General features: G+C 38.3%; 10 protein-coding genes and 3 long non-coding RNA genes across 23 annotated transcripts; 7 read left to right on the forward strand and 6 right to left on the reverse strand.

The window, feature by feature from the left end:
- The first annotated feature begins 10,124 nt into the window (after positions 1-10,124).
- Positions 10,125-11,431, forward strand: LOC138913655 (uncharacterized). Its single transcript, XR_011419466.1, has 4 exons — positions 10,125-10,431; positions 10,487-10,561; positions 10,616-10,770; positions 11,247-11,431. It is a non-coding gene; the product is annotated as an uncharacterized lncRNA (long non-coding RNA).
- Positions 11,432-11,973: 542 nt separating this feature from the next.
- LOC138913657 (uncharacterized) lies at positions 11,974-13,632 on the forward strand. The gene is made up of 3 exons (XR_011419468.1): positions 11,974-11,992; positions 13,185-13,298; positions 13,358-13,632. It is a non-coding gene; the product is annotated as an uncharacterized lncRNA (long non-coding RNA).
- LOC138913656 (uncharacterized) lies at positions 12,044-12,549 on the reverse strand. The gene is made up of 3 exons (XR_011419467.1): positions 12,401-12,549; positions 12,271-12,345; positions 12,044-12,216 (listed from the first exon to the last, which is right to left on the reverse strand). It is a non-coding gene; the product is annotated as an uncharacterized lncRNA (long non-coding RNA).
- A 24,671-nt stretch (positions 13,633-38,303) lies between the features above and the next one.
- MP1 (Melanization Protease 1) lies at positions 38,304-46,409 on the forward strand. The gene is made up of 4 exons (XM_017160710.3): positions 38,304-38,471; positions 38,664-38,827; positions 45,299-45,524; positions 45,576-46,409. The coding sequence occupies exons 1-4, from the start codon at positions 38,402-38,404 to the stop codon at positions 46,298-46,300; spliced, it is 1,185 nt and encodes a 394-aa protein (XP_017016199.2). The 5' UTR covers positions 38,304-38,401; the 3' UTR covers positions 46,301-46,409.
- Positions 46,338-47,565, reverse strand: Vps24 (vacuolar protein sorting 24). Its single transcript, XM_017160711.3, has 3 exons — positions 47,407-47,565; positions 47,038-47,278; positions 46,338-46,987 (listed from the first exon to the last, which is right to left on the reverse strand). Exons 1-3 carry the CDS (start codon positions 47,449-47,451, stop codon positions 46,602-46,604), a joined length of 672 nt encoding a protein of 223 aa, XP_017016200.2. The 5' UTR covers positions 47,452-47,565; the 3' UTR covers positions 46,338-46,601.
- Positions 47,566-51,344: 3,779 nt separating this feature from the next.
- On the forward strand, positions 51,345-54,255 carry Suv3 (Suv3 helicase). The gene is made up of 7 exons (XM_017160708.3): positions 51,345-51,474; positions 51,538-51,856; positions 51,914-52,417; positions 52,479-52,788; positions 52,842-52,976; positions 53,037-53,666; positions 53,723-54,255. Exons 2-7 carry the CDS (start codon positions 51,547-51,549, stop codon positions 54,123-54,125), a joined length of 2,292 nt encoding a protein of 763 aa, XP_017016197.2. The 5' UTR covers positions 51,345-51,474; positions 51,538-51,546; the 3' UTR covers positions 54,126-54,255.
- Positions 53,755-70,881, reverse strand: Syt14 (Synaptotagmin 14). The gene is made up of 6 exons (XM_044394718.2): positions 70,357-70,881; positions 70,134-70,295; positions 69,729-70,055; positions 69,430-69,662; positions 55,303-56,904; positions 53,755-54,054 (listed from the first exon to the last, which is right to left on the reverse strand). Exons 1-5 carry the CDS (start codon positions 70,400-70,402, stop codon positions 55,921-55,923), a joined length of 1,752 nt encoding a protein of 583 aa, XP_044250653.1. The 5' UTR covers positions 70,403-70,881; the 3' UTR covers positions 53,755-54,054; positions 55,303-55,920.
- Positions 70,882-74,394: 3,513 nt separating this feature from the next.
- LOC108069706 (uncharacterized) lies at positions 74,395-86,431 on the forward strand. Of its 10 annotated transcripts, none has more exons than XM_017159910.3 (10): positions 74,395-74,722; positions 77,227-77,428; positions 81,426-81,823; positions 81,895-82,100; positions 82,156-82,367; positions 82,574-82,747; positions 82,825-82,909; positions 82,994-83,075; positions 83,136-83,737; positions 83,949-86,431. In XM_017159910.3, the coding sequence occupies exons 2-10, from the start codon at positions 77,254-77,256 to the stop codon at positions 84,085-84,087; spliced, it is 2,073 nt and encodes a 690-aa protein (XP_017015399.2). In that variant the 5' UTR covers positions 74,395-74,722; positions 77,227-77,253; the 3' UTR covers positions 84,088-86,431. The 10 variants fall into 10 exon arrangements, with proteins under 10 accessions (XP_017015399.2, XP_017015398.2, XP_017015401.2 ...); XM_017159909.3 differs by having other exon boundaries at positions 74,395-74,718; XM_017159912.3 differs by having other exon boundaries at positions 74,395-74,718; positions 83,136-83,709.
- Positions 86,432-86,537: 106 nt separating this feature from the next.
- On the reverse strand, positions 86,538-92,369 carry LOC108069705 (zinc finger matrin-type protein CG9776). 2 transcript variants are annotated; one of them, XM_017159906.3, is made up of 7 exons: positions 91,583-92,369; positions 91,355-91,522; positions 90,624-90,811; positions 89,872-90,543; positions 88,826-88,974; positions 86,863-88,766; positions 86,538-86,701 (listed from the first exon to the last, which is right to left on the reverse strand). In XM_017159906.3, exons 1-7 carry the CDS (start codon positions 92,265-92,267, stop codon positions 86,691-86,693), a joined length of 3,777 nt encoding a protein of 1,258 aa, XP_017015395.2. In that variant the 5' UTR covers positions 92,268-92,369; the 3' UTR covers positions 86,538-86,690. The 2 variants fall into 2 exon arrangements, with proteins under 2 accessions (XP_017015395.2, XP_017015397.2); XM_017159908.3 differs by lacking the exons at positions 90,624-90,811; positions 91,355-91,522; positions 91,583-92,369 and having other exon boundaries at positions 89,872-90,165; positions 90,231-90,371.
- A 2,253-nt stretch (positions 92,370-94,622) lies between these two features.
- LOC108069710 (uncharacterized) lies at positions 94,623-95,037 on the forward strand. The gene has a single exon (XM_017159918.3). It carries the CDS (start codon positions 94,643-94,645, stop codon positions 94,931-94,933), a length of 291 nt encoding a protein of 96 aa, XP_017015407.1. The 5' UTR covers positions 94,623-94,642; the 3' UTR covers positions 94,934-95,037.
- Positions 94,948-97,253, reverse strand: Skp2 (S-phase kinase-associated protein 2). The gene is made up of 5 exons (XM_017159914.3): positions 97,060-97,253; positions 95,995-96,874; positions 95,542-95,941; positions 95,318-95,477; positions 94,948-95,261 (listed from the first exon to the last, which is right to left on the reverse strand). The coding sequence occupies exons 1-5, from the start codon at positions 97,116-97,118 to the stop codon at positions 95,075-95,077; spliced, it is 1,686 nt and encodes a 561-aa protein (XP_017015403.2). The 5' UTR covers positions 97,119-97,253; the 3' UTR covers positions 94,948-95,074.
- A 35-nt stretch (positions 97,254-97,288) lies between these two features.
- On the forward strand, positions 97,289-100,871 carry LOC108069709 (uncharacterized). The gene is made up of 3 exons (XM_017159917.2): positions 97,289-97,447; positions 97,530-97,831; positions 100,020-100,871. The coding sequence occupies exons 2-3, from the start codon at positions 97,615-97,617 to the stop codon at positions 100,478-100,480; spliced, it is 678 nt and encodes a 225-aa protein (XP_017015406.1). The 5' UTR covers positions 97,289-97,447; positions 97,530-97,614; the 3' UTR covers positions 100,481-100,871.
- An 8,932-nt stretch (positions 100,872-109,803) lies between these two features.
- On the reverse strand, positions 109,804-111,432 carry hkb (zinc finger transcription factor huckebein). Its single transcript, XM_017154473.3, has 2 exons — positions 110,664-111,432; positions 109,804-110,598 (listed from the first exon to the last, which is right to left on the reverse strand). The coding sequence occupies exons 1-2, from the start codon at positions 111,310-111,312 to the stop codon at positions 110,360-110,362; spliced, it is 888 nt and encodes a 295-aa protein (XP_017009962.2). The 5' UTR covers positions 111,313-111,432; the 3' UTR covers positions 109,804-110,359.
- Between the last annotated feature and the right edge of the window lie 13,109 nt (positions 111,433-124,541).

A 124,541-nucleotide genomic window follows, 5' to 3' on the forward strand; every position in this document is an offset into this window, starting at 1 on the left:
AGCTAGAAGGTTGAGATTTCCCACACATATTCTTTGGCTTCCTACGCAGCGCAAGTTTATTTTAGCCGAGCGCCACGCCCCCTCTAACGCCCACAATCGCCCACTAACGATTTTAAAATGGGTCCTGCGCCCACATCTTTAAAGATTTCCGAGAAATATAAATGCAATTTTGTTGTGTATATTTATACCTATCGAAATGTAGAAGACATTTTTCAAATCGGACCATTCATTAAAAAGTTATACGATTTATAAATTGTCAACATATATCTATCTCCCTCGCACTCCCTTTAGCTGAGTTACGATTATTAGTCGGGACACCAACCCGACACAGCGTTCGCACTCCCTTTAGCGGAGTGACGGGTATTAGATAGTCGGGACACCAACCCGACTATAGCGTTCTCTCTTGTTTTTTTTTATTTTCCATCAAAGTTGAAAAATGGAAAAAATGGACGTTTCGCAAATAACGCATTACTAAGAGATGCGGATGGCAAACTGCAATATGTTTTACTTTTTTTTACTCTTAACTTACACACCAATCCGTGGAAAAAAGAAGCAAAGCTATTCGATGCCTAGTTTTTAAGAAAAACCCCCCGGAAGTGCGAAAAATAACCTAAAAACGGTGTGTTTTTTTTAAGTGAAAAATTGTTCAACTTTGAAAGGGCATATCTTTTACAAACATTTTTTGATTTGAAAAAGGGTTACATATTTGTAATAGTGGATCAATTACCTGTCGATTGGTATGGGACAAAGTCGAAAAAGTGATTTATTGCAGGTTTTTTGGCCCAAGGCGCCACTGTGCGTGGGTCCAAAAAAAAAAATTGTATGGCATAGCTCCACACTTTAAAGTTTAAACCAAAAACGGATCCGATAGCATAATCGGTGCGGAAAAAGAATTAAGTGCCCCCAACCGGAAGTCGGTTGGGGCTCATCTTCTGGGCTTTCAAAGATTTTCACAAATAAAGCTTAAAACAAGAGAGAACGCTATAGTCGGATGCCCCGACTATCAGATACCCGTTACTCAGCTAAAGGGAGTGCGAAGGAGATGGAGATAAAAACTTTGATCCGCCGTAACATTTTAACGAATGGTCCGATTCGATAGGTATTCATAGACACAAAAAAACGGCATTTTTACTTTTCCGAAATATTGAAATTTTTAAAATCGTGTATAAGCGATTGTGGGCGTTAGAGGGGGCGTGGCACCCTTTTGAAACAAACTTTCGCTGCGTAGGAACTCCTAGAATCTGAATGCAAAATGTCAATCCTCTGGCTTTTATAGTTTCCGAGATCCCAGCGTTCATCCAGACAGACAGACAGACAGACAGACAGACAGACAGACGGACATGGCTAGATCGACTCGGCTAGTGACCCTGATCAAGAATATATATACATTATAGGGTCGGAAATGCTTCCTTCTAGCTGTTACATACTTTTGCACGAATACAATATACTCTTTTACTCTACGAGTAACGGGTATAATAAAAACATCAACTTATTTGGTTGAAAACTGTGGGAATGGTTCATGTTTTAATCCCGAAATTTCGTATTTTTCGAGAGTCCTGGAATTCCTCAGGAGCCGAATTTAAAAAAAATCCTTTCCTTTAGTGTACACCTCCTCTAACACACGATTCAGACCCAATTTTTTCCAGAATTTTAGGTCTTATGGTTTGGGCTGGGGGAACATGACGCAAATCGACATCTACTCTTTTATAGTAATACTCGATTGGTTGAAACCATTGACAGGTAGCAACTCCAAAGCTTTGGTTTATATTTCTTATTTTCTGCACACAACCAGCCACTTGTACACGAGGATCAGAAAGAGAAGGATAAACGAAAAGTGTGCCGAAATATTCAAAAGTATCCCTATAGGGATTTCTATAATGTATAATTTTTGTAATGTACATAACAGTAGGGATGGCGAATAAACTGTTATGTTCAACACGCCCCCTCAAAACATACGTTCAAAATATATAAGTTTTTCATTAAAAGTGGCTGAATTGTATTCTGGGGAGGTATTACAATATGACCGAGCATTTGCTGCGAGGATTGGGAAAACCCAGATAAAACCCAATCAGGTCATTATATATGGGCACTTCCAAAAAAAAGTCCACCAAGCCAAAAACCTTGAAACTTGAATAAAACATATTTCCACATGATTTTGCCCCGATATTAGTTTCTAATTAGTTGGATACTGAGCTTAACTACAAATTTGGAGTATAGTTTGATTATTTTTATGACAAACCCCACCAATATACGCAAAAATCAGTTTTTGGCTATTTTTTGTTATTTTTTGGACCTGTCTTCTGTTGTAAATTTATCCTATAGGAATGCTAATATGTGACATTTTTCTGTACTGAATGCTTCATTCACATACTAAACTATTATGTTAAAAGCAAAACATCCAGCAATTGAGAGATGGAGGTAAAGAAATCCGCTTTACAAAACAGTCGGAAAAAATGTCCCGAGCGAATGTGGTTGAAACTGCATAAAAAAAAACGGCAACGAATTTTTTAGTAAAACCAAAAGCATTTCACAGCGACATGTTTGAACAACATTCTAAAAAAAATCGCATTCAAATATTCCATCAGAATTTGCTAATTTCTGGTGTTGTATGAACTTCCCCGAAATCCACTTCTATTTTTGTCCCGAGCGAATACGGCCGTTTTTTACCGATATCTTTAAAACTAAAAGTGGTACAAAATTAAGATTTTTACCAAAAATAGAGCTTGGGAAGAGTGAAAAGAAAAGCCCATAATTAAAATTAAAATCCATTGTTTTACAATTTTTTTCAACTTTAAAGGTGTGCAAATGTCACGAGCGACATTTTGGAAGTGCCCATATATATATACAGGTGCGAAAAAAATAATAGCACCACTTCGTCTCAGGTTCTTAATATTAAAGAAATATGTAGAAAACGGGGATTTTTATATAAGAAGTGTTTTTTATTATCTTGATTAGTATTCCAACTATTTGAAAAAATTGACACGGATATCGAAAATATTGTCTACATATAATTTTTTCAGATTTTAAGAAAAAATGTCAAAAAAAGGCCGAAAAAAATAATAGCACCACTTCCGTTTTCTTTAAATAAAACGTTACGATGCGCTAATATTCTTGTGTATAAAGGATATATTTTATGAGATTTGACTAAAACTAACTTCTCCTGATATCCAGACAACAAATTGATTACCATTTGGCAATACAAGGACATGTGAAAAATTTTCCAAGTCGGAAAAGAAAAATATTCAAAAAAGAAACATATTGGATGGAAAAAGGTCATGAAAACCGGTTGGACTGGTTAGGTTTTGGATCATCTTCATTAAGAATGGCATAAACTTTAAAGGATAACACAGAAAAACCGAGTCCTGGCCCACTTTTCCTTCAAAAATGTTATATCACAAAGCACAAAGAATCTTATCAGGGCCAAAACTAAACTAAAACACGTGCTTAAAAAAATAGCGAATATTTTAATAGTTGGATAATGTTTCAATAAACAAATTTATAAAACATGCACTTAAAAAAAAAATCCTATCCGAAATGCGAAACACATTTACAAGGGCATAGGGCTCGTCAAAAAAACTTACAAATGAATGCCCGCAAACTTATGAGAATGTGTGAAGGCAATGTTAAATTGGGTAAGAAGAAATCCTTTTTATAAGTCATGTGTCTTCTAAACACCTAAATTGACAAAAAACATGGTACCAAAACATCCATTTATTGAGCATGGACCTAGTATTAACATAGGCTTGTTTTTCCTTCTTGAAGTAAGATCAATACGGATGAATACAACGTTCATGAATCATCCTATGTTGTAAATAGTAATACGGTAGTAATTCGTAGCTTAAACTGAATACAAAATACTTCTTAAATGAATCTTTGACCAATAAAATCCGGCCAGGATCACGGTCAGGATAGCAAAGAAAGAGTTCGAAAGTACTCAGTCAGCAATATACAGTGACTTGTGTACTCGCTTGACCATAACACAACCAAAAATCTTCGAGTTTTTTTTTTAAAGAAAGTTTATACAGTTAATCTAAAACGTCTTAAATCATTTCCGAACAAAATTTGAAAATATATCATGACTTTTGGGCCCCAAACCTTTATAGGTAGGGTCCTGACTTGTTTAATCGATAGTAAGTCATTATATCCAAAAATCGCAAAAGATATTTACACTTTAAACTTAGATTTACTTGTTAACTACCGCCAACTAAAGATTAAGTTACCCATTTGTCATTTTTCTACCTTTTATTCTTTTTTTAGAGAAGTGGTGCTATTATTATACCCGTTACTCGTAGAGTAAAAGGGTATACTAGATTCGTGCAAAAGTATGTAACAGCTAGAAGGAAGCGTTTCCGACCCCATAAAGTATATATATTCTTGATCAGGGTCACTAGCCGAGTCGATCTAGCCATGTCCGTCTGTCCGTCTGTCCGTCTGTCTGTCTGTCTGTCTGTCTGTCTGCCCGTCTGTATGAACGCTGAGATCTCAGAAACTACAAAAGCTAGAAGGTTGAGATTTCCCACAAATATTCTTTGGCTTCCTACGCAGCGCAAGTTTATTTTAGCCGAGCGCCACGCCCCCTCTAACGCCCACAATCGCCCACTAACGATTTTAAAATGGGTCCTGCGCCCACATCTTTAAAGATTTCTGAGAAGTATAAATGCAATTTTGTTGTGTATATTTATACCTATCGAAATGTAGAAGACATTTTTCAAATCGGACCATTCATTAAAAAGTTATACGCAATCAAAAATTATATATCTATCTCCCTCGCACTCCCTTTAGCTGAGTTACGATTATTAGTCGGGACACCAACCCGACACAGCGTTCGCACTCCCTTTAGCTGAGTGACGGGTATTAGATAGTCGGGACAACAACCCGACTATAGCGTTCTCTCTTGTTTTTTTCGTACGTTTTTCCAGTTTTGCATAGATTTTCTTAAATAAGTCCAGAAACCTTTTATAAAGCTAACATTTTTTTTTCATATTCAAATTATGTTTAGTCTTACTATTTAAAACCCGTTTTGAAAAGTTAAAAAAGTTAAAAAATGTGAGCAGGGTGACTAGTTAAAATTTTTTTGGGTTAGTGGTGCTATTATTTTTTTCACAGCTGTATATATGTAGGTACTAAACAATATGTTAAAATAATAATTAAATTAAAATGTAGAAGGAACTTCAGTTACATAACTTCAGACTTGACTTTAGTCTTTTCAATTCATTAGGTACGTTAAACATAGCTTTTAAAGTATAAAAATGTTATAAAAAATCAAACAAGGAATGTAAAATAGTTTTCATTGTCTCTTCATTGTTGTGGTTGAATTTAGACATCTTTGTGTAGTCCCATTTTTCCTCTTAATTCCATAAATCTTCCGGAAGGTAATGGTTTCGTGAAAATGTCCGCCAGCTGTTTTTTTGTAGGAATATACTCAATGGAAATAACATTATTCTCAATTTGTTCTCTGGAAAAATGATATTTAATATCTATATGTTTTGACCTCTTATGACAAGAGGGATTACTGGCTATGCTTATACAACCCTGGATATCTTCGAATATTTTTTATTGGAGCATCAAATTCAATATTAATGCTTTCTAAAAGGGACTTAAGCCATAATGCTTCCCTGACAGCTTCAAACAAGGCCATATACTCTGCTTCTGTGGAGGAAGCTGCTACTGAATTCTGTCTCTTTGTATTCCAACAAATTAAATTAGAGTTAAACATTTTAAAAAGATAACCAGTTGTACTTTTTCTGTCATTCTGATTTCCACCCCAATCTGAGTCAACAAATATATTTTCATAATTTAAATTTTTCTTAAAAATGAGTTTCATATTAATATTTCCTTTAAAATATCTTAAAACCCTTTTTAAACATTTCCATAGTTCAATATTATTTTTATTAGTATATCTACTTAGGATATTGATGGCAGTAGTTATATCAGGTCGTGTACAGAGCATTATGTACATTAAACTACCAATTAAATTTCGACAAGGAGCATCGTAAATTGCGTCTGAATTTAACATTTCATAATCTAGCTTACTAGGGTGTGGAGTATTTACAGATTTGCAATCTTCCATATTAAACTTACTTACTTTTACTTTTATGTAAGCAGACTGACTTAAAGATATCTGATCTTGGCCCACTTCTATTTTCATTCCAATAAAGTATCGTATTTCACCCAAGTCAGACATTCTAAATTTTGTCATTAGGGATTGTTTAAAATTTACTAATCCTTTTATGTCGTATGTCGCTATAACTAAGTCATCCACACGTGATGCTTCCGTGGCGCAGCTAGTAGAGTGCTTGACTGCAAACTGTGAGGCGAGCGGGTTAGCGGTTCGATTCCCGCGTGCGGCGACCAAGATGTTTTTCTCAAAATAGTAGGGGAGTGTAGGGTAATTTAACGAGTAGGGTAATGTGACGAACTCGTCGAATCTCATATATGACGTCACGACAAAAATTCCAAATAAATGTAGTCGTCTCCCCTTATCGTGTCGACAATGTATTTACAGTAATATTTATAAGAAGTCCCGTAATTTGTTCGTGAGGTAATTTTCGCTAAAAATGTGGTGCGCAAACTAGCAAACCCATTCAATTTACTTGTGTTTCAGCAGTGCCAGAGCAAAGATGAGTGGAAAATAAAATCAGGCAAATATATGCACGTATACATGAGATCTTTATCAACAGTTTTTGGTACCTCGCGTTTTTTTCTTTTGCGCCGTTTGAGAGTGACACCGTTTTTGCTCCAAGTCTACCTTGTAGGGTATCGTGACGAACTTTTTGTAGGGTATTGTGACGAACTTTTTTTATTCAAGAATTTTAACTGTTATCGTTGATTATTTGTAAAAAAAAATATAATAATACCAGATAACATTTACTGCTGCAGTTTTATTGTTGTTTTTAATAGTGACGTCAGTTTAATTTAATTTAAAAAAAAAATTTGCACTTTGACTATTTTTTTTTGTAAGTTTGGGTATTATCTTATTACTTTTTTCTTTTCCGTATCGAAAATAACCTTTCCGTAAATAATATATAAAAAAATGTATTTTTTTGTTTGTAAAAAGGATGGTTTACACCAAACGCTGTGGGATTTGGCTACGTTGAAATTTCGAATCCAAATTTTTTTAGAAATATGCTCAGTAAATGTAAACAACTTTCTGCTTTTACACTTTTAAAAAATATTGATTTTTGGAGAAGTTACATTAAAGAACAAATCGTTCGTCACATTACCCTATAACTTTTTAATGTGCAAAAAAAGTAGGGTTCACGCCAAACGCTGTGGGATTTAGCTGCATTGGAATTTCGAATTTCGAATTTTACAGGGATATGCTCAGTAGATGTAAGCAACTTTCTGCGTTTACACTTTTGAAAAATATTGATTTTTACAAAAGTTACATTAAAAAAACGAATCGTTCGTCACCTTACCCTACACTCCCCTAAGTTATTGGGTTTTTATATTTATAATTTGGGATAAACTTCCGTTTAGCTCCTACCCCCAATTTTTTTCAAACTTTCCATATTGACGTCTTTTTGGGTCCTGATTACGGGAAAAATAGCCAAAGTTGGCGCAAATAACGGAATCTTGAAAAATAACGGTAAAAATGTTAAAATTTTCGGTTTTTTTCAGTTTTTTCGGAAAATATGAGGAAAATCAAAAAATGTTTTAGACAAAAACAGAAGATATTTATAAAACGGATCTTTTGTGTATTAATCATTTTCTTCGTAAACATAAAGGTTTTCGAGGAAAAACTAAAAGAAGTATTTTAAATTGGGTGTGAACATTTTAAAATACTGCAATATCCAGCCATAAAATGGCGACAGATAGTTTTCGATTAGTCGATAACAGCATTTTACCTTCTACTCTAGTGATGGACCTATTTTGACTTTTTATACGATGTATCGTGTTCATGTTCCTCGAAAAAAGAAAATGGAACGGATGACCTGAATGAAAGCTGGATAAGCTTTTAAAGAAAGTAGTAAGGTACGGGTGAGGAAAGCGCCGCAGGCAAAAGTTTTTTTAAACAAAAAACGCCGCGATTTTTGTTTAAAAAAATTTTTTCGTGCGACTTTATAAATGATTTATATGTATTTTTTGTTATTACATTTTATTTCCGTTGTATAATTTGTATTTTATTTTGTTTTCTAAATGTTATATTTAACTACGAGAACAGAAATGCTCTTCTTAAAAAATGTAATGCCATTCTCGTGCTTAGGTAGTATCATCGCTAATACATTGAGAGACATCGATATAAATTTTGACACACCGATATAACATGAAGCTTTCGTGCAATATATCGGGCAAAATGACGCAAGTGTGCTCCAACGGTTTTTTATTTTCAAACATTGTGAAAAAATTTTCTTATTTAGCGTTTTTAACGAAAACTATTAGTTTTACAGAAAAAATGTATAAAACATAAAATACTCATTTATTTAATAGCTTTCATTTCTCCTAGCTAGCTTTTTGATTAAGTTATTATATTCGAAGATATTTAAGAAAAACACTTTTTACCGTTATTTTCCATGATCCCGTTATTTGCGCCAACTTTGACTATTTTTCCAATAATCAGGACCCAAAAACACGTCGATATGGAAAGTTTGAACAAAATTGGGGGTAGGAGCTAAACGGAAGTTCACCCAACAAAACAAAAAGATAAAAATACGATAAATATTTCCAAAACAAAAAAGAAAAGAAAAGAAAGGAAAAGAAAAGAAAAGAAAAGAAAACAAAACAAAAAAAGATAAAAATAACATTATAAATATTTCCTAAACAAAAAAGAGAAAAGAAAACAAAAAAGGTAAAAATAAAATTATTAATATTTATAATAAATATTTAATATATTATTATTAAAATTTACTTACTTACTGCCAAATTATCAACAATACCTGAAATTGAAATTATACCTGCAATCGAAAATAAAAATTAATATTAGATAAGGATGGTATTTGCGGCCTGCAATATTATTAATAGCCAAATCTATTAGAATAGTATGCCCTTTGCTTACCATAAATTTTCACACACTTACCAAATTTATATTTAAATTTATTTAAATTGCTTACCTATTAATTGACTCTTAGAGGGATCGCACTTTAACTTTCTTAAATAGGCTCAACCATGGTAGAACTATACAAGGTGATCTCGTCGCGAGAGCTGCCCTCTTTTGAGGACGTTATTTGTGCCAGTCTCTATCTAGCTTTCTCATTCTATCGCTTAAGAGAGACAGAGAGGTTAACATATTTAACGTCCTCAGCAGAGCTGACGAGACCACCTTGTATAGTTCCACCATGCGCTCAACGCTCAAATGCATTCAGAAGCATTCCAAAAGATGCGTTCTGGATCGACCACTCCAAAACTTCCGACTGGGTTTTTACCTAAATACTAGAAAAGTCGCCCTAAAACCGAGGTCGCCCTAAAACTACGAACAATTTTCTTATTATACGGGTGGCTACCCCTAAAGTTACAAAAAATCGCCATGGAAAATATTTTTTAGGGTTAGTTTTTCTAAAAAGGCCAATTTGCCCTGTTTTTAGGGCGAATTTTTATGAGTCGACTCCAAAAGTAATTCCTTCTTTTTAGGGCGAAATCGCCCTAAAACGTAGAACAAAATAGCAAAAAAAATGTTCTGAAATTGCCCTAAAAACAAGGAAGAGTCAAACGAAATTTTAAGACGCAATTAATGGATACATATGTAATACATGTGTGTATGTGTGTGTGGTTGACAGGTCAAAACAATCCCTGTAGTTCTCAAGGGGGCCGGTGGCACTTTCGGGGTAGAAAAGGGATCGACCACCCAGTGGTCCCTTAAGGGTCAATAGGTGGCGTGTGTATTTTATACAAGAGCAAAAGAGTTATCGGAGAGGGAACACTTCTATGTGAACACTTCTATATGAGTTAAAAAAATTGTAAAATGAAATTTTTGACAAGTATATAATGATTTTAATAACGAATACAACTTTATTTTGTTTATATAAAAAACAAATTTAAAAAAGTTAAAATAATAAAATAACAACTTAATAATGAGCTAAAATAAAATAATAAATGATAGAATTTTATTTCTTTTTATATTATTTATATTTAATAATGAGCAATTTAGCTGCAGCAATATTTTTAACAATAGCGGTGGTTCAGTAGCAAAACGTTTTCTTTCCTTCCATAACAAGCGGATTTTATTGGTGCTTAGATATATAAAATAAATATATAAGTACCTAATTTTATATACATAGAACTAAACAAAAATAATATTAGCGAATGTTTTTATTGCCATCGATTATACGATATCGGTAGTCGCAATATTAATCGTAACGGATTGCCATAACTACCCAACCCCGCTACCATCACTAACCCAACGTTTGCGCCAAATTTTGTAAACATTGTATTTAATTTGTCTTATTGCACATTTAAAGTGTTATATTTTGTTGTGATCTGAAGTGTCGTCAACAGGTGAGTAACACCATGAGTTGTGCAAGTGAAATACCTAATAATGTGTGATATTTAGCCATGAACAGCAACAGGCACATTCGTCGATTTGTTAAAGAGGAGAAGGAGAAATAGTGGTGCAAAGGACTCCTACGTAAGTCTTTTTTCTTTGATATAAATATTTTAGTGAAATTTTCTTCCTTTTTAGATTAAAGCCATGAGATCGTTGTTGCTGCCAGAAGGGGGTTTAAAAAACTTGCGGAGGGTTCTCACGGATGAGTTTGTTGTGGGATTTAATGTTAGGGGCCTTTCTGGAAAAAAAAGCCGTAAACTCCTTTACACATTTCTATGGTGCACTACACGGTAGGTTATTTTTATAACTGTATTTTTTATAATACACTTAGTTTCTTGATTCAATTTCAATCTATTTACTTAGAATGTCATCTGTCTTTAATCCTATTTCTTTCTGTCTTTTTCTGCTTTTCACTTTTAAAACATGGTTTGATGTAAACAGGCTTGTATAACAAAATCTTAAAATATATATTTAAACCCATGCAGAGGGAATTATAATTTAGTCCAGAAGTTTGTTACGCAGTAAAGGAGACCTTTTCAAACCTATAAAGTAAATCCATTTAACCATGTCCGTCTGTCTGTCGGCTCAAGTTTCAAAAGCGTGAAATAAGTCTACATTTAACTGTTGGTTATTCTTATTTTATATTTATGCTTTTCTAGTCACAATTTTATTCCTGAAAGCTGCAAGGGTATTAAAACTTTAGCTTGCCGAAGTTAGTTTCTGTTCTCATTTTATTTTAAAACACTAAAATCTTATTTTTTTTTAGATATTGTTTCAGAATCTGGTAATGCAGAAATATTGATTCCCAAGGCAATTCAATTGCAAAAGAAACGATTTTTTAAAAATAAATCCAAATCAAATAATAACAACAATGAGGCACTCAACAAAAACGTGTCAGCAGAGGAATTTGTTCAATAAATATAAATTAAAAAATAGAAAAATTGTCTACTTATAATATTGAACAAATTCCTCTGCTGACACGTTTTTGTTGAGTTCCTCATTGTTGTTATTATTTGATTTGAATTTATTTTTAAAAAATCGTTTCTTTTGCAATTGAATTGCCTTGGGAATCAATATTTCTGCATTACCAGATTCTAAAACAATATCTAAAAAAAATAAGATTTTAGTGTTTTAAAATAAAATGAGAACAGAAACTAACTTCGGCAAGCCAAAGTTTTAATACCCTTGCAGCTTTCAGGAATAAAATTGTGACTAGAATAGCATAAATATAAAATAAGAATAACCAACAGTTAAATGTAGACTTATTTCACGCTTTTGAAACTTGAACCGACAGACAGACGGACATGGTTAAATGGATTTACTTTATAGGTTTGAAAAGGTCTCCTTTACTGCGTAACAAACTTCTGGACTAAATTATAATTCCCTCTGCATGGGTTTAAATATATATTTTTAGATTTTGTTATACAAGCCTCTTTACATCAAACCATGTTTTAAAAGTGAAAAGCAGAAAAAGACAGAAAGAAATAGGATTAAAGACAGATGGCATTCTAAGTAAATAGATTGAAATTGAATCAAGAAACTAAGTGTATTATAAAAAATACAGTAATAAAAATAACCTACCGTGTAGTGCACCATAGAAATGTGTAAAGGAGTTTACGGCTTTTTTTTCCAGAAAGGCCCCTAACATTAAATCCCACAACAAACTCATCCGTGAGAACCCTCCGCAAGTTTTTTAAACCCCCTTCTGGCAGCAACAACGATCTCATGGCTTTAATCTAAAAAGGAAGAAAATTTCACTAAAATATTTATATCAAAGAAAAAAGACTTACGTAGGAGTCCTTTGCACCACTATTTCTCCTTCTCCTCTTTAACAAATCGACGAATGTGCCTGTTGCTGTTCATGGCTAAATATCACACATTATTAGGTATTTCACTTGCACAACTCATGGTGTTACTCACCTGTTGACGACACTTCAGATCACAACAAAATATAACACTTTAAATGTGCAATAAGACAAATTAAATACAATGTTTACAAAATTTGGCGCAAACGTTGGGTTAGTGATGGTAGCGGGGTTGGGTAGTTATGGCAATCCGTTACGATTAATATTGCGACTACCGATATCGTATAATCGATGGCAATAAAAACATTCGCTAATATTATTTTTGTTTAGTTCTATGTATATAAAATTAGGTACTTATATATTTATTTTATATATCTAAGCACCAATAAAATCCGCTTGTTATGGAAGGAAAGAAAACGTTTTGCTACTGAACCACCGCTATTGTTAAAAATATTGCTGCAGCTAAATTGCTCATTATTAAATATAAATAATATAAAAAGAAATAAAATTCTATCATTTATTATTTTATTTTATCTCATTATTAAGTTTTTATTTTATTATTTTAACTTTTTTAAATTTGTTTTTTATATAAACAAAATAAAGTTGTATTCGTTATTAAAATCATTATATACTTGTCAAAAATTTCATTTTACAATTTTTTTAACTCATATAGAAGTGTTCACATAGAAGTGTTCCCTCTCCGATAACTCTTTTGCTCTTGTATAAAATACACACGCCACCTATTGACCCTTAAGGGACCACTGGGTGGTCGATCCCTTTTCTACCCCGAAAGTGCCACCGGCCCCCTTGAGAACTACAGGGAGGCTAAATGAAAATTGTGTGTGTTGGTTGTGCATTTTTATATTAATTTCTAACAATTTTTTCTTTTTTTTTTTTAGATCGAGAACGCTTTTCAGATCCAGCTTTCGCAAACCACTTTTCGGACTTATTAAAAGCAGGAGTAAGGAAGCAACAGGAAAAAAACCTGCTCAAATTTTTGGAAAGCTCTAAAGGTAAGTGCTTCTCTTTTTTTCTATTATCATATAATAATTAGACTGTTTTCATTTAATAGAGATACAATCAACTTTAAATTGGCTTGCGATCCATTCAGTGTTGGTGCCGACAGCAAGAACAAAAAAGGACGCCGGGAGCAAGAACGCGAAGTACACCATTGCGGACTCGGGAAGCCGTTTCTATTAAAGTTATTTATTATTTTTAAACCCGATATAATCCATTTAGCAATAAGAATAGGAGAGTATGTAAATTTGTATAACTATAAATTGTGTAAATATATTTGTAGTTAATGTAAATAACAACAAACAAAAATATAAAAACAAAAAAAATATATATTGAAATTGTATTTTTATTTTTGAAAAATGGCCGTGAAATTTTGGGGAGCATTTTGCATGTTTTAGGGCAATTCACCTATAAATCCAGAGAAAAGGCCCTAGATTTATGAAAATCTGCCTTTAGTTTTAGGATATTTTTCCTTATTTCTAGGGCAATTCGCCTTAAAATCCAGAAAAACACCCTAGATTTATAAAAAACTGCCTTTAGTTTAAAGGTATTTTTTTCAATTTCCAGGGCAATTCGCCTATAAGTCCAAAAAAATCGCCCTGGATTTAAAGGAAACTGCCTTTAGTTTAAGGGTCTCATTTCTTATTTTTAGGGCAATTACCTTTGAAAATAGAAAAATCGCCCTAGATCTACGAAAAATCGCCCTAAATGTATGACAAATTCACCCGTATTTTTAGGGCATTTTGCCCTAATTTTGTTGCCTAGTCGCCATTGACCCCCGTTTTAGGGCGATTTTCCATGTTTTTAGGGCGATTTTACCGGAAAATTTCTATGAGTGTTGTTGTTTTGGAAATGCAGTCTCTCTCGAGAGAGTTGCTTGCCGCGATTTTTGTTTAAAAAAATTTTTGCCTGCGACTTTATAAATGATTTATATGTATTTTTTGTTATTACATTTTATTTCCGTTGTATAACACTAGTTTACAGCCGAAATGCTCCCCAGCAATTGATGGAAAATTCTGTTAGATTTGGACCCCTAGATCACGAAAATAGCACTAAATTTTTTTCGATGGCACAGTTTTTTTTTAAAGATTTTTTAAAGTTCGAAATGTTAAATTTCGGACTTTTTTCGAATTTCTTCTTATATCTCGGCAGATATCCACTCGGTTGGGCCAGTTTTAGTTTTATTTTAAAGTCAATAGATCAGAGTTTAACTTTGCCATACAGATCAATACGATTGGATGAGTAATGGCAGCGCAGAAGCTCGACAAAGATGAAAAATGTGTTTTTTGGTCGTCTGTAAGACGGCTGTATATATCGTAAAAACTCGAAATAAATCCGTTGAAAAATCATAATGGGTACAAACTTAAAGTTTACATCCTACAGAATAAAACAAGCCGGATATGGCCCAAATCCATGGAAAACTGTATTTATGGTGGATTTTTAAAGTTCGGATTTTTCCACTTTTTTCGGTTGACAGAGTCCAAATTTAAGATTTATCATAGGCGGCGACATGTAAACAAAAATGAGTGGTGACGGCAGCCGGGTCAAAAAATAGCTAAATTTAAAAGCTAGAAAATTATAAAATAAATTTAATTTCTGAAAATTCCTTTAAATATATAAAATTGCTTGCGTTATGACTGTGAGTATTTTTAACTAAGTACTATCCATTTGGATAGTTCATTCTTATGAATAAAGTAACCTTAATTAAACAATTAAATTCACTTTAATAATTTTCTAGCTTTTAAATATCTGATTAAGCTATTTAGTGACCCGGCTGCCAACACCAATTATTTTTGTTTACATGTCGCCGCCTATGATAAATCTTAAATTTGGACTCTGTCAACCGAAAAATGTGGAAAAATCCGAACATTAAAAATCCACCATAAATCCAGTTTTCCATGGATTTGGGCCATATCCGGCTTGTTTTATTCGGTAGGATGAAATCTTTAAGTTTGTACCCATTATGATTTTTCAACGGATTTATTTCGAGTTTTTACGATATATACAGCCGACTTACAGACGACCAAAAAACACATTTTTCCTCTTTGTCGAGCTTCTGCGCTGCCATTACTCATCCAATCATATTGATCTGTATGGCAAAGTTAAGCTCTGATCTATTGACATTAAAATAAAACTAAAACTGGCTCAACCAAGTGGATATCTGCCGAGATATAAGAAGAAATTCGAAAAAAGTCCGAAATTTAACATTTCAAACTTTAAAAAATCTTTAAAAAAAAACTGTGCCATCGAAAAAAAAATTTAGTGCTATTTTCGTGATCTAGGGGTCCAAATCTAACAGAATTTTCCATCAATTGCTGGGGAGCATTTCGGCTGTAAACTAGTGTTATACAACGGAAATAAAATGTAATAACAAAAAATACATATAAATCATTTATAAAGTCGCAGGCAAAAACTTTTTTAAACAAAAATCGCGGCAAGCAACTCTCTCGAGAGAGACTGCATTTTCAAAACAACAACCCAGTCGGAAGTTTTGGAGTGGTCGATCCATAACGCATCTTTTGGAATGCTTCTGAATGCATTCCAAAAGATGCGTTCTGGATCGCATCTTTTGGAGTGCTTTAAAATGCGGCTTTCACGAGTGAAAAAAATTGGTGTACTTGATTTTTTTAAATTTCTTTAATTTTCTTTTTGTAATTTTAACTAATTAATAAAAAAATTAATACAATTACATTAAGCCTACTGCTTTTCCATCATCCTCAGTATCGTCTTCCATCTCGTTGTCCTTGTTCGGTCCTTTATCTGCACTGGTCGTCGCCTTTCTCCATGTAAACTTCTTATACACCCGGTTTTTTTTGCCGAGTAAAGGCTGTTCGCAGGTCTTTAACAAAGTCCTCCTGCCTATACCATTCCCTCTTCTGAGATTCTGCAAAATATAGAGTTTTAATATTTTGTTAGACGAAATTGCCAAATTAACATCAACAATCTTTAACACTTACCGTACAGAGCTTCGTTCAACGCAGCAAATGTGGAGAACCCTTCCTTTTGCCTACAATTGAAACCAAAACGGCACTTTTGTTACACAAAAACTAAAATTAAATTTAATACTTACAGTTGTTGATGCTGTTGTTCTTCCGTTGTCAAAAATCCGTCCATGAGGTCATGCAAAGAATAAAAACAATAATTAGTTAGTACAATGTTGTGAAAAATTCTTATTCGGCACACTCCAGGTACAGTGAACCCCACGCATAATCGGACACCCGTTTTTTTCTATCATAAAACTGACAGCGAAATCGCCATTAATTTAAGAAAACTTTTGGATAGCAAACTAGGAAAAAACACCATTGATTTAAGAAAAAAAAAAATAATTTTTCTAAATTTTAGAAAGGTTTTTCATAAAATTCTGTTTCTATGGTCTTTTTTCCTAGAAGAAAACTATTTCTAAAATTCAGAAAATTTTCTAAAATTAAGAAAAAATTTCATTTTATGGCGACTTTCTAAAATTTAGGAAACAAAATTTTTTGAGTGTACACAGTCGAACCAAATATTTTTAAATATTTTAAAGTCGGCTTTCTATTATGCTACATCTCGTAAGGCGTTGATGGACGATCTCCAAGTGCCCTACTTGGAATTCTGTTTATAATATATGTTCACCCCAAAAAGATTTGTCTAGTTTTGGACCATTTACCATTGCTCGAGCCTTTTCAGTTATTGTTCTGATCATTCGCTCTGAAACTCCATTTAACTGTGGACTATATGGTACAGTCAAATGGTAACTAATTCCTTTCTGAACACAGAACTCACGAATATCGTTAGATAAATATTTCCTACCATTGTCTATGTAAAGATTAACAACTTTAAGATTAAAGTGGGCTTCACTTTTTGAGACAAAATCTTTAAACATGTTATACACATCCGACTTATGTTTTATTAGGTAAGTGACACAATAATGAGTAAATTGATCCACAAAAATTACATAGTAATTTTTATCATCAATAGTTGTTGGTGTTATCGGACCACAGACATCAGAATGAATTACAAAAAGAGGTCTATTTATGTGATCTCTATTTTTAAATTTTTCAATTCGTAATCTGGCTTGTTTTCCATTCAAACAAGCTTCGCAAATATTGTCGGCAGGATTAACACTATTAAGGAGGCTATTATCACTAAATAAATTCTTTCTTTTTATTTCAACAGATATAAACTCTCAAGCTTTGAAGAATATCAAACTGCACCGCCAAAAATATACAGGTATATTCAACGCATTTATAATTTATATGCAAATTGCAACCTTTTTTTGGTATTTATTCACTGTGTCAATTGATTTTAGGTCTGATCATGAATTTTTTGTGGCCATGCCTTTTGGAAGACCTCATTAAAGATATCGGAGATTCTTACTTCCCAATGATAGTGGATAGTGAAACTACAGCCATCAGCACGACGAAAATCATGCGCATCATGCACTCAAAAAAACAGCCCGAAACCGTCATTAAATCAAGAAATTCGCCATGCTTTTCAGTCGATGGCGATTTACCGTATTTTTTAGAAAGGAATTTTCTAAAATTTAGAAAACAATTTCTGAAAAGCAGAAACATTTTCTAAAATCTAGAAAAATTGCCATCAAATTGAGAAATTTTTCTAAAATTTAGAAAGTACTTTTCTTGAACATTGTTATTTTTTCTTAAAATAAGAAAGGTTTTTTTTATTTTCAGAAAATGTTCTTTATTTAAATAAAATGCATTCATATTTATTTTTCTATTTTATTTCCAAAACAAGAAAGAGAAAAGAAAATAAAAAAGATGAAAAGAGAATTATTAATTTTTCCTAAACAAAAAAGGAAAAGAAAACAAAAAAGAAAAAATAACATTATAAATATTTCCTACAAAAGAGGAAAGAAAACAAGAAAAGATAAAAATAACAACAAAAAAGAGAAAACAAAACAAAAACAAGAAAGGAAGCTTGCTTCGGCCAGCCGAAGCTTATATACCCTTGCAGATCATTCCTATTAATAAACAAATCGCAAAAATGTTCAATTTTCTAATATTTCTCATTAATTTTCCGATCGTTCCTATGGCAGATATATGATATAGTCGTCCGATTTTGATCAAATTAAAATTGAAATTCGGAAATATTTAAAAAGAGTCATATCCTAGAGTAGAAGATAATACAATAAAAACCAAAGAAGCTAGAATTTATTTCCGATTACTTTTCCATTAATTTTCCGACCGTGCCTATGGCAGCTATATGATATAGTCGTCCGATTTTTTAAATAATTAATTCGAAATTCAGAAATATTTAAAAAATAACATCCCCAAAAGTAGAACTTAATATTTTAAAAAACACCGAAGATAGAATTTTTTAAAGTTTTTTTTCCGATCCTTCCTATGGGAGCTATAAGATATAGTTGTCCGATCCGGTCGGTTCCGACATATATACTACCTGCAATAGAAAGAAGACTTTTGGGAAAGTTTCGTCCCGATAGCTCAAAAACTTAGAGACTAGTTTGCGTAGAAACAGACAGACGGACAGACGGACATGGCTAGATCGACTCGTCGTGTGTGTATCAAGAATATATATACTTTATGGGGTCGGAAACGTCTCCTTCACTGCGTTGCAAACTTCTGACTGAAATCATAATACCCTCTGCAAGGGTATAAAGATAGAAATATAATTATAGGGGAGTGTACACACAAAAAAATTTGCTTGGTAAAATTGATTAACAAAGATAGTTACGTAACTATTAAAATAGTTACGTGTATTTTGTTTTTGCTTTGGGTGTTTTTTTAGACGTGTATTTTTAACGAAGCCATTTATACCAGCATTTTTGCATTTTTTCTAACTTTTTCATCTTTGACGAAGTGTAGCTTGTAAACTAATGAATGGAACTCAATGTCACAAAGATAGAAACGATTCTATCTTGCCTGTGTTCGCGAAAATGTTCGTCAAGCAAATTCGACTGGCTAAGGATTTGCGTTCTTTCGAAGTTGTTAGCGGACCAGGACTTAAAGATCTTGCGAAATGCCTTATCGAAGTAGGAGCAAGCCTTGGCAGTACAAATTTTTCCATCGACGATATTTTGCCGCATCCCACCACTGTAAGCCGTAATTTGGTAAAGGAGTACGTTAGTGAAAGAGATAAATTTGTTGTTAAGCTGCGGCCCATTATTGAAAAAGGTTGGCTTTTGGGGTACATTTTTTTTTATTGTTTTATTTAGTTCATATATTTTTAGATCGATGCGGAGGCACAATGGATATATGGACAGAAAGTAAAAAACAACGCAGTTTTTTGACGCTAACGGTTCACTATATTGATTCCTCTTGGAATTTCCACACGTACGCTACATCTCGCTAACAAATTTATTTGCTTGTGAAAATGTATTAGACTCATTTATTCAAAAAACCTTGAAGCCTAGTGGTTAATTTGTGTTTTTTGAATCCTTTATTAAGTAAGCAATACATTTTCAACCTATTTCACCGTTGTTATATTTATCACCTAATATTCTCGGCCACTATTTTAAATAAGTTACTTTCCAGGCGTACCCTTTTTACAACTGAGTTCGAAGCCGTAGACGGGGATGGCAATGCTATTAGGAAGACAGCGGAAACTGTTATTCGTTCAATAGGCGATAAGTTTGCGGAGTTGGGCCTTGATCGCGAAATTCATAAACGGATAAAGTTTACAACTGATCAAGGTTCAAATATAAAAAAATCTTTGGTTAATCACACATGATGAATATTATTCTCAAGCATACGTTCGAAAAGGATTTTCTGAAAAGACGAGCTCCACGTGTTTTATGTTTGATAACCACAAGCAATTCTCTTGTTGAAAATTTTAAAAGGACGGGAAGGAACGGTATGCTGGAGAGCAGTATCAAGCAGGAGTGCTGTTCTAGATGGAATACCCTATTTGATATGTTGTATTCCATTCGCAAAAATTTTGCAGGAATAGAATCGGTTTTACTTAAGGCAAATGAGGTTCATCGCCTTATAGGAATTGAAAAGGTATTGCTGGACCAAATAGTAGATTTCCTTCAGCCCTTCAAGGACGCAACTTTGGTCATAGAAGCTGACGAGGACCCGACCATACACTCAAAAAAAAACAGCCCGAAATCGCCATTAAATCAAGAAATTCGCCATGAATTTCAGTCGATGGCGATCTACCGTATTTTTTAGAAAGGAATTTTCTAAAATTTAGAACAAAAATTCTGAAAAGCAGAAATACTTTTCTAAAATCAAAAAAAATTGCCATAAAATTGAAAAAAAATTTCCTTAAATCCAGAAAGTACTTTTCTTAAAAATAGAATTTTTTTCTTAAAATAAGAAAGGACTTTTTTTATTTTCAGAAAATTTTCTTTATTTTAATAAAATGTATACATATTTATTTTACTATTTTATTTCCTAAAGAAAACGAAAATAAATAAGATGAAAAGAAAATTATTAATATTTCCTAAACAAAAAAGGAAAACAAAACAAACTTATTCTTAAAGATACATCTTTCAGTTAACTAACAAGACCATCAACAAAAAAATCAATCAATAGCTCGATTTTATATCAAGTTTTTACGTTGGGAAAAACGGGTATTACAGCCCTGTTAGAGCCCTGTTAGGTCAGTTAACAGCTGTAAACGGCCAAAAAAACACCGTTGTCGCAAGCTTCAAAAATGCATATCAAATTAATTTGCTGGTGGATTCTAATGATCAATAGCTTGTTTCATTTGTCAAAGCACCTTCTACCAGTAGAAGTTATAAAACTAATTTCGGTTTTTAGGCGTGTATTTTTAACGAAGACATTTATGCCAGCATTTTTGCATTTTTTCTAACTTTTTCAACTTTGACGAAATGTAGCTTCCAAACTAATGAATTGAACTCAATGCAATGTATAAGAAAGTTGGAGGGCATTCTATTACCTGTAAAATGAGTGAATTATGGTTGAAATCGGTTGACCAAAACTCAAGTTAGAAATTAAAAAAGGGTCAAAAACGTTTTTTACACTTTAAAAAAAATTTTATCCATAAAAAAATTTTTAAGTGCCATTTTCTTAATCAGAAAGACGTACTTTACCGAAAAACAAAGGTTTCATTCATGGTATATTTCATCGATTTTTTTTTTAAACTGGTGATATTACCCAGAAAAAAATGTATTAAAATGGTGGAAAATGCATGGAAAAGAATTTCCTTTAATTCAAAAATTAGCCAGACAAATTTTATGCATGCCTGCATCGAGCGCTTCAAGCGAAAGGTGCTTTAGTTCGGCTAATCGTGTTTTGGAGGAACGCAGAACTAATCTAAAATCGGAAAACATAGATGCAATTTTATTTTTACACTCGCAGGGCAAGGAAGCGAAAAAGTAAAAATAAATAATTTAAAATGTCTTTGTATATGCCGCCCATACTAACTTTAATAAAATAATTTTAAAAATGTATTCAAAGCTTTGACGATGCTACGATGCTACCCGTACGATTCTACGATGCCGAGTATACTCGGCATCGTTTGACACGATTACATGATTACAAAAAATAATCGTGGCATCGCCAACTTGATTACTTTTACTCGTGGAATCGGCATCGGCATCGTATCGTGCAGGTCTCTAGTATACAACCCTAGTCAAAAGTATTTTCTCAAATTTGAATTTTAACTGTACTCATATTTTGAACTTATAATATAAACATTTTGGCACCTATGGAAAGAGCACTTCAATTCAGTTTAAATGACAAAAAAATGTTCCTAGCCCATTAAGCACCCTTTGAAAAGTGAGCAAAGAGGCGATATTTCTATCGCCTATCTCCCAGAAGTCACTTCTTAGTAACTTCTGGAAGATAGAAACACGACAAAACATATTTTACAAAAACAAAATATACATCTATCGCGAAGAAGTCACTTCTAGACGATTAAAATACGATAGAACACATTTTACAAAAACAAAAAGGGTCACGATAGTGGTGAAGTAAATTCGAAGACACTTCTAGGCGATAAAAAGACGATAGAACACATTTTACAAAAACAAAAAAAACGGGGAAAAAACATCTTCCAATTCACTTCTGGAAGTTGAATTGAAGATAGAAAGGAATTTCGTTTTATTTTTTTGAAGTATTTGGGGTACAGTCCGCTCTTGGCTCTCTCTTTATACCTGAAAACTACCCTTTTTTCTCTATGACCTTCGCACTTTGTATTTTGAATTCGAGCATCAGTTCGTTTCGAGATTTCTTTGTGATCAGTGCGATTTATTCTGAATTTCTGTGTTTGTAATGAAATGCGGAGTGAACCCGTTATTATAATTATAAAAGGCTATATTGTATTCGTGCAAAAGTATGTAACAGCTAGAAGGAAGCATTTTCCATATATAAAGTATATATATTCTTGATCAGGGTCACTAGCCGAGTCGATATAGCCATGTCCGTCTGTCCGTCTGTCTGTCTGTCCGAATCAGAGAGCTGCAACGAGTATGATCGAGTACGATCGATCATCGCGCGATCATTTTTGTTTAATCCGGTAAACTCACTCGGCAACGAGTAATCACGAACAAACCCGAAAGCCAAACTACGATCCGATCAACTACCCGACTCGCTTCGTAACGATCAATGATGTGATTTTTAGCTTCAGGTGTAGGAGAACAAAATGATCGTTCCGAAGCGCTCAATCGTTCCCGATGATTGCGACCTCGAGTCAGTTGTACATGAATAAATTGTGAACGTATTAATATGATTTCTTGTGACGACGAAATAAAATAGGGGGAGAGTGCACTTCAAGGTATTATATGGGCACTTCCAAAAAAAAGTCCACCAAGCCAAAAACCTTGAAACTTGAATAAAACATATTTCCACATGATTTTGCCCCGATATTAGTTTCTAATTAGTTGGATACTGAGCTTAACTACAAATTTGGAGTACAGTTTGATTATTTTTATGACAAACCCCACCAATATACGCAAAAATCACTTTTTGGCTATTTATACCCGTTACTCGTAGAGTAAAAGGGTATACTAGATTCGTGCAAAAGTATGTAACAGCTAGAAGGAAGCGTTTCCGACCCCATAAAGTATATATATTCTTGATCAGGGTCACTAGCCGAGTCGATCTAGCCATGTCCGTCTGTCCGTCTGTCCGTCTGTCTGTCTGTATGAACGCTGAGATCTCGGAAACTACAAAAGCTAGAAGGTTGAGATTTCCCACACATATTCTTTGGCTTCCTACGCAGCGCAAGTTTATTTTAGCCGAGCGCCACGCCCCCTCTAACGCCCACAATCGCCCATTAACGATTTTAAAATGGGTCCTGCGCCCACATCCTTAAAGATTTCCGATAAGTATAAATGCAATTTTGTTGTGTATATTTATACCTATCGAAATGTAGAAGACATTTTTCAAATCGGACCATTCATTAAAAAGTTATACGCAATCAAAAAAAATATATCTATCTCCCTCGCACTCCCTTTAGCTGAGTTACGATTATTAGTCGGGACACAAACCCGACACAGCGTTCGCACTCCCTTTAGCTGAGTGACGGGTATTAGATAGTCGGGACACCAACCCGACTATAGCGTTCTCTCTTGTTTTTTGTTATTTTTTGGACCTATCTTCTGTTGTAAATTTATCCTATAGGAATGCTAATATGTGACATTTTTCTGTACTAAATGCTTCACTCACATGCTAAACTATTAAGTAAAAAGCAAAACATCCAGCAATTGAGAGATAGAGGTAAAGAAATCCGCTTTACAAAACAGTCGGAAAAAATGTCCCGAGCGACATGTCCCGGGCGAATAAAAAAAAAACGGCAAAGAATTTTTGAGTAAAACCAAAAGCATTTCACAGCGACATGTTTGATCGACATTCTAAAAAAAATTGCATTCAAATATTCCATCAGAATTACCTAATTTCTGGTGTTGTATGAACTTCCCCGAAATCCACTTCTATTTTTGTCCCGAGCGAATACGGCAGTTTTTTACCGATATCTTAAAAACTAAAAGTGGTACAAAATCAAGATTTTTACCAAAAGTAGAGCTTGGGAAGAGTGAAAGGAGAAGCCCATAATTAAAATTTAAATCCATTGTTTTACAATTTTTTTTCACCTTTAAAGGTGTGCAAATGTCCCGAGCGACATTTTGGAAGTGCCCATTTGTTTAATGAGAAATATTTATTCCATATGGAACTTTTTCCTTTCCGTTGGCCTGACAACGTGTAGGTTCCATTTGATATAAGTTCTAAAACGCTTTTAAAATATATTACTTGTTGTTCTATTGTGCAAATATAGATTTATGTTGTGCAAAATATAAAGCAATAACACGAACTGCACGGTCATACCGATAGGCGCGATGCACGATCACACCAATCGATTGCACAAAATATTCGATCACAAACGTTTACATACGATCAGATCACACTCTTAAACTTGAACTTGAACGATCATTCATGGGACGATCGCATTCGCTCACCGCTCATTTCATTTCGCTCACCCGAAGCGATCAATCAAAACGGATACGAGTAAATGATCGGGTGTACCCGAAAATGATTCACTCGTTGCAGCTCTCTAGTCCGTATAAACGCTGAGATCTCGGAAACTATAAAAGCTAGAAGATTGACATTTTGCATGCAGATTCTAGGAGTTCCTACGCAGCGCAAGATTGTTTCAAAAGGGTACCACGCCCTCTCTAACGCCCACAATCGCTGCTATACGATTTTAAAAATTTCAATATTTCGGAAAAGTAAAAATGCAATTTTATTGTGTTTATGAATACCTATCGAAATGTAGAAGAAATTTTTTAAATCGGACCATTCGTTAAAAAGTTACGGCGGATCAAAGTTTTTATCTCCATCTCCTTCGAACTCCCTTTAGCTGAGTAACGGGTATCTGACAGTCGGGTAACTCGACTATAGCGTTCTCTCTTGTTTTTTAATTATTACATACCGCGTAAGGTGGAATATAAATAAACTACAATATTTATTTACATCAAAAATTAATGTGATTGGATTGTCATGCGAATGCAAAAGGAATTACTTGTGAAACTCTGGGCAAACCGAAAACTTAACTATACTCCACATATTTAATTATAAAAGGTAAACGTTCTCCGATTTTTGTATGGCACAATGTTAATTATTTTTTTGTTGCTTTAAGCATTTTCATAGACGGAGCACGGAACTGGAATTAACTAAAATAATACAACACCATTTCCTACAAGCTTATGGACCGTGCTTACATGCCGCAATGCTTTTGTAACTATATATTTCAATAAATGTGTTGAAAGAATAAACATGAAAAATGAGCACAAAAAAATATTTTCCTTTTAACCATTTTGCAATTGCGAAAGAGTCTTCTAGGTATCTTTTACAAGTGTCTTCTGAGTAACTTCCAGATGTGACTTCGGCGACACGATATCGCATTCGGATCGCACATTCGGAAGTCACCCCCGTCGGGAAGAAATGTTCCACTACGGCGGCACTTCAGTAGTTATCAAGAGCGGACTGTACCCCAAAAACTTAAAAAAAAAATCTTCAATTTAACTTCCAGAAGTGAATTGGAAGATGTTTTTTTCCCATTGGTTTTGTTTTTGAAATGTGTTCTATCGCCATTCTATCGCCCAGAAGTGCCTCACAAGTTACTTCTTTGCGATCGCAGCCCTTCTTAGGTATTTAAATGTGTTCTATCGCCCTTCGCGAAGTTACTTCTTCGCGATTTGAACCCTTTTTGTTTTTGTAAAATGTGTTCTATCGCCTTTCTATCGCCTAGAAGTGCCTTAGAAGTTACTTCTCCACGATCGTGACCCTTTTTGTTTTTGTAAAATGTGTTCTATCGTATTTAAATCGTCCAGAAGTTACTAAGAAGTGACTTCTTCACGATAGATGTATATTTTTATACCCTTGCAGAGGGTATTATAATTTCAGTCAGATGTTTGCAACGCAGTGAAGGAGATGTTTCCGACCACATAAAATATATATATTCTTGATCTGCATCAATAGCTATGTCCGTCTGTCCGTTTCTATGCGAACTAGTCCCTCAGTTTTAAAGCTATCGCGATGAAATGAAAGTCTTCTTTCTTTTGCAGGTAGTACATATGTCGGAACGAGCCGGATCGGACCACTACACATAAAACAAGAGGGAACGTTATAGTCGGGTGCCCCGACTATCAGATACCCGTTACTCAGGTAAAGGGAGTGCGAGGGAGATGGAGATAGAGATAGAAAACGTTGATCACGCATAACTTTTTAACGAATGGTCCGATTTGAAAAATTTCTTCTACATTTCGATAGGTATTGATAAACACAATAAAACTGCATTTTTACTTTTCCAAAATATTAAAATTTTTTAAATCGTTAATAAGCGATTGTGGGCGTTAGGGGGGGCGTGACACCATTTTGAAACAAACTTGCGCTGCGTAGGAACTCCTAAAATCTGCATGCAAAATGCCAATCTTCTAGCTTTTATAGTTTCTGAGATCTCAGCGTTCATACAGACAGACAGACGGACAGACGGACATGGCTAGATCGACTCGGCTAGTGACCCTGATCAAGAATATATATACTTTATGGTGTCGGAAACGCTTCCTTCTAGCTGTTACATACTTTTGCACGAATCTAGTATACCCTTTTACTCTACGAGTAACGGGTATAAAAAGCACGTCGCCGTAAAATCGATAAGTCCAGGTAATTTTCTGGTTAGGGGCTGTCCATATATTACGTAATCACCTAGGGGGGGGGGAGGGGGTAATTGAAATGATTATATTTGATTACATGGGGAGGGGGGGTCTTGCACAATGATTACGTAATCATTTTATATAAATTGTTTTATTTAAAGAATTTATTTAAAAACTTTTTTCTTTTAATTATATCTACAAACTTAGATAGGAAAGCAGAGAACAAATTTTTGTAGTGGCTGGGCGGCGAAAAAGAAAATGTTTAGTGGTTCAATCACACGAAGGACGCGAAGACCTGGAATGGCTTGACGAAGAGTATGTTGGAGATAATTTCAGCGTAGACGAACCGAATGTGTCATACCAAACTCCATTTATAAACAATATATAAGATTGGGTTGCATCTCCGTTTGAATCCACAGATTAAAACGGAAAAAAATGTTATTCTTGGGATTACGTAATCATTGGGGGGGGGGGGGGTGTTTATTGAATGATTACGTTTGATCACCAGGGGGGGAGGGGGTCACAAATCACCAAAATCGTGATTACGTAATATATATATATATAATATATATATATATATACGTAATATATATGGACAGCCCCTTATTCCTACTCATATCGTTTTTATCTGAAATATTCATAAAATTTACATTAAATAATATCATTTTGCCGAATTCTCTCTCGGAGATTCTCTAACTTCGAAAAAGAGCGCAAGAATCAATATGGCGAGCAAAATGACATGAGTGGAAGCGAGAAAGACGTATTCGAAACTCGAACTGACGTACTTCAAGCATGTTTTCTCGCTCGCACTAGAATAGGTTTTGGTCAGGAATAATGAAAATTTTCGTTCTTACATTTTCGACCATATCACATTTACCTGGCCCCATATCAAGTTAAAAATGATTTTAAAAAAGGTCAAATTGACCTACGATTCATATCGATTTTTTTTTGGGTGTATATCTTATGGCTGCCATAGAGTATGTAAAAACATTTTAGGTAGGCATACCTGCAAGGGTAATAAAACTTCGGCTGGCCGAAGTTAACTTCCTCTCTTGTTTTTTTGTAAAATGTGTTCTGTCGTGTTTCTATCTTCCAGAAGTTACTAAAAAACTACGAGTAACGGGTATAATGACTTCTGGACGATAGGCGATAGAAACACCGCCTATTTGCTTGCAGGGATGTGCGTCGAAACGCTGCAGCGCGCTGGCAGAGCAGGTGCAGAAGTGCCTACTGCCTCTACTGGCCACCACTGCACACTGGTTGGGAGCCACGGCCATAAATATTTCCCGTTGAGATATCGTTATGAAATTTTCCTAAAGAATCGAAAAAAAAAATATTGGGAATATGGAGTAAAAAAATTGGCGGGTGAACTTCCGATTTCGTTCAAACTTTCAAAATCCACGTTATTTGGGGTCCTGATTATTGGAAAAATAGTCAAAGTTGGCGCAAATAACGGGACCATGGAAAATAACGGTAAAAACTGTTTTTCTTAAATATCTTCGAATATAATAATTTAATCAAAAAGCTAGATAGGAGAAATGAAAGCTATTAAATAAATGAGTATTATATGTTTTATACATTTTTTCTGTAAAACTAATAGTTTTCGTTAAAAACGCTAAATAAGAAAATTTTTTCACAATGTTTGAAAATAAAAAACCGTTGGAGCACACTTGCGTCATTTTGCCCGATATATCGCACGAAAGCTTCATGTTGTATCGGTGTGTCAAAACTTATATCGATGTCTCTCGATGTTTTAGCGATGATACTACCTAAGCACGAGAATGGCATTACATTTTTTAAGAAGAGCATTTCTGTTCTTGTAGTTAAATATAACATTTAGAAAACAAAATAAAATACAAATTATACAACGGAAATAAAATGTAATAACAAAAAATACATATAAATCAGGGACCGTAAATAATCATTATTTGAGATTTTTATTTTAAAAGGCCTACTGAGGTTTTTACAAGTTTTAATCAACAATTTAACTGGTTTTTATGAACTTTATAGACATGAACAAATAACAGTTAATTTGCTTTCCAGATTTGTTGAAATGCATATACTTTGTGGACAAGAGCAAAAAGAACGTTATTTTTGACGTTTAAAACAAAATATCACAGTAGTCTTTTTAAAATAAAAATCTCAAATAATGATTATTTACGGTCCCTGATATAAATCATTTATAAAGTCGCAGGCACTTTCCTCGCCCGTACCTTACTACTTTCTTTAAAAGCTTATCCAGCTTTCATTCAGGTCATCCGTTCCAATTCCTTTGTTCGAGGAGCATGAACACGATACATCGTATAAAAAAGGCAAAATAGGTCCATCACTAGAGTAGAAGGTAAAATGCTGTTATCGACTAATCGAAAACTATCTGTCGCCATTTTATGGCTGGATATTGCAGTATTTTAAAATGTTCAAGATCCCGTTATTTGCGCCAACTTTGGCTATTTTTCCCGTAATCAGGACCCAAAAACACGTCAATATGGAAAGTTTGAAAAAAATTGGGGGTAGGAGCTAAACGGAAGTTTATCCAAAAAATTTGGCATCAAATTTAAAAAAAAAATCGCCAATGAGGATTTTTTATTTCCCTTATACTGAAAAGCATTATGGCATTTTTTAAACATTACACAAAAGAATAACTGAAATAGAAAAATTGCGCCGCAGGCCAGCAAAATGTAAAAAAAATCGCGCGATACCCGTTACTCGTAGAGTAAAAGGGTATATTCTATTCGTGCAAAAGTATGTAACAGCTAGAAGGAGGCGTTTCCGACCCCACTATGTATATATATTCTTGATCAGGATCACTAGCCGAGTCGATCTAGCCATGTCCGTCTGTCCGTCTGTCTGTCTGTCTGTCTGGATGAACGCTGAGATCTCGGCAACTACAAAAGCTAGAAGGTTGGGATTTCCCACAGATATTCTTGGGCTTCCTAAGCAGCGCAAGTTTATTTTATCAAGGTGCCACGCTCCCTCTAACGCCCACAAACCGCAAAAAGCCGTCGCGCCCACAGTTTTGTGTACAAACAGTACCAATTCCGTGCCATAGATGGCGCCGTCGCCGCGTGTTCAACACTCCTGCTGGTGCTGGAAAAAAGCTGGTCACTCTAATTTTGAATATGTGAATGCAAAATGTAAATTATTTTTAATGGGGTGCGCGAAAAACATACAAGAAGGCATATTTATAATAAAGTTGTTAAGCTGAGTAACGGGTATTCAATAGTCGAGGAACTCGACCATAGCGTTCTCTCTTGTTTTTATTTCAGTTTTTCTTTTGTTTAATGCTTACATTGCGTTCAAAATTATAAATAACGTCTATGGTTGGTTGAGATGTATGAAATATTAGTAATGGGCTTGTGTGACGGCCAAGACCATAAAATAGGTGAACGAAAATTATCCTCGTTGGACTGCGATCTCTTCAGATTTGCCTTAAAAAGTTATATATTGGTCCTCCATGGTCAAATAAATTCCAAAGAAATCTCTGTATTTAGTTCGCGGCTATAAAAAAAATTAAATATTTTGGTTGAATTTGGCAGAAGGGCTATTATTTTGACAACTTTTGAAACTCCAATATGTTTTTTAGAGCAAGTCGTAGAAAAGCCAACTGTATTTTAATATCAAAACACGCAACTTTAAAATTGGATTACAATTGAACCATAATAGTCCGCGCCTATATTTCTTCATGTGAATTCTTAAGAATTTGCGGCCCGTCGAGAATAATTTTTTCGCGAATTTTGGGGGGTGAGGACCGTAAACTAGAGTATTGCCAACGTTTCTTTTAAAATTGAAATTAATGCAATATCTTCAGATTTTGGTGCGCAAATGGTTTTAACTTTTAAATTAGAAGGGAGCACGTAGCACAAAGAGGGAGATCTGCAAGTTTGTAGTTTTCTGAAAAATATTTTAGAATATGGCTGTAGCAGTGTTTATATCCATATGCAGCAATAGATGGCTGTGATTATTATTTTTTTAAATGTTGCTCATTTCACCCCAATTATCAATAATAGATTTGAGCATTCTGTAGTGCGAGTTCCACCTGGTCGGACATTGGCTTTTCAAAAGATTCTGCAAGAAAGCTAATTTCTTAAAATATTTCACTACTTTCTTACAAGACAGCTGTAAGTTCTTTGATGGCAAGAAAGGATTTGTCCAAAACATTCGAAAATAAATTGGAGCCACTGTAATAAAGGGCATAGCAGACTTACCTAGGGAAAGCGGCCCCCAGCGATTTTTAAAAATTTTGAATCAGCGATGGTAGATAATTAGAAGGAGAATATGGAAACCAATTTCCAAAGCTATTGGACATTTGGCTGAGGAGTAATCGTCTGCAATCCAAAAATGTATTTAAGCTTATATCTGACCAACGGAAACGCTTAACTGAAAATTAGTGATGAGAAATCAAAGGGATAAGAAATAGGTCCTCGCTAAAGAAGCTTGGAATTTTTAAGACTTTTTCAAAAGTGCAGAAAATCACGATTAAAATTTTCAAACAAATTTTTGACCACTTTCAAGTTTTGGCAACCTCGCCAATTTTTTACAGCTCCTGTGTCTTTTCACCATTGAATTAATAAAAAAAAATCATAATTTTATAGGTGGTGCAACAGTGTCAAGGAAAGGAAAAACTAGATTTCAAGTAGTTTTGTGGGACGTTTTCTACAACCCGGCCACCCCAGCTTTTTTTTTTTTTCAGTTTTTGAAGTGCACAGTACCAACATGATTGCAAAGCACATTGCTTCCAATATTTATTCTTACACCTATTTTGGCACTATCATTACTCTTTTGCCGTATTTTGGCGTTAGAAAGAAAACACGAAATCAATTTTATCTTTCGAGCAGAAAGCACGATTGGCATAATTCAAAAGCAGAAATATCTGTCTTTTCATGGCCGATTACGAGATAAAAAAAAAATGCTTTCAGACCATTGATGACCCAGACCCAAATAATACCATTCTATTTTTCGCAAAAGAGAACACAATTTACTGTGTGAATTCTTTAGTTCGTTTTTGTATTACTTAATCTCAAAAATATTAAATATGTAATACACAAAATTGTATATGCTTTGGAAAAAAGTAATAGGTCAATGAAAAGAATTCATAGCGAATTCCTCAACGGAGATCCCACATTGAATCCAGTGAATTGGGATAGAATGGTATTTTTCAAACTTACCTATTGGCCGAAATCCTACTTTTGGACTTAAAAAATGGTCTGAACATCTATGGACATCTATGGTCTGAAAGCATTATTTTTTTATCTCGTAATCGGCCATGAAAAGACAGATATTTCTGCTTTTGAATTATGCCAATCGTGCTTTCTGCTCGAAAGATAAAATTGATTTCGTGTTTTCTTTCTAACGCCAAAATACGGCAAAAGAGTAATGATAGTGCCAAAATAGGTGTAAGAATAAATATTGGAAGCAATGTGCTTTGCAATCAAGTTGGTACTGTGCACTTCAAATACTTAAAAAAAAAACTGGGGTGGCTGGGTTGTAGAAAACGTCCCACAAAACTACTTGAAATCTAGTTTTTCCTTTCTTTGACACTGTTGCACAACCTATAAAATTATGATTTTTTTTTATTAATTCAATGGTGAAAAGACACAGGAGCTGTAAAAAATTGGCAAGGTTGCCAAAACTTGAAAGTGGCCAAAAATTTTTTTGAAAATTTTAATCGTGGTTTTCTGCACTTTTAAAAAGTCTTAAAAATTCCAAGCTTCTTTAGCGAGGACCTATTTCTTATCCCTTTGATTTCTCATCACTAATTTTCAGTTAAGCGTTTCCGTTGGTCAGATATAAGCTTAAATACATTTTTGGATTGCAGACGATTACTCCTCAGCCAAATGTCCAATAGCTTTGAAAATTGGTTTCCTTATTCTCCTTCTAATTATCTACCATCGCCGATTCAAAATTTTTAAAAATCGCTGTGGGCCGTTTTCCCTAGGTAAGTCTGCTATGCCCTTTGATATGATCAATATTTTGAACATTAAATTCCAAAAAAAAGATTTTCAAGTTTCCTAAAAACATTTTCTCCTGTAGATTTTTCAAAATCCATAGACTTTAACGATGTATCTTTCGATATTATTGATGTTTTTGAATTTTCGATTAATCCCGTAAACTCACTCGGCTCGAATAATCACGATCGGATCATACTTCGGCTTTCGGGGTTGTTCAACTACTCGACTCGCTTCGTAACGATCAATGATGTGATTTTAAGCTTCAGGTGAAGGTGAACAAAATTATCGTTTCGAAGCGATCAACCGTTTCCGATGATTGCGGCTTCGAGTCAGTTGTACAAGAATTGATTGTGAAAGGATTAAGTTGATTATAAATTTCGTGTGACCACGATATTAAATTAAAGAAGAATGCGTTTAAATGTATTGTATGTTTAATGAAAGCAAAATGAATTTTAAATATTTAATTATTAACTAAAGAAAGCGATTTTAACTCCTTCTAAGGTGTGTTTCAAAATTATACGACACCATAAATTTCTTAATTATTTTTTTTATTTAAAGTCGTATTAAGGTGATTGTGTTTGTATTTAATCGTTATAACAAAACAAAGAATTTCATGTGAAAACAATATTATATTTGCCTCCGTGGCTTAAGTTATAACAAAATCTTGATTTTAAGGTGTTTCATAATTATACGACACCATTGATTTTTTCCGGTTCCAATGATCAAACTTACCCGAAATTTTTTTTCTGGTTATATATAAACTAAAAGATTCGATTTTGAGAGTAATCCAGCTTTGGGCTGGAAATTTGATCCTTCTAATCTTCGGCCCATACATAAATATTGAATATTTCTCTCTATACCTTAAAAAAAGTTTTTTTCGAAGTCATTTCCCACAATTCGTCTTAACTTTTGTCTGGTCAATATTCTTAACACTTTTGAATCAAATAAGAACCCTGTTCAGTGTATTACGTGCACGAAACAGACCTCAAAACTGATTTTTTAAAGAATTGCCCTTTTGGAACCAAACTGTTTTATTCCAAAAATATTTGATTTTGGGCGATACCAAATGCAAAAATTTGTTCTTCAAAACCTTAATAAACTTACCACATTTCACGATTGGAACATTTAAAACGCGATCCCAGTCCGCGTCACTTTAAAGTTTTTTCGTAATTTTTTCATACGAATTTGAGTGTTTTCTTCATGGGATTTCATTCAGGAGAGCATACTTGGCATCCCGTTTTGTAATATTCGAGCATTAAATGTGAAAAGTTGATTAAGGTTTTGAAGAACAAATTCCTTCATTTTGAGACGTAGTATCGACCGAAATCAAATATTTTTGGAATAAATAAGATTTTCTCCAAACACGCAGTTCTTTAAAATATGATTTTTGAGGTCTGTTTCGTGCACGTAATACACTGAACAGGGTTCTTATTTGATTTAAAAGTGTTAAGAATATTGACCAGACAAAAGTTAAGACGAATTGTGGCAAATGACTTCGAAAAAAACTTTTTTTAAGGTATAGAGAGAAATATTCAATATTTATGTATGGGCCGAAGATTAGAAGGATCAAAGATCCAGCCCAAAGCTGGATTACTCTCAAAATCGAATCTTTTAGTTTATATTTAACCAGAAAAAAATTTTCGGGTAAGTTTGATCATTGGAACCGGAAAAAATCAATGGTGTCGTATAATTATGAAACACCTTAAAATCAAGATTTTGTTATAACTTAAGCCACGGAGGCAAATATTATATTGTTTTCACATGAAATTCTTTGTTTTGTTATAACGATTAAATACAAACACAATAACCTTAATACGACTTTAAATAAAAAAATATTTAAGAAATTAATGGTGTCGTATAATTTTGAAACCACACCATACTAAGGCAAACATTTTTTATAAACTATTATTACTTAAAAAAATAATATTAGATCGACATACATGACGTGTGCTTATTAACTAACAGCTGACGAATACACGATAAACTTGAGCTGCACGGTCACACTGATTATAAAAAACCATCAAGCCGTAGATCACAAACGATCACATCACTTATGGGACAATCGCTTTCGCTCACCGCTCATTTCGCTTTGCTCACCCGAAGCGATTAATCAAAACGGGTTACGGTGTAAATGATCGGTGTATCTGGAAATGATTGACTCGTTGCAGCTCTCTGATGAGCACATTTTTTCAAATATTTTTAGTTTTGCTACAGTTTCTTTCAGTTGAAACCCCTTAGGGCGGTTCCTCGTTGTGGATGAAGTGTAGTTTTTTAAGAAATAGACTGAAGTTTTTCTTTATTCTATTTTCTTTATTTTCGTTTTGTTCGTAATGGATCTCAATTTTTCGTTAAATAAATATAAGTTAGTATTAAGGTTCAGCAAAACAATCATTTTATTAGCAATTGGATCCATTTATAAAAAATTTAAAAAATTAAACAAATTTTCGATGGTTTCAGCGATATATCGAGGTTTTTGACCATCGATTATGAAAACATCGATGTACCCACCATCGATGGTTTTGCATCTCTACTTCATTCCCAAAACGATATCATAAAACCTAAAATCTTTTTGGTAATGAAATCATAGAGTAAGAAACTATATAGAGCAGCGGTCGGCAGCGCCCTATTAAGTGAGCAATGGGTTTTGTTTTTCCGGCGCGCTGCTCGCACGCGTATAACGTAGAACAGCGGTCTGCACACACACATCGATGAGCTGCCCAGTGCAAATTACTCACACAAATATAAAACAAAATGTCAACGTATTGGTGTGCCGACCGCTGATTTAGTAGGACCAAAGACCAATATAATTTCGGACTACATATATTCTTGATCAGCATCACTAGACGAGTCGATCTAGCCATGTCCGTCTGTCCGTCCGTCTGTGTGTTTCTACGCAAACTAGTCTCAGTTTTTGAGCTATCGGGATTAAACTTTCCCAAAAGTCTTCTTTCTATTGCAGGTAGTAGGGGAGAGGTCTGTAGGTTGGGACGGTCTGTATGTTGAGACACTCAATTTTCTCAAAACTTATCCACTAAAAAAAATGATTTTATTTTTTTTTTGTAGTCCTTTTTAGTGACAAAACTTTTGGGAAAAACATTATAAGCCAGGCTCTAGCCAGATTTAAGCTGTGAGAGTCGTGTACCATTTTTCACCAAAAAAAGTTTCTGTCTACTTTTTTTTCAAAATTCCATTTAAAATTAATAACGTCCTTAAATTAACTTGGTAAGAGATTTAAAACATTAGTATATTAACTGTTAACAAAATAAAAAAGAATCAGCTTAATGTGACAGTCAGAAAAAAGTTATTAATTTTTTACCAAAACATCCCATTTTGTGTAAGTTGGGACACTTTGAGCGTGTAAGTTGAGACACCCTTTTTTCATACAAAAAGGCCTTAGCCCGACAGAGGTCGCTTTCTGCCTAGTACATTTCTTTGATATTAGGGGAAAAGTGAATGTTCAAAGAGCCTTTTGATTTTAGTTGTTATTTGGTCTAATTTCCTAAAAAATGGATGGGAAATAATTTAGGACGAATTAAAATTGATTAAATTAACATAAATAAATAGTTCCTTATAGTTTGGAGTACTTTTTGTGTGAGTATTATTGACTTTTAAAAGTGTCTCAACTTACAGACCTCTTTTTCAAAATGTCGTTTTTTGGGACTTTTAAAAAAAAATATTTTTTTAGTTTTCCCTAAGGAAAAAAATATTTTTTTTTGTTTTTATTAAGCTAATAGACTAACCTTTCGATCAGTACCAAATGCGTTAAGTTTCATAAGTGAATGTCGAAATGGCAGATTAAAAACAAAAGGTGTACCAACCTACAGACCTCTCTCCTACCCGTTACTCGTAGAGTAAAAGGGATAATTGTATTCGTGCAAAAGTATGTAACAGCTAGAAGGAAGCATTTCCGACCCTATAAAGTATATATATTCTTGATCAGGGTCACTAGCCGAGTCGATATAACCATGTCCGTCTGTCCGTCTGTCTGTCTGTCCGTATGAACGCTGAGATCTCGGAAACTATAAAAGCTAGAAGATTGACATTTTGCATGCGGATTCTAGGAGTCCCTTCGCAAAAAAAATAGATTTTATTAGACCGTAGATGACCAAGCGATAGCGTTTTTAAAGTCTAAAAGTAGGATTTCGTCCAAAGGGCCAGTCTGCAAAAATACCATTATATTTTTCTTAGAAAACCCCATATTTAACGGATTTTATGTCACTGGTTTTAAAGTGGGATCTATCTTGTGGAATTATCTATGAATTCTTTTCATTGATTTATTATTTTTTTCCAAAGCATATACGATTATTTTATATTACTTATTAGTTCTTTCTGACAGTTAACTACTAAAACAAGAAAGGAAGCTAGCTTCGGCCAGAGCTTATATACCCTTGCAGATATTCCTATTAATTTACAAATCGCAAAAATGTTAATTTATGTCATTTATTTCCTATTATATTCCCATTAATTTTCCGATCGTTCCTATGGCAGCTATATGATATAGTCGTCCGATTTTGAAAAAATTTTATTCGAAATTCAGAATAAGATAAAAAATTACATTTCCAAAAGTAGGATGTTATAGGTTCAAAAACACCCAAGATATAATTTTTTTACATTTTTTTTCCCGATTGTTCCTATGAGAGCTATATGATATAGTTGTCCAATCCGGCTCGTTCGGACTTATATACTACCTGCAATAGAAAGAAGACTTTGGGAAAGTTTTATTCCGATAGCTTGAAAACTGAGAGACTAGTTTGCGTAGAAACGGACGGACAGACGGACAGACGGGCGGACAGACGGACATGGCTAGATCGACTCGTCTAGTGATGCTGATCAAGAATATATATACTTTATGGGGTCGGAAACGTCTCCTTCACTACGTTGCAAACTTCTGACTGAAATCATAATACCCTCTGCAAGGGTATAAAAAAAGTGGGGTGGCCGGGTTGATATGGAACGTCCCATATAGGACGCTGCCGACCGCTGATCTAGACCAAAAATTTAAGCAGATGGCAAACAGCTGTTCAGAGCTGCAATCTACAAAACTTTGTTGTACTCGTTGGAAGAGATTTTATATCACCCCGGAATAAGTGAAGTACCGCATGTCATGTTTTCACCTGTACCAAAAACCAAGGCACTCTCTCAACCGGGCTGTGCGCGATAGAATAAGCAGGCAGGCCCATCTAAATTGTTTTAATGGCCGTTTGAGTAGTCCAACCCGTCAGCCCTTGGTGCATTAGATGATTAAAGGCACAGCTCCGTTTAAGTGGGAAGTTCCCCGATGAGCATATCCAACAGCAGCAAGACTTGTTTGCCTCGGAGCGGACTAGAAGTTGTGAGCGGACTGCCAGTCGGTAAACTCAAAACAAGACCTGAAATAAACCCACACTCGCCCTCTCTTAATACTGGTGCGCTTTGTCAAGTCGCTCGGAGAGAACCGCTGATAAGCTCTGCCTTAGAACGAGAGGAGTTCGTTCCCTCACCAGTTTCCAGTCAGTCAGTGTTTCCAGCAGGCGCCCAGTCAGCGGATCGTTCTTCCACATATGTACATTGGTATAGTGCTGGACTAGATAGCATCATGAAACCGAACTTTCTTTTGGTTGTTCTTTTGGGGCTCTTTGCCGGATCAAGAAGCACTTTTGCACAAGGCAAGTAGAGCTAGTCCCATTGTCGCAGCCAAGTGTTGTTTACATCGATTTGAAGCACAAGGCAATCCCCTATCAGTGCTGAACTTCACCCCGTCAATTTGATGACAGCGGGCCGGTCTCTGAGCGTAGAATTCCCATTCCCGCAGTTCTACACGCCTTGGCACTAATCCGGGTTTTATCTTTGTTTCCCAGAAATCTTTGGGTATTGCACAACGCCAGATGAGAGCAGCGGCACCTGCATAAACCTGAAGGAATGTGGATATCTCTACGAGCTGGTTCAACGCGGATCGGTCTCCGACCTAAACCGTCGATTCTTACAACAAAGCCAGTGTGGTTTCCGCAATGGACAGGTCCTCGTAAGTAACACCTTTCCCAGTTTCCATGCTAAAACTAAAACTTTGATACGGTTACAAGATTAAGTGTACATTGAAAAATCTAGATTAATTTATATAATATAACTGTATTTGAGGCATTTTTTGAATTACAATGCCATTTTTTTGGTAATTCGTTATGTGATAGGGCTCGTCAAACCGAACGCATGTAGAGTTTCCAAAGGGCATTGCTGAACAATTCTGAGAAAACTGCCCAAGGCGATATTGCAAAATTTCATGTAAGGATTGCACATTGGGATGAAAAGCCTTTTTTTTGGCATAAAGTCCAAAATTATTTAGTGAATTTTTGTTTTATTTTTATTCTTTTCTTTTCGGCTAAATTATGGAAAGTCTTCGACAAGATATGTATAATATTGCTTAAAGGGCTTACACTAGAAATGCCTTTGTTATACCCGTTACTCGTAGAGTAAAAGGGTATATTGTATTCGTGCAAAAGTATGTAACAGGTAGAAGGAAGCGTTTCCGACCCCATAAAGTATATATATTCTTGATCAGGATCACTAGCCGAGTCGATCTAGCCATGTCCGTCTGTCCGTCTGTCCGTCTGTCTGTCTGTCTGTCTGTCTGTCTGTCTGTCTGTCTGTCCGTCTGTCCGTATGAACGCTGAGATCTCGGAAACTATAAAAGCTAGAAGATTGACATTTTGCATGCAGATTCTAGGAGTTCCTACGCAGCGCAAGTTTGTTTCAAAAGGGTGCCACGCCCCCTCTAACGCCCACAATCGCATATATACGATTTTAAAAATTTCAATATTTTGGAAAAGTAAAAATGCAGTTTTATTGTGTTTATCAATACCTATCGAAATGTAGAAGAAATTTTTTAAATCGGACCATTCGTTAAAAAGTTACGGCGGATCAAAGTTTTTCTCCATCTCTTTCGCACTCCCTTTAGCTGAGTAACGGGTATCTGATAGTCGGGGCACCCGACTATAGCGTTCTCTCTTGTTTTTTATGCTGTTTTTATACCCGTTACTCGTAGAGTAAAAGGGTATATTGTATTAGTGCAAAAGTATGTAACAGCTAGAAGGAAGCATTTCCGACCCTATAAAGTATATATTTTCTTGATCAGGGTCACTAGCCGAGTCGATATAGCCATGTCCGTCTGTCCGTCTGTCTGTCTGTCTGTCCGTCCGTATGAACGCTGAGATCTCGGAAACTATAAAAGCTAGAAGATTGACATTTTGCATGCAGGTTCTAGGAGTTCCTACGCAGCGCAAGTTTGTTTCAAAAGGGTGCCCTCTAACGCCCACAATCGCTAATATACGATTTTTAAAATTTAAATATTTCGGAAAAGTAAACAGCAGTTTTATTGTGTTTATCAATACTTATCGAAACGTAGAAATTTTTTAAATCAGACCATTCGTTAAAAAGTTACGCCGGATCAAAGTTTTTATCTCCATCTCCTTCGCACTCCCTTTAGCTGAGTAACGGGTATCTGATAGTCGTGGCACCCGACTTTAGCGTTCTCTCTTGTTAACAGTTGCTTGTTTGTTGAACAAGCAAGTGTACTCAGGATTGCGAAAAGTGCAAATGTGGTAATATGTGTTATTGTGTATATGATTATATAGAGTTAATAACTTTTGCGCATACTTGGCTCGTAAAATATCCCTCACAATCTGTCATTTTGTTTAAATATTACAATATCAACATAGGGCGGTGATATTTGTCGCAATAAAATGAGGAGTTACCAAGCAGGGCTGATGAAACATATCAAAACATTTTCCTCAATTTTGACATTTCGTGAGGAAAAAATCAGTGTACGTGAGCGAGCAGCGGCTGGGCAGAACAAAACCCTATGCTCACTTAATAGCACGCTGCCGACCGCTGGTATACATAAATAAATTAGATTTGCATTTCCATGTCAGTATCTTTAATACTGCACAAATGTCATATAAGAATAGAAAAAAGGGATATTTTCACAGCTTTTAACTATTGTTCCTTTTATTGGTATGCGTAAATAAATAAGACTTGGAAAAATCGATGTAAATAGCTTATACACTGCGCGGAATATCCTAAAAAACATCAAATTTTAACCGATTTTACTCAATTATTCCTATGGGAGCTATATCTTTAAAATTAAAGTATATGCCAAAACGAGGACGGAAGCTAACTTCGGCTTTTAATACCCTTGCAGATTTCACGAATGAAAAGTTGACTAGAATAGCAACATGAAATAATAAACAACAAAATATTCTATAATTGAAAAAAATAGAAATTTAAAAATTTTCACGCTATATGAGAGTTATATGATATAGACGTCCGATCGGCACGCGCTTTTACCCTGACCAAGGTATGCATAAAATAATACGATTTATAAAGTTTCATGGGAACACATTTTGACCGATTTCGCACTATTGTTCCTATCGGAGCTATAATATATAGACGTCATATCGGCACGCGCTTTTACCGTGATCAAGGTATGCGTAAAAGAATAAGATTTAGAAAGATTCATGTCAAAAGCTCTTACACTGAGCGAAATATTTTCATTTTTTTAAAGCTATATCCGATTATTCCAATGGGAGCTATAGGATATAGACGTCCGATCGGGACGGTTTTCAAACTTGATCTGCGTACACATGTTTTAGGACGACTGTGAAAGTTTTAAGTCGCTAGCTTTTAAACTGAGCTCGTAAACGGTATTGAAACAGACGGACAGACGGACGAACGGACATGGCTATATCGACTCCCCTATTAATCCTGATCAAGAATATATATACTTTATTGGGTCGGAAAGGTCTCCTTCACTGCGTTACAAACTTCTGACCAAAATTATAATTATCCCTGCAAGGGTATAAAAAATATCTATTTTACCGTCAACAGCGGAAGTCCGTTTAGTACTATTTGTTCCCAAGTGCTGGGGCTAGCCTACACTAAAAAACAAGAGAGAACGCTATAGTCGGGTGCCCCGACTATCAGATACCTGTAACTCAGCTAAAGGGAGTGCGAGAGAGATGGATATATAAAACTTTGATCACGCACAACTTTTTAACGAATGGTTTTAAAAATATTTTCTACATTTCGATAGGAATAAATACACGCAACAAAATTGCATATATACTTCTTGGGAATCTTTAAATGTGGGCTCCAGAGACATTTTAAAATCGTTAGTGAGCGATTGTGGGCGTTAGAAGGGGCGTGGCGCTCGGCTGAAATAAACTTGCGCTGCGTAGAAAGACCAAGAACATGTGTGAGAAATCTCAACCTTTTAGCTTTAGTAGTTCCCGAGATCTCAGCGTTCATACAGACAGACAGACGGACATGATCAAGACCTATACGACCTATATTTATAGGGTCGGAAACGCTTCCTTCTCCCTGTTACATACTTTTACTCTACGAATAACGGGTATAAACACTCACGGAACATCATAACGAATAACGATGCTGGTTAGGCAAAAGAAATCACTCCGGCGACTCTGGATGCGAACGCGTAATCCGCAAGACTTAGCAATATTTAAAAGAGCTGATTGCTTCAGTAAGGCAAAAAGCGGCGAAAATGAGATGACTTCTTTGTCCGGGCAGTGGACTGTCAGGGCGAAAACCCGGCTCTTCAAAGCAACCTTGATGCCTAGTCTACATTGGGGTATACACTTCTGGGGCACTGCCTGTAACACTTCTATAAAAAGAATTGAACCGTGCCAATCCAAAATGTTAAGACATATGATAAACGCCCCATACTATACAAGAAACACTACTATTTTTCGAGATCTCAAAATTAATCCTGTTTGTAAATCTATCACCAATACTGCCATTCGCTACAGATCAAAACTGGATACTTGGACGGCACGCTTGTGGGAAACTCATTCCAGACTTAGGGCCGTTTTCTCGTCCGTCCTGCAAAGTAAAATTTAGCTAATAGAAGGATAAATTTCTCCCGGTAGCAAATCGGTTTTCGTTTTCTTGTCCGTCATTTAAAACTCAAAATAAAAGGCGCACTATTTTTAAAACAGTCATACTAAGAGCTGATGATATAAACAAAATTTCAAACTAATAAAAAACAATGTCGGCAGAAAGAAAGTTTCGCGGTAAAAATTATACCGATGAACAGGACACAATTCTTGTAGAACTGGTGTCTTCGGAATCGCCTCCGGGAGATTGAATTCTTACATGCGTGCAATCTATGGCTCCTATGACTTTCGGAAACTTGGCTATTTTGGCTATAAAAATCAATAACATTTTCTTGAAGATCTTTAATACGCCGGTACTTCTTAAATTGTTTTGAAAAAGACGCTATAGCAAAATAAACGCCCTTAACAACTCGACTGGCTGTGGCCACGCTAACACCACAAAAATTGCCTACAGTTATAAGAAAACTGCCGCTTGCGTAGAATCTAAGAGCTATTAGAATTAGAAGCTTAACCCAGGGCTGTATTATCGTTTCCCGATAATAATGGTTTTTGATTATATGGAATTAGTTAAATCAAATGAATGCACTTACTGCTTTACTTTAAATTCAAGTCGCAAAACATTTTTTTGTAAAACAAATTTTACCGTTTTTTCTTAAGAGAACCCTTTTAACAAATTCTTCATCACTGTAATGTTCGAAGTAATTTCTTTGGTCGTGATATCTGCGCCGATAGGTTCGCACTTCAGACAATTCGACGATATCCCACAGAGTTTGAAGATAAATCGCTCGGGAATTCATTTTAAAATCAATTCGATGACATTAACAATTTTGATTTGTATTTAACTGTAAATAGAATCACCTGTTTTCGAATGAAGAGTGGAACCAGATTGACAACGCTCAAATGTCTGGCAACACTTGCGCACAATCCAACCGCACAAATTTTGCACGTTGGATGAAGTACCGAGACAAAATTTGTCCCTACCTGCGCTAACATAAGGACGAGTAAACCATTTTTTGTTTATCGCTCCGTTGTCCCGGCAGGCAAACTAAAGTACGGACGAGAAAACGGCCCTTAGTATTTGATTTGCATTATCAAGGTAGGCAAAGCAGGAAAGCAAATTCAAGTTTCCAAAAGGAAAGTTATCTTAAAATTGCATTTGGAAGGGAAAAGCCAATATCTCATTGGCGGAATCTTAGGTCGCGCACACTTCTTGGGGCAGAGTCATAAATAATTATATTTCGACCGGTCCTATACTTCCCAAACTCCGAGAAGGCCGCCCATGTTGATTAACAAAAAGGGAAAAATAAAAAGTAATATTTATGGTTGAAAACAATCCGAAATTGACTTCCCGAGAAGTGCAGCAAAAGGTGGAAAGTCGGTTTTCTAAAACCGTTTCGTACTCAACTATACGAAGGATTATAAAAAAATCCGGATACATGAGCTGCTAACCAGAAAGAAGCCCTATATTTCGAAAACAAATCGACAGAAACGTATTCAATTTGAAAAGGACCACATTTGCAAGCCTACAAGGTTTTGGAAGTCCGTAATTTTTTCAAGAGCAAGTTTTGCATATTTGGAATAAAAGGAAAAAAATTGATCTGGCGGAATTTACTTCCAACTGTGAAACATGCAGGAGGTGGAGAAATGATATGGGGTTGTATGGCAGCTAACGACGTTGAATATCTACACTTCATCGATGGTAATATGGACCATAAGATATATATCCAATTTTTGAACTATAATTTGATCCAAAGCGAACCAAGCTGGGACTACAGGGACTAACTTTTAACAAGATAATGATGATAATGAAGCTCTGGTTGCTGTATAACGTAAAGAATCAGCGATGCTTTAACCGACACAGTCTTCAGACTTGAACCCTATCAAGCACCTGTGGGATTTATTAGAACGCAGAATCAGACAGTCCTCAATTACGTCAAAGACAATGCTAAACACCGTATTGCAACAGGAATGGGACCAAATAGCCGAAGCTGAGACTGAGAAGTTGGTTAATTCTATGGCAAAGCTTCTCGCCGAAGTTTTAAAACAGAAATGTTACCCAACCTCTTAAATTGTGATAAATTGGTGAATAAATGCAACTAACTCGAGCTGTACGCAATCTTTTTAAAGCATGTTATTTTAAAAGGAGATCCTAGATTTTTCCTGCCAAAATGACAAATTAAAAATTATTTGCCCTGTACGCAGAGATATGACGCTGAGTTTAGGTTCTTTCATATCTCAGTCCATGGAAATATAATTTATTTCTGATCATCTTACAATAAACATTTCGTTTACCAAAATATGGATGCAGCGATGTAATATTATTTGGACGTTAAAACCGCTAGTGCGTTCGACTCAAAAAATGTAGAATTAGTGAGAGCCATTAAATTTATTTCACCGGAAGAACAACGGACTAGGTTAACGGGCTTGAAACATAAGCAATTCCATTTCATAAATTCCTACTGAGGTGTAAAGAGGCCGTAAAGAACAGCCCGAGAGACTTAAAAAAAACTTACTTACTTACATTTCTACCCTACCAAAAAAAATATTTATTAGAAAAACAGCTGGAAAATGTATTTTTACCGTGCTTCTAGATTTGCTGTGCAAATAGCCGCATGCGTAACCAGCAGCCACAGTGGGGCAATCAAGGCCAGCCATCAGTAAGACCGACCCAGCCCACAAGGCCTTCAAGACGCCCTGGAATTAGTCTACTGCCCCTGGCACCCAATTGCGGCGAAAACTTTGTGGACCGGGTGGTCGGGGGCAAGGAGACTGGTAAGCGCGAGTTCCCTTGGATGGCGTTGATTGAATACACGAAGCGTGAGTAATCGACATCCTTCCTAGTCAAAGACTGATCCACCTCTTTACCAGCCGGCAACGTGAAAGGTCACCACTGCGGAGGATCTCTTATAAACAATCGCTATGTGCTGACGGCAGCACACTGTGTCTCGGCCATTCCCAGCGACTGGCAGCTGACTGGAGTGCGACTGGGCGAGTGGGACGCGAGCACCAATCCGGATTGCACCACTGGCAAAAACGGTCAGCGGGACTGCAACGAGCCCTACGTAGACTGCCCTGTTGTAGAGCGCATTCCGCACCCGCAGTACCCGGGAAACTCTCGTGACCAGTTGAATGACATTGCGCTGCTGCGGTTGCGGGACGAAGTACAGTACAGCGACTTTATCTCACCAGTGTGCCTGCCCACTCTGGTGTCCCAGCGCAACAATATTTTCCTGGGTCGCAAGGTTGTTGTGGCCGGATGGGGTCGCACCGAGACGAACTTCACGTCCAACATCAAACTTAAGGCAGAGTTGGATCCGGTTTCAACGGAAACCTGCAACCAGCGGTACGCCAGCCAACGCCGGACTGTCACCAGCAACCAGATGTGCGCTGGAGGAGAGGAGGGTGTCGACTCGTGCCGTGGTGACTCCGGAGGCCCCCTTTTGCTTGAGGACTACTCCAATGGATATTCTAACTACTATATAGCCGGAGTGGTGTCCTACGGACCCACACCCTGTGGCCTTAAGGGATGGCCGGGCGTGTACACAAGGGTTGCGGCGTATTTGGACTGGATAGAAAACAATGTTAGGTCCTAGCCATAGCTCTCGGAAATTACCTCAGTTAGAAGGGACATACCACAGCAAATATCGATTTTTAATACAATGTTAATTATACAATAAATAAAGTTAACTTGTGTAAATTAAACCGTACAATGCGTTCAACACAACTTGAACTGGGGCACTGTTTACTTAAAATATAAAAACTGAATATTAGTTTTTAAAGATTATTTTGGTTTTTATAATTAGGCGCTGGCTGGTGTTCTTTCGTTTTGGACTTGTTAGTCGGAATCACAAGCCTCCAATTTCGAATATAAATGCAATCCCCTTGGCATTCGCTTTAAGATCTCAGCGAAGCCAGGCGGCTTTGCATCTCCTGCAGTTCCTCGCCGTCGTCATCATCCTCCTCAACAGGAACCTCGACGCGGGCAGCAGGCGCCTTGTCCGCCGGAGTAGCCTCTGGCGGCAGGGGAGCTTCTCCGAGCTTGCCATCCGTAATCTCCCAGAGAACCTTGTCCACCTCCTTGCCCGCCTCCTCCTCCAGTTCCTCGGACTCCTCCAGCGAATCCATGGTTTCGTCTAACATCTCCTCGATAATGCCGGCCTTCATCATTTCTTTGGACATGTCGCGCATTATGCCGGCCAGCTCCGGATAGCGCACCAGATTTTGCATGGCCTGCATAACCTCCGTGGACTTTTGCAGGGATCCGGCTACCCGCAAGGTGGCTGGAAGTAGGTGGTTAGTCGGATCAGGGAAGCGAGAAAATCTCACTCACATAGCTGGTTCTTCATCTGCATTTGGATGGAGTTAAGGTGCGCCTTCGACGTGTATATGCGGTTAATGGCCTTCCGCGCGTTCACAATCTCCTTCGCCAGAATGACGCAGGTGTCGCGATCATTTTTCTGAGCAGCCTGCTTGAGGGAGCGCTTGACCTTGTCCTCCTCACGCTGGATACTACGAATCTGGCGATCCAGCTGGTTTCCCTCCTTCCGTATCTTGTGCGTCCACTCCTGCACCTAAACGGAATTAACAGAGCATAACTCAGAATACTATTGACAGTGCGCACACATTGTAAAGTAAAATCAAAACAACCGAAATGACATCATTCTTGAGGCACCTCTCTGCGCCGCCTCTGGGTCGCTACCTGTTCTTTGGGATCTTTGCTGGGGGTTTTGCCAAATAAGCCCATTGCACTGTCGAGAAAGTAAACTGTTGACAATTTGTATTTCTAAAACTCGTATTTTGTTTAGAAGTTCAAGTGAGTCATTTTGGTTTTGACAAACGATGCCCACACAAGCGAATCGATACCTGGCTTAAAATCGTTGGAGCGATAGTGTTTAGCAACATGTTCATACAGTCCACCGCTGTTTCGAAAGTAGCTGATCGACTTCTGAGAAGTATAGCATAGTACTCAGATCGGCCAAGGGTGTGTCCTTAATAGCTATCTGTCCGAAAAACTTATAGATTGAATAAACTTTTTGTTAAAACAAATGGGTTTTTTCGACTCCGGCCCACAATTGCCAGCAGTAGAATTCTTGGATTATTTAATAAGCTGTTACTTCTTCTCTTTATCTTAGTGCCGCTTTCTCGAGTCCTTGTCAATGTCCCTGATAGCTATCTTTTCGGAAAAAAAAACGGTTTTTATACCCTTGCAGAGGGTATTATGATTTCAGTCAGAAGTTTGCAACGCAGTGAAGGAGACGTTTCCGACCCCATAAAGTATATATATTCTTGATCAGCATCACAAGACGAGTCGATTTAGCCATGTCCGTCTGTCCGTCTGTCCGTCCGTCTGTCCGTCTGTCCGTCCGTCTGTCCGTCTGTCCGTCCGTCTGTCCGTCTGTCTGTTTCTACGCAAACTAGTCTCTCAGTTTTTGAGCTATCGGGACGAAACTTTCGCAAAAGTCTTCTTTCTATTGCAGGTAGTATATATGTCGGAGCCGACCGGATCGGACAACTATATCTTATAGCTCCCATAAGAAGGATCGGAAAAAAAAACACTAAAAAATTCTAGCTTCGGTGTTTTTTGAAATATTACCTTCTACTTTTGGGGATGTTATTTTTTTAATATTTCTGAATTTCGAATTAATTATTTAAAAAATCGGACGACTATATCATATAGCTGCCATAGGAACGGTCGGAAAATTAATGGAAAAGTAATAGGAAATAAATTCTAGCTTCTTTGGTTTTTATTGTATTATCTTCTACTCTAGGATATGACTCTTTTTAAATATTTCCGAATTACAATTTTAATTTGATCAAAATCGGGCGACTATATCATATAGCTGCCATAGGAACGATCGGAAAATTAATGAGAAATATTAGAAAATTGAACATTTTTGCGATTTGTTAATTAATGGGAATGATCTGCAAGGGTATATAAGCTTCGGCTGGCCGTAGCTAGCTTCCTTTCTTGTTTTGGTTAAAGTTAAAGGCAAAGTCAGCTGTGATTTTGTTTTTTCCTTTTATAGGGTCTTTCCACAGAGCTCCATCCACCATCCGTTGAACGGATGCTCCGTAAGGTTTTGTCGTTCCGTTAGTAAGCTATCCAATTTTTGGGGGATTCCCTAAACTGTTGAGTTGTTGAAAATTCAACAAAAAATTTCAGCAATTGAGGGAACGACCCAAAATGGTTCCTGTTGAATTTTCAAACAGCTGTTATTTGTTGAAAAATTTCACGGAACTTAAAGCATGTAAAATTTGATTTATTATTGCTAGTTACTGTCTTAAAGTGTTACCAAGGTAAAAAGAACCACAAATATGCTTTCTAAGTTGATTTTAAAATAAATAATGAGTACTGGTGATACTAAAATGTTACAAAGTTGCCAAGACTTTTAAAAAAAAGGTGACAGCTCTGGCTTTTCAGCGATTCAAAAAAAATTTTCAACAGCCCCGAGACTGTTGAATTGCTGAAATTTCCGAAAGTTGACTTTGATTGGAACAGCTGATTAACAGCTGACCAAAATTCAACAATTCAGCGATTCAACAGTTTAGGGAATCCCTCTTTTGATTTTGACGAGCTCTTTTATGCGATAGTTAGGCGATGTTTTTTCGGTGCCACTCTGAATTCTTCCTCTTGACTATGGAAAATGGAACGATAACTGCGAAAAGAAATCAAATCGATGGCAGGAAAAAAATAAATAATGCTTAGGCTCGTTGTTTTTTGGCTATTGTTGAATAACACTAGTTTACAACTTTAAATTTTTTTCGAGATAAACGCAGAGACCAATTTTTTTTTGATTAGTGTTGAGTTGCTGATCACGCTGAACAAATTTATAAAAATTTCCAAAGGACCGTCCTGAAGATATTCGCAAAAATCCAGATTTTCGGCACTTCTTTTATAAAACCTAACAGATCTCAAAAACCATTAGACCAATTACTTACACTATTTAAAAGGCAAAAGATGCGAAGAAGAGATGCAAAGCTATTACTCGTTATGATCGGGTCTCAATTAATGGAGGTAGAACCTGTGAAAGTTCAAAAAAAGTTTCATTTTTGGCGTTTTTTTGTTATAGCTAGTTTTCATTTAACTAAAAAAAATGCAAATAAAAATGTATAAATTATTTTGAGCTTTCAGATCTAAAGGACCTTTTGTTGTTAACAAGTTAAAGCCATATATTTGCAAATGGAGTGCAAATTCTAGCAGATTTGAATTTTTTAGTGAAACAACCCATTTCTAAAAAATGCTTTTAAAGGCAAGTGGCCTGCTTTTGTTAGTTTGCTTCAGCATCACTCGACGAGTCGATCTAGCCATGTCCGTTTCTACGCAAACTAGTCTCTCAGTTTGTAAGCTATCAGCTTGAAACTTTACCAGAAGTCTTCTTTCTATTCCAGGTAGTATATAAGTCGGAACCGACCGGGTCGGACGACTATATCTTATAGCTCCCATAGGAAGGATCGGAAAAGAAAACGTTAAAAAATTCTAGCTTCGGTGTTTTTTGAAATTTTACCTTCTACTTTTGGGGATTATTTTTTAAATATTTCTGAATTTTGAATTAAATATTTAAAAAATCGGACCACTATATCATATAGGTAACATAGGAACGATCCGAAAGTTAATGGAAAAGTAATAGGAAATAAATTCTAGCTTCTTTGGTTTTTATTATATTATCTTCTACTCTAGGATATGACTCTTTTTAAATATTTCCGAATTTCAATTTTAATTTGATCAAAATCTGACGACTATATCATATAGCTGCCATAGGAACGATCGAAAAATTAATGGGAAATTAATTGGAAACAAATTATAGCTCCGTTGATTTTTATTGTATTCTCTTTTACTCTAGGATATGATTTTTATTTAATATTTATATAGCTGCCATAATGAAGGATAGAAAAATTTGTGTCAAAACAATACGAAACTTAAAATGTTTGCTATTTGTAAGTTAATGGGAATGATCTGCAAGGGTATATAAGCTTCGGCTGGCCGAAGCAAGCTTACTTTCTTGTTATTATTATAATCAAAGAAATCCGTGTCCAAGGGGGATTATATTAAATTCTTAAGAAATCGCGGTCCATCAAGGATACTCTTTTCCCGAATTTCGGGGGTGAGTCCACCAATCCAGAGTATTACCGGCCATTGCAATCTGCAGTTACTGGGGAAAATCTTTGAAAATATCAGGGAACAGAACAAATATGATGGAACATCTCAAGCCAGCGAATTTGTCGAGCCCATACTCTTCAGATTTAAAACGGAAAAAATAAACAATTATATTTTTTTACTTAATGGCCCAGTTTGTAAAAATTTATTTTTATTTAAAAACATCGATGTTTTTCGTTCCAGTCTGTCTTCTGCTCTTGATGTTCCCAAAAATCGATTTTTCTTCACCTCTACTTTGTATGATACAGCTGATTAACAGCTGACCAAAATTCAACAATACAGCAATTCAACAGTTCAGGGAATACCGTGAACGTAACAGCTTAGTGAATTCCTTAGTTATAAAAAATCAGATGCCAATAGATAAAACCAATTATGTTTTAATATATATTGTACTATTCTAAACTAATATTTAAAGTCCCAACTGTTTCCAAGTATTGATTATTAACTGACGGAAGGTTTTCGTGGAAACGAGTTTATTTCTGAAACATATTTTTGCCACAGGAATACCCCGTATATGTATGTACATTTAAAAGTAATCTGACAGCATTTACCACCTTATAATCAGCTGAGCGCCAGCTGCACCGCCCGCTCTGTTATATCAGAGCAAACAACGTGGGTTTGCAAACTGTTTTACGCGAATTATTGAATTAAAACCAGACTTGTTTTATATCACAGTGGGGAAGCATGCAAAACTGCAGGCGCTGCGTCAGCCTACTAGGCGTTGTGCGGCATCAACGCTGCCTGCGTCCATGCTTTTCGATTGCATCAGACTTGCGACGTCTGCACAGGGCGGCCCTTCAATTCTCACGAAAAAAGCCAGAGACAAATGTTTCCGCGCTGTTCAAGCCGGTACAGGTGCAAGCTAATGCTGACTCCGAGGACGTGGGCTCCGAGCTTGTGGGCAAACTGGAAAAGGCTGAGCTGCTAAAGATCCTCAACAAGTTTACCCAACGCCGCGAAATCAAGTCTCTTTGCAGCGAAAACGGGCTAGACGGTACGTAAGCACCGATTTGTATTGCACACCCGCGTCTTACTTTGCATCCGTTCCAAGCCTACTTACAGCAGCAGGCCTTTGGCTCATTCCGAAGATACTGCATAGAGGCGGAGAACCTTCCAGTGGACCTGCACATAACGTTTAGCGATATCACGCAGGGAGCGGGACACATAGATGACATCTTCCCGTACTTCCTGCGTCATGCGAAGACAGTGTTTCCGCATCTAGAATGCATGGACGACCTGAAGAAGATCTCCGACCTGAGACAGCCCGCCAACTGGTACAGCAACGCTCGCGCCATCACCCGGAAGATTGTGTTTCACGCGGGACCAACGAACTCTGGGAAGACTTACCACGCCATGGAGAGGTACCTAAGTGCAAAGTCCGGGGTATACTGTGGACCACTAAAGCTCTTAGCCACGGAGGTGTACAACAAGGCTAATGAGCGCGGCACCCCCTGCGACTTGGTGACCGGCGAGGAGCGCAAGTTTGGCATCAGCGAAAGTTCGCCAGCCAGCCATGTTGCGTGCACTGTGGAAATGACATCGGTCAACACTCCATGTACGAGAGATTATCCCTGTTTATTGACGAGTTGTAATCTGTACGGTTTTCACTGTTTTAGACGAGGTGGCTGTAATAGACGAAATACAGCAAATCCGCGACCCTCAGCGAGGATGGGCTTGGACGCGAGCTTTTCTCGGCCTGATCGCGGATGAAGTGCACGTTTGTGGAGAGCCAGGTGCATTGGATCTTTTGCAGAAGATATGCGAAACCACCGGCGAAACAGTTGAAGTACGGCACTACAATCGACTCACGCAACTAACTGTCGAAAGCACTGCTCTGGGCTCATTGGACAATGTTGTGGCCGGCGATTGCATCGTCTGCTTCAGCAAACACGATATATATACGGTTTCGCGTGAAATTGAGGCACGGTCAGTTCTGCTTAGTCACATAATCCAAATGATCCCTGACAAATGTTTTCCAGAGGCAAAGAGGTAGCTGTAATATATGGAGGCCTTCCTCCTGGTACAAAGCTTGCGCAAGCCGCCAAGTTTAATGATCCCGCCAATAGCTGCAAAGTAATGGTGGCGACAGACGCCATCGGAATGGGCCTAAACCTGTAAGTGAAATGGATATTTGGGTTCCGGCCATATCTAAAGCGCATGATATTTCCTTGCAGAAGCATTCGTCGAATTATATTTTATTCCTTGATCAAGCCAACGATGAATGAAAAAGGAGAGCGCGAGATCGACACAATATCTGTTTCATCAGCCCTTCAGATAGCGGGCCGAGCGGGCCGGTACCGAACTCAGTGGGAACACGGCTTTGTAACTGCCTTTAAGTCCGAGGATTTGCAGACCCTTCAGCGCATACTAGCCCAGACTCCTGAGCCGTTGAAGCAGGCGGGCTTGCATCCCACGGCCGATCAGATTGAGCTCTACGCGTACCACCTGCCAAGCTCGTCCTTAAGCAATCTAATGGACATATTTGTGAACCTGTGCACGGTTGACGATTCTCTATACTTTATGTGCAACATTGAGGACTTCAAGTTCTTGGCCGAGATGATTCAACATGTACCACTGCCTTTACGGGCCCGCTACGTTTTTTGCTGTGCCCCAATCAATCGCAAAATGCCATTTGTTTGCTCCATGTTTCTAAAGGTAGCTCGGCAATATAGCCGCAACGAGCCTATTACTTTTGATTTCATAAAAAAAAATTGTGGCTGGCCGTTCAAATTACCAAAGACTATATTGGACTTGGTCCATCTAGAGGCCGTATTTGACGTGATGGATCTATATCTTTGGCTGAGGCAAGTTTCTCACAAGTCGGCGGCACATAACAACCTAATCCTCCCTGTTCTTACAGCTATCGGTTCATCGATCTTTTTCCTGAGGCAGCACACGTTCGGGAGGCCCAGAAGGAACTAGATGAGATTATACAGCAGGGCGTGTTCCAAATAACTCGCTTGCTTAAAAACACCGAAGCCAGCCAGGACGGAGAAACGCCAAACTACGCAATGCGACGAGTGACCCACGTGAAGGAGCCTCGACTTCCCAGCTCATCTCGTGGACGCCTTACAGAAAGGTTGCTTGCGCAAGGTCTCCTGACGCCAGGTATGCTTAGTGAGCTTCGAAAGGAATGGGGCGCCCAGCAAGTAGGCGATTCAAGTCCCCTAGCTAAAGAAATTACGGAACCAGCTGTGGACAGTGACGACGAAGATAATTACTCAGGGAGCGGTAGAAAGCTTAGAAAAAAACGAACAAAGTAAACGTCGACGAGGATTAGCTGGTAGAGTAAGTCGCAACTTTGTATATTACGGGTTTTTATATAATATAGTTTTATTTTAAGTGGCAATTAAGTAATATTAAAATTATTCTTTTGATAATCAACAATGACAATTTAATTGTTTAAATTGAAGAGTAGAAATACATATGTTATCTGTATCAGAAAAAATAATCACTTTATTTGCTTGCAATTTATGGAGGGAGAATCCTACTCAGAGTTTAAAATACTTGACAACAACTCCGGAATTTCGCGGCGAGGCTAATCGCAGTTTACTCTTTGGGAATTTCGGTTAGTTTATTATATTTAGCCTTGCGTTCCGTCCAAAATTAAGTTGTAGATTTAGCTTAACTATCGAATTTGTTGTAACATTAAACACACATTCACTTGAATTGCGGTTATAAAATATTCGACACTCAAAACATACAGATTTTAAAAGATATAAATACTATGAATGGCAAAATACATTCATATGGTTTCACAAAGAAATTAATATTAAGTTTCTCGTATGCGTATGGCAATAGCTTAATAATTCTGGTTTTTTATGTTTCGATCTAACTTGACTTTAAAAATAAATTAGTTTAGATATTTGTTAAAGCTTTCATTTTTCTCCAATATAAGTTAAACTTATGTAATTCATGCAGTTCAATGCAGAAACAAAATTGTCTCCCTTCAGAGATCCTTAAACATTCCAGCCACACCGACCTTGTCGTCGGGTATACTATCTGAAAACCCTAAGTATCCAGCTCATTTTTCCAATGCCTTATTAGAAATAAAGCTCTAATAAAATCCTTCTGCGTCTCTACAACTCGCGAAACATCTTGCTTGTATTGCAGATGTTTTAATTTTTTTGTCAACTTATCTTCGGGTGTAGAAGATGTCTTTGTGCGTATGAATTTTAAGGTACCGATACTTTTTGTGTCTATTTCTGAATATCAAAACTGGAACATGCGCATTGCTCTTGATCAAAATATCAAGAGTTAGTTTTGTTAAGGTATGTAATATTCCAGGTATGTATGTATGCAAGTATTGACTTCAATTTTTCCTACATATGTATTTTCTGTTTTTATATTTCGGTAATAAAAAAGTGCTAGTCTTAACAGACTTTGGGCAGCCTATGCCGGGCTTAATATTTAAATATAAGATGCAGAAAGGTTAATTACAAAAATTCGTCACTTATCCGTAAATTAGAGCAGATGCACAGATGTACACACAATATCTTCAATTCATTCTCTTTTTCGCCTCTCAGGTTATTCATTTAGTATTCTTTATCACAAACAATCATAAAATTCAAATTTTGAGTAGTAATTTAAGTACTGGTATGCACTTTAGGTGCCATGCCATTGCGTATAAAATTTCGATATTCTATGTTATTCCTTTTTAGTTGTTCATATTTCTCACATTTTATGAAGAAAATGTGTGCCAAATTGATTCCAAATTACAAATATTTCATGGCCCAGTCTGGGCAAGATTGATCGGATGATCCAGACCATTTGGTCGGTAACACCCCGGGCTAAACACTCGACGACTCCAGCCGTCATATGTGCATCAACCCTCGTAAAAACAAATCACAAACACCGACCTTTGCTTCAAACAAAGTCAAGTTCCAGGCCCGGCTCAATATCGACTGCAACCGCATTGTCTGCAGGGAATTGAACAGCGTCGTCCTCCAGGCGCGACTCCCTCGAAACCTTCTCGCGGGACCGGTCCTTGAACGCAGTGAAACCCAGCTTCCGTAGGGCCCTTCCGCTGCGTCCCGAGGACTGGCCCAGCTGCTCGAATCAGGAATCCACCAGCACATGCCAACGGGCCAGCATCTCGCCCTTAGGCATCTCGCACACATCCGCCCAGTGGGCCACTTCCTCCGATCCGGACGAGTTCAGGCCGAGGCTGAACCAGCCGACCATCTCGTTCTTCTTCATGTGCCGCTTGGCGTACACGGAGATCATCAAAGTGACGTCGTTGAGCTGAAACAGAGCTACCTGGAAGGCGAATGTCTCCTTGAAAAGAGGATTAGGCTGGCCCCTTCGGGTTGAAGTCTTGGCCCGAGATATCTCCTGCCCTATACTGCTGACCATTACCATCTTAACGTACGTGTCCGGCGCCTTGTTTAGCGACAAGCTGCGAAACTGGCTGCCCTTGATGATCTCCACGCTTAGCCGCCCGGTGACCCCGTTGTAGCTGAGGCCCAGCAGCAGCTCGGAGACGCCCCCGTGCTGCATGGACGAGGTGGAGCCGGCGCTCTCCGACCGCGCAAGGCTCAGCAGGTCGCTGGTGGAGCCCAGGCCCGAGGAGGTGTTACGGGGCTCAAGTGGCAGCCAAAGATTCGTCTCCAGCTCCAGGTCCACGGTAGCGAAGCTTACGTAGGCCTCCCCAATTAGCCGCTCCTTCCGTAGCCGCTCGCAGCCGTATAGCCGCACCCGGAGACCCATGTTGTTCACCTCTTCCGGGTTGACGCGGTGCAGCAGGAAGCTCTCCATGTACTGGGGGTTCTCTCCGCTGCGAATTTTCGTCTTCAGCTTTTGCTTCTTGCTGGGCAGCATCAACATCCGCACCTGCGTGTGGGTGGGCTGACCACTGCTCAAGGGCGGAAGGCTTCTGGCCTGCATCACATGTACCGTCATCTTCCGCATGGGAGCGTCGTACAGCAGCGACAATTCCAGCTCTATGGGTCCGCGCTGGACGGATGCGCCCTTGGTATCAACCCCCACCAATAGGTCATCTGACTTAATCGAGCGTAGGTCGCTGGTGTCGAACAGGGGTTCCTGAAAAAGGCAGAACTGTGAGAATTAGCCAGTGGAGTTATATAGTCAGTGGGTGTCAAGAAATCTCTGTCGTTTAAGTATAAGCGAGGACGGAAGCCAACTTCGGCAAGCCGAAGTTTTAATACCCTTGCAGATTTTACGAATGAAAACTTAACTAGAATAGCAACATGAATTAATAAACAACAAAATATTTTATAATTGAAAAAAATAAAATTTTAAAATTTTTCACCCTATTGTTCCTATGGGAGCTATAGGATATAGACGCTCGATCGGCACGCGCTTTTACCCTAATGAAGGTACGCACAAAAAAATACGATTTGGAAAGTTTCATGGGAATAGCTATTCTGCGCGAAATATCCTGAAAAACGTCAAATTTTGACCGATTTCACCCTATTGTTCCTATGGGAGCTATAAAATATAGACGTCCGATCGGCACGCGCTTTTACCCTGATCAAGGTATGCGTAAAATAATAAGATTTAGAAAGATTCATGTCAATAGCTCTTACACTGAGCGAAATATCTTTATTTTGTGAAAGCTAGATCCGATTGTTCCTATGGGAGCTATAGGTTATAGACGTCCGATCGGATCGGCTTTCAAAATTGATCTGCGTACACATGTTTTAGGACGACTCACTGTGGGGCGCCTAGAACAAAAAGCCTGCCAAAATGTTTTTTTTTTTTATAAGATTTTCCAAAATGTTGCAATGCAACTTTATAAACAATTGAATTCTCTATACACATCAAAAGGAAAGAGTGATCTGTGTTGAATGGTTCTCCCACTACAGATTTATAAAGTGGATTTTTCGAAATATAATTTTAGCCAATAAGAAAAAAATGTATTTTTACACATCTTTGAAATTTTTCTGAAAGCGCCCAAGGGCCTAAGTTGTATATGTAACGATTGAAATTTTAAGAGCAACCAATTCTTAAAATATTAAAAAAAAAATAAAAATTTTAGATACATAATTACTATTTTTTTTAATTTTTTAAAAGTGGTCCAAAAAAAAAGGGATTTTTTGGATATCCTTGGACGTAAAGTAGTGTTACACCCTAGATCCCCGTTTAATTCTTTTTTTTTAAAAAAGTTTAGATATTTAACTACATATTCTGAAAAAATTAGCCTGCCTTTTTGTGCCTCTTCTGAGAAAACCGCAGTTTAAGTTAGCAAGAAATGTTCATAATTTGAAATATCGTCAGCCCTGGTTCATTCGCGCGCCCTAACATCATGAAGATATTTTACTTATGTGAAGGTATTGATGAAGATAATGATAAATTAATAAACAAATTTGGGTTTAAAATTTTAAATTATGTTATTTTACTAAAAATACATATATGAAGTAAATACCGGTTTCTACCAGTTTTTTTTTTGAAAATATGCTATATTTCCTTGATTGATTCTATGACATCCATAAGATATCATTGACCAATTAAAAAAAAGGTAAGCATAGAGCTGAAATGATAAATAATGACTTAATCCCAATTTATATGAACCAATATTGAAATAGAACCGAGACATTCCCCTTTGTAATAAGCGTTTATATGGCAGCTATAAGATATAGTTGACCGATTTGAATAATTTTTTTTTTCAAAAATCAAGTTAAATTAAAAAAAAATATTGGGAAACTTAGAACCCTATAAGTAATTTATTTATATTTTTTTTCTTAAAAAAACAATTTATTTTTTCTTAAAAATTTTCTACAACAAAAAAATTTCACTAAAAAATTCACCTTATGATGTTTTTTTACATATTTAATTGCCTTCAACAATGCCCCATCAAAAGATATTCGATATAGGGCTCCGCTGATTTAAGGCAGACTTTTGGCTTTTTCGCCCCACTGTGCGACTGTGAAAGTTTCAAGGTGCTAGCTTTTAAACTGAGCTCGCAAACGGTATTGATCGGTCGATCCTGATCAAGAATATATATACTTTATGGGGTCGGAAACGTCTCCTTCACTGCGTTACAAACTTCTGACCAAAATTATAATACCCTCTGCAAGGGTATAAAAATACCTTTTAATCTGTACTCCTAGCTCCTAATACTTTATATCGGACGCGACGTAGTTCGCTATTATTGGAGAAGCATTCCTTTCTATAGTTAGTAACTTACTTTGTTGGATTATTTAGAATTATAAATTAATCTTAAATTAATCTTAAAGGCAGCCTATCCTTAACTGAAAGCCACTGTAAATTCCGCTTGAACCTACCAATATCCTCCACCACCTCTATTCTCTTTACGATAACTAACCTTACTTCTACCTACCTTTTACCTAACCATAACCCCACCTATATTCCTATACTGCGGTTCAACACAGTCCAACCACAGTTTTTCCCCACTTTTATGTTTTTATACCCTTGTTGATAGTAGTATAATTCAGTCGGAAGTTTGCAACGCAGTAAAGAAGACGTTTTCGACCACGTAAAGTATATACTTTCTTGATCAACTTCATGCCTTTACAACTTGTATCCTCACCTTACCCCAGCCCATACCGCCTTATTCCCAACTTAACATGGCATTGATGGCATAAGGTGCTACTAGAACAAAAAACCTGCACAAATGTTTTTTTTAGGTTTTACAAAATGATAATTTGCAACGTTAAATATATTCTAATTCATTATATAAATAACAAGAGGGAACGTTATAGTCGGATGCCCCGACTATCAGATACCCGTTACTCAGGTAAAGGGAGTGCGAGGGAGATGGAGATAGAAAACGTTGATCACGCATAACTTTTTAACGAATGGTCCGATTTGAAAAATTTCTTCTACATTTCGATAGGTATTGATAAACACAATAAAACTGCATTTTTTACTTTTAAAATCGTATATAAGCGATTGTGGGCGTTAGAGGGGGCGTGGCACCATTTTGAAACAAACTTGCGCTGCGTAGGAACTCCTAAAATCTGCATGCAAAATGCCAATCTTCTAGCTTTTATAGTTTCTGAGATCTCAGCGTTCATACAGACAGACAGACGGACAGACGGACAGGCAGACGGACAGACGGACATGGCTAGATCGACTCGGCTAGTGATCCTGATCAAGAATATATATACTTTATGGGGTCGGAAACGCTTCCTTCTCCCTGTTACATACTTTTGCACGAATACAATATACCCTTTTACTCTACGAGTAACGGGTATAAAAATAAAAAGTGGTAACGATTTAGCGTCGCTTGTGAACGGTTGTGTTTACCATTGTGCTCTGAGTTTTTGTTTTATATTGTGTTATTTCCGCAAGTATTTTGTGTTTATTTACTAACAAAGTTTAGCCTAACAATCGTGTTAGTGACTTTCATAGTTCTCCCAGATTACGGGTACGTGGTTATAGTTATTTTAACATTTCCATTTGATTTATTTAATATCTTGGCTTTGTTATTGTAATTTGCACTCTCTAAATTGGCTCTTATATTCTCTCTCTTACTCTCTCTCTCTCTGCCGCTCTATTATAACTGTAATTTCACTCTCTCTAATCCTGCCGAATTTCTTGTAGACATATTCTCATAGTCTCTCTCTCTCTTGCTTGCTTTACATTTAACTGTTCGTGCGTTGAGTTGTTTTGGTGCCCCACAAGCCACGCTCAGTCGATAGAAGACTTTTCTCTCGCGCTCTCTTTCGATTTAATTCGCGATCTCGCGCTCTTATACTTTTTGTGTTTTTGTGATTTTGTGGTTTTGGAATTTAATCCCAGTGCCAAATTTACTTGAGGTATTTTTTTATACTTTTATATACTTTTTATTTTATTCTCTTTATTCTCTAACACATTTTTCTTATAATGACTCTTATCTGTACTAAGAAAAATTGTAGGACTGCATCTAATGACCCTTTTGTTTACTGTTGGCTCTGCGAAGCAATGATGCATTCTAAATGTGCAGGATTTACTGGCAGAGTTAAAGACTTTATTGAAATGCGGATTGGTCTCATGTGGGTATGTGAGCCCTGCAGGGATTTGGCAGTTGAGATGAGCAGCTTTATGAGGCAGACTCGAGACGGCCTATGTAATCTTTCACGAGTTTTTAAACAGCTCAATGATGGATTTAATTCCGTATGTGAACAATTTAATAATAAAAAATTATTAACCGAGTCGCCCAAACGCAAAAAAGCTAGCTCAACGACAGTAAAGGCGAGTGTTGAATCCTCTTTAAATCCAAACTTGGTAGCTGCTGCAGTTTCTGGTGACACAGGGGTAAGTGAACCACCTGTGCCAATGGATACTGCTAGTTCAGGTGTAGTCCCTGTCCCTGTAGCCCCTGTATCTGAATGTCAGGCTCCAGATCCGGCGGTATCAACCAATCCGGAGCCGACCATATTCATAGGTACAGTGGGCGCCGTTTCTGTCGCTCAGCCGAATGAGGTTCAGGCTGCTGCTGGGCGGCGTAAAAATCTCTCAGTTGTACCCAGACGTACAGTAGGTGCCGCTTCTGGCTCTCAGCTGAGTGAGGTTCAGACTGCTGCTGGGGGGCGTAAGAAACTCTCAGTTGTTCCACATAGGAAGCAACTATTTGTTTCAAGATTTACGCCTGATACCACATCTGAGGATGTTTTGGAATTCATTCGTGAAAAATTCCCATCCGAGGATATTGCGGTTGAACAATTTCGATTTTCATACGCACGTAGGATATCGTCTTTCAAAATTTTTGCTCCGCCTGATGTGTTTAAAGAACTGCTTTCTGAAAGCTTCTGGCTTAATGATGATCTGGTTATAAAAGAATTTGTTCCTAATAAACCGAGAACAAATAATAGGCCTTCCACGGTGCCAAAAAACTGAAAAGTTTATTATTGGCTTACCAAAATGTTAGAGGACTTAACATGAAGCTACCCAAGCTTTATGCTGACTCCTCGGCATTTACGGACGATATCTTAGCTTTTACAGAAACTTGGCTGAAACCAGAGATAACAGACTCTGAAGTTCTTGCAAATAATTTTAATACCTACAGAACTGATCGCCTTTCCCGTAGGGGGGGGGCGGCGTTCTAATTGCTTTTACTTCTACCCTAAATTCTGAGAGAATTCACTCTCATGTCCCTAGTGACATTGAATTTGTTGGTGTGAAAGTTACCCTCCAATCCTTGTCTATCTTTATTACATGTTCCTATATTCCACCTGGCTCTGACCTTATAATTTATGAGCAACATCTAGCAGCTATTAAATATATTCTATCCTTTCTTTCCAATAAAGACCTTTTGATTGTTTTGGGTGATTTTAATCTCCCGGATATTTCTTGGTCCCCTCCTACTGACTCACTTGTCGCTCTACCTTTATCCGCCCATGACTTTGTGGATGGCCTTTTAGAATTATCGTTACAGCAAGTTAGCTTTATACGAAATTCATTACATAGACAACTAGATCTTGTGTTTTCTTCAGAGCCGTCTGAAGTCACGGTATTTAGAATTGACGCACTTGTGGTACCAGAAGACCGATACCATCCAACTATGGAATTGACAATTTTCCTCCCCTACCTTGAAACTCTCTCTCCTTTAGTCTCTCCAACTAAAATGAGAAGCTTTCGTAAATGTGACTTTAGTAAACTTAACTTAATGATTTCTTAATATAATTGGACAGAATTTTATAACTGTATGGACATCGAAAGTGCCACTGAACTGTTCTATAGCGTTCTAAACACTTTTTTTAATGAATGCGTTCCTGATAGGCTTCCTCTAAAGCCAAACAAGCCCCCTTGGTTTACAAATGCGCTTCAACGACTTAAGAATCTTAAATCAAACACTTATAAAAAGTATAAAAAATCGGGTAGGCCATCCGATTTTTCGAAATATGTGGTGGCTCGATCTGATTTTAACGTTCTTAACAGTCATTGCTATTCTATGTATTTAGATCGCTGTAAATTTGAATTTTCAAATGACCCGAAGCAGTTTTATAACTTTGTCAACGCAAAGCGTAAGTCATCAGCTTTGCCTTCATCGGTTCGATTTAACTCAATGGAGGCATCGACTGACTCTGAAATTGCTGATTTATTCTCTGACTTTTTCCAAACTACTTATAGCTCTTCTTCATGGTCAGAATCAAATTACCGTAATCCCTTAAATAGGGCAAATTGTATTTTTATACCCGTTACTCGTAGAGTAAAAGGGTATACTAGATTCGTGCAAAAGTATGTAACAGCTAGAAGGAAGCGTTTCCGACCCCATAAAGTATATATATTCTTGATCAGGGTCACTAGCCGAGTCGATCTAGCCATGTCCGTCTGTCCGTCTGTCTGTCTGTCTGTCTGTCTGTCTGTCTGTCTGTCTGTCTGTCTGTCTGTCCGTCTGTCCGTCTGTATGAACGCTGAGATCTCAGAAACTACAAAAGCTAGAAGGTTGAGATTTCCCACACATATTCTTTGGCTTCCTACGCAGCGCAAGTTTATTTTAGCCGAGCGCCACGCCCCCTCTAACGCCCACAATCGCTTACTAACGATTTTAAAATGGGTCCTGCGCCCACATCTTTAAAGATTTCCGAGAAGTATAAATGCAATTTTGTTGTGTATATTTATACCTATCGAAATGTAGAAGACATTTTTTAAATCGGACCATTCATTAAAAAGTTATACGCAATCAAAAATTATGTATCTATCTCCCTCGCACTCCCTTTAGCTGAGTTACGATTATTAATCGGGACACCAACCCGACACAGCGTTCGCACTCCCTTTAGCTGAGTGACGGGTATTAGATAGTCGGGACACCAACCCGACTATAGCGTTCTCTCTTGTTTCCCCTATAATTACCGAAAGTTCTCTCATAAGAGATTTAACATCAACAACGCCAACGTATTCTCCCGGTCCTGATGGACTTCCTGGGTGTGTGCTTAAGTTTTGTGCATCAACCATCTGCAAACCAATTCTTAAACTTTTTCAATTGTCTATTTCATCATCAGTTTTTCCAACTATCTGGAAGGATTCTTTTATTATTCCACTTCACAAAAAGGGTGCGAAGGCGGATGCCCAGAATTATAGAGGTATTTCTAAATTGTCGGCTATTCCAAAAGCCTTTGAACGTATTATCACTTCTCATTTGCAACATTTATGTTCCTCGCTAATAACACCGTGTCAGCACGGTTTTGTTAAGCGAAGATCGACTACCACCAACCTACTTGAATTGTCATCAATTGTAATTAATGGATTTAACAATAAAATGCAGACTGACGTTGTATATACAGATTTCAGTAAAGCCTTTGACTCTGTTAACCACTCTCTTCTTTTATTCAAATTAGATTTGCTTGGGTTTCCATGTAATCTATTAACTTAGATTTCAAGCTATTTGAATGGGAGGACTCAGAGGGTTATATTTAAGAACGCTGTTTCAAAAACGATCCATGTGACATCTGGAGTACCTCAGGGTAGTCATTTGGGCCCTTTGCTGTTTACTTTGTTTATTAACGATCTTCCCTCTATCGTAACACATTCTCGTGTACTAATGTATGCTGATGATGTTAAGCTTTGTTTGACATATAATAATATAGAGTCTGGTTTTGGCTTACAATCAGACATCGATCATTTTCAAGTATGGTGTGAGTATAACCTCTTAAATTTGAACTGCCTAAAATGCAACGTAATGACCTTTTATAGGGTTACCCCTACCTTTATAAGTTATTCGCTTCAGAATCTGCCACTTGACCGTATATATTCAGTAAATGATTTAGGCGTTCTTCTGGACCCGAAGCTTAAATTTGACTGCCACATAATGTCGACAGTCAATAAAGCTATGAGTGTTCTTGGGTTTATAAAGCGTTGGTCAAAAGAATTTGATGACCCTTATATAACCAAATTATTATTTACCTCCCTTGTCCGTCCTATATTGGAATATTGTTCTTCGGTTTGGAGCCCACAATACCAAGTCCACATTGACCGTATAGAGTTGGTACAAAAAAAATTTCTCCTTTTTGCCCTTCGTAGTTTGAACTGGGATCAAAACGTAAGGCTACCTTCCTACCAGAGTAGATTATTATTGCTTAATTTACCGACACTTGCAAATCGTAGAAAAATGCTTGGTACCATTTTTATGCGTAATCTTATAAGAGGTGATATTGATTCTGTAGAATAACTTTTAATGTTCCCGTTAGACTAACACGTAATTATCATCCTCTTAATTTACCTCGATGTACATCAAATTTTGGTCTGCACGAGCCCTTTCGCGTTCTACGTAATAACTATAACGTTCTTTATCATTTAATTTGCACATCAACTTCTATCCCGGTATTAAAAACTAACATTTTAACTCATTTGCTTCACTCCTAACTGCATGTTTATACCCGTTACTCGTAGAGTAAAAGGGTATATTAGATTCGTGCAAAAGTATGTAACAGCTAGAAGGAAGCGTTTCCGACCCCATAAAGTATATATATTCTTGATCAGGGGCACTAGCCGAGTCGATCTAGCCATGTCCGTCTGTCCGTCTGTCTGTCTGTATGAACGCTGAGATCTCAGAAACTACAAAAGCTAGAAGGTTGAGATTTCCCACACATATTCTTTGGCTTCCTACGCAGCGCAAGTTTATTTTAGCCGAGCGCCACGCCCCCTCTAACGCCCACAATCGCTCACTAACGATTTTAAAATGGGTCCTGCGCCCACATCTTTAAAGATTTCCGAGAAGTATAAATGCACTTTTGTTGTGTATATTTATACATATCGAAATGAAGAAGACATTTTTCAAATCGGACCATTCATTAAAAAGTTATACGCAATCAAAATTTATATATCTATCTCCCTCGCACTCCCTTTGCTGAGTTACGATTATTAGTCGGGACACCAACCCGAGTACAGCGTTCGCAATCCCTTTAGCTGAGTGACGGGTATTAGATAGTCGGGACACCAACCCGACTATAGCGTTCTCTCTTGTTTTTTCATTATTTTGTCCCGTCTTTATTGGTTTTATGTATTCTTCCTCGCGAACTCGCATTTTTTCCCCAAATTTACAAAAGGGCCCTGCGCGTAACAAGCACGTGCTTGGTGTCGTTGGGCCACTTGTTTGTACTTCTCGTAGTGCATCAACGTCCATCATATATATGTGGTAGATTTATTCTCCCCTAAAGATTTTTAATGTTGACTTTTCAAAATTGAATTGTAGCCAAATAGTAAATAAATGATTTTTATATTTTTATTTATTTATATTTATATTTTTTTATTTATATTTTTGCAGACTTTAAAAACACTATCGCTTGGTCATCTACGGTATAATAAAATCCATTTTTTTCTCGTAATTGGCCAAAGACACATTTTTCGGTTTTTGAACCATGCCAATTGTGTCTTCCGTTCGCAGGATAAAAATGATTTTGTGTTTTCTTTTCAACGCGAATATACTGCGAAAGAGTGGTACCACTGGCAAAATAGGTAAGAGGTAAAATATTGGAACCAAGGGGCTTTGCAATCAATGTGGTACTGTCCACATACAAAAAAAATACAAATACATACAAATACATACATAATAGAGCCCTGTATGAATCCCTTATGTCAACTGTATATCTGTTTCAAATCATCTGGATATGATTTTAGACCATAGCAAGCAAGAGGTCAGTGGATTAGTTGCGAGTCGCACTTGCCTATCTTGCATGAAGTATTTCGGGAATACATCAAATCTTATGAGACATAAGTGCCCTCCTTTGATGTACCTGCAGCCACTTCTTTAGATGCAGAAACGAAATCAAAAATTACCATAGCCATGACGAAATGGACCCTGAAAAACTGAAGGGCTGGCAGAAATTTTCGTTGGAGTGCGGCATGGTTCGGCATGGCTTATCCCACAACAATCTGAAGAAATATCAAAGACCTTTACGAAGCTAAAAAAGATAAAACTAGAATTGACGAAAATTAATGAAATCCATACTTTTAAAAGAAAATAAATGATTTAAATAATATAAGCATATATCCGATTTTATCTCAGTTTCGCCTTCGCTATCGCTCTGGTCGCTTTTACTACCGGCTGCTTTTCTTCCAAAAGGTGTGTTTTTTTTTTGCTAATTCCGATTACTTGATATACCCGTTACTCGTAGAGTAAAAGGGTATATACCGACCTGTTCCAGTTTTCACTCGGAAGTGAATTTGATTTCATGCTGGCTGATTTAAGACCGCCTATCAAATGCTTGGCGGAAAGTTTCCATGTGAATTTTCCGGAAGTTACCCGAGTAACAACGAGGGATATTTGAATCCTTGCAGTTCTTTCGGAAGTGAGTCCTGGAACAGGTCTGGGAAATTCGATTCCGTGTGAATCTTTCGGAAGTGAAAACTAGAACAGGGGCGATTGTATTCGTGCAAAAGTATGTAACAGCTAGAAGGAAGCATTTCCGACCCTATAAAGTATATATATTCTTGATCAGGGTCACAAGCCGAGTCGTTATAGCCATGGCCGTCTGTCTGTCTGTCCGTATGAACGCTGAGATCTCGCAAACTATAAAAGCTGCAATGCAGTTTTATTGTGTTTATGAATACCTATCGAAATGTAGAAGAAATTTTTTAAATCGGACCATTCGTTAAAAAGTTACGGCGGATCAAAGTTTTTATCTCCTTCGCACTCCTTTTAGCTGAGTAACGGGTATCTGATAGTCGGGGCATTCGACTATAGCGTTCTGTCTTGTTATTATTGGATCAGAGCTGTCAGAGATTGTCCTGGTTGCTCCTCTATTAATTTTCCTCGAAAAACACTCTCTATACTTTTTGAAGTCCTTTTTCCTAGTTTCTTGAGCTTCTTTGACAGTGTACAGTACCAAAAATTGTGTATTAAAAGTTCCAAAAATATCTGACCGAAACAACTGGCTAAAGCAGATGAGCGACACAGCTGATCCAAACAACTGACCAAAACCGCTTACCAACACCTGACATTCAACAAAAAAAACGAATTTTGTGTGAAATACCGTGCAACTTTGAATTAAAATAACTGTCTTGGGGCAGAACAGGGCACGGAACCCCTTGATGGGGACTTAGGTACATATCTCAAGAATTAAAAAAAAAATGGTTACGTTTGGTCACGTTTAAAGAAACTTTTGGCCTAATTTACTATAAACAAGAAAGGAAGCTAGATTCGGCCAACTGAAGCTTATATACCCTTGCTAAAGAAGTAAATACTTATACACCCAAAAAAAATCGATACGAATCGTAGGTCAATTTGACCTTTTTTAAGATCATTTTTAACTTGATATGGGGCCAGGTAAATGTGATATGGTCGAAAATGTAAGAACGAACATTTTCATTATTCCTGACCAAAACTTATTCTAGTGCGAGCGAGGAAACATGCTTGAAGTTCGTTAGTTCGAGTTTCGAATACGTCTTTCTCGCTTCCACTCATGTCATTTTGCTCGCCATATTGATTCTTGCGCTCTTTTTCGAAGTTAGAGAATCTCCGAGAGAGAGAATTCGGCAAAATGATATTATTTAATGTAAATTTTATGAATATTTCAGGTAAAAACGATATGAGTAGGAATAACCAGAAAATTACATGGACTTATCGATTTTACGGCGACGTGCTTTTTTTTGTGTGTAAGGTGTGTTTCAAAATTATACGACACCAACACACTTATTATTTGAAAACTTGTAGCGTTGTTGTTGTTTATGAAAGCGAAACATTTAAATGCAGATCGAAGAACAATGTATGATGTGTACGAAAAAAAATACCACGAGTCCTTGATCCTCTTTTTTAGTCCGGAAAAATGAATTTGAGAGGATTATGGAGGATTATAGTTAAAGTTTCAAAGCCCTTTGAAAAAACATCTACGGTTCTTAAGGGAGTATTATACCCTACTCTGCATTTCGTAATACCATATGTTGGTAAACTAAATCTTGTGACGACAACGCAACAACTACAGAAATCGCTGAAAAAATCAAAACATTTTTGAAGCATGCTTTGGACAATACATTACAAAATTTCACAAGTTGGCCCATTTTTTGTTTCCTTCAAAAAACAAATGATAAAATTCAGCGAACAGGACTAAAAGGAGAAAATGGAAATCTGTAAGGAAATGATGAAGCAGTACCTAGATAATAGCAACAATGCTCTCGTTGAAGACTTAGAAGAAGATTTAGAACACATTTTATAAACAGGATAGAATCAATAATGAAATTAATCTATACATAAATATGGAAGTTCCATATACTAGCGAATTTAATGTTTTGAAGTGGTGGGAAAGCAGAAAATCGCAATTTCCGTCCCTATATAAACTGCCTCAAAAAGTTCTGGCCACACCCGCAAGTAGCGCCTAATCGGAGAGGGCATTTTCACAAGCAAGGCATTTGCTCAGACAGACAGACGGACATGGCTAGATCGACTTGGATAGTTAGCCTCATCAAGAATAGATATACTTTATAGGGTCAAAAACGCTTCCTTATCCCTGTTACATACTTTCCGACGCATTAAATATACCATTTTACTCTATGTGTAAAAGGTAAAAAGGTTGCCATGACTTTTAAATAAATCCAGTCACTTAGTCCAAAACTAAGTAATTGTGGCCTTAACGATAATTTTCTTGCTTAGTTGAATGTGTTTCACTGAGATGCTTATTTTGATACGATGATATTTGCTGGGGATACGCTGAATTGAATACCACTTACGTCATCGTTGTTGTTGCTGCTGGTATTGTTGTTACTGGTAGCACTCGAGTTGTTGTTGTTGCTGGAACTGTAGGTACTGGACATTGGCACCACTATGACATTGTCCCGCTCCTTTTCTATCTTGGGTGGAGGAGCAGCGACCTCCACTCTGTGTTGGTACCTCAGAGCCTGCGTCTTGGCTCGGTGTTCTGCACACGGATTGCGGAAAGATGTCGCCGGGTGATGGGTTGTGGCTGTCAAGAAGTCGAGATTCATTGCGACGCCTGTCAATTAGCTGCCCCTGACCCCGGGTGCCTCACCTTTGCTCACGCCCGTCAGGATGCCGGTATGACTGTCCACTGAGGCCTCCATGGAGTCGTTCGAGCTGCACTCGCTGTGCGACGACGGGATACCGACCTTGCCGCGCTCGGCGATGGCCAAGGGGTCACGCGTCACCGTCACCCGCTGCAGGTCAGCTCCGGTCTGGTGATACTTGAAACTCTGTGCCGTCAGCGGATTAGCTTGACTGATCCCCAGCCCGTAGCCGCCTGGCTTCTCGGCCAGCTGGTGCTGCTGGTGCCACCGCAGGCGCCGTAGGATGTCCTCTTCCGAGTCGGAACTGGTGTTCTCGTAGCGCCGCTTCCGTGCTGGAAAAACAGAATGAGGTCAGCTCGGGTCAGGGCTTCTAGGATACGTTTAAGTCCCGCCAAGTCCCTGGTACTTACTGATCTTCTGCACGCACTTGGCCGCCAAGTGCCGCTCGTCGCAGCAGTTGATGGCATGGCGGTAGTGGAAGCAGCACTTTCGACTAATGTACAGGAACAGTAGGAGCAGCAGAACGAGGACGCCGAAAAAGGCGCCCAGCAGCGTAGTCACCTCGACTGTGCCTGATGGATTTGATCGACAGGTCAGGTCAGTTGGGGGATTGGGGTCCGTATATGTACGTACCCAACGTCGGAGTGCTATCCAGGCCAGAAGCGGATGTAACAATCATTTTGGCTCATGCGAGAATCCCGCCGAAAACAAGGTCCTTTACTTTAAATTCATTGCACCAGGACCAAACGGCTTGTCGCACAAGATTTCTCCATTCACTTCAATGTAAGGCCAAAGCTCGGGAATATGACAGCTCAGTGGCACAGGATAACTGGAATCGATTTTTCACAGGACGACGGCTGGGGATCAAAGCATATAAGTCGTTTGGGAACCGTGGAGTCCAAAAGCCGTTTTATTTGTTTCAACGTATTCACGAAACCGATTTTTGAGACTCAACTTTGCCAAATTGTTTAACAAATTTAAAAAAAGGGTAAATTCCAATATTCTAACAATCCCTTTCGTATTCGTGAATTCGTCTGACTATTTTTTAAGTCTTGCGAAGCGGACAGCGGGCGTTTTATAAATAAGATAATAAACGGGCTAGGACTCGTGATTTATTTCAACTGCGTTCAGATGAGTTGCCCTTATACTGGATGGAAAAATTCCCTCGAGGCTAGCACTTAAAAGCTCAATCCCTCTACCCCCAGAATGTCTACATAAAGCGTTTACAAAAGCTCTGTTTTGACAGTTGCATCGCAGTAACAACTGTTGATTATTATATTTGAGAGGGACGAGACTTATTTTCACGCACACACACGCACAAATCTCTAGACTTTATCTTCAATTTGGTTCGAAATACAAGTATACAAAATCTTAGTTTAGAAAAAAGATGTATCTTAAAAATAAATAAAAACAAGACAGAACGCTATAGTCGGGTTGGTGTCCCGACTATCTAATACCCGTCACTCGGCTAAAGAGAGTGCGAGGGAGGTGGATGTATAACATTTTTTTGATTGCGTATGACTTTTTAATGAATGGTCCGATTTGAAAAATGTCTTCTACATTTCGAAAGGTATAAATATACACAACAACATTGCATTTTTTCTTCTCGGAAATCTTTAAAGGTGTGGGCGCCAGACACATTTAAAAATTGTTAGTGAGCGATTGTGGGCGTTAGAGGGGGCGTGGCGCTCGGCTAAAATAAACTTGCGCTGCGCAGGAAGCCAAAGAATATGTGTGGGAAATCTCAACCTTCTAGCTTTTGTTGTTTCTGAGATCTCAGCGTTCATACAGACGGACAGACAGACAGACGGACAGACGGACAGACGGACATGGCTAGATCTACTCGGCTAGTGACCCTGATCAAGAATATATATACTTTATGGGGTCGGAAACGCTTCCTTCTAGCTGTTACATACTTTTGCACGAATCTAGTATACCCTTTTACTCTACGAGTAACGGGTATAATTAGGAACTAATATTTTGAAATTTTACTTAGGCTGGCAAATTTTCACTTTTTCACTTTCACCGCTCTCTCTCCCAAGCCAATTGATTTTCTTAAAGTCTTGGTATGCAATCCTTTAAGTTTTTGCAATACCTTTCGATTGGTGTATTACTCATTACGGTCGGACTATCACAGCAGATTTTCAATTTTGCGGCTATATAATAGTAGTCGCCTTCGCACACTCTCCTGGTGCGCTTCGTCACTACATGGACTGCCGTCCATAGTGATTGAATATGATACCCAAGTTTGTAGCATTTTCAACATATTTAATGGGCATGCTGTTTATCAACAATGGCTGCAGGTCAACAATATTTACTTTCTTTTTATAAATTACGAGACATTTAGATTTTGTTGGGTTTAGACCAAGGCCATTGTCTTTGGCCCAGCTGCTAATTTTATCAAGCTCTCGATTACAAATATTCACACACTCGTTAATTCTACTAATGGGGCGGCTAACATACATCTGGACATCATCGGCGTACATGTGAACATCACTATTTGACAACACACAGGGAAGGTCATTGACATATAGAGTAAACAGTAAAGGACCAAGAACTGAGCCTTGAGGCACACCACGTTTAAGGACTACAAGAGAAGACGAAACATTAGATATTACTACAGACTGCCGGCGATTTTTTAGGTACGAGGTCATAAGTTTGACAGAAGTGGTTGAAAAATTGAACTGAGTTTTCAATTTTGAACACAAAACATCATGATTAACAGAGTCAAAAGCTTTACTATAGTCAAGAAGTACTAGAAGCGTCACGTTGGATTTGTCTGCATGTTTACGTATATCCTCCGAAATTTTTAGGATTGCCGAGGTGCAGCTACGTTTTATTCTGAATCCCGATTGGTTGTTGTTAAGTAGAGCATTATCACCTATATATGCGTTTATTTGGGCTGCCATAATGTTCTCAAAGGCTTTCGATAAGAACGGTAGAATTGATATAGGTCTATATTCCTTGTTGGCTTTCATAATTGGTATAATTTTTGCGATTTTCCAACAGTCAGGAAATGCGGATGTTGTAAATGCAGTGTTAAAAATGTGAGTTATGTATGTAAGAATTTTGGGAAGTATTAATTTAATGAATTTAGGATTCATTTCGTCTAGTCCAATTGCGTCTGATTTAATTTTAAGAATATTGACAAGAACTTCGTACTGATTAACACAAACAAATCTAAAACTATTATCACAGAAATTTTCAGGTACTGAATCCAGATACAAATTGTGGGCGCCAGACACATTTAAAAATTGTTAGTGAGCGATTGTGGGCGTTAGAGGGGGCGTGGCGCTCGGCTGAAATAAACTTGCGCTGCGTAGGAAGCCCAAGAATATGTGTGGGAAATCTCAACTTTCTAGCTTTTGTAGTTTCCAAGATCCCGGCGTTCATCCAGATAGTCAGACGGACACGGCTAGTGATCCTGATCAAGAATATATATACTTTATGTGGTCGGAAACGCTTCCTTTTAGCTGTTACATACTTTTGCACGAGTAACGGGTGTAATAAAACGAAATATTTACAGTAGATCACATTAAAATTATTTTTTTTTACTTTTATCGTGAATATAAGCTTTAAAATTTAAAAAAGAAAACATATGTATAGCAATGCAGAAATAAAGCTTATTTTATTACCTTTTCATTGATATGGGCGGATTCAGAGGTTGGTCCACTGCTAACTGATTTTCTCAAAAACTGACGATCATTTTTTGATACAATTTTCCTCATATGTCCTTCAAAGGACGACCTGTAAGCTAAGCCAGCACGCATTGTGAAGCACGCTCTGTGAGTGGAGATATTCTCCAAAACGTGGGGACCTGATTTTTCGAATGCATTTTTTTCATTTTTTCAAAAATTGTTCAGACTCGCGAATTACATGGATCGATAGATAATTTCATTCTAAACAATTTTGCATTTTAAATTGTTCGATTTGGTCCCCAGAAGCCCCAGAAATAAAAAATAAAAATTGGCCCCATGTTCCAGATTCCACCGTTTCGCTATCGCCGCTAAAGTCACCGACGCTAACTTGACGCAAATTTTAGACGCGGCGCAAAGAATAGTAAACAAACATTTTTTAATTCGGCCCCCAAATAGCCAGGTATTCCCTAAACTATTGAATTGCTGATTTGTTGAAAATTCAATAGAATTAGGGGAACGACCCAAAATTTTTCCTGTTGAATTTTCAAACAGCTGTTTTTTGTTGAAAAGTGATGTGATTTGATGTATTATTGCTAGTTACTGTCTAAAATTGTTACCAAGGTAAAAAGAACCACAAATATGCTCTCTAAGTTGATTTTTAAATAAATAATGCGTTCTGTTGATACTAAAATGTTACAGAGTTGCCATGACTTTTAATAAAAAATGTGACAACTATGGTTTTCAACGATTCAACAAAATTTTTAACAGCCCCGAGGCTGTTGAATTGCTGAAAATTCTGAAACTTGACTTCGTATGGAACAGCTTATTTACAGCTGACCAAAACTCAACAATTTAAGGAATCCCCTGAGCGAGAAAATTTATAAAAATGACCCCATCGTTCCAAATTTCACCGTTCCACTTTCGTTGATAACTCGTCGACGTTAATTTGGCGTACATGTCGCAGCAATCGATGTTTTTAAAGGAAAAATCGATTTAGGAATAAGAGTTTCTCTGGATCTTTTAGGGAGAAAGCAAAATAATCATCTGGCAACACTGGTTTCTACACCTTGACGAATTTGCTTGGTCCGTTGTGCGGTTAATTATCGGTTGTTTTTCAAACAAATACGCGAATGCTTAACCGTGACCACACCCCGCGCTCCATGAAAATCGAATACAATTTAATTCCCGAGCGTGACGCATGTAAACTTTAGATGGCCAATGCCATTGTGCAGGTGTACATAAGTGCTGTGTGTGCCAAATTGAGATTCTTCTGATAATATGTTTAGCGTTTAACCTTCGAAAACATTGCTCAGTGAGCCACACGAAGCTGGATTCCTAAGAGCTCTGAAAAATAAGTGTAGGTACCGTCGACTAAGAGATCCCTAAATCCCTAGGCAGTCGACTCTAAGCAAAAACTGTTCAGGCAACGTCAACGACGTCATTCCGAGACATTTCGCTTTTCATTTCGCAGCAGACACTTGCAACACAATGGGAATAGGAGGGGTAAGACTGGGAAACTCGATAGCGTCTTTCACACACCACGGCCACAGTCGAAAGTTGAAAATTCGAGGTCATCTACTTTGTCAAAAACTCTACTCAAGAAGTAAAAATGTTAATATTGTATAAGATCTCAACAACTATCTTTAAAAATTGTAAATCTAACTTTTCCAAACGATTTTCATTTGTTCTATCTACTATTTAAAAAAAATATTTGTTTGGAGTTCGTAACCAGTGTTCACTGGTCGGGTCAACAACCAAACGACTCGCTCCTCCGGCTCTTTGTTGGCGTGTGCATTTAGTCATTGATCGCGTCCGGTGACTTGGATATGGATGGGGTTGCTTTTGCCATCGCCATCTCCACTGACAACGCTGTTTCGCTTTATTGATGTCTTTAAAATTTGTTGAATGCAAAGGTCGATATACAGCCGTCTTTAGTGAGAGAGGCGAGTATTGTGGGGTGCAACCGGTTTGCGCCTTATTTGGATGAACTCGACTGCATAGATTCATCACTTGGTGCGACGGTAATAGTCTAGAAGAGCGGCCTGAGCACCAAAAACCGCGAAAAAATTACCCTCGATGGACCGCGATTTCTTAGGAATTTACGTGCAGAAGATTATTTGCGGAAATGCATGGTTCTCTTGTAATTGCATTTCAAAGTTGCGTGTTTTGCTATAAAAACAAAGTAGGATTTTGAGGTGTTTTGTGTCATTTTGCTATAAAAACAATGTAGCATTTTCTAGGAATTTATGGGTTTGCTATAAAAAACAAGTAGGCTTTTGTTGCTTAATCAGAAATGGCACTTTTGATTTTTGTTTACTATGGATTCCTGCAACGGGTGCACTATTTCTTATAAAGACTTTCTTGCCATGGACGAAGAAGAAGTGTTTGCATTTCTGCAGAGACATGGAGTTGTTCTAAAGAGCAAGGACTGTCCCAACTGCAGTAAGCCCGCAACATTGTCTTTCAATGCGAAGAGACCGATTAGTACGCCATTTTGGAGGTGCAAAAAAATTAAAAAAAAAAAATCGCGCGATTTTTTTTTTTAATTTTTTTGCCTCCGGCGCTTTTTTAGCATTTCCCATCTCTTTTTAAATACTAACAATTAACTATCTTAAATTTCAGGAATCCACCGATACGGACAATGAAAAAGAATAGGCTTAATCTGTACCACTAACCAGCATTTTTTATAAATAAATATTTACTGTCCAATCATTAACCATAGTTTTATATAGCATTTTATTTACTATTACAAATAAGTTACAAGTATAAGGAGGTACTGATAAAGACTAAGGTTGATCCTCCTCGGATTGCGATTTCTTAAGACACATCTTAAAAATGTATATGTTGGTCATCCATGGTCGCCCAAGCTCTTAAGGAATCACGGTCCACCGAGGATATTAATTCGCGGTTGTGGGGTCTGGCCTGCTATAAAAACAATTTCACATTTTTGTCGAATTTTTTCGAACGCTTATTATTTTGACAACAAACGGAAAGCCCATATGTTTTTTATAGCAAAATGACACAAAACACCTCAAAATCCTAGAAAATCCTACTTTGTTTTTATAGCAAAACACGCAACTTTGAAATGCAATTACAAGAGAACAATGCATTTCCGCAAATAATCTTCTGCACGTAAATTCCTAAGAAATCGCGGTCCATCGAGGGTAATTTTTTCGCGGTTTTTGGTGCTCAGGCCGCTCTTCTAGACTATTACCTCTTTTTTAACGTGTGTGTGTAACCCTCTCTTGCCAGATAAATTTCAGGCCTCTAATAAATGATCGAGACCAAAAGGAACATTCTTATACCCGCTACTCTAGAGTAAAAGGGTATACTGTATTCGTGAAAACGTATGTAACAGGTAGAAGTATAAATATTCTTGATCAGGATCACTAGTCGATTAGATCTAGCCAAGTCCGTATTTCTGTCCATCTGTCCGTATGAACGCTGAGATCTCGGAAACTACTACTAAGCTAGAAGGTTGAGATTTCCCACACATATTCTTGGGCTTCCTACGCAGGGCAGGTTTATTTCAGCCGAGCGCCACGCCCCCTCTAACGCCCACAATCGCCCACTAATGATTTTAAAATGTGTCTGGCGCCCACACCTTTAAAGATTTCCGAGAAGTAAAAGAAAATAAATTCTGTTATGTATATTTATACCTATCGAAATGTAGAAGACATTTTTCAAATCGGACCATTCATTAAGAACCAAAATTGTATATATCCATCTCACTCGCACTTACTTTAGCTGAGTAACGGGTATCTGATAGTCGATCGTTCTTTCTTGTTGTATTTATAATCGACTGCCTATCCCATTAATGAAATAACTTTTTTAGTAATAAGTTCTTGGTTGGATTTCATTGCAGAAGCAGCAAGAACATTTTCACGAATAAATGACTACCACAGGTCAAAGGGATATGAATTCAAACGACGGAGCATTGGAATCCACCGAAGAAGTGTCTCCTTTTATTGGTGGCAACAACTCTTGCTTAACGCCAGTAACCAACAGCGAGAATGGAGTCCAGAAGAATGCCATTACCGGTATGGGTCTCAACAGCACACAAAGAGGTGAACGAAATATAGATGAATACATACGTATCTAGTTAGTAGCAAAAGCCCTAAACTTCCGGTTAACTATTCGTTACGCAATACAAAGGCTCTTTTCTCGAATTAAAATTTGTTAAAGTCCGCGTTGACTCAGATTTTAAGAGTGTTAGGCACACACATGCAATGACATTTTGCCTAATATTTGTGTAAGTAATTTGTTTTAATAGGACGCTTCCAACCGCTGTTTTAAATGTATAAAAAAATATTGATCTGGCGTCTTTCGATTTAAATACTAAAATAATCCCGAATTTTCAATTACCGCACGAATAGCATTGTAATTGATTGCTTTGTGGCAATCTCTTAGTGCTTTCAAATTACTATGTTTAACAAGTTTACGCTCAGTAATCGACTTAATTAATTTTGGTTGATACAAAGTCGTTGTACGTAATCTAGCATTGAACAAATATACTGAAATAAGAATTAATTTGGAATCAATGAATTAAACTATCTGTTTATATAAGACTAGCAATACCCGAAGTGACGTTGTCCGCTACTATTAGCAAAGCATTTATTGCTGATTTTTTCATATATTCAAATTCAAATTAATATCAGAGTAAAATCCCGCGTAACCTTAGCTAAACAGTAAACCCACCTAGAACGCACTAATATTCTAATCCTTCTAACCATAACATACCTTACCTTAACACCGTATTACCCCTAATATAACCTCACCTTAACGCCACATATTTTATTCTAACCCTTGACACACTTTTTAGCACCTTAATGCTGTTTTCTCACCTGAAAAAAAATTTTCCTTACTATACTTACTTACTTTAACTTCACTTTTCCTTAGTAAGGGCTAGTACTCAACCCAACAAAAGGTCTTCCAAAACAAAAACAAAATTTTTTGACGTTGTTTTTCATATGAAGTTTTTTGTTTTGGACGACTTTTTGTTGGGTTTGGACGACTTTTTGTTGGGTTGAGTACTAAGCCTAAAACTTGTTTGTCACCTTAACCTTATCCTCACTAAAGTCCAAACGAACCCTACCTTTCTCACTTTCACCCTTCCCTTACATTACTTTTACCCTAATCTATCTAATACCTCCTTAATCGCAACTTAACCCCTAACCTCACCTTATTCCCACCTTAACTCCACCGTTCTGGTAGCCTAATTATATAGTTTTAGTTAGCTAAGCGAATGCATAGAAAAACTCTTACTCTTTTTTACAGTTTATCTTACGGATCCGCTCGCAGGATCGATAGGTAAACAAAAAAAGAAGTGCCCCAATGTCGGCTGGGGATCAACAATATTTTCGGAAATAAGGAAAATTAAAAAAAGCACCTAAAGCTCCAACTCGTTTGAATGAAAACAGTGGGTGTAATTTTGGAGACGAAAATCTTTAATATAATTTAAATTTTTGCAAAATATTTGATTGCATGCATTGGGTGATCCGTTATTTTATCCTAATTTAATCATTACATACTTATTTACATGCCAATTTATCGATGTGTTTGCGTTTCTCACATGCAAATGTGACGACTGAAAGTTTTTCCCTGCTCTCCCCTCGAAACCCAATCCAAAATATTTTTAAAATCAAGACAAAAATTCCTTGTTCTTTCTATGGGTTGGCTACACACTTTGACTTAGAATTGCATCCATTAGATAATCCGTTCTGGTATCCAAATAGTAAAATTTTGATCAGGTATTTTCAAACCAGAAAAAAAATTGGCCGCCTCTCTTTCGCTTCAAATGACTCTCTCTCTGCTCACTACTCTCTCGCTCTGCTTCTGCTGACGATCGTGAGTGCTGCGAACTGCCGAAGCATACAAAAATCAAAAACAACGTGCTGCCAAAAAGGCCCCCGCATCCCCCGCAATCTTACAAAAAAAATCATATAAAATCAACCGTGGGTCCAAAAAAAAAACATACCTTACTGATTGTATGGCACAGCTCCATACTTTAACCCTCTAAGACTTGCGTGCCTAAAGGCACGTATTACGTTTTTAGTCTTAACAAATAAACTAACATCTTTTTTTAAACGTCATTTTAGACCATAAGTATGTTCGCCAATATGGCTTAGAATCCTTAAAAGATTACGTTCCCCCTATACGATTCATAACATTTTTCGGCCCCAAACAAATCGACCCGCCCTAGTGAACGCATTAGGGGCTGTCCATATATTACGTAATCACGTTTTTGGTGATTTTTGAACCCCTCCCCCCCCTGGTGATCAAACGTAATCATTCAATAAACAAACCCCCCCCCCCCAATGATTACGTAATCCCAAGAATAAAATTTTTTTTGTTTTAATCTGTGGATTCAAACGGAGATGCAACCCAATCTTATATATTGTTTATAAATGACACATTCGGTTCGTCTACGCTGAAATTATCTCCAACATACTCTTCGTCAAGCCATTCCAGGTCTTCGCGTCCTTCGTGTGATTGAACTACTAAACATTTTCTTTTTCGCCGCCCAGCCACTAAAAAAATGTTTTCTCTGCTTTCCTATCTAAGTTTGTAGATATAATTAAAGGAAAAAAGTTTTTAAATAAATTCTTTAAATAAAAAAATGTATATAAAATGATTACGTAATCATTGTGCAAGACCCCCCCCCCCCCCCCCCCCTCCCCATGTAATCAAACATAATCATTTCAATGAACCCCTCCCCCCCCCCTAGGTGATTACGTAATATATGGACAGCCCCTTACTTATACGGCCATATGCTTTGATTGACTCAAGTTATGATCGAACCTTAAATACAACTCGTCTAGTGATGCTGACCACAAATATATACACTTTGTAGGGTCGGAAACGTCTCCTTCACCGCGTTGCAAACTTCTGACTAAAATCATAATACTCTCTGCAAGGGTATAAAAACTGGAAAATGTCACTATTTCATAATTAAATTATTTTTCTAAGCTATCATCATGCACTTAGAAGAGTCCAAAAATTTTTTTAAATACACCATTATTTTTCTAAGCCATTATAGTTTACAAATCCGTAATGATTTTTATTTATTTGATTTTTATAATAAAAGAAAAAAATAACTGTTATTTGTTGATTTTTATGTATAACAGTTATTTCCTTGACATTTAAAAAAAATTAAATAATTAAAAAAATATGCTAACCGAGTTTTATATAACTTACTAAAAATCTTTAAAAAAAAAAAGACAGCCGTGCATATTGTATAACTATATTTTTTTAAATTTGTTTTACCCACGAAATTGCCATAAATCAAGTTTGAGTTTTATTTTTGATCACGACGAATAACGGTTATTTCTCAACTTTTATTATAAAACTCAAAAAATAACAGTTATTCTTTGAGTTTTAATTTAGGAATCCGAAAATAACTGTTAAAATGTGATTTTTAACATAAAATACATAACAGTTAGGGTCCCTGATAAATTGTTCTCAAATTTATTTTAATTTTGTTGTCCTTCACTCAAACATTATGAATCCTATTTTGCATAAAATCCGATGTCTTAGTATTGACACTTAAACATAGGCTTGTAGACGGCGAAAATATGCAAAGTTACTTACAGGTACCTCAGTGAATATGGATCTGTCAATAGAGTACAATGTTTCTTTGGCTTCCCTCAAAATATCGTAATCGAGTGACAGCTCCGTTTATCCCAAGAGGAAACAATTTCGCTCAAATTTTAAAACCCAAACACTTATTTAGCAGAAACCAAAACAAAACTGACAACTAAAAAACAAACGCTAACAAAGCAGAGAAACTCGTTTTAAGACCCCGGCTCCCGCTACATTTTTGCGAGCTGAAATTACTTAGCAAACCCGAGACAACTCTGGCTCAGTCGAGATGTGTTGAGCTGAGCGAAGTGGAATAGTTAAGCTCGGGTTGTGAGTCATTTTCGTTTTTGCAGCAGTTTGAAGTTTGTCAAAGCTGAAAATGGAAAGCTGTGAGCCATTTTTCTCATCTATCTAATTACCTTCCAACGCTAGGGTCGTAAACCTTGATTACGGTTTAATCCCAACACTCATTTCCTCCTTTAGCTATGGATGCCACCAAGCGCAAAAAACTAAAGTCGCGCAACGCAGCAGCTTCTACTTCAGCCCCTAAAACCGAAACGACGGCGGCCTCTCCTAGTCTTCCTAGCTCATCTAAAGCCAACAGAACTGATCTTAACTATTCCAAGGATCATCTTGATGCTTGGCTGGAAAACTGCTTACGGGATGCCACCAACGCCCAATTGTCGTCGTCATCTGAGTTTTTGGACTTCATACCGCCCACAGCAGCAGCTCACAAGCAAATGTTTGTAGGTCAACAGCAGCTGCAAAATCAGCAGCAGATTAAACAGCAACTACAGTACCAGAAGCAGCAGGAATTTCCGAAACGTTCACAGCCATATGGTAGTGGCCCTGGCACGCCCTTCAGCTTGGGGATACAGCGCGTGAGTAGCAGCTATTAGCAGGAAAGCATTTCGTGTAAAACACCAACACAACGCAATTTCCCTCCGTACAGCATTCGCATTCTCTTAGTCATCGATACCCGATGTTATTCCCACCCCAGAGTCTTAATGGCTACGGTGGCGATGGTGGCCAGGAGTTTGCTAGCTTGCCTCCACTGGTCAACATAATGGGAGGGGCAGGAGGCGCTGGCTCAGAGCACGAACCGAATTCTACAGATGTGCTGGATGGAAGCGGAAGCAATCCAAACTTCAGCAGAGGGTAAGTCAAATCATTCATTCCGTTGTTAACTTTCTAATAATCTCCTTGATTTAAGTTTTCGATTCAGCGATCCGTGCCTTTTGAACCCCTCCGATAATGACTCAAAGTTGAGTGGTCATAATACCCCAGAGTGTCGGAATGGCAACAACAATGGCAGTGGCTGCGAATTGGCACAGCAAAACAAATTTTTCGCGACCCTAATGGAACAAATAAACATATTGCACGACACCAATTCCAAGATCTGCCGTAATTTGCACGAAACGAAAGGTTTGTAGGATTAGCTTATCTAGCTAAATTACTCATCAGTCACGATAATGCCTTTCGAAACTTATTCTGTCCAATTGAAACTTGGTTTTATTTACACAAATCTCCCGTGTACTCGAACTTACTTGCTATTATCCAATAATTTAGAATATGTTGCCACTCATTACCTCTTTCTATGTACTCTCTTGCACTCGTAAACACACTCACAGTTGATATCGAAGCTTTAAAGCACGCTCCTAGTGGCCACCTTTGGGCGGGGGTCGGCTCGGGGGGCATGCGGCACCGTAGAGATAGCTTAAGCGGATTAAGCACCCAAAGTCAACCTCTAGTATTTGGAGGTGGAATGGGAGGGACCCACAGCCCGGCGCCCACCTTTCATTCAGGTATAAACTAGACGGCACCCCTAATTTTGTCACACATCGTAGACGCTAATCACTTGTATCCGATTCTTTTTTTCCAGGCGCCTACACTCCAGGAATGATGACTGATGTTGTGCGAGAAGTGAAAGAGGCCGCACGCGTTCGCGAAGATGCACTCCTCAGTCGGTAAGAAGTTAATTCTAAGAGATATATACATACATTTTACATAAAATATTTATGCTGAAATGTTGATGCATATGTTTTTTTCAGAGTCAAATCAATGGTTGAGGAGCGCCAGTGGTCCTTAAACGAGGGCAATGCCCGTATTCTGCGAGATATTGATGATCTGAAGGTGGGTGCAGTATTAAATGTCCATGACATAGGTTTAACGTTCCTTATTTTTGCACGATAGTCGCATGTAATTCAGTTGCGAATGGAGAAAAAGGAGACTAATCAACGACTTTCGCATCTGGAGGCCGAAAACCAATGCCTGCGTCAAGCCCTAGCCTGTTGCTATAACCAGCGGCAAAGCCATCATGATATTATCTACGAAAATGACAGGGCTCGTGGTTCCCGAAAGCCATTCCCAAGTGGGGGTGGCTCCGGAGCTCCCGGAGTCAGACGGGCGCAATCTTTTAACCTGCACTACGGAACGATGCATCAGACGCCGTCCCAAACAACGCACTCACTGGAAGAGGATGACGAAATAGGAGAGGAACAGTTGCTGGAGCCGGACGAGGAGGAGGGCGATGATCAATCGCTCACTGGCACCAAAAGGCAGTCTTTTTCGAGCAACGGAAAGATGACTCCCTCAACCTCAACCGTTCACTCGCTGACACCTAAAATACCACAACATAAAGTTAGGAGTCCACCCACATTTGCGCTGATTTCGGATCAAGACAACCCGGGAATTCCACCGCCACTGCTGCCGCGCAAGAAGGAGCATACTCAGCTTAAACGGGAGCTCAGTGAAGCGGCCGCCGCACGTAAGGAGGCAAATCAACGTATAATTGTGTGGGTGTAGTCTATACTCTGTTCTATGTTCTCAAACTAACTCAGCACTGTTTTTAAAGGCAATACTTACTCGTACATTACTCTTGACCAACATGTTTACTAAAAACTATCTTAACCCGGTGGTAACTAATCACAAAATCTAAAATATTTTGCATTTCTATTCTTATCTTTCGACGGGTCCTTTTGGCTTTATACTGTGGCACTACTATAGCCTTGAAAAATTGGTTAAAGACCTAAACGCCCAGGTGGCAGGCCAGCCAAGGTGGAACTCGACCCTATCTGGCGCAGTATCTGATGCAGCTCTAGCAACGAAATTCAGTTTGGCAGACGGTCCGGTTACAGACTTATAGAGCTAGCTATTAGCCTCCGGCCCGAAACCCAAATGCCAGCTACAACCAGTGCGTGTCACTCACTTATAGCAGCCGGATCGACGGAAATATCGACGACACTGCACCTTTCGCTTCAAAATTATTTATAACTCAATAACCTGTACATAAACCCTTATTTATTAGCTAATCTGCGTTAATTACAACTCATTTAATTACACTGTATTACATCAAAAATGTAACTCGATGAATGCTTTCAAATCGTATTTGCTTTGATTCGCCGTTTAAAAAAAGCTCCCCTACGCAAAATTCTGTTTTTGACCAACTTTAAAATTATTTAACAATCGACAAGATTTCTGTTACATATTTGATGTCAAAACATTTTGAAAGTCCAACCCAAGCATTAATAGCATAACAAGAGAGAACTACGCAGGTACGCAAACAAATAGCCCCAGACTAATCGCTGCAAAACCTAGAAAGGATTTTAGCTGTAGATTACTACCTCATACTTGGAAACTTTCCATCACTTCACAGTTTTGAGCAGGGACCGTAATCATTATAAGTGATATAATAAAAATCAATATTTAATGATTATTTATTGATTTTTATAAATTGTACTCCATTTTAATAATTACTTGTTGAGTTTTTTTCAATCGCTCAAAGAATAATTATTATTATTGTGAGCGAAAAAAATATCGATTAAAAAATAATGATTATTTTTTGAGCGTTATTTTTTCGCTCAAAATATCGCTCTTCCATATATATAAAAAATTATTTTTTTAACTTTTTTTTCAAATCTAAAAATGAGGTTTTGTGAGGTCGTCGAGGTTCACTTTATAGTGCTGCGAAAACATTTTTCCAAAGAAACTACTGAGAAAGGAGATATCCCACTTTAAGCGATATTTTGAGCGAAAAAATAACGCTCAAAAAATAATCATTATTTTTTGATCGATATTTTTTTTGCTCACAATAATAATAATTATTCTTTGAGCGATTGAAAAAAACTCAACAAATAATTATTAAAATGGAGTAAAATGTATAAAACTCAAGAAGTAAAAGATCATTGCGGATATGGATAGAGCACACAAATAGTAGCCGATTGGTATAATTCGTTTGTTTGTACGGCTTTTCCAAGTGGATGATTTTTTTGCTTGAAAAATACATCGATAATCATTATTTACGGTCCCTGGTTTTGAGAAAACCGTGGTCAAAGTTCCAAGTTTTCGATTTTTTGGCAATTTTTGCGGCTTAATAGCAAGAACCCTTCGTAGCCCAGAGTCACAATTTACGGAAATGGTACTTTGAACCTTTAACTTCAACAGTTTCCAATCACCTACTTGGGCAACCTTTACTATTTTAGCTACAATGTATTTTACTAAGGTTAGTTTTGTCACTTTTTTCATCTATAGTAGCCTCATATTTTCCTTGTTGAAACTAGAATCGTATCAGGATACTACAGACAGAAAAAAGAACAAAAGGTGATCTTAGTAAAATGCATTGTAACTCAAGAAGTAGAAGGCGCCCAATTTAGCGGTTAGACACTGTTGAAGTTAAAGATTCCAAGTGACATTTCCACCAAACTATGGCTATAAGCTACAAAGAGTTTAGTTTTTATTAGTAACTGTGACGTGATGAAAAAATTCCACGTAGGAGGTAGTAATCTACAGCTAAAATCTTATCAGGTTTTGTAGAGTTTAGTCCTGGGCCAAAAAACTGTCCTTATTTTGTCGACCTGTGCTATCAGATACCCGTTACTCAGCTAAAGGTGCGAGGGAAATGGGTATATAAAATTTTTATCGTGCAGAACTTTACGTAAAGAAATTTAAATTATTTTGATTTTGAATCTCTTTGCCATTAAAATAGGTTCAATGTTGACCAAAAAAAGCATTTTGTCAATTTTGAGGTCCTTTTTCACAAACAGAGTTTAACTTTGGGATTCGAAGATAATACGATTTTTCGAAATCCATTGAGGTTAATAAAAAACATTAATTTTTTAGTGTTATTTAATTTAATCCATTTTTCAAACTTGAGCTAAATTCGATTATGTATTCAGATTGCGAACAAATTATTTGTTTACTAAAAATAAGTTCTGTTTCTAACATTCGATGAAGAATATGGTAATCATAAAATACGTTATCAGTTTTTTAACAAAGATGTATTGCATTATCTGCTTTTAAGAACTTTAAACTGAGAAATCTTGTACCTAATGAAATGATCAAAATCTAGTATTAGGAAAATATTTTTTACTCGGATAAGTGAAGTAGTAGTAGTAAGTTAACCTAGAAAGTGTAGCTGTTAACTATTTTTGTTAAGTGCCATTTCATTGAACAGAAATATATTATATTTGTAAATATATAATTACTAAAAACTATTGTATTGCGTTTAAAGAATGGATCAAAATAAAGCGGTTTTATACAATATACCATTAATAGAATACATCATAAATATATTACATACATATATGCGCATTTATTTAAAACATTTCGTCACATAGACACTCTTACGTAGTGGTCAAACTAAATTCTAAAACGTTTCCATTTTTTATGGGCTCGACTTGTCATTTGATCCGTCCGACTGCGTAGGCGGCGTCACTGCTGCCGTCTGCTGCGGCCAAGTCAACTCAAATCTTACAACGCATCTATGAGTTTGGATACATGTATGGAAAAAATCATTTTAAATCTATTTAAACTTTAAAATATAAGAGATTAACTATGTTATAATTGATGAAATGGTTGGTGTTTAAAAAATGGGATTCATTTGATGTGATGATTAAAGTGACAAAAGAGCTGTTCTACATACATTGTGCCGCCATGTCACTGCTGTCGATCCCAAGCATGGCTAACTCATCGAGTTCCGCCTGCCGCCGAATCTTCTCACTGTCTGAAGGCGATACCGGCGGCTGTGGTATGCTTGAGATGCCTGCTTGCTTTTTGAGGGCTTTGCTTTTCATCTCATCGTCGACTGGAGGAGAGGCTGGGGGGGAACTTGGCATTGGGATATCCTCTGCGTCAATCTGTTTTAAGTTGGCTCCATTTTTTCCATTTAGAATCTGCGAATCCTCATCCTTTTTGGAAATTCGTATTGTAGAATTATTAGACGCTTCCGTCTCATCAATGGTCACGAGATGAATACCCTGCTTGGCCAGGTCTTGAAGATTATGCTCACTAAGCACTGCATCATCTTCAACGATAGTGGTTATAGTCTGAGGCTCACTTTTTTTTCCACTGCTTTCATTTGATGCCTCTAGTGCCGCTCCTTCGCTAGGAAATATTATGTCAAGGGCTTCGGCCAGGTCTTTTGGCAGTTCGCCGTCGCGTGGTTGAGCCTCTGCGTCTATCGATCGTGATATCGGATCAGATTCGGCTTCGTCAATGCCAGGAGGCAAGACGTCCTTCTCATGGATTTCGTTTTCAAGCTTTTCGCTATCCTCTGGACCATTGGCTTCCCCGTCAGAGCCTTCTCCCGGGGGGGGTGGAGGCGGACAATTTGTCATCAAGTTGGCGAATTGGACGGGATCTGGCATCAGCTCGTCGTAATCTACCATCATACCCGCATCAGGATGGAATGGAGGAGCATTGCCAAAGGCATCTTCCATCATAGCCATCTGAATCTGTGCCGCTGTCGGCGCTGGCTGACGAGCCGTTGATCCACCCAACGGTGGAGGCGGTGGAGGTGGTGCCTCTAAACAACCGTTGCTGTAGACGGCAACAGCTTCGTAGTTGGAAGCTGCAACTGGCTGCTTTTTAAATACTGGCATCTTGCCGATAAATGGTAGCTTCTTTCCCCCAGGTAAACTATTGCTACTAGGCTTTGACGACTTTGACTTGCTCTCTGCATCCTTTTTGTCGCGCTTACTATCCGTTTGCTTGCGTTCGGGAACCGTACGGGGCCGAAACTCGGAATGCTTTACGACTGGGCGTTCTATCCGCTCTGCAGAGCGACTACGGCTACGACGACTTCGACCTTCTCGGGAACGACTTCTCCGGCTGGATCTAAAGGGCGAACGAGAAAAGTGCCTGCCACGGCTTCGCGACCTACGCCGGCGACCACGGTCCCTATCACGCTCTCGATCTCGTCGATCTCGGTCCCGTCCGCGACTGATGCTACGGGTGTGGCTGCGCCGCTTGGAACGTGATCTGGAACGGGATCGGGAACGGCGTCCTCCGGCTCGCTTTAACTTCTCTTCACTTGCGAATGCTGCATGCGGTATTATTTTACGGTCCTCCGAATCTCGACTTCCTTTATTCTTGAGCCTGCCTTTGAGCTGCTCCAAAAGTTTTTTCTCACTCTCACTTATTACAGGCTGAACGGTATTCCATTGCTTCAGCATGGCATCGTCCCGCTTTTTTTGATCCTCCTTTAGTTCTTCGCCACTGGCAGAAGTCCATTTACCCCGACCAGAAGCATTAATAGAATCCTTTATGATTGGAGGCGGCGGCGGAGCTAGAGATTGGAGAGGTACTTCTGACTTAACAGATGTTTGGGGGTTTTCTTGTTTCCGCATGGTCACGCGTATTGACGCGGCAACATTTGCCCTTTCGGCTGGCCCACTTGATGGCTCCTCGGTACGCCCTTTCTTTGGTTGCTGCGCCCTGTCATCTTCCGAGGAAGAGCTATCAGAAGATGACGATGTGCTGTTGGCGTCGACTGTACTTCGCTTGCTCTTCTTTCCATGCTTACCCTTCTTTTTCTTTCTCTCACCGCTGTTCGTAAAAAGGAAACATTTTATATAGCGAACTATAAATTTTCCTTCCATTCTTACCTCTTTTTCTTGCGTTTTTTTGACGCCTTGTCTTCGTCTTTCTTGGTCTTTTTATTCTTAGAGTCATTGTGCTCCTTTTGTTGATTCATGGCCCGCTCACGGTTTGCCTGCCATTCGATTTCATAGTTGGGACTCTGGCTTAAAAATAGCTACAACGAAATGTTTGTAAAATAATTATTGATGTTAACTTTTGCTAATAAGGACAAAGCTAACACTGTGCAACATTTTTAGGGTTATAAAATGTAACCGCAATTCTGATTTCATGGGCGGAAAGAACTCATCGAAATAAGCTAAAACCCATTTGGGTTTCTCTGGCTTAGCTCGCGTTTACCTATTATAGCGAGTTAAAGTTTTACATACAAAATTTATTTGTAACGGCCATATCTTGTGAACCGATTAAAATTTCACTATCAAGTCTTCAGTGATTATGTAGCTATGAACCCAAGGAACTAAATTGACAAATGACTCTTGCGCAGACGTACACCTAGCGCGTTAAAAATCGAAAAATTAGGCAAATTTGTTTTTTAACGCGCTAGGTGCACTAGGTGCTAAGTGCGCAAGAGTCATTTGTCAATTTAGTTCCTTGGGTTCATAGCTAGAATATATTCTATCGAAATGTAGAAGACATTTTTCAAATCGGACCATTCATTAAAAAATAATGCAATCAAAACTTTATATATCAATCTTCTTCGCACTCCCCTTAGCTGAGTGACGGGTATTAGATGGTCGGGCCACCGGACTATAGGGTTCTCTCTTGTTTGGTTTTGGTTTGGTTCATTTGGTCCTATGTGTCGAAACTGATAAAACTTATAAAATATTACCTTAATGTTAAAAACTAAATTTGTTTATGGACCACCTCGCAACGCATACTTTTGGGTCCGACTGTATTCTTAAAGATAAAATAACCAAATAAGGCAACAAACCGATCTGGACTCCCTATTAACGAATTCGTTCGGCTGAAATAATGCGGTATTTTTGTTGCTATTTCAACACGATAGGTTTTGCTAGAAGAGCTACTGCTTAAAATAATTTATTGCACAACTCACCTCATATTTGTTTGAGTGTAGCCGGGACTTGAGATGAGCAGAAGCGCAGTGCAAGTCTCCAATCCAAACACTGCAGAGCTTGCAGAACCAAGCGTTGGCCGGCACCAGAAACTGCATGCCCCGCACAGGGACGCGTTTGGCAGGCGCGTTTTCAAATGTAGGAAAGGGATCGTGGTCAATGCCCACATGCCAGGGAGTTTCTATGGTCTCGCGATTCATGTGTTCCTCTGCATGCAAATGCTTCAGATAGTCTCGTGCGGACTTTGGAAAAACGCCACAACTCTCGCACCAATGCTGTTCAGGATCGAAAAACACAAAGTTGTAATTTTGTGCTGAAGTTGGTACTGGCTTCGTTTCACCGTGTCGCTGATTTGACTTCATCGACTTCATGGCGCGGTGCTTAAGACGATTAGTAGGACTACCCTCAGTACCGCCGATCTCGTCCTCGCCATCGGATGATGAATCGGACGAACTGCTAGACGATGAGGTGGAGTCCGAGCTGTCAGCGGAACTATCGCTTGAGGAGTGGGACCGGCTACCCTGCTGTTCAGTCTGAGACTTCTCGTGGAGCTTGGGCTTAGAAGGTTCATCTTCTAGGTCTTCATAGCCAATTATGCCGTTAAGCATGTCAATAACGTTTTCGATTGTGTCTAGTTTCTTCTTAATTTGAACCTATGTACAAAGCAAATAATTTACACAAAGCTTCATTACTTAGTAGGACCAAATATTTTTGCGTTTGGGATTTATTTCACCTGCAGGCGGTCGTTTTCTTCGATGAAATTCTTTGTGGTTGGAGAGGGCGGCGCTTCGCCTGCTGCCAGATCTTCACGCTGCTCCCTAAGCACTTTCATTTCCTTTTTCAGCAGCGTTACCTTCTTGACGTAGTTGGCCCGCTGCTTCTTCAGCTCGTCCTTCTGCTTCTCCGCTTCTTGAGCCACGGCTGCCGATTGGCGGTATATAGATGGGGATAAACAGAGAAGAACCAATTAAAACACATTCTGGCCAAAGTAAATAAAGATCAAATTTCATTTAGAAATGCATTCTTAAATGCATTTCACCGGCTAGTTACACACGGATGCAGTCGCCGCAACGGATCTGACCGCGTCGTGATTGTTTGTTCTGCCAGTCCTCGATGGGGATGAAGTGCCAGTTGGGGCGACGGCGGGCGTCCAGATTGGCGGAAATGCGTTTTTCGACTACCGCCACACAAGAACTGCAATACTGCGTGTTTTATTGTCAACGAATTGGCATTCCCAGACCCTCGCTTGGGACGGTCTTTGTTCGTTCGTGCTGCGCGTGTACGGCTAGATTCGGATTGATCTGATCTTTACCCTAGACTTTTGGTAATTTCTGGTTTGCGAGTCTTTAGCGCGCATTTAAGTTACAAGTACAAGTAATCATGACAACAGTAATAAAACATAATGTGAGAGGTTTGCATGTGAATGTTCGTAGGGACCACATCGTAATTCATTTCCACACTTACCGTCCTGTGGCGCCAAACCTGCGCTTTCAAGCGCTGGCCCTTTCTGCTCATCCTCCAGCTGCTTGTCCGGCGGAGTTTCGCGAGCCTGATGTGGCTGGGCTAGGGCGTCCGGAGCAGGTGGCTGCATTCCAGCCATGGGCTGTGTCATCCAGACCTGCTGGCCATATTCTGCAATGAAGATCGGCCCATATAAGGTTGCGATTTAAGATGCTGGTCTCTCGTGCTCACCATTTACGCCCCAAGCGCCTGCGGGTGGACCGTAGTCGGCTCCAAAAGCAGACTGTTCGGGCGGAGGTCCTGGCATGCCGTAACTCGGTCCCTGAGGCGGAAAGGCATTAGGCGGCATTCCGTACTGGTGGCCATATACATCGGGTGGAGCGCCGTAGGTAGCGTACATTTGCGGGGCCATGACATTGTAGCCGGGAGGCATTTGCTGAGGCGGTACTCTTTGCGACGGGGGAAGAGGAGGCGATGCTGGCTTCTTTTTGGGCGACCAACGACCTCCACGACGAGGCGAGACGCTGCGTGTGCGAGAACGTCCGTAGCGGCGCCCTCGACGGGCAGGTCTGCGGTCCGGGGAGCGGTGACGGTCGCGGTCAAAGCGGCGTCGTGGATAGCGACCGTAGTCGGGCGAGTCATAACGTCCGCGGCGCGGGGGAGTCGGTGAGCGGGACACGGAGCGCCGTCGCCGCGTGTTTGGGGGCGAGGCGGCGTTTCGGGAATCGGAACGACCACGGGATTGAGATCGACGCCTGGAACTTGACTTGATACCCTTTCCCGATGCACTGCTCCTCGAGTCACTCTTCTCGTTTCCGCTTTTCTCTTCGACGCCGGGTGGACCCGGGGGAATGTCGGCCGCGTTGCCCAGACGCAAGTCCACCACCGGCTGCTTCAGAGCAGAGTCTTCGTCCATCAGAAAGCCGTGGTAGAGTCTCTTTTGCCGTTAGGTCAATGTCAAAATCGCTTTTTTCTCGTATATTCCGAAATTACGTGTGGAAAATAGTCGAATATAGAGCTGGAACAAGAATGGATTATTGTTCGATATAATCGATGTTTCTAGAAATTTTTGCTATCAACAATCGATTATTTTAAAAAAGGGAATTTTTCTTACCCTATTACTTATACCCTATTCCCACAGAGTCTGTGCGTTGGAAATCGTTGGAATTTTTCTAGGGATCTGTTGAATTATTGAATTTCGGTCAGCTGTTCCATACAAATTCAATTTTTAAAAATGACAGCAATTTAACAACCTTGAGGCTGTAAAAGCCCAGAGTTCACCTTATTTTATAAGAAAGAGCTAGTACTCAACCTAACAAAAAGTCGTCCAAAACCAAAAACTTCTTGTTGAAAATTCAACAGAAAATTTCAGCAATTAAGGGAACGACCCAAAATGATTCCTGTTGAATTTTCAAACAGCTGTTATTTGTTGAAAAATTGCACGGAACTTTAAGCATGTTAAATTTGATTTATTATTGCTAGTTACTGTCTAAAAGTGTTACCAAGGTAAAAAGGACCACAAATATGCTTTCTAAGTTGATTTTAAAATAAATAATGCGTACTGGTGATACTAAAATGTTACAGAGTTGCCACGACTTTTAAAAAAAGGTGACAACTCTGGCTTTTCAGCAATTCAAATTTCAATTGCTGAAATTTCTGAAAGTTGACATTGTATGGAACAGCTGATTAACAGCTGACCAAAATTCAACAATTCAGCAGTTCAACAGTTTAGGGAATCCCCCTATTAATGTTGCACAGTGAAACCAAATGCAAGAATATTTTTTAGATAACGGAAAAATATTGTAGTTTCAAAAATTTATCTCTTTAAACTTATTTTTCCAATTTAAACAAGAACGCTATAGTCGGTTTTGTGTCCCGACAATCTACTACCCGTCACTCAGCTAAAGGGAGTGCGAGGGGGATGGATATATAAAATTTAGAGGGGGCGTGGCGCTCGGCTGAAATAAACTTGTGCTGCGTAGGAAGCACAAGAATATGAGTGGAAAATCTCAACCTAGCTTTTGTAGTTTCCGAGATATCAACGTTCATACAGACAGGCAGACAAACATGGCTATATCGACTCGGCTAGTGACTCTGATCAAGAACATATATACATACTTTATGGGGTCGGAAACGCTTCCTTCTAGCTGTTACATACTTGTGCAGTAACGGGTATAAAAACGAAATAATTAGCTCGTGCTGCCCGAGCAAAATTCATGAATCTCTCGTGCCTAAATAAAATTAAACTATTTCGTTAAAACTTAACAGATTTGGCTGCTATTTTGCTAAATCCACTTTGCGTCTTAAGTCCGTTAAGGCCGTTTTCTAGTCCGTCTGTTAAATTTAAATAAAGGTTAAACCCTGATTTCTCATAAAGTTTCATGGTTTTAACCGTACTTAAGATTTAACAAACGGACAGAAATCGGCCCTTAGTACCTTAAAAAACAAGAAAAACTTATATATTTAATAACTTGAAAAGTAAATAAAGTTGGCAGGATCAGTGTCAATCGTATGCTGGCATTAGGGGATATGTGCCCACAAGTCGTTTTTTTTTAATTTGGGTTCTTTTACGGCGTTTTAAAGGTATTTAATCGTGCAAAAATGCAAGGCAAACAGGTCAGCCCATGGCTTCAAGTGGTCAGGGGAGCGGAAGGATCACAGATGAGGAAATTGTCAACCCTTAAATCTCCTAGGCGCAGATCAAAGATGTGGATGCAAAGGACTTTGGCAAGATTATTCACACCATAGTCTTCCAAAAGGCCCATCAAGGTGCTAACTAAATTTTATTGAAGTTAAATGAAAAGCGCAAATATTTAGGAAATAGTTAATTTAAAGTTTAAACACAAGTAAGCAAAAAATTGTGTTCAAGCAAATAAAGCACATTTTTCGTTTATTAAAAAAAAAATTAGTTTTAACAATTTACATTTTAATTTGTTTTGTGACCCCAGAATCTCTTTAAAAGTTAGGTGATCGACCTTAGAGATTTTTAATTTATTAATACTCATTATTTTAAAAATTATGTTTAATAAAAAACAGAAACATCTTATTCAAAATTTAAATCAAAAACTTTATGACTCAGACTCATTAACATTATTTCAGTTATAGTTCCCGCAGGTTGCCGCCAAGGGCAACCTTTGCTATCTATTCTTTACTCTTTCGAGTGTTTACTTAGATGCCAATTTATAAAAGCATTTTCTGGTAGTAGTTGCACTTAAGCATACCGTTGCAATAATGCTATAAAAGCTATAAAAGCCTTTGTATGCTTCTAGTAGACCATCAGTTTGTTATAAGATGAAGCTTCAGCTCGCCCTTAGCGCTCTCTTTGTGATTTTGTGTGGCCTTGTCCAAGCCTATGATGGTGACGGACAACCGGGTTGCAAGTCCCAAGTCGAGCTAGATATAGGACTCTTTCGAAACAATTGGGATGCCACGTCGTACTGGAAGTGTGAGACACTTGACAAACCAGCCAGCGAATTGAAGTGCCCCAGCGAAACGGGATTCATGGATAGTCTCAAGAACTGTGTCAGCTGGGAGGAATGGGAGTGGGAGAAACCCGTGGCCCCGATCAGCGAAGCAGATTAATAACTAAACGCATATAGCAGGAAAATAGAACAGCAAAATGTGATTATTGATGTTGTTAAATTGAAAATAAAAAACTTGCGTTAGGGGTGGTATACGCAGTAAAACAGATTCTTATGATACCGGTAGGAGCAGAAACAGGATTTAGTCGCGTGTGCGAAGCCCCCAAATCGATGTGCGACGTGTGCCCACAGTCGGGCGTGAAACCGAACTGTGAATGAACTTGTTGATGCCCATTTTGGGCATTTGTTTCTCAAGGACTTCCATTGCAGCGTCCGACAGCATCCCAAATATGTCCAAATAAGTCAGAGAGGCCATAGCCTTTAGTTCACTGCAAGCAAGAAGTAAGGGTAGAAATAAATGAAATGTGGGCCAGAATAAACTTACATAAATCTTGTAGCCGGAATGAGATAACAACGGGAAACGGACAAATACTCCAGCATCTTAAACTTCATAATTGCTGTAATGGCTGCTGGGGTTAGGCTATTACAGTCCGATAGATCGAGTTCCAACAGCTGAGGGCATCGTTTTTGTAGCGATGCTACATCTAAAGAAAATAATTTAAATTAATATGGATTGGGCTAGGAAAGACCTGATCGGGCACTACTCACGAGAGTCAAACAAAACACGTCGGCAGCCAGCGATATTAAGCCGAATAACATTGGGGGAGATGTGTGTGACCAACGCCGTTACAGCATCTGCACTTAGATCAGTCCACGATATGTTTAAGCTGCTTAGATTGGTCAGAGACTCCATCAGCAGGCGCACACTGTTGGCTGTTAAACCGCTGGTCATGGTCAGATTAACTGCCTCCAAAGCTTTATTTTTGGCGATTTCCGTGCAGATGCTATCATCGAGCTCAGTGTTTTCTAAGCTTATTTTTTTTAGTTGGCGGCAGTGGGACAATAGTGTGAGAAGTGAACTTCGGTTAATAGAGGCCATGCTCAAGTCAAGATATTGCAGTCGCACCCTTAAGCCTGCCGATGATGGTGTGAAAGCTGGCTCCTGGATCTGTTTTTCAGGAATGAAATAAATCTGTTATACTCTTATGACAAGGTACTTACACTAGCCTGGGCCAGGCGTAATACCAGGACTCCTCGCCGCACAATTTGCTCGAGGGCGCCAGGGCGAATAGTCCGCAGACCCAGATCCAACCTTGTCCACAAGGTCTCATCACGGGAACAGCGGTTAAAGCGCCGACAAACGGTGGCCATTCGAAGTAGCGTCTTCTTCGGAAGCCACTTGAAAATGTCCAAGAGTATTTCGTCGGAGAGCCTTTCGAAGTAGTTTATCCCGCTGTTGATGTGGGCGCTCATGGCAGGGGTTCGGTACACAAAGAAGCTGTCCGAGGGCATAAGACGTGAAGTGATCTGTGCTGTCAAAGGCTTCTTTGCCTGTCGAACTTGTGCCAATCTGCTGGTGGAGGGTTGAAAGTTGAGCGGTGCCGCCGCCTCACTCTGGTTGTTGCAGGTGACTGCAGCTAGGGGGTTTCGCAAGCGCTTGCTGGGCGAATTCGAGTTACTGCCGCAGTCAGAAACCAACGTCGAGCGCTTTGCTTGGACCAGGGTCTGCAGCTTTTCGGCCGACTGGCGGGTCAGGGATAGTGCATCCTCTACAGTAATACTGTCCTGTGTGGTGTCCGCCGTGGATCCCAGGCTCAGGCGCTGAGTATGCTGGAGCTGGTGTGCCATGCGCGGCACATTTGCGTATGGAGTTGTCTCGTTGGAGTTGTCGTCGCTGGTGGCACTGGCACTGACTGCCAACGCCATGGCTGAGAGGGCTGAGGAACTGCTCTCCTCGGAGTCCAGCATTCCGATGCCCATTTCCTCCAGGGCCTCAAATGTTAGTGCAGAGGGCGATGAAGGGTGCTCGTAGTGGGACGACTTCGTGGCGGAAACTAGTGCGCCCACGGCCGATGCGGGGTTCTTACTGGTCGAGCGTTTTCTGCAATAGTCGGGGATTAATTATAAGTGCACAGCTGGATAGTGCTTCATCAGCACAGGGGCAGGGGTTAAGAACCCGCAATTGATAGGCACTTTGCTGACCCCGTTTGTCCAACTTGTGGGGGCGTGACGTCACGGGAGCAATTCACTAGCCACTTCTTTGCCAACAAAGGGATAAGAAATTACCTGGTGACAGGGCACAGATTTTCCATATTTTCTGTACCTCTGTTCTTTCGACTGCTCATATTTTCACAAAATTCTCTCTTGTTTTCCGCCGTAAAGACAAAATGTTCGCGCTATTTTTGCAGTGTTCAGAGTTGTCACCGGGTTCACATTTTAGTATATAAATTTTGGTATAAATATTGTGCATATATGATATCGTTATCGATATATGTCGGAGTTGCCAGACAGATGCTCCAATAAGTGCTACCGTGCTAACTAAGCTGAAAATTCCGAGGCATCTTACCCGAAACAAATAACAAAGGCAAAACAGTTTATATCAATTGTACTTCATCCATTATTCAAAAAACAAAAAGGCTGGTTGTGATTGCTCCCGTCGACTGCATAATAAAAGGTGGGAAACGCGTAATAAGGGGCCACTGAACTTGGAACTCATCTTATGAACATATGTACTCACTCGACTTTCTTTGTTGCAGCTGGAGTCTAGCCCCGGAGATTTCTAAATGGTGAAAACAGTCTCGCGCCTGCCCCTTCCACCGGTCTTCCACGAGCACTATCAAGATGAGCATGCGCACACGTGCTTTGGTCTTCTCCACCTTCTTCGGCAGCTGCCTGGCTATCGGTCTCCTACTGGTCAGCATGACCAGTAACCACTGGGTGCGGGCCAGTCCCCGCCGCAACTCCTCGGCAGAGGCCAAGGGCGAGGTCAACTTCGGGCTCTTCTACGGCAATCAGCACCTGAATCCCGGATTTGGCGTGCGCACCTATTCGGTTGATGGTAAGCACATTAAATACTTTTGACTCTAGGGGGAAAGTAGTTCTAGGACAAATTATTGGGGAGCAATGCCCAAATCCACAGCATAAGGGTTTTGATCCTTAGCAAAGGAGATAGGTTCCATTCCGTTGAAGATAAGGGAATTCATGTTTTGAATCTACTTTTATTGATACACTTTAATTAGCTGATCATATAAGGGCAATACGTACACAGGTCGATATAAAAAACCCAAGACTAAACGAGATCTGTAGATTACTGCTACCCCATACTTGTAAACTTTTCGTCACAGTTTTAAGTAAATCGGTCTACAAAAATTGTAAGCAAGAAAGGAAACTAGCTTCGGCCAGCCGAAGCTTATATAGCCTTGCAGAAGGATTATGCATACCTTGATTAGGGTAAAAGCGCGTGCCGATCAAGCGTCTATATCCTATAGCCTATAATAACGGTTATTGTAAATTTTCCTTACCAAAAAAATCATGCACTTAGAAGAGTCCTACAATTTTTTTAAATACACCGTTATTTTTGTTGCAAATCCGTTATGGATTTTATTTATTTGATTTTTATAATAAAAATCGTTTGTTCTTATTAACTTACAAAAACATTAAATTTAGATTTACTTGCGTATATGTAAAAAAATTTTAGCTGCTATAATATAGCCGTCAGAATTTTATTAAATTTAATTCAAAATTTTGAAATGTCAGAGAAAAGCTATATAGAGAAGAAGAAAATGTAATAAAAATCAAAAAAGATATCATTTTTTTCCTATTAATTTCCAATCCTATGGTCGTTCCTATAGCAGCTATATTTCTTAAAAATTTAATTCAAAATGCAGAAATATTAAAAAAAAAAATGAGTAAAAGGTAATATTTTAAAAAACACCGAAGCTAGAATTTTTTTAACGTTTTTTTTTTATCCTTCCTATGGGAGCTATAAGATATACAGTGGCTCACAGCTTATTTCGTGCAGAGGTAAACTTAAAGTTCAAACTCGTATAGCTTACAAACTATACGATAATTTACCAAAATTTAAATGCAGTTATGTTAGGTAGTATTCTGGCCCTTATTAACCCACTTTTCTATTTTAAGATTCCATAGAATAACACTTAAATTTAAAAAAAAACTGAAATCATTGACTTTTTTAATATCACAGCTTATTTCGTGCAAAACTTTAAAATTATTATTATTTGTAAATTATGGCTAAAAATGTGTTTTTTTAATTTCTACATTACATTATTATTAACAATTTTTTTTTGAAATTTTAATTATGTCAAATACACTAAAAAAAGTTACATGCAAAAAAAATAAAATAATCAATTAAAATGTTTAAATGTATATTTTCGTATTAAAAATGTCGAAAAATGTATCTGAAATTTGCAGAATTTATTGAGCAAGCACCCAGTTCTCAACTATCCATGATCAAACGCTTCTTACAAAGGAATTAAGTGGTACCAATAGGACCAAAATGCATCCTGTACAATAGTATCTGAACCGGAACAGACTTAAAATTATTAAAAATGTATAGTAAATTTAACAGTACGGGCTCTCTTGCCTCCCATACAAACAAATTCACAATACTACACTGTGTTATAAAATTTAACCTTCAGATGTTTGCAACGCAGTGAAGGAGACGTTTCCGACCACATAAAGTATATATATTCTTGATCAGCACCAATAGCCGAGTCTATCTAGCCATGTCCATCTGTCCGTTTCTATGCGAACTAGCCTCTCAGTTTTAAAGCTATCGCGATGAAACTTTTCCGAAAGTCTTCTTTCTATTGCAGGTAGTACATATGTCGGAGCGAGCCGGATCGGACCACTATATCTTAAGGCTTCCATAGGAATATTCAAACAAATATAAGAAAATTCATTGTAACTTTGTAGGAAGTAGGCGTTTTGATTCTTGACTACTTAAAAACAAAATTGGAATTCCTGGAACTGCACCGAGTAAGCATTACTTTATCTACAAGGGTATATAAGCTTCGGCTGGCCGAAGGTAGCTTCCTTTCTTGTTATGTATAACAGTTATTCTCATGACATTTCAAAAAAAATTAAATATTTAAAAAAACATGCTAACCGGGTTTTATATAACTTACTAAAAATTTTTTAAAAAAATACAACCGTGCATATTGTTCAACTATATTTTTTTAAAAATTTGTTATACCGTTCTATCTTCCATTGCTCACCACTTTCAGTTTACACCTTTGTCCGCACGGAGAACGGAGAAACCAGCTTCTGGCTCTGGTTGCTTACCACCTTGGGCACCGGCTTTGGCCTCCTTGCCTGCGCAGTGGCCGCCATCGCCGCTGTCCTGAAATCAGCCTCTGCGGCCAAGCGGGGCGGCACTATGGTTTTGCTACTGGCCGCCAACATATCAGCTGCGGGGGCCCAGGTGGTGGCATTTGTGGCATGGCTGGTGCAGTTTTACAACTACTTCGCCCTAAACGTACTTCTGGCCGAACACCAGCAGCAGCATTGGTACAGCACTGGACTGGCCTACCTTGGCTACAGCTTCTACCTGGTCGTGATCTCCACCACGGTGGTGCTGCTCAACATCGCCGTTCTGCTCTACGCCGAGCGCCGAGATCTCCGCGACCGCCAAAGCCTGGAGCCGCCAAGTGAGGACAAGAACAAGGCCGCTACAATGCTGTACTAAGAGAGAGAAGAGAAATTCGTAAACCAACCTCAAAGCATCTGCTTGGAATTTTAAAGAGCAGCGACACAAAGTAATCTCAGTGGCTCAACTGTTTGTGCCTTACTTAAGGATGCCTTTTGCTTGCCAACAACAAGGCCCATTTATATACTCAAGATTAGACTAGATCTTACTTTTGGCTCTCGCTGAATATTCAGCGTCATAAGAAAACCTAAAGAAAATGCACGCACTTCACTGCCAGCACGTTCCGATACATATTTATACATACCATTCGTTTTACATATATACTCGTATGTCTTTATATACCTTTTATTTACTGCTACCGGCAGCCAAGTATTTTTATGTGCATATTTACAAATACAACAACAGTCATTGTTAAAAAATAGAAAAGAAATATGTTTGGTTTATTAATTGATCTATCAGATCGGGGTCACCTCTCAGGGGAAGTGGAAATTAGAACGAGCACACGCTACACTTCCGTATGGTAAAGAAACTCCAAGAACAAGTCAATTAAAAAAAAGGTCTGGGTGACAGTGCCTTGATAAATTGTCCAGGAATCTTTTCCAAAATGTCACAACATTTCTAACGTTCCAGCTAAATTATGTATGTACACAGGATCTTGAAGCAGTTCGGACCACACGGCGAGCGCAAAATCGAACTGTCATTGCATTCAATTTCGCAAAGAAATCAATTATCTATTTTCTGTGAGCGTCAACGGATGTATGTATGTATGTATGTATGTATGTGTTTTTCTATTCCGGGACTTGGGACGGTTTGTGTGGCTTGATCTTGGTAGGCACTTCCTACTGCGTCCCATGACCCACAAAGGACTCGGCACCTTGGGCTGCCGATGCTGTAGATAAAGCCAATTATGTCATCATTAGTTTTGATTAGTTTTCTGGGCTCATGTTGATGGGAAAACTGCCCGGCACTTCCGGCACCACCTACTGTTTGTTTTTCAGGCTCGATGTCCTGCTGAGCGGCCGTCGGGTGGTGTTTTGGTTGGTTTTCGGTTTGATTTTAATGACATTGCGCAATATTGATGGACGTGTTTTTGATTGAGGCTTGATCGGTGCCACCTTTTCTTGCGATATGCAGCAGGCTCCTAGAGAAAGCGGATATTGTTCAGTTTCACAATGCCGTCTCTGACCTTCCTGGTCTGCGGCTTATCTCGGCAAACAGCTTAGAACCATGTGTGGGGGATTTGGGCAAACCGGGCGACGTTTCGACCGTTTCCAGCGCCTTATCCTATCTGCGCATTGGAAGCATTATGCAAGACGAGGCGTTAGGATTAGACCACAAATTGCCTATATAGCCGGGCAAACGACGCGCAAAGACGGGCTCATTAGGTCCGTAGGTCGTGGGAGATTACGGAGCGTACAATCGACTTATTAGGAGTGTTTATGCAGATAAACGCATCGTTTAGCGAGTGTCGGGACATACCCACTTTTCCGCCTAGACCCCTGGAAAACACGATTGCAAACCGCTAAAGCCGGAGGAATAGCATCTAAATTGGGAATATTGGGCAACTTCGAGCTGCCGAGGATAGTCTGTGCAAACATTATTAGCTGGAAAGTCTCGCAGACTTAACAATAGAAATACCACTACGGTCACCACACACGTTGAAGCCCGAGGATCTACATTAAACTGAGTCATCTCCTCCTCCTTCTGGCCAGTCCGCTTGTTTACATGAATTTTGTCTTAGTTTTTTAGGTCAGTCTATTCATCGGAAAAGCATTTCCAGAACCGCAAAACATATAGACCAAAAGAAAGCCAACAAGAGGGCCAGACAAACTGTCTCCTATTCTTGTGGGGCTGTTGCTCCTGTCGGCCAATAAATTTCCCAATTAAATGGATCGTCTGACACTTTGTACAGAACGATTCTACCCCTGCCAGCCCTCGGGTGGGCCCTTTCTCGCTTCCTCCCATTCATCCCTATGCGTGTTAATAAGGGATGAGGGTTGCTGAGCAAGGGGATGAAAGAGCCGTCATAGCACTGGCTCGCCTGAGAACTGGCGCTGTGAAAGGTAGCAGGACCCGTGGGCTCTGACTCCATTTTTTATTCATGCTCGCTCTCAGCGTGTTTTGATCCTTGGGTTTTCGCATATCTCTTCATTCAATTGCTTCGAGCCGGCTATTGTAGCATTGCGAAATTATGGCCCGTATATTTCTCTATTAGTGGCACAAAAGACATTTCGATTTCTCACTCTGGGCGCCCTGGGTGGGCAGGAGATGCTGCTAGAAAAGTGGTACTGGTAGTCCTGGCAATTATTTCCTTGCGAACTTTCTGCGGACCACCCGAGGAATCTTGTTTGGCCTTTTTGTGGTCATGAATGGCCAGTGCCCTGCATAGCCATTGTTTCACAATGTCAATATGTTATTGATAGCCGAACTACTTTCTTGTTAGGAAATACACCAAGACATTGTCTACGCAACAAAGTCTATTATACAGACAAATCTAGTGAAATTTTGATGTTTGCGTTTAAATTATTATTTCTGAGAAGTGATCGATATGTTTCCGTGATCAAACTTAAATTTTTTGTGAACCGGAAAAAACTACATCCAGAAAACTAAAAAATTGTAAGTCATGCATGACCTGTCCGATCCGGCTGGTTCCGACATATTTAACCTGCAACAGAAATAAGACTTTTTGGAAAGTTTCAGACCGATAGCTTCAAAACTAAGAGACTACTTTGCAAGGGTATAATAAGTATTATAGATCAAATGTGATTTATACTTACGAAACATTTTTGTGAAAATCACATGCCTCTTCTGGATCCTGCAACCTTAAGCTCGGACGTCCATAACAACACTGCCACGCTTGGTCTTACGACAATGACCAAAACATAAATATGTATATATAATTTCTTTCATTTCGATTCACAATTAAAGCACAAAATGTACTTGTTATACCCGTTACTCGTAGACTAAAAGGGTATATTGTATCCGTGCATAATATATTCTTGAATATTCGGGGTCACTAACCGAGTCGATCTAGCCATCGATCCGTCTGTCTGTCTGTATGAAAGCTGAGTAACTGGAAACTACAAAAGCTAGAATGTTCAGATTTCCCACACATATTCTTGGGCTTTCTACGCAAGTTTATTTCAGCCGAGCGCCACGCCCCCTCTAACGTTCACAATCGCCCACTAACGATTTTAAAATGTGTCTGGCGCCCACACCTTTAAAGATTTCCGAGAAGTATATTTATACCTATCGAAATGGAGTAGAAATTTTTTAAATCGGACCATTCATTAAAAAGGTATGCGCAATCAACAATTTATATATCCCTCTCCCTCGCACCCCCTTTAGCTGAGTGACGGGTATTAGATAGTCGGGACACCCACCCGACTATAGCGTTCTCTCTTGTTTTAAGAATTTAATTCTTAAATTATAAAGGTATTAAACTCGTTGTGTTTTTGAAACGATGTAAATTATTCTTTATTTTACATTGTTTCTGAAAGAAAAGTAAATTATTTGCTTAGATTTTTGTGTACTTAACCTAAGCGTGAATTCTATTTAGTTTAAGCAATACCTGTTCTCGGTTAGTAAATTAATACAAACAAAAAACAGTCAGAAGTTAAGAACGTTTGTTAATAGGAATGAGTCAATGCCGATTGTTCTTAACTTAAGACACAAATTCAAAGTCGCAACGCCTCCAACCTCTGGGCCACGCTGTAGTTCAGATTTCTTTAAAAGTTCAAGAACGTTTGATGTTATTTTAAGAACGTTTTTTTAGCAGCTATAAATAAAGAGCCAGTAGAATGAGACTTGTAAGAACGAGGAGCTTTGTAAAATGTCAACATACTTTTTAAACTAGTGTAGCCCCAGTACTGGGGTAATAACAGTACGAAACTTGCTGTCGCTGTTAAGGGTCATAATTTTTATAACATTTTTTGGACTCCTTGGCCACCAATCTTTTAATCTAAAATGGAATAGAATTTTGTGATTTTTTTACGCGGAGGTCCACATTTTTATACCCGTTACTCGTAGAGTAAAAGGGTATACTAGATTCGTGCAAAAGTATGTAACAGCTAGAAGGAAGCGTTTCCGACCCCATAAAGTACATATATTCTTGATCAGGGTCACTAGCCGAGTCGATCTAGCCATGTCCGTCTGTCCGTCTGTCCGTCTGTCTGTCTGTCTGTCTGTCCGTCTGTATGAACGCTGAGATCTCAGAAACTACAAAAGCTAGAAGGTTGAGATTTCCCACACATATTCTTTGGCTTCCTACGCAGCGCAAGTTTATTTTAGCCGAGCGCCACGCCCCCTCTAACGCCCACAATCGCCCACTAACGATTTTAAAATGGGTCCTGCACCCACATCTTTAAAGATTTCCGAGAAGTATAAATGCAATTTTGTTGTGTATATTTATACCTATCGAAATGTAGAAGACATTTTTCAAATCGGACCATTCATTAAAAAGTTATACGCAATCAAAAATTATATATCTATCTCCTTCGCACTCCCTTTAGCTGAGTTACGATTATTAGTCGGGACACCAACCCGACACAGCGTTCGCACTCCCTTTAGCTGAGTGACGGATATTAGATAGTCGGGACAACAACCCGACTATAGCGTTCTCTCTTGTTGTAATTGTTATTGTAATTAATTTCTAAAATTCCATTATTCCTTAAAAATTTCGCGCTGTCAAATTTTTGATTTGCTGCCCTTAACCGCGACTTGGGCCAATTTGCTCTGTTTGACTGCAATCTGGCTCATGAAATACCACGATGAATGAAAATACAAAATACTAAACGTCTGTTGAGTCAAAATCTCCCAAGTGGGCCACCCTAGATTCGAAGGTCCGATTTTCGTCAAACTTGTTTATTTTTCCGGTTCACAACGGCAAAAAAAAAACTTCATTTGAACGGTTTTGAGAAATTTTGAGCTTCAACGGAGTTATAGGGGTCAGAAAATAACATTTTTAGCGTTTTTTTCAAAAAAGGTGCAATCATTCTTTTTTGTATATTTTCGAAACGGTGAAGAATATATTTATGATGTTTTCGCTAATCGATCAAGAACTGTATTAGCTCTTCATAAAGAAATATTAAAATTATTTGAAAATTATTTATTCAAAAAATAAATAGCAATACTTTTTTTTTAGTGTTCTTCACCAGATACAGAGTTCAAAACCATTTAAAAATTAATTTTGACTCATTATGAAAAAGATAAAAAAACAAGAAAGGAAGCTACCTTCGGCCAGCCGAAGCTTATATACCCTTGTAGATAAAGTAATGCTTACTCGGTGCAGTTCCAGGAATTCCAATTTTGTTTTTAAGTAGTCAATAATCAAAACGCCTACTTCCTACAAAGTTACAATGAATTTTCTTATATTTCTTTGAATTTTCCTATGGGAGCCTTAAGATATAGTGGTCCGATCCGGCTCGCTCCGACATATGTACTACCTGCAATAGAAAGAAGACTTTCGGGAAAGTTTCATCGCGATAGCTTTAAAACTGAGAGGCTAGTTCGCATAGAAACGGACAGACGGACATGGCTTGATAGACTCGGCTTTTGGTTCTGATCAAGAATATATATATTTTATGTGGTCGGAAACGCCCCTTCACTGCGTTGCAAACATCTGACTGAAATTATAATACCCTCTACAAGGGTATAAAAATTGAGGTCGGACAAAGGTTTTTCGCAATTTGAATTTGTCGGCGCACAGCGGCCCATGGGTGGAAATAAGGTTTATAAAGAAGAAGATGAAGAAAACCACACAGTGGATGATAGAAACCGGAGGTCTTCTGAAGTCAGCCAATGAACCTCGGTTTTATCACTAGTGTAGCAAAATAAAAATATTTAAAAACAAGAGAGAACGCTATAGTCGGGTGCCCCGACTATCAGATACCCGTTACTCAGCTAAAGGGAGTGCGAAAGAGATGGAGAAAAACTTTGATCCTTCGTAACTTTTTAACGAATGGTCCGATTTAAAAAATTTTTTCTACATTTCGATAGGTATTGATAAACACAATAAAACTGCATTTTTACTTTTCCAAAATATTGAAATTTTTAAAATCGTATATAAGCGATTGTGGGCGTTAGAGGGGGCGTGGCACCCTTTTGAAACAAACTTGCGCTGCGTAGGAACTCCTAGAATCTGCATGTAAAATGTCAATCTTCTAGCTTTTATAGTTTCCGAGATCTCAGCGTTCATACAGACAGACAGACAGACAGACAGACAGACAGACAGACAGACAGACAGACAGACAGACAGACAGACAGACAGACAGACAGACAGACAGACAGACAGACAGACAGACAGACAGACAGACAGACAGACAGACAGACAGACAGACAGACAGACAGACAGACAGACAGACAGACAGACGGACAGACAGACGGACAGACGGACATGGCTAGATCGACTCGGCTAGTGATCCCGATCAAGAATATATATAGTTTATAGGGTCGGAAACGCTTCCTTCTACCTGTTACATACTTTTGCACGAATCTAATATACCCTTTTACTCTACGAGTAACGGGTATAACAAGAGAGAACGCTATAGTCGGGTTGTTGTCCCGACTATCTAATACCCGTCACTCAGCTAAAGGGAGTGCGAACGCTGTGTCGGGTTGGTGTCCCGACTAATAATCGTAACTCAGCTAAAGGGAGTGCGAAGGAGATAGATATATAATTTTTGATTGCGTATAACTTTTTAATGAATGGTCCGATTTGAAAAATGTCTTCTACATTTCGATAGGTATAAATATACACAACAAAATTGCATTTATACTTCTCGGAAATCTTTAAAGATGTGGGCGCAGGACCCATTTTAAAATCGTTAGTGGGCGATTGTGGGCGTTAGAGGGGGCGCTCGGCTAAAATAAACTTGCGCTGCGTAGGAAGCCAAAGAATATGTGTGGGAAATCTCAACCTTCTAGCTTTTGTAGTTTCTGAGATCTCAGCGTTCATACAGACGGACAGACAGACAGACAGACAGACGGACAGACGGACAGACGGACAGACGGACAGACGGACAGACGGACATGGCTAGATCGACTCGGCTAGTGACCCTGATCAAGAATATATATACTTTATGGGGTCGGAAACGGTTCCTTCTAGCTGTTACATACTTTTGCACGAATCTAGTATACCCTTTTACTCTACGAGTAACGGGTATAATTAGAATTTGTCGTCAATTCTTCTCAGTGGCAGTCTGGTTTTATAGGTTCTTCCATTGCACAGCCTCTGGTTATATAAGTGGTTCCTGATCAGCTTACAATAAACCATTCGTATATCAATATATGGATGCAGCGATGTAATATTATTTGTAATTACAAGGACTTTAAAACCGCTAGTGCGACTCAAAAGAATTAAGAATTGGTGAGAGCCATTGATGCAAAAGTACTCGTGCAAAAGTATGTAACAGCTAGAAGGAAGCATTTCCGACCCTATAAAGTATATATATTCTTGATCAGGGTCACTAGCCGAGTCGATCTAGCCATGTCCGTCTGTCTGTCTGAAAGTAATTGGAATTACCCACACATATTCTTTGGCTTCCTACGCAGCGCAAGTTAAGCTTTTTTAAATCGGACCATTCGTTAAAAAATTATACGCGATCAAAGTTGTATATCTCCATCACACCCGCACTCCCTTAAGCTGAGTAACGGGTATCTGATAGTCTTGTTTTAATTAGCAAATTAGATTTTTTTTTTAAATTTTGTTAGATTGTGCAACATTTTTTGTAAGTATTTTAACATAATAATAACAGGAAGTGTAACAATTTAACAATTTTGGTCTAGACCAAGCTAACATTTTTAAAATTTTTCACTGGAATAACAACAGACTATTTTAACGGGGTTGAAACATATGAAATTCCATATGAAAAATTCCTACTGAGGTGTAAAGAGACCTTAAGTACAAAAAATAGGAAACAACGGTCTTAAATGCAGAACATAGTTTTTATCTACATTAAAATAAGTGTTTAAAAAGAGTCGTTTTATAGTTTTATAAATGTGTCCTGCTTATAGCATTTTTCTGAGCTTTAAAATGTTATTTTATTTATGTTTTTTTTAAGAAAAATATTTTTTTGAGTGCAGGGCCTTCTATTATAATTCAATTGAGAAACGACTCTCAAAAATATATAAAATCTAATCATTAAATGTCGATTAATAGTTATAATCGCGATATTACAAGTTCCACGAATTTGAACGATACCACGTGTTTTTGATAGAAATAAATACATAAATAAATAAACTCAAAAGTACTGGTAAAATAGTAAAAAATTTAAAATTGTTCTTTTCACATAGATTAATTGCCAGCCATTACGCATGAATTTGGGGTAATATATAATCATTTTGAGTAATGAGTGCTTGCACTTTGTTGCAGCAAGTGGGTCTCGAGTGCTCGCCAAAGAAGTTTGAGTGCAGCTCTGTGTCTGGAGCAAATGACAAAATTGTATAGGCTCGAATGGAAGGGACACATTATAGATCATTGTGTCACTTGAACGATGTGTACGCCGACGCACTGTCTGGCAGATCGGATAATATTCTCAGGCCCGGCGGAACACCGAGCAGGTAGGGGTCAGGTAATGTAAGAATGCACGCCCCTATCAAGCGGACAAATTTTCCATTGTCCTGGAAGTTGGCCGAAAATCGGGTACGGCCAGTTGTTCACTGCTTTACTACGGATCCGAAAGTCGTCTTCATAAATTGCATCTATTGTCCGCCCGTAGAAGTCACATTGATAGTGACCAGGGATCGATTGCTTGTTCGCATAACAAATTTCAAAAATACCTATAGGTAATTTTTCGACTCCTAGCAGACTTTGTGTCTCGGTTGCATTACTCAGGTGGACCACTCCATTGTCCTTATGAATGACGCAAGCTGTAAGGTGAGTAATGGCGATTGGACGTGGAGAGATCTGTATCTGAGAAACTGTGGGAAAAATTGCGAAACGACATCAGTGCATGGCTTCACATAGTTTTGATACGCAGCTAAGGACGAAATTCTGCTTATTGTCGTGGTTTTCCCTTTCCAGCTTGTCGGTCCCTTTCCGAGTTCTTGTTTTATGAATAGAATTTGGATAGATTTGGCCCAAATGACTTGTGCATTTTAACCCTTTGATGGCAGCGACATTTGCTATTTTCAGATTTGCCTTTGATTTTGTCGGCATGACGAGAAATTTGCTAAATGATCTGGTTAGCGGGAAGTGACAGTGCCTCAAACAGTCATTAATATGTACACGAAATGGTTTCTGATCGATAGACAATGAATGGGCCTAGCTGATATATGTGCATATGTTCCATTTTTCCAATCTTAATAACCAAGTGAAATTGTAGTTGTTGACTTAAGCCCAAATACAGTTCAGTAATTTAGAATAGACTTTTGGTATTTTGTATTTTTTGTATTTTCTGGTGTAAACATAAATCGTATAATGAAACTCTCAATATTTAACTATGTTCGTAAAATATCAAGGTATAAATGGTATATTTCTAGTAACCGCGATCAGTTTATAAAACTTTTTAAATATCATCTTAGTTGTAATATAGACTCTTTGCATGCGCACATACAAAGGGGGTATCTCTTAAATCTCTTAATCGCTTAGCATATAAGAAAGGATCACTTAAGGAGGTATTTACACATGTGTGGGATTTCTAGTCACGTAGCTGGAAGTGTAAATATGCGTTAAAAAATAAATATCTCAATATTTGCATATATCGTCGGGGGTCTCGGAGATAGCTAGCGTTGATTGAGTTTGGTGAGCGCGTTCGATTGCGCCAGGTACGGCTGAGGTAGTTCTGTCCAAGATTGGCTATGCAATATTGGCCGGCATTGAGTTTCGATGGATTCGGTTGTGCTTGTTTAACGCGTGCAAGCGCTTCACAGATCGCAGGAGGGGCGGAAGGCGATGGAGCCAGGAGCCAGGGTTGCCCTTCAGTAGCCATATAGGTAGGGATACATGGGTACGAAGATGGCCGGGCCCAGCTGGCGCTCCTGCGGCATGTGCGTCTTCATGTGCTTCTTCAGGTGGTCGCGGCGCCCGAACTTCTTCCCGCAGGCACTGCAAGGATACGGTCGCAGTCCTGTGTGGATTCGCTTGTGGCGCGTCAGCTCCTCGTTTCTCGTGAAGGTCTTGCCGCAGGTGTCCACGTCGCACTTGAAGGGGCGTTCGCCTGCAAGGGTAGAAGGGGGATCGTAAGTATGGCTGCCGAGAGTGGACCTCCCCTGATCGACTTACCGGTGTGGATGCGGATGTGGCCTTTCAGCTGGCCGTTGTTGGAGAAGGCCACGTCGCAGTGGGGGCACTTGAACTTCTTCGGGCGCTGCTTGCGGGCGTTGAGCGCCTTGAGCTGCGCGTCCTCGGCCATGACACGGGCGTACTCCTGCTCCATCAGGCCCAGCGTGAAGGGATCCATCCCGAAGCCGGAGGAAGCCGTGGGCGTGGTGGCAACGGCGGCAGCTGCGGCGGCGGCGGCGTAGTAGAGATCGCCGGCCGGCAGAAACGGAGCGAGCTGCTGCGGCGGCGCCAACGAGACATTGCTGGCGGTGGTCTGGTCCGAGGGCGACGGGTGGGGGTGGGGAAAGACGGGATTCGGAGTGGCATCCAGCAGCGGGGTGGAGGTGCGGGTGTAGCTGCTGTGGTTCAGGGGGTCCTCGTAGCAGGATTTGCTGCTATTGCTGCTGCTCGACGACGAGGAGGAGGCGGACGAGAAGTCCCGGTCGCAGTCGTGGACGAAACTGGTACTGGGCAGCTCCGTCTTGATGGTGATGGTCTCGGTCTCCTGCTTCACCGTCCTGGGCGCTGAGGCGGCTGCCTGGCGCTGCGTATCCCAAGGACGGAAAAGGCGCGAGTATGTTTGGGGGGGATGCAGGTTAATCGTCGACATTTCGCTATTTTGCTGTTTCGGTGAAAGGACTAAAGGCTCTCTCGCGGCACTGGAGCACTTGGGTGGAACACTTGTGTATCAGCTGGGTCTGGGCTGTCTGGGCGAGCTGTGTGCGCTGCGAGATCTCGACTCGAACTGAGCTCTCCTGCCCTGACGCCTCTCAATTTAAACCCAGGATTCCGCCTACCTACGCTACCTACACACAGTCCTGCGCTTACGCACACGCACACCGAGGGTCGCTTCATTCATCGATTTGTTGTCTGTCTGGAGATGTGCGAGCGAGAGGAATGCTCCGGGGTGGGTTTGTGTTCTTGATTCGTTTTTGGTTTCGGTTTCGGTTTCGCCTGCCCAACAATGGCGGCATGCTCACGCACACACTCGCAGCGGAAGTACATAAGGGTCCGGCGTGTGCGTGTAGTCCTGCGTAGTTTTTCGCCGGGAAAATCGAATAATCCGCTCGAGTGGCGGGGCATCTTCCTTAACTTGCGCTTTTTACACTCGAACCACCACTTGTGTGTATATCCCATGCTAGTACTATATTTATTTGGCCCAGGCGATTCCGGCGGGGTGGCTTCAGATTTGGGCGCAACTTTAAGTAAAGCATTCACGATTATGAATTTTACGCTTACCCACCAACAAACCCCCAGCGCCTCCTGGGTGGTTGTCTTAGGGCTTGGCTTTGGCCCCCCTTCCCTTTTCCTTCCCTTTTCCCATAACAATACCATTCTGGTTCCCGGTTCCCTCCTCCTGACCTCCTCCCAAATACAGATACTCTGCCGAATGTGTAACTCGGTTATCTGCGGTTTGGTTATCCTGGGCTCGCTGCGGCGGCAATTTATTATTGAATTAAGTGCTATCGTCGAGGGTGGGTCCGCGATGTTCCAAATATGCAAAGTGTGGGCCAAGGAACCGGGCAGCACTCGCAGCAATGGGGTATGGGCCTGACACTCGGGGGCTGGCGATAAAGGTTTGAGCGTGTAGTTCAGATGGTACAGTTGGCCTTAACTTCATGTTTGGGGGATGCTCAAGAAAAACTTTACTTCCTCCAGTGGGCGTTTGCTTTAACGCGATGAGCGCTGCAGATAAGGAGAAAAAGATACAAAAAACAATGGATAATGGAAGAATATGAATGTGCGTTGCTTTGCTTAATGTTATAATTCAGTATACGATTTGTATTTGACTGTAATTTGATTCTTTATTAACGTAACCATGTCACACATGTCTTCGAAACAGGAAAAATACAGACTCGCAGTTTGGTAACAGTGTTTTAAAATCATGAATCATTTTGGATTTATCAGAAAAAAATGTATATTTTCTTTTCCATAGGCGTGTTGTAAATTTTGTCTCTTGGGCAATATTTAAAAATCTGATGCAGTGAAAAATTCATAATCACATTTGTTTAACTCTTATGTTTCTATTAGTGAATGGGAATGTAAACGGATGACGGATTGCAATGCTAATCAAAACAAGAAAGGAAGTTAGCTTCGACCATCTGAAGTTTATATACCCTTGCAGGCAATGTTTTTAAATTGTCAAAAATCAAATGGCCCACTTCCTACAAAGTTACAATGTTTTTTCTATTATTATACCCTTGCAGAGGGTACATAAGGTATATAAGTACATAAAGTATATATATTCTTGATCAGCATCAATAGCCGAGTTAGTCCCTCAGTTTTAAAGCTATCGCGATGAAACTTTCCCAAAAGTCTTCTTTCTTTTGCAGGTAGTACATATGTCGGAACAAGCCGGAATCGACCACTATATCTTATGGCTCCCATAGAAATAATCAAAAAAATAATAGAAAAACTGTTGTAACTTTGTAGAAAGTAGACGTATTGATTTTTGACAATGCAAAAACAACATTTTAAGTAGGCATACCTGCAAGGGTATATAAACTTCGGCTGGCCGAAGTTAACTTCCTTTCTTGTTTTTTTGATTATTCCTAGGGGAGCCATACGATATAGTGGTCCGATCCGGGTCGTTCCGATATATGTACAATAGAAAGAAGACTTTTGGGAAAGTTTCATCGCGATAGCTTTAAAACTGAGAGATTAGTTCGAATAGAAACGGACTGACGGAAATTGTAGATGGACTCGGCTTTGGTGCTGATCAAGAATATATATACTTTATGTGGTCGGAAACGTCACCTTCACTGCGTTGCAAACTTTTGACTGAAATTATAATACCCTCTGCAAGGGTACAAAAATATAATCACTTAGTGAATCGAAAACTAAATAAAGCTATCGAATCTATTGGTACAACAAATTTATTTAAATATCGTTGATTTACTAGAAGAGTGAATAAGTTAAAACACACAATTTTTGACTGGTTTTTTGTATTATGGTCGCTTCGCTGGAGGACATATGTATAAGGAAAACATATTGTACATATGGACCTTGAAAATTGAAATGCTTCAATCTCGAAATCTTTTTTAAATGTATCCCTCTTCCAGTTAATTAACGACATGTTCACAAGGACATAAATAGACAGGAATTATAATGTTTAACAAGTATCATTATTGTGAAATTTTTTTGTGCTATCTGGTCTAGTAGCAACACTAACTGTTTTTAACCACAACGTTTTACTTCCTATAAGATAGTCAACCGTAGCGCCTTAAGCCTTCCGTCCTGTCATTTAAAACAAAAGTGAAATCATTTGGACTATGTCCAACTTCATTGTTCTGCCAATGCTAATGAATGCAACGGCTTGGTTGGGTTGCGTGGGTTAGGTAGGTTGGTAGTACCTGCCATAGAACGCAGGCCGCAGAGAACATTTCATTCAAGACTCAGCTCATTTTAAAGGATTCATTCATAAACTGGGATTGCCGTGAGTAGTGCCAGCGATCTGGGTGGATCGATGGGTGGACGGATAAACGTCTCAGTGGTGTCAGGTAGGTAGTTGGCTGGGTTGGTTTGAGGGGTGGTGAGGCTATATAAATCCACGAGCTTATTTGCGTAGGCTGGGACTTGGGCTTGCAGCCGCCGGGGAATTTCCCCAGTAGATTCGTTAAGTAATGAGCGCCGGTATTTCCACGCAATCGTCTCACAGCCGACTGGTCGTAAAATGCAACCTACCTAAAACAATGCGGCACTCATAAATGGAAAGAAAGGAAGTTATAAAATAATTAGATATATAAACCGCTTTGCCAGTAAATGTGATTTCATTCATGGAATGCCAGAAGCTGCTAGTTGCATAGAAACTACCTGACTGTACGTCATTAGAGTACACACATGAGATAAGCGCAGGACGTTATATTCATATTTAGATTAATTAGGAAATTTTACACGAGTACGCGCTCGAATTCCGTCCTGGCACATATGGGGAAAGTACGTTGACTGTTGGTATAGGATAGACGTAGACCCTAGACGGCGACATAATCAGGGGAAACTTCCGTCCTAACTAAACTTCATCATGACACATTATTATGGGTCGCATTATCATTGTACAGCAGAGACCTTTAAGCCTCGAGTTCTATTATCACGCGCAACCAAGACTATATTGTAAATATCCGGATGGCTATCGATCCACGCGACTAATAATTATGGTTTAATCTTTATAGATTTGCCACGACCGGGCAGACTAAGAGCGGACTAAAATAAGGAGGTTTCAGTAAGTCCCGGATTCACTTATTAGTGAGTCTATTTCAAAAGAAAAAGAAAAATTTCTAGGAAATATTGAATTTATTTTGTTGAATAGTTTATCGGGACTTCGGTTTAAGAAATCCGATTTGTGTTTTCAGTAAAATAATAATTGTCTGAAAGGGTATACAAACTGTAACCACTTAAAAAGCATTTAATTGTAATTATATTTTTAGTCCTTAAGTATACACTTAATAAACATTGTTTTCCTATATTTTATTTTCTGAATTTCAGTAATTGTTTTCTTGAATATAGGAACAAAAGACCATAGAAATAGAATTTAATAAAAAAGTTTCTCAAATTTGGAAAAATGATTTTTTATCGAGTACTTCGACTAGCAGATACCCGTTACTAAGCTAAAGGAATTGCGAGGGAGATGCAGATATGCAGCCGTCAAAGCTACTGGCTCCTTTTAGCGGCCATTTATTTTTTTTTGCTTATAACTTTTTAATATTTTATTTCGATTTTCAAATATTCTTCTAAATTTCGAGAGGTATTAATAAACACAAGACATGGGATTTAAACTTTCTTTACAGATTTTGGTAAAGATGTGGGCGCAGGGCTTTTTTAAAGTCCTTTAAAGTGACTGTGGGCGTACAAGTGCACGTGGCGTAAGAGTGCGGATGAAACAAATTTGCGCTGCGTAGGAAGCCCAAGAGAATGTATGTGTTGTTAGTCCCAACATTCTAGAATTTGTAGTTTCCGAGATCTCAGCGTTCATACAGACGGACAGACAGACAGACGGAAAGGCGGACATGGCTAAATCCACCCTGCTAATGATCCTGATCAGAATATATATACTTTATAGGGTCGGAAACGCTAGCAACTCCCTGTTACATACTTTTGGACAAATACAATATAACCTTTTACTCTACGAGTAACGGTTATAACTAGTGCAAGTGCAAAAAGCCTGGCTGAAAAGTTTAAAATGTTTACAAATACAAATGTAATTTCAATAATTCCTTTTTTAATGTTTTTTTTCCGTGGGCCAGGGAATAATTGAGAAAACAAGAGTCGGGTTGGTGTCCCGACTATCTAATACCTGTCACTCAGCTAAATTGAGTGCGAGGGAGATAGATATATAAAATATTGATTTGCGCATAACTTTTTAATGAATGGTCCCATCTAAAAAATGTCTTCGACATTTCGATAGGTATAAATATACACAAAATATAGAATTTGTACTTCTCGGAAATCTTTAAAGGTGTGGGCGCCAGACACATTTTAAAATGGTTAGTGGGCGATCGTGGGCGTTAGAGGGGGCGTGCCTTTGGCTGAAATAAACTTTTGCTGCGTAGGAAGCTTAAGAATATGTGTGGGAAATCTCAACTTTCTAGCTTTTGTAGTTTCTGAGATCTCAGCGTTCATACGGACAGACAGACAGACAGACGGACAGACAGACGGGCATGGCTAGATCGACTCGGCTAGTGACCCAGATCAAGTATATATATACTTTATGGATATATGTATGTACATTAGGGTGGACTTATTTTGTATGAAATTTCTAAGGGCATGCTCTCACCCCTTCATATTTAGCCTTTTTGTATCCTTAATCCATTAAAGAAAGAAAAAGTAAAAAATAATTCGTTTTAGGCGGTGCGCAACGGCTTTAAAGTTTATTACGCATATTTCAGATTCATCTAGATGCCGTAGACTTAATTTTATACATTGACAGTATTTTAAAAAGTATCTTAATCACTTTCCCGAGCTTTTTAACAAGGAATGAAGTCGTTGATAAAATTCGAGTCCCTGGGAGACAATTACAACTTAAAAATAACAATAATAACGAATAATCAAGGACTTTTAGAGTACAACTTATAAATATTACGGTCTCTGAAAAATAAGAGTCAATATCGTTGTATCCTAAGCCAGCATTTCTTTGACGAAAATTTTTATTGGCGAACGCAAAAGTGATAGTTAATCTTCAAAATTGTAAAATAGAATCTCTATTTCATTGTGAGTCACAAAAAAAAAATGGTGAGTCGGGGATCGAACTCGGTCCTTTTTGTTCGGAGACAGAAGCTCTACTGGCTAGGCTACGTCCAACTCTTTTATTCGAGCGAAACCAAAAAGTTTACATGTTAAAATCTGACAAGAAATGGAATGGGGTAAATTCCTAGATTTACACTTAATTTTTAGCGAAACTTTAGGGCCATTGCGCACCGCCTAAGCGATGAAATAAAATTTTTCTGTTTTCGCATAAATTTATTGGACACAGAAACCTACCATTTAAGATGCTGAGCTCAGTTGACCTTAAAGAAGTCCACCCTAATGTACATACATTCCCCATTCCATTTCTTGTCAGATTTTAACATGTCAACTTTTTGGTTTCGCTCGAATAAAAGAGTCAAGTAGAAATGTATTTCATGAATATTAACAGTTGGACGTAGCCTAGCCAGTAGAGCTTCTGTCTCCGAACAAAAAGGATCGAGTTCGATCCCCGACTTACCATTTTTTTTTGTGACTCACAATGAAATAGAGATTCTATTTTTTACAATTTTAAAGATTAACTATCACTTTTGCGTTCGCCAATAAAAATTTTCCTCAAAGAAATGCTGGCTTAGGATACAACGATATCGACTCTTATTTTTCAGAGACCGTAATATTTATAAGTTGTACTCTAAAAGTCCTTGATTATTCGTTATTATTGTTATTTTTAAGTTGTAATTGTCTCCCAGGGACTCGAATTTTATCAACGACTTCATCCCTTGTTAAAAAGCTCGGGAAAGTGATTAAGATACTTTTTAAAATACTGTCAAAGTATAAAATTAAGTCTACGGCATCTAGATGAATCTGAAATTTGCGTAATAAACTTTAAAGCCGTTGCGCACCGCCTAAAACTAATTATTTTTTACTTTTTCTTTCTTTAATGGATTAAGGATACAAAAATGCTATATATGAAGGGGTGAGAGCATGGCCTTAGAAATTTCATACAAAATAAGTCCACCCTAATGTACATATAAGCTAAGTTTTGTCAAAGTTAGCTTCCATTATTATTATACCCGTTACTCGTGGCACTCACAGTTGTGATTCTAGAATGAATTTAAACTGAAATGTATTTGTTTCGTCAATACCTATTGATGGACAATATGGACCTAAAAAAGTTTGACACGCCCACTCTAGCATATATACATATATATGTATGCATATGTATGTATAGTGCCCATATTGCATATGCACTGGTACCACTTCCATCCGCGTTAATTCTTGTTTCAAATTTAGTTAGCTGAGTGCGTATCTAATAGTCGAGGCACTCAGCTATAGCGTTCCCTCTTGTTTAATTTAAAAAAGTTTAAGTGATGTATTTGCAATACTCTAGGACACCAACAACAGAACCTGAAAAAGCTGTTCTTTCATATAAAAAATCATAATAATATATTTTCCGCGGTTTAAGTGTATATAACCAAATCATTTGTTTATACTTTGTTTTAAAAAATTTTTAATATCGAGAAAAAAAACTGTTTTCTTATTTCAACAAGCAACGCTTCGGTGTGAAAGTTGTTTCGCTCGAAATCTATTTTTTTTTTAGGTTTGGATAAATTGTCAATACAAAGGACAGTGAACCGTGGTTATTCGTTTTTTTAAGTATCCTCAGAATACTATCTTGAATGCGCCAATTTTATAAAATTTTATAGATCTCTATTATAGTTTGAACAGCTAACATCGGCTAGTAAAAGCATCAAGAGGCGCTTTTTGGGCGTTCCAAGGGCATCTCTTCGCCCTATTATGGGTGTCAATGTCAATGGCGGCGGAATCCAGGACAGGGAACTAGAATGCGAATACATAAATCAAATTAGTTTTTTCAGGCGAATGCACTCGACTAATTCTGGCGGCGAACTCTTATGTGGTAAATGTGGTTGCTCTTTTCGGTGAGTTGGTGGCGCAGCTAAAGTCCATGCAACAAAAGGTTGTAGCAACCCATACAGACCTCTAAGTACCGGCGAACATTTATCCCGTGACACAATGCCGGAGAAGCCGCGAGCAGTGGTGTGTCGTCCATTAAAAGGCACGTCACGAAAGCCACCCCACTCCAGTCCCTTTTTCCGTCCCCTTCCACGGGATACGCGCGCTCGCGACATAATCAATTGTATTATTTCCCCGATTGCTTCTTGGCGTACGCTGCCAGTCCGCTCCTCCCTCGATTTTTCTTTGGGCTGTATTTTTCACGGCAGCTGAGTGGAATCTCTTGCTTTTTAGGAACGATCGGTAGGACATCTGCAAGCGTGAGAACAGCTGCTGGATAAGCAAAGTAATGGCGTCCTTGCGTAGCTCCGCCTTCCGCGTGGATTTTCGTCGCCCTCCGAGTCAAAACATTCGGTAGAGTCTTCGACCAAATTTCCATTCAAACTCAGTTCAGCTCAGCTCTGAAAAAGCACTTAACCTCAAATTCAATAATCCGCTTGTAATACGGACCATTCATGCGATGACAACTGGACAGTGGCTAGAAAGTCTTTTGTGCAAACAGTACTGCGGCGTACTTCCATTTCCATATTCATACGGGCAGACCCGCAATTGTACCTTGCAGCCTCCATGGGCTGTGTGCCAAGTGTTGACCTCGCCGGGTAATCGTTCTATTATTAACAGATATTTGCATTCAAACAATGTCTGTTGTGCTGGCCCGTCTGTTTCGGTATTTTATTTACCTGTCTGGGATAACATGGATAGTCGGCTTATGGTAGCGCATTGAAATTGGAACGGGTAAGGTAACTTATTCGAAACCGACAACATAAGCTTGCTTCGACAAGCCCAAGTTGTTATACCCTAGGATTTTAAAAAGTAATTATAATATCACAAATACAGAACATATACATAATACTCAGTGCAAGTTTATTTCAGCCGGGGGCCACGTCCTTCTAACGCCCACAATCGCCTTGAACGATTTTAAAAGGTTTCTGGCGCCCACATCTTTAAAGGTTTTATTGTGTTTATCAATACCCATTTTTCAAATCGGACCATTCGTTAAAAAGTTATGCGCGATCAAAGTTTTATGTCTCCATCTCCCTCGTACTCCCTTTAGCTGAGTAACGGGTATCTGATAGTCGGGACACCGGACTATAGCGTTCTCTCTGGTTTTTTCATAAGTATTTCCCACTATGGGGCTGTCCATATATTACGTAATCACATTTTCGGTGATGTTTGACCCCGCCACATAATCATTTCTTCATAAAAAAAATGTTTTTTGGACTAGAGTAATCATTTGCTTGTGCGCCACGCCTACTTTTACGCCCACAGAACTCTGCAACACTAGAATCGCTCTAGCGCCCGCATTATTAAAGATTTTGTAAAAGTGTAAAATCGTTCGAATCCGACCGTTCATTAAAAAGTTATGAGCAATCAATGTTTTCTATGTGCCCTTAGCTAAGTAACGGGTATCTAATAGACGGGGCACCCGACTGTAGAGTTCTCTGTTGTTTTTATATCGTTCCTATAGCAGCTATATGATATAGTTCGAAATTTAGAATTATATTTCCAAGAATGATATTACCAAGCGTAAAAGCCTTTTACTAAAAGCTAGTATGTCAAAAAACACCGAGGCTAAAATTGTTGATCCATTATTTTTTTTAGCATTTCTATGAGAGCTATAAAATATAGTTCCGACTTACAAATATGTATACCACCTGCAAAAAAAGAAGACTTTTGGGAATGTTTCAGACCGATAGCTTTAAGACTGAGAGTTTGCTTAAAAACGAACGGACAGACGGAGCTCTGCATGTCTTTGCTGATTTGCAGATGCGGGCAAAATACAACATTCATAAAAATTTCTTTCTAAAATTTAGAAATTTCGTTTTTGATTAACCCAATCCTTGGAATAGGAACAAAATTTACTTGTTTTTAGAAAATTGGCATTTAAATAGCGAAATATTTTCCATTTTTCATTTGATCCATTTTGAAAGTTTTAAACCTTTTCAATCTTATTCAATTTACCATATGACGCGCTTTGCGGCTTATGGCGGATTTAAAAAAGGAAATCTTCTTAGATCTCAGATATTTTTGTAAGCGAGTGTCAAGGAAGAAACAAATCGGTAACAATTGTTTTTTTATAGGCCCTAGTTATAAGAATGGCTAAGTAGATCCAGGGGCGACTCGAGCATTGATCCGCCTAGGAAACTGAGGCAGTAAATATGAAGGTCGACTGGCTGCTTGCAACGTAAGTGGTTTGGCTCGCCCACAAAGTCAAATGCAAATTGAAATGTACCGGAGCGGCTTGAGGGTAAGTCTTCTCCAGAATACACACAAGGCTACCGTTGCCTATCCGGGTCGCAAATTCTGTGTTGTCTGAAAAGCCTTTTCACACTTATCAATGCAATTTCGGCCGACTGACCTCTCAATGTGGAAATGCAAAGAGCTGTAAAAGAAACAGTGGGATGTTCGGTACGAAATGGGCCTGGGTGACACGGCTGTCTCCTAAGGTGCAATTATGATTGAAAGGTACAAATAATAACCGATAAATTCCTGTTTACCTAACGACTCCGGTTCCTGCTCAGCTGTCAAGTGCTAAGATAGAGTCCATCTCTTTCTTCGCACTTTCTATGATGAATGAATAGTAATTCTGTGAATAGCCATGGATGAATGATGAACTGCTTTCGGAGCCAAGCTGAAATGAAGCCCTCACTCATTATATACTGTTCGTAGGTGTACCGTTGCGCAAATCCCCTCACGCTGATCGGAAGAGCTCTCTATCAACCTTGCGAATGGCAAACCGCTGCCCACGTTGCCGGAGGGCCGTGCAATTGTTGAGCTTACAAAACATTGGGTTTTCGATTGATTGATCGGCTTTCCGTTTTTACTGCTCATGCCAGGGGGAAAAAATATAAAAAAATCACTTTTTGCCAAAAAAAATTATAATTATTAAAAATTGATTGATAACCACACCCCAATATCAAACGAATATTACACACAATTGCACTATGGGGGAATTTTACCACTTTTTCTGTCCAAATTTAAGAACTCCCTCAAATTTAAAGATATCAAAGTAAAGCTTTAGCAATCGCTTTTATTTATCTTTCGGATCCCAAATCGATTTGATCGGTGGCAGTGCTGCCATTTTGTTCCCTTTTCCGGACAGATCTGTCCTTTTTTTAACGGCTCTATCCGGAAGAAATTTCAATCATCCCCTGTCCGGAAATCTGTCATTTTTTCGAAAACAAGGTTTTTAATGCTCGTTTTGCTGAATTTCCGTCCTGTCAAAGTCCTAAAATTAATTTAATTTTTGCTAAAAAAAATTGGACTTTTCGTTTTTAAAAAAGTTTTAAGTGTTACAAAATAAAAAAAATCTCTTTTCAGGGGGCCGGTTTTTTTATACAGAAAAATGTGCGATAAGTCCTGAGTCCTGAGTGATGGCAACACTGATTCCCAATAGTGCATTGTAGACACTACCACCTCAAAAAAAAAGCTGCATACTTATGCGGTTATTCCACTACATTGCACTATGGGGCATTTGACCTGTTTTTGCATTAATTAATAATTCCAAAACAAAGCAACTTTTTTGAGTTTGGTTTTTTGAAATATGTTTATAATAATTAAATACATCTTTTTGAGCAAAAATTAAACACTCTAATAAATTTATTTTAAAAAAAAAACTTTTTTTCTTAAACCTACAAAAAAATTTTTTTTCTTTTATGGTTTCTAATAATGAAGAAACATATTAAAACAAACAAAAAAACATTTTTTTTAAAACTTTCTTCTTTAAAGAGTTATTGACTTTTTCCTGTAAAATCCGACATTTTTGTTTGCCAAATACTGGATATGCCGTATAAAAAAATATTTTCCATGAAAATAAGACGCGGAATGTTTTTAAATCAAATTTAATGTTATGGCGAAGGCATTAAATTTATTTAACATTTCATCTTACAAAACAAGAAGAAGACAAATAAAGTGTTAATTTGACCATTTTTGGCAGTGCCGTAAAAAATGAATTTCCCTTGAAGTCGCAAAAAGTGCACATTAAAACTGGATGTCCCAAATCGAGAATTGACCACCCTTTAAAATGATTCAACCCACAGGCTCAACAAATTTCAACATTTTTTACAGCTTTGATTTAAAAGCAATGTATGTATAAACACGGTAAAATGTTTTTATGTCATTAAATGTAATAATTGGTAATATATGTAGCCCCTGAAGACGATCTCCGGAGGAGATCGAAATATATTGGGAAAAACCAAAAATAAAGCACCCAGACCTCGAGCCAGCCAAACCAATCGTTTGATTTTTTCTAATCTCTATTCAAAGTTGAACTTTCTTTTTCCAAACCTATTAAGAGAGACTAATTGGTATATGAAGCCATTGCTACAAATACACTCACGAAATAAGCATCACAGTAGTATAAACACGAAGTAAGGACAGTTTTAATGAATATCCATTTCAAGTTTTACGGTTCTACGTCTTGTCGTTGAAGAGATATTAATTTATATATGCGCCTGACTTTAATAGCTGTTATTTTAACATTGGACAGTTAACTTAACATTTGCGGTATGTAACATTTCATTTTGATCTATTCTTAATACGTTTCCAAAAATGTTTCAAAAATTTGAATACTTGTAAAAAACACATTTATGCCAAAAAAACAGGTCGAATGCCCCATAGTGCATTGTTCGGGTCATTCATCAGAGCATTCATTAGAGATTTGTTTGGGTAAGATGCCATGGTAACTTAGAATTTTAACGTTAAATTTAAACTTTATAAATCAAATAAATTTATGTGGTTAAATAAATAAGGTTCAAAGCTGTAAAAATTAATAGATTGTTATGATATGAGTTGAGACATTTTGAATACGTTTTTAAAGTGTTTTGTGCTGTACAAATTGCATATGTAATTATACATGTTATTCGTAGAGTAAAAGGGTATATTGTATTCGTGTATTGTACTAGCCGAGTCGATTTAGCCATGACCGTCTGTCTGTCCGTATGAACGCTGAGATCTCAGCTAGAAAGTTGGGATTTCCTACACATATTCTTGGGCTTCCTAAGCAGCGCAATTTTATTTCCGCCGAGCGCCACACCTTTTAAGATTTCCGAGAAGTATCAATTTTGTTGTGTATATTTATACCTATCGAAATGAAGAAGACATTTTTCAAATCGGACCATTCATTAAAAAGTTATGCGCAATCAAAATTTTATAAATCCATCTCCCTTGCACTCCCTTAAGCTGAGTGACTAATACCCGGGACACCAACCCCACTATAGCTTTCTCTCTTGTTTTTAGTTAGCAACGGCCGCTAATATAATATTTTTATTCTTTCTATTTGTTCAAAATGTTTACAGTTCAAAATCATTAAATTACTTTTTGTAATTTATCCCATTTCACTGCAGCTCTAATGAATGAGCAAAATTGTACTTTTTAGATTCAATTTTGATCATTGACGTATCGGTCCACGTAGTACCGTATGAATGTATTTAAAAATACCAGAAGTACCTATCGGTTTTTACAATTTTGCTCATCAATTGCTCATTATAGCTGACTTACGTCTTTCTTGATCGCACCGACATAAAATCGTATTTGATTTGATCAAAATAAGCCATCTACATTTTGTTGCTTAAAATTTAAAAATGAAAACTAAACAATAAGTTTGGAGAAGTCTTTAAAATAATTTGG

This window comes from Drosophila takahashii, chromosome 3R (assembly GCF_030179915.1).
Source record: "Drosophila takahashii strain IR98-3 E-12201 chromosome 3R, DtakHiC1v2, whole genome shotgun sequence".
Classification (NCBI taxonomy): domain Eukaryota; kingdom Metazoa; phylum Arthropoda; class Insecta; order Diptera; family Drosophilidae; genus Drosophila; species Drosophila takahashii.

What these genes read in the sequence shown, in the direction of transcription:
- MP1 (XM_017160710.3), top strand. Translation starts at nt 38,402, where the DNA reads ATGAAACCGAACTTTCTTTTGGTTGTTCTTTTGGGGCTCTTTGCCGGA. An exon ending in AAGAAGCACTTTTGCACAAG is followed by an intron (nt 38,472 to 38,663) that starts GCAAGTAGAGCT and finishes TTTGTTTCCCAG; the next exon opens with AAATCTTTGGGTATTGCACA. An exon ending in GTTGATTGAATACACGAAGC is followed by an intron (nt 45,525 to 45,575) that starts GTGAGTAATCGA and finishes CCTCTTTACCAG; the next exon opens with CCGGCAACGTGAAAGGTCAC.
- Vps24 (XM_017160711.3), bottom strand. Translation starts at nt 47,451, where the DNA reads ATGGGCTTATTTGGCAAAACCCCCAGCAAAGATCCCAAAGAACAG. An exon ending in GCAAAGATCCCAAAGAACAG is followed by an intron (nt 47,279 to 47,406) that starts GTAGCGACCCAG and finishes AATTCCGTTTAG; the next exon opens with GTGCAGGAGTGGACGCACAA. An exon ending in GCAGATGAAGAACCAGCTAT is followed by an intron (nt 46,988 to 47,037) that starts GTGAGTGAGATT and finishes ACCTACTTCCAG; the next exon opens with CCACCTTGCGGGTAGCCGGA.
- Suv3 (XM_017160708.3), top strand. Translation starts at nt 51,547, where the DNA reads ATGCAAAACTGCAGGCGCTGCGTCAGCCTACTAGGCGTTGTGCGGCAT. An exon ending in CAGCGAAAACGGGCTAGACG is followed by an intron (nt 51,857 to 51,913) that starts GTACGTAAGCAC and finishes ATCCGTTCCAAG; the next exon opens with CCTACTTACAGCAGCAGGCC. An exon ending in GACATCGGTCAACACTCCAT is followed by an intron (nt 52,418 to 52,478) that starts GTACGAGAGATT and finishes TCACTGTTTTAG; the next exon opens with ACGAGGTGGCTGTAATAGAC.
- Syt14 (XM_044394718.2), bottom strand. Translation starts at nt 70,402, where the DNA reads ATGATTGTTACATCCGCTTCTGGCCTGGATAGCACTCCGACGTTGG. An exon ending in GGATAGCACTCCGACGTTGG is followed by an intron (nt 70,296 to 70,356) that starts GTACGTACATAT and finishes CAAATCCATCAG; the next exon opens with GCACAGTCGAGGTGACTACG. An exon ending in CAAGTGCGTGCAGAAGATCA is followed by an intron (nt 70,056 to 70,133) that starts GTAAGTACCAGG and finishes CTGTTTTTCCAG; the next exon opens with CACGGAAGCGGCGCTACGAG.
- LOC108069706 (XM_017159910.3), top strand. Translation starts at nt 77,254, where the DNA reads ATGACTACCACAGGTCAAAGGGATATGAATTCAAACGACGGAGCATTG. An exon ending in GAGATATTGATGATCTGAAG is followed by an intron (nt 83,076 to 83,135) that starts GTGGGTGCAGTA and finishes TTTGCACGATAG; the next exon opens with TCGCATGTAATTCAGTTGCG. An exon ending in GCAAATCAACGTATAATTGT is followed by an intron (nt 83,738 to 83,948) that starts GTGGGTGTAGTC and finishes GCACTACTATAG; the next exon opens with CCTTGAAAAATTGGTTAAAG.
- LOC108069705 (XM_017159906.3), bottom strand. Translation starts at nt 92,267, where the DNA reads ATGGACGAAGACTCTGCTCTGAAGCAGCCGGTGGTGGACTTGCGTCTG. An exon ending in AAGAAAACGACCGCCTGCAG is followed by an intron (nt 90,544 to 90,623) that starts GTGAAATAAATC and finishes CTTTGTACATAG; the next exon opens with GTTCAAATTAAGAAGAAACT. An exon ending in TACACTCAAACAAATATGAG is followed by an intron (nt 88,975 to 89,871) that starts GTGAGTTGTGCA and finishes ATTTCGTTGTAG; the next exon opens with CTATTTTTAAGCCAGAGTCC.
- LOC108069710 (XM_017159918.3), top strand. Translation starts at nt 94,643, where the DNA reads ATGAAGCTTCAGCTCGCCCTTAGCGCTCTCTTTGTGATTTTGTGTGGC.
- Skp2 (XM_017159914.3), bottom strand. Translation starts at nt 97,118, where the DNA reads ATGAGCAGTCGAAAGAACAGAGGTACAGAAAATATGGAAAATCTGTGC. An exon ending in AATCTGTGCCCTGTCACCAG is followed by an intron (nt 96,875 to 97,059) that starts GTAATTTCTTAT and finishes CGACTATTGCAG; the next exon opens with AAAACGCTCGACCAGTAAGA. An exon ending in ATTCCGGCTACAAGATTTAT is followed by an intron (nt 95,262 to 95,317) that starts GTAAGTTTATTC and finishes TCTTGCTTGCAG; the next exon opens with TGAACTAAAGGCTATGGCCT.
- LOC108069709 (XM_017159917.2), top strand. Translation starts at nt 97,615, where the DNA reads ATGAGCATGCGCACACGTGCTTTGGTCTTCTCCACCTTCTTCGGCAGC. An exon ending in GCGCACCTATTCGGTTGATG is followed by an intron (nt 97,832 to 100,019) that starts GTAAGCACATTA and finishes CACCACTTTCAG; the next exon opens with TTTACACCTTTGTCCGCACG.
- hkb (XM_017154473.3), bottom strand. Translation starts at nt 111,312, where the DNA reads ATGTCGACGATTAACCTGCATCCCCCCCAAACATACTCGCGCCTTTTC. An exon ending in CCACATCCGCATCCACACCG is followed by an intron (nt 110,599 to 110,663) that starts GTAAGTCGATCA and finishes CTACCCTTGCAG; the next exon opens with GCGAACGCCCCTTCAAGTGC.